General features: G+C 30.7%; 4 protein-coding genes and 3 long non-coding RNA genes across 11 annotated transcripts; 5 read left to right on the forward strand and 2 right to left on the reverse strand.

Moving 5' to 3' along the window:
* Window positions 1-24,512: 24,512 nt before the first annotated feature.
* su(f) (cleavage stimulation factor subunit su(f)) lies at window positions 24,513-42,351 on the reverse strand. Its single transcript, XM_040719113.2, has 13 exons — window positions 42,150-42,351; window positions 41,857-42,048; window positions 41,737-41,769; window positions 39,106-39,203; window positions 38,841-39,044; window positions 38,355-38,730; window positions 38,102-38,293; window positions 37,773-38,019; window positions 36,120-36,189; window positions 35,941-36,067; window positions 35,607-35,870; window positions 35,369-35,549; window positions 24,513-25,139 (listed from the first exon to the last, which is right to left on the reverse strand). The coding sequence occupies exons 1-13, from the start codon at window positions 42,153-42,155 to the stop codon at window positions 24,934-24,936; spliced, it is 2,196 nt and encodes a 731-aa protein (XP_040575047.1). The 5' UTR covers window positions 42,156-42,351; the 3' UTR covers window positions 24,513-24,933.
* On the forward strand, window positions 30,626-35,146 carry LOC121124021 (A disintegrin and metalloproteinase with thrombospondin motifs 16). The gene is made up of 4 exons (XM_040719114.2): window positions 30,626-30,904; window positions 33,080-33,673; window positions 33,755-34,013; window positions 34,076-35,146. Exons 1-4 carry the CDS (start codon window positions 30,681-30,683, stop codon window positions 35,006-35,008), a joined length of 2,010 nt encoding a protein of 669 aa, XP_040575048.1. The 5' UTR covers window positions 30,626-30,680; the 3' UTR covers window positions 35,009-35,146.
* Window positions 42,352-46,716: 4,365 nt separating the features above from the next.
* Window positions 46,717-47,829, forward strand: LOC139906439 (uncharacterized). Its single transcript, XR_011781956.1, has 3 exons — window positions 46,717-47,400; window positions 47,452-47,591; window positions 47,654-47,829. It is a non-coding gene; the product is annotated as an uncharacterized lncRNA (long non-coding RNA).
* Window positions 47,830-48,699: 870 nt separating this feature from the next.
* LOC139906438 (uncharacterized) lies at window positions 48,700-50,297 on the forward strand. The gene is made up of 3 exons (XR_011781955.1): window positions 48,700-49,351; window positions 49,413-49,538; window positions 49,600-50,297. It is a non-coding gene; the product is annotated as an uncharacterized lncRNA (long non-coding RNA).
* A 2,380-nt stretch (window positions 50,298-52,677) lies between these two features.
* Window positions 52,678-53,612, reverse strand: Pmvk (Phosphomevalonate kinase). Its single transcript, XM_040718987.2, is given in 3 exon segments — window positions 52,678-53,161; window positions 53,291-53,321; window positions 53,323-53,612. Coding segments are annotated over 3 exon segments (552 nt in total). The 5' UTR covers window positions 53,452-53,612; the 3' UTR covers window positions 52,678-52,769.
* Window positions 53,613-54,332: 720 nt separating this feature from the next.
* LOC121123927 (uncharacterized) lies at window positions 54,333-55,032 on the forward strand. Its single transcript, XR_005866154.2, has 2 exons — window positions 54,333-54,438; window positions 54,503-55,032. It is a non-coding gene; the product is annotated as an uncharacterized lncRNA (long non-coding RNA).
* A 1,283-nt stretch (window positions 55,033-56,315) lies between these two features.
* LOC121123929 (apicoplast pyruvate carrier 1) lies at window positions 56,316-100,585 on the forward strand. 5 transcript variants are annotated; one of them, XM_071891279.1, is made up of 7 exons: window positions 56,567-56,896; window positions 91,673-91,816; window positions 98,133-98,554; window positions 98,615-98,855; window positions 98,925-99,191; window positions 99,261-99,754; window positions 99,813-100,585. In XM_071891279.1, the coding sequence occupies exons 3-7, from the start codon at window positions 98,241-98,243 to the stop codon at window positions 100,039-100,041; spliced, it is 1,545 nt and encodes a 514-aa protein (XP_071747380.1). In that variant the 5' UTR covers window positions 56,567-56,896; window positions 91,673-91,816; window positions 98,133-98,240; the 3' UTR covers window positions 100,042-100,585. The 5 variants fall into 5 exon arrangements, with proteins under 5 accessions (XP_071747381.1, XP_071747380.1, XP_040574923.1 ...); XM_071891278.1 differs by lacking the exon at window positions 56,567-56,896 and adding an exon at window positions 91,406-91,550; XM_071891280.1 differs by lacking the exon at window positions 91,673-91,816 and having other exon boundaries at window positions 56,316-56,896.
* Window positions 100,586-144,179: the final 43,594 nt, after the last annotated feature.

Raw genomic sequence — 144,179 nt, forward strand, 5'->3', positions numbered from 1 at the left:
CAAAGGAAAAACTCTTTGCCCTCTAAAGGCGACCAGAGATTGTAGCTTAGTCTTTTTAAAACCCTTAAGTACCAATTTCTTTGGATGAAACAGAGACCTTAAACATAATTTTGTTTTTAGTGGCAATCGCGTAGATTAGATCATTGTCTGGGTTTAATACCTCAGCCCCAAATAGTAGAGGACTACTTAGTTAGGATATGGCAAGGTAGCGTCACCATCATTATATTTGCCTTCTCTTTGTCTTCTACAATCCCGTATGTTCTGAAGATGCAATCCACTATAGCGAACCAGATTTCCCCGTCTTTTAAGTATCAAAAGAGCGAAAATTATTCTGGGTGAGACACATAGTATTAATATTTTATAATCCCTTCCTTAAACAAAACAAAAAAAGAAAACGATGATGGCAGTTTCGGCTGCTTAGGCATCGAGACTAAGTGTATACTTCTTTTTTTTCCAATTCCCCCAATATGTATTTAAAAAAACATTTTGCAATATACATAAGATACTTTTGTCATGAATGCTATAGGTGTTTCCTAATTGAACATATTAGGTATATTTTACATATGTTAACCCATATTTTCATTTATTAACTTTGCAGGGCAATCGAAATTACGAGAGAAGAGGTATATATATTATAATAATATGAATAATATTAGTATAATATAACTAACTAATATATTTAAAATATATTTATTTTTTGTATTATATAAATTATTAGCAGTGATCCTACATTGCAGAGCTGCATAAAGGGAATAGAAACAAATAATGAAGGTAGGAGAAAAAAAACAGAGAATGGGATATAGAAAGAAATAGAGGGAGGGAGAGAAAACGGTAAATACAGACAGAAAGGGGCAAAAACAGCCTTTCAAAGATTTTTTTAAAAAATCATAAAACATACTTGGTTATTTTACACGTCTACATTCTAAGTTTCTAGAGACGAAGTTGAGAATATAAGCAAACAAAAGTTTATAATTCTATAACATAACGGATTGGACTGGAGCTTCTCGGAGAGACTCCACAGGATTTTTTGGGCAATGTTAAAAACCGGACAAAAGAACGTGGCATGAACGACATATTCAAAGAGTTGATAGAATATCATAGCACCGCCTTTATTCAATTAGTTGGAAGCAAGGACGGATACAGAGAAGATATTCACAGTATTAAAGAGTTCATCATCCCATTAGGAGATTATTTTTTGTCCTTTTCGGGTATTGTTTGGGTCATCATTTAATCTATTCCATTAACTCAGTTGATGTCAGAAAAATGAGTAGGGTTAATGTTGAATAGTCCAGATTTGTTCTTAAAATCAAGGAGATCCCCAACACGATCACTCCTAGCTCGAATTGAAGAAAAAAAAAGAAAAAAAAGAAGGAATGATAGAAAGAACGATTAACGATTATTAGCCACACACCTCTTTCTTTAAGCTTCATGTATCTCGTCTCTGTGAAAAGAGTCATGATAAAACTTCCACGGTTGAAATGTGGAAGTTACGATAAAAGTCCAATAAGTACTAGACCTAGATTAATCAAGACCAGACTGAAAGTACTGCAGTCCTTTTAGTTTTTTTTTATCCCAATCCAACACTAATAATTACACAATGCACTCAAAATAAAACTTTTAAATACCATATTCAATTCCAGTAGTACTTGGCAGACTGATCAAAATTTATTTAATCGGGTTATCAAGATTTTTTTATTTAGAATTTGAAACTACTTTAAAGTAAGAAAAAAAATTAATAACCTACCTGATGGAAGTTTGAAACTTAAACACTTAAGATTTAAGAGGTTCTGTGTTTGGAAATCAAAGATGTTTGTAGGTAGGTATGTATCTCAAGCACTTGCTACTTTTTGAATTTTCTTGAAAAATTGAGTTTCCTTGAAAAATCTTTGCAAAGAAGCAAGAGATCTGACCAAAATGCTGGAGTTATCTCTGTGTTGGAAGCTACCCATCAAAGAATGTCTGAGCCTCACAGAAGTGGAAACAATCTCTGCAGAAATCGCAGCAGATGTCCTGGACTTTAATCCACTTATAAATAAGATGGCGAAACATAATTTTCGTTCAAAATTTGGAAAATTTAGAGGTGTCCAAAGACATTTAGTACCCACCCGGATGAGAGCTTCTTTGTTGTCATGTTATTTTTAATATATTTACATTCTATAACTTAACTTAATATATAATATTCATGTTCGAATAACACGTAATATTTTACTTAGTTATAATTACAGATGTCATATCAAGTATTCTATTTTATTCAATTATAATTGTAGTGTCTCGAAGAGGATGTATGACGTGACATTTACCAATTCAGCATACATATTTTATCCATTACTAATAAATGTAACTTTTAACTTTTTTTAATAATGTTTTTATTTTGAGCTAATAGGTAAGAAAAATTATACTACAATTTGAAATTGAAATGCAATTTTACTTAGACAATTTTTAAAAAATAGGATCATTCTTCATTCATGAGTACATGAAGAAGTGAAATTTTTTATTCTCCAAGAATTAAGACCAAAAGGAGATACTCCTAACTTGATCATTGATCTAAAGAGATGCATTTAGTCTTATTCAGAACGCCGTATTCTACAAGGGACGGCGTGATGAATATTCATCCGAGAAAAACTACAAGGCTTCATAAGAGATTAGAGTGGACATCTTTATTTGGAAAGGGGAAACAATGAAGAGATCCATTCATGATGAGTAGATAGTTTAAATATACAAAGTATAACTAATAGTAATTAATAATTGTTTTATTTGAATTTGAGGGAAGTGCAGTATTAATTATATTTATGTTATGATTTTATTTATCACGTGGTATGACGTCATTATGAGGACATTGGAATCGTACACAATATAAGATAATGTTTCATATTTGCTTGTTCACCCCCCTAAAAAATGGTATCACTCAATTAATACTAAATCGAACTAAAGTCCTTGGAGATCCTTATTTTCTAAATAAAAGATAAAAAAAAAAATTCTATAATATGAGCTATGTTACTCCTTATCACTATAAATGATGAATAAGTTAAAATGGTCTCAAGAAGAGTGTCGTTTTTCATCATTTTTCAGCCTAAAAATGGAAATATGTCGAGTTCAGAAGAGAATAGAGAATTTAAAAAAAAACACTTTTATAATCCTAAAAGACATTTTTACATCAGTTTTATTCATCGTACTTCAATTTGATGATTGTCTTAATTCTGAAAAATGTCTCTGTACGATAATAGTCTTGAGTTACTATAATCTCAAATATTTCTGAAACCTGACGACCCAGAGAAAAACTGAGATCAGTTTTGGATTTTGCGCTCAAAGATAAATTTAATTTCATTGGTGGTAATTTTGACCCTTTAATTGTTCTCCTGTGTTATATAGCAAAGTGTTAAAGGGACTCAGATGACATATTTCTTTATTTTTTCTCTTTTAATAGACTATGAGTGGTTGCATGTTTTTTCAAAATCTGTGTGTCTTGCCCAGTAATCGGTACAATACATCAAATTGAAAATTCTAGCAACCCCGATTACATGAGGGTCTAACCTTGTATTTCTATTAACCTTGCTTTTCATGACTACTTGTTTGTTTAGTGTATTTGAAAATATCGTCATAATAAACATGATTCCATTGGTAGTTTATAAGGATACTTCTCCACTCAGATTAGTAAATAGTTCCAATGAAGGAAGAAAAAAGTGTCTATGAATTTTACATAGAAGCAGTAAAAAGGCTTAATCTCAAATTGGAGGAGGACTGACACTTTTATCAAGAATTTGAACCAAAAATTATCATAAGATTTTTATTGACCTGACAACAAATTCGAATAGTGAGTAGTGCTTGGCTATATCTCCTAGACCGGTGTAGGGATGGTTGATGTTAGGATCTGACTTATATGGTTCAGCCGTATCTTCCTCCTGAATGAATTTTTATGGAAGGTCAATCCTCGATTCCACTCCAACTCTAATGTGGATATTATTTGGGGAATTATGGAAAGAAATAATTATTTAAAGGGACAACTAGAACTTTTAGCATTCAGACGGAACGTAATTATTATTCACGATATCAATGAGAATAGTCAATTTCGGTATGGAAAATTCAATGGAATCGCCATAGCTCTGTGACAAGGCGCTCGGGAGATATTGTTATCTTGAACTCAATGTGAGTTCGATCTAAGATGATTCCTAGAGAAAGAAATATAAAATACTTTATGTATGTATATGGATTTCACAAAAAGATTCCTAGGTTAGATGGAGTAATTGTAATACTATAATGTTTACTTATACTTAATCAGTGCAACTCCATCAAACCAATTAAAGGAATTATATATCTTGAGAGATGAAAGTATTAAAGTGTTTTTGTGTTATTTAGTAAACGTTAAACGCCGTAAAGTTGATAACTTTCCTTCCGTGAATGAAAAATGAAATATGAAGCATGTAACTGTGTTAGGAATCAGATTCTACGTGTTTATGATCAAGCAAGAATACTAACAGTCACTAAAAAACGCATCACAAGTAAATTTATATCCCTCTAACACAATTAATACAAAAATTATCTTAAAATTCTTTTCGATAGATAATCAGTTAAGCAAAAAGTTTTACATATGAATGATATAATAAAGGAATGATTCCATTTTTTTTTTTTTTTTTTTTCAATAATGCCAGGGAAATTAAGCTAAGTAGTCTGAAGGAAAAGTCTGAACAAGAAAATAATATTGATTAAGAGGATTTTAAGATATAAAGAAAGTCTTATATAACAAATTATATGTTCTGGGAAAGTCCAATTCATTATGTCAGTGCACTGGGATGGAAAATTCATGAAAAATCTGGAAAGTCCTAATTGCTTGGAAGAAACATTAATTGTCCTTGTTTTGGTTATTGTCGCTTGCTTGTAGATATAAAAAAAATTTATAAACATTGTTGGGATGTGGTAAAAATTGTAGAATAAAAAAGTCCCTAACTTTCATTTATATGGAAGATTTACGAAAAAAACAGTTTATCTTTCAATACCTAGAATAAAAAGAGAAATGAAAATACAAAAAATATGATAGCTTCACTCTGTATGAAAGCTTCTGAGTTTGACTATTCGTGAGAGGACTATAAATAATTATTTGAACTCACACTCGTTCATCTTGGTTAAGTACCTTTGAAATTCAAATAGCAAAATACTCTTTACAATGCAAAATGGATGGAAAAAATACTATAGGGGAAGGTGGGGCAAGTCACTACACCCGGCTAAGTTGATACACCACTGAATATGCGAGAACTATAAAAAAGTTAGAGTTGTATACTTTCAAAATATTAATGGAGACACTATTTTAACTTCTCATTAAATTTTATAAGAAGATTCAGTAAAATGGTCAAATTTGCATATTTGATGATACTACAGTTTTTGATTCATATCTATGTCTTAAATGGCTATCTAATTAATTTTCACCTGTTGGAATTGTTCATTAGACATTAGTGAATGATTTGAATAATTAAATTCGAGTTTTTTTGTTTACTTCTTGATGACTTTTGAACTGAATTGTATAGGGTTGGGGCAAGTTGAGACCCTTTGTAAGGGGCAAGTTGATACATGTATCAACATTTAACCTCCTCCTCTTCTGCATGCACGAACAGTAGGGGAAGGTGAGGTAACATAACATTTGAATATATGCAAGTTGGCCGATGGGAAAATTTTGAAAAACATTGTAGCAGGCTTTAGAAACACGGCTATATTCTCCTTAAACTTTTATACTTTCCAAGAATTGGATTACGTAGCCTCTGAAATTACTGAATGTGAAATGCCAACCATCTTTGCCGTCCATCTCTTCAGGAAATTCTTGTAGCTCAATACAAAACGGCAAATCGTCAACAATAAGTGAAGTATCGTCTGAAGTATTGTCCCCACTACCTATTGACCAACAAAGACCATCCAAAAATAGACGTTGCAAAGTATGATATTCTAATCTCACAAAAACACAACCAAAATGTGATTTTGTAATAATTACGATTATTATCTATGGGCTAAGTGAAATATTTGTGTATTTTGAGAGTAATATGAATAAAATTATTATTGTCTTCATAAAACCATGACCGTGAATTTATTGACCAGGGTGTGATGTATACCTAATTATGGAATAAATTTGAATAGACTTGATAATTTTCATAACATCAATATGTCGATTTTTCTTAATTGTTAGTTATCTTAATCGGTCATTCAATTAATTACATGTATCAACTTGCCCTATGACATGTATCAACTTACCCCTACCCTGAGGTAAGTTGATACATTTGCCAATTTTTATATTATTGAAAAAATAAGAAATATTATCATACCTATATATGCAAATGACATTTTTTTAGGTAACCTTAGGCTACCTAGTTGCAAAATATTCTCCGAAATACATAGTTCTGAACTTTTTGAGGACGTAAAAACCAAAACGTGTATCAACTTAACTCACCTTCCCCTACTTAATTGAAATAATACTGCTATCAGGTGAATAAATTCATACCACCAAGGAATAGTTTTTCACCTATTTTTTTCAATTGGATTTTTTTTTTTTTTTTTTGCACATTTCTTTGTATATTGTTATTTTTCTTGGTGGATTTTTGCTCCCCTAAATTATTTAATTATAATTCATTCTATCCTAAAATATAAAACTGTATATCCTACTTTATGAGGAGCTGCTATAAAGTAATGGGTTCCATATGTGGTGTTTGACGGAAGAATTGGTTCCATTAGTATTATTAATTCATCAATCGATGAAATGAGACGACAAATAGGATCAAAAGCAAAATTCTCAAAAATAGAAAACCCTTTAAAATAATTAAATAGACATGGAAAACCCAAAATTTCTACATATGGCTAAAGAAAATACAACTGATTTGTCAAAATTCATTGGGCCAGATAGTTGGGCGTTATTTTAGATATTAAATATTACTTATTTTCAAACATACTACAAGTAGTCGAATCTTATCGTTGTCGCTTACGAAACCAGTGAAAAAATCAATCGGATAATAGAAAATAGTATTTAAATCTATGAGATTTAAAACTATATTCTAAGAAAATAAAAATTATTCAAATTTTTTAAACAATAATAATATATCATTGTTTATGTTATTTCATAAAATGAAAAATATACGCTTATTCCAAATGTGCTAACTTAAGATATTGTCCAATCCTCGCCTAATTTTGAAGAGTTGTTCAGAAGGTTAAGTCTCAAGACTAGAAGAAAGGTCAATCAAATCCTGTAACTGTTTGGGGAAAAAAAACAAGGCTGTACGGTCTCACTAATACATATATATATATATATATTAACAAACACTGTAGTTTTAAATTTACTCTCTAAACCAAAGTCTAACATCAGGAAAAAACTACTTTATACAATGTTATTAATCTTTTCATTTTCAGCAAAAAGTTCCCCGAAAGTATTCGACAGTATATAAATAAACAAAACAAAGCCATAAAATAGCTACAAATTTCGTCAAATAAAAGGATCAAAAAACGACAATAATTATTCTGTAAATACATAATAGTTTTTTAATTTCTTATAATTGTGTACTAAATGGCATAATAATTTTATTTTTTGATCTTAGAATGAGTGGTAGTAGTGTATTTTGTCCCGATCAGAGTTCCACAAAGACTGGTACGCCCTTGGAATATTAATAGAGAAGGCAGAATATCGATCTGAGGCTGTGGTCAAATTAGTTCTGATTTATTCGACTTTGATAGGCTCCACTACTATCAACTTTTCTGCAATCATACTTCTACAGTTTTATAATGCAAATTCGATAGCTTCTGTTTTTGTGGGAGCACTTTAATTTTGTAAGGAGAAACTAAATAAAATTAACGGCTGTACAAAAAATTTCTGCAATTCCTGCTACGTACAAAAATCTATCAAAATCTGGAGTTCTGGGCAACTGCCAAACGCATAAATAACTCTGTTGAACATTTTGCAACAGTCCTAACAGGGTTATTAAAAATAAGCAACCTGAAGATATTCTAAATCGAGCAGTAAGTTGTATTCTATCCTTGATTTTAGATAAGGAACTCGTGATTCTCTTCTTCCATCTTTTAGGTCAATCCAAACAGTTTAAATATTCATCACATATTTTATCCGCCTGTTCTTCACAAGTGGAGGGAAAGTTCATTCGTAAGTGCCACAAAATTGGAGGGAGATTGATAATTGTAGCTCATTTTAGAGGGGGGAAAACAATTCCACTATTGAGCAAAGAATTATAGTCTAGATCATGACAAAGGAGTATTTTCCTAGATAACGCTATCCATTCCATTTCTTTTTTTTTTTTTGATTTAATATTTAAAGAAAAACTTTTTATTTTGGCTCTGACTCACAATGTCAATAGTAGAAGAGGATAAAAAGACTGGTGACCATGTCTATGTCTTCACTACATATCGATCTAAAAAATTCAAAAAGTAGCAAGGTCTTGAGATGCATATCTACCTACAAACAGCTATGACTTCCTAAAACAGAACCTCTTAAATCAATACAATACCAGTGTTTAAGTTTCTGCCTTGATTCAAAAGTTGGTTCAAACCTTTAAAAAAAATCTTGATAACTCGATTGGATATTTTTTGATACTACCAGAATTGAATATGGAGTTTAAAACCTTTATTTTGAGTGCATTGTGTAATTATTGGTGTTGGATTGGGATAAAAACAAAACTAAAAAAAACTACACACCGATCAGTCTGGTAATGATTAATTATTTCAGTCCTAAGTCCGGTCCTTATTAGACTTTTATGGTAACTACAACATTCAGCCGTTAAAGTTTTATAATAACTTTTTTTCACTTCGAAGCCTTGTAAAGACTCGTACTTTTTTCAATGATGGACTCTCATTTCCAATACGATCCATGGAACGACTCGTAGTAAATTTCATATCAACGATTAAAAAAGTATGCAGAAAAATGTTTAGTCCATGGACTATTGGAAAACCAAATAATATGTAAATGAAAAATAGTATCTCAGTTGAAAAGAATTGGCTATATAATTTATACAATGTCAAGTTTTCACTTATTTAAGACAAAAATGTTGAGAAACACAATAAATGATACATATTATCATATCAAATAAAGCTTAACTTTTGTCAAAAATGTATGTTGTTATTTTTGTATAAGAGCCAAAGTGAGCCCCCAAAATTTGGAGCATTAACAAATCAAATATTATCACTTTATTATATTTAAAGGATTTAAATACGTGGTCTTAACCTAGTTAGCTCCATTAACATCTTCGGAATTTCAACAAAACAGGTAACAAAATCTGGAGTTTTGAACAAATATATAAAGATTAGAATTTCCGTCGATGGCATTCCTCACGTCATGGATCAGATTTGATTATCATTTTAAATTAATTAAGTTATTTGGTTTATAACATCCATATGATTATAAGATATAATATTTACACTATACTAATATCCATATATTTATAAGAAAATTAATTAATAATTATTATTTTCTTATATATATGATTTAAATATAATCATATATATTTATAATACTGAAATTAAAATATAACTATATATGAATACGTGAGCGAATTTTGAAAATTTGCCCGAAAAATATTTTTATTAATGATATTCATTAATGAATTATTAATAAATTACAGTAGTATGTGGTTCGAATGTAGTACGTATCTGTAGCGTTATAGTACTTTTAATAGATTAAACATTCAAAAAACATGATAACAATTCTAATGGAAGAAGGATCAATGACTTCTCTGTTATCAATTAAACATGATTCGATATGATGAATTATTCAGATTGCTAAGTACTCATGGATTGACGGACAAACATAATATGAGGCAAGAGCAGTGATTTCCACTTCATTATGATCCATAATGTGTTAAAAGAAGAGGCTTTTAATTGTAGTGAGACAACCCTGAGCAAATTTGGAGGGACTCTCAAATGTCAAGTCGAAGGAGAGCACGCGTAAATGAGAGTCGTAAAGGACGAAAACTGTAAAGGTCGGTAGATTTGGAGCAATCTGGAATCGGAAAAGGATCCTATAAACAATGGTCTTCGTCTCTTCATGAACTTTATTTTTTCTACACAGAGTAAGATCATATGCCTACATACATTAATGAACAATACCTATTTCTTATACTATGTATAATATCAAATTTAATTAAAATCTATAATGGTGTATACCCAAAAATTAAATATCAATTTTTTGGTTTAAAAAAATCGACAAATAGTCCGAGAACCATATTTTATATACGTTTATAAATCTGTTTTTGGTGTTAAAACATGGAATCCAAAACGGTGGAACAGATCGGTATGAAACTTAGCTAGTAGACGTATAAAACAACCACGTATGTTTTATGATTTTTTTTACTCTGATGTCACTGAGGGGCTGTTTTTTTGTTTATTTCCTTCATCCCTTCAGGTCTGTCTCTCCCGTCTTTCTTCTCTCTTCTCCTTCCAAAAAACTATAAAAAAGATTTGATTCCTAAAAACTTGACAAATTTTGGATTTCTGGGATGAATGAGTACTCATTGCTGAATAAAGCAGCTTTAGATTTACTTACTCCATATCGCCCAACTTATTTAAGTGAGAAGACCTTTTCCGAATTCATTATGGACCTTCTTTACTCAATGCACAGAGCACATCTGTCAGATTAAGACCTTGATATGCTGATAAACCTATTTACATCCACAGCTTGTAATGTTATTAGTATGTGAGTCTCAATTTCGACTTTACCGCCAAAAGAGATTCGAGGGTACAGAAATGCCACTATTTAAATATACCCCCACCTCCATTTACACCTCGAAAGGACACACGAAATTTGAGACTGTTTTGTGTTTCATCTCATTTTGGGAACCAGGGATATCCGAAAAAAGCCCCAATTTTATAGATTTAAATGGAACTGTTGGGAGTGGCCTTTGAAGATAACTTATCTGACGAAGGTGTATTTCATCCCTTTTTGGAATCCGGCGATACATAAAAACATCCCAACTTTCGGCGTAAAAATAGGGGGGTGAGGGGTCATTACTGTTGTTTATATACGTGGGAATGTCTCGGTTGGGCAATTTCTGCGGAGTAAATGTTGCAGTACCTGAAAAGAGAATATCATAAAATATATGGCGTCACCCATTTTTGCTACCCCTGCAACGCATTGTCCAGATATACGGTAAAGTCTTTTTGTTTCTTTGTGAGCTGCGTACTTATTTTTATGTTCAATGTACTTATTGATATTTTTTCTTTGTTTCACTATTAATGCATTTATTTTCCCATATTTACGCAGTTTTTATTTCTCTTTGTATTCTTGAAAGCACCCAAAACAAAGGTTACCACTTGTATACTGCATTCAAATTCCCTTTGTTTGGTAATTTATTCTTTTATTTCTTCAAATGATATAAAAATAACGACTATAAATTTATTGGAAGTTTGAGATAAGAACTATTTGACTGTTGACTTTTTAAGTACAATTATCTGATTTCTAAGTGAAAGTATTTTAGAGAATGATGGAAATTATCAAAACTCAAAAAGGTGGCAAAAAAACTTCTACACGAAAGATATTCATAACTACTTGAGAAATCAAAAAATGACATATTGTATTGGAAATGGGAGGAGCAACAAACGTGTCAAGGAAGTTCAACTACCATCAACGAAGTTATCAAAATAACACAAAGTTACTCTCATCCTCCAGATTACGTAACAAATCATGTTAAAAAAAGTTAAAGAAGAAATAAGGACACTATCCTCAAGTTCAAATATTGTCAAGCAATGAATATGTAAGTTAACTTGAGATGTAACTGCAAAACTTTCTAACCAAGAATCTCTGAAAAAAAACTGTTAGAAGAGTTCGCACATCCATGTTATCCGAAGAAGATTACAATAATTCCACCCAGGGTGAGGATTTTTTTTTTTTGTTTTTTTGTTTGTTTGACAATGAGAATATAAAAATTTATTCAACCAAGAGTAACATAGAAATTTTGAAATCATATAACAGATGGTTTAGCAATGGGACTTTTGATTCAACACCACAAGGATATCAGTTGTACACAATTCACGTTCTTATTGGAAGTTACAAAACTTTTCCCTTAGAATATTTTCAAACTAAGAATAGAAAGGAAGAAACTTTCTCCGTCATATTGAATTTCTTAAAAAATAAACACCTCAGTCCTCTTTCAATAACGGTCGATTTTGTAAGAGCTCTGATTAACCATATTAAAAAAATTTCCCTGAAACTAAAATTTTCGAGTGTTTTTCCCATTTTGGTCAATGTTTACGGCTAAAAATTCAAAGCCTTGGTCTACAGCAATGCTAAAAGAAAAAAGATAGTCAGTTGATTATCAAGCATTTGCAAATCCTAACTTTTCTTCCTCCTGGTGAAGTGCACATCACATTTATGAGATACGTGAGCACACTCTCCAAGGAAACTGATGAATTTCTTCCAATATTTTGAATCCACATGGATCGCCGCCATTCAAAGGGGAAAAAAGACGAAAACCTGCATTTGAAATCGATCTGTGGAATTTATTAGAACGAATCAAAAATGATTTACCAAGAACGAATAATTCAGCTGGTATAATGTTTTTCATATGCGTTTGCAAGTGAATCATCCTACATAAGAAAAACTGTAACGGAAAATAATCCTTGAGCAAGCCTCAAAAGAAATGTATCTACGACAATTTCAAAATGGACAGGACTTGAACAGAAAATCCAAAAAAGTATAAAATGTTCTGTCGGCCTACTTTTTTATGGCAGATGTTTTTTTTCCATTCGACGTTTGTCTGTCGGGCGACGTTTTGTCTGTCGACGCTTTTACCTACTACCAAAATCGATATGATTTTAGGCATTTCTGTTTTGTTACACAGTGTCAACCATAAATCATAAAAATATAAATTTATTGGGTTTACATGATTTTTACTAGGTTGTTTGGTTTCGTTAGGGAGAGAGAGAAAAATATTAAGATCTGTTGTCTTTGGTATAATTGAAGATATGTTATCATCTAAAAGAAAAAAATGAACTTGACCAAATTTAGCCCATTTATAACATTTTGAATTATCATCTTGATTTTATTAACAAAAAAGTCCAAAGTGAAATAAATATATAAACGTGACAAGGCATGCAAAAGACTGTTCTATTACCTTAAGTCACTAACTTTTGTATGATATATGAACATATTCTATATCATACGTATTTTATTTACATTCATAAAATATCATATGTTTATTCCGAAAGCACCTGTAGCATTTGATATCTCTTCTATGACATGACTTCTTTTTTTTTTGTTGTTGTTGTTTTTTTTGCTACACATTTTTTTTTGAAAAAAAAATTATAAACTTTGTCTCTATGCGAAAGTAGCCATAATTGCCTGAATCGTTTTGTTTTTTTTCTTTTTAGCTTACTAAAAATTCAATTTTTCATATTTTTCCTTTGCCTTAGTCTTTTATAAGATCAATAATTCCATGCTATAGCTTGAATAATATGTAACTAATTATAAAAAGAAACAATTTCAGAAATTAAAACCTAACCATTTTTTTATTGTAAATGAAAAAAAAATATTTTAGGTTTATTTATAATAGGTATGTATGTAGACTGTACATAGATCTCCATCAAGGTTCTAAAAAAGTTATAATATTATACTTTGAGTAGCGTTACACTTATCACAATCACTCACAAGAAACATGAAAGTCTGACAACAGTCGTTTGAAGGTTAGTACTAACTCAAAATGAGGAGAATTAAAAAAGATAGCACAATCTATGTGTGAAGTCTGGGGCTTTTAGCCATGTGCCACTAAGTTACCTTTTACACAGAATTAGAAGGATAACTGTCATTGCCACTTTAGCGTAATATTTTATATTCCTGTTTATTTGACCCTTGTACTTAAACACATTAAAATAAAATGCACGATAATCATTCAGCGTAACTTTCTCCTTAGAACAGTTAGAGAGATGTATTTTTGTAATGATTCTTTACTCTATTGATACAAAGCATAATAACGTTACACTTGACTGAGAGTAGAGTAGGTAATTTTGCAGGTTCACCCTTCACTTCAGATATTAATGGAGTATTGGTTGGCTGGAAAGCTGAGCCAACTAATAGATTGAGACCCTTTTTTCTAGATGAGATCGTTGGTAGGTGTCTATGCTACGATTGAAGATTTTTAAGTGGACCATAGCAGCTAACATCCAGTGGCTGTATTCTATGTGAAGTATGAGAAGGAAAGGTCAAAATGACAATTCCATACCTACTGTTTGTGCATGCACAATAGGAGGATGTTAAATGTTGATATATGGTCCAACATTCCCGTTACAAAGTGTCCCTACCTTATGCTATTCAGTACATAAGTCATCAAGAAGTAAATAAAACACAATATGCTCGAATTTAATTATTTAGATCATTTACTGATGTCTAATTAACAATCCCAACAGGTGAAAATTAATTAGATAACCATTTAAGACATAGGTATGAACCAAAAACTATAGTGACATCAAATATACAAATATGACCATTTTACTGAATCTTTTTATAAAATTTATTGAGAAGTTAAAATAGTGTCTCCATTAATATGTTGAAAGTAAATAACTTTAACTTTTTTATAGTTCTCTCATATTAAGTGGTGTATCAACTTACCTAGGGGTGGTGACTTCACCTACACATAATATTTTCAATCTTGAAATATTGTCACATTTCATATACCTCAACTATAAAGTACAATATAACCTAAGATATTTTTGACAATGTGACATCGCTAAAAGGTACATTGATTGCTAAAACTTGTCCCTATGTCTTATAAATAAAAGTACATCAAACAATAGTGATACATAAAATTTTAAATGATTTTAGTCGAGAGTTTCAGCTTGTATTTTCATTATTGATATGTGAATCTGATTGGTCTATGATAAATATTATCAATATTCTTAAATAACTCATTGATCGTGTTTTTCTTCTTTACGAGTATATGTACCTAGGTATATATAAAGAAGTATACACAGGTTGGTCATCTTACTTCAACTAATCTTTATTAGAGTCCTTCTATGAAACATATTTTTAGTATAAACAAGAAGAGCTCTAAGAGGTTTTTCAGTGCTCCGCCTAGAGTCTACGCCAACCTAAAGAATAAACTATTCAATTAAAAACATTAATAAATAAGAACATGCAAATGAGAAACATTGATAAATAAGAGCATTCAAATAAAATCGTAAAATGAGAAAATTGAAATAAAAGCGTACATTGAAGTTTTAGTTGTTTAAAATGAATGATGAAATCCTGGGTGGAGGATCTAAACATGTTTTTAAAAGCAGGGAAAATGTGCTGAACACCAAAAGCAGGCTTCAAACGGTCGACAGATACAATGTCGCACCGATGACCTAGATATATTTTGAAAGTCCTGTCGGATTTAGACTTTGAATGGACCAAGGTACGTAAGAGATAAAGCTGGCTTGATCACCTTATTTTTAATAATTACAAAAATCGCCTTTTTGAGCGCATCTAGAGAAGTCTAGATTCGGCTTGAAGGTTAAGAAATAATTATCGGCGGAATGTGCTTCATATTTCTTATTTTATTGAAAAGGTCCGTGTCCTCCGGAGCATCAGAGGAATCGGCCAACAACATCGGTACGCGGAGAGCTGATCCCAAAAAATGGTGCATATGCAAAAATGAGGACCTTGGTACAGATGGGATGGATGCCCTAATCCCCATGAATACAAACAGAAGCACATTAAACTACGACTCGCCCTCTTGGTCCATCCTTGCAGCCAAGTCTACCTTAAGAGTTCTATGAGAGCTTTCCAGTATTCCCTTCGACTTGGGATGATAAGCCGTAGTGAACAAACTGTTTGGTCTTAGGAATTCTACCATTCTCTTCCAATGTTCTCCTGTAAATTGAGCTCCTCTGCACGCCGAATCTTGATATCAACCCCGAAAAAAAAAGGCTCCACAATGGTCTTAGCCTTAGTATCACACATATGAATAACTTCAGTGAATCCTTGTAGCCCTATCCTTAACTGTTAAAAGATACCTGTAACTATTTGACGGAGGTAAGGGCTCAACAATATCTATGTGAATTGTACAAAATCTCGGAGGATCCGAAGAAAACAAAGTAGGACCAGACGGCCTTGGGTGAGCTATGATTTGTCCTTCAGACCAGATAGGCACTCTTGGGCACATTTTTGAAGGTTTTTCTCAAACTAGGCCACGCGAATGACTTGGAGACCTTGGGTTAAGTAGTTGTAAAACCTGGGTGTGAAAGACCGCAAGCTTAATAAAATATTTTTTTACTCAACTTGTTTGATGACACTATAGCTCTGAAATTTCTTTATATCCCAAAACCGACCAGGACACCACTTCCAAACTTCCTATAAAAAAAGACTTTGCTTTAAAATCCAAGCTACGTGGGGCATTTGAAGACTGTTTCTGTAACACCTCTTTAAGGAGGGGAAATATTTCAGATCTGACTTGAGCTATCATTCCCGACGAGGTGTCAGGCATGAGGTTCTCTTCCCCGACTCGTCTTTAATCTGGCTATGAAACTCAGATATAAAGTAAAAATATATAAACTGTCTTGCCGTCTACGAGGGGTTCCTCGATTCTAATGCCGAACCCAAAGGCTTGTGTTCGGAAAATATTGTAAAGTAAACCTCTCGCAAATACTAGCAAAAATTTGCTAGGGCTTCCTTGATTGCAAGCAGCTCCCTATCAAATGCCGAGTACTTTTGTTGCTCAGGAGTCAACGATTTGGACCAAAAGCCAATGGTGTCCAAGCACTTCCTGTCCATAGCTCTAAAGAAGCTCCCATCCCAATCAACAACGCGTCTGTTGTCAGTGCCAAAGGGGTGCTATCTTCTTGAATGAATGAATGCGTCTTTTTAATTTTTTTTGAACGGATTCCTGCTGCTTCTCTTACAATTCAAGCTTGGCATGCTTTCGCCATAGAGGATGGGTGGTTCCTTAGTAGTTAGAGATGCCTAGTATGAACCTTGCATAATATTGAACTATCCCCAAAAAGGCCTGAAGCTATTTCAAGACTTTGGAGGAGCTAAGACTGGTATAGCCTCGACTCTATTTGAAAGAGGTGTAATTCCCTCTGCCAAGACGTGGTGGTGCAGGAAATCTAAAGAGTGTACAGCCTATTTACATATATCTTCTGAGAAACGGAGACTTGCTTCTTTGAGATTCGGCAGCACTATAAAAGGTAATCCTCTATGTTCCTCTCTGAGCTTGGATGTGATAAGGATATCGTCTAAATAAACAAAAACTATCGGCACATTTCTGAATAAGGAATCCATGCAACTTTGGAAAGACTGTTCTGCATTATTGAGCCCATAAGGCATTCGACTATACTCGAAGAGGCTAACTGGAGTAATGATTGCCGTCTTGTGAGCGTTTTGATTCACTACATGGATATGATGGTAGCTCTGACCTTGAGAAAAGTTCCTCATGTTGGGAAGGGGATAGCTATCCTCCTCAAACATGCAATTCAGGCTACAAAAGTTCCCAAAAAGACAGAATTCTCCACTTGGCTTGTGTACGATGTACACTGCCGATGAGAAGAAGGATAAGGATACTCGTAGAACTACAAACTCCAAGAGCTCGGCCAATTCTTTCTTCAGATAAGCCTATTTGGGTCCACTGATTCTCCGCCCCCTAGCAAAACAGGGCGACCCGGAGGAACTATCGAGTGTTTCACCAAGTGCCATACAGGTCTAGGATAATCCCAGGAAGAGAAGAGCAAAGGAACTGCTCTGAGAACTCTTGCTCCTCAAGGGTGAGATTATTAAGGTAGAGGCACACCGGTCTTTCGAATAGGGAGCCACTCCTGACGTCAATGCTAAATCGTGACGTCTTAAAAAATTAACTCCAAAAATAGAAGGAGCTCTGTCTACTAGATAAAAAAAATCCATGAGTAGTTCTTGCCGTCAATGACGATATCCCCAAAGGAAAAACTCTTTGCCCTCTAAAGGCGACCAGAGATTGTAGCTTAGTCTTTTTAAAACCCTTAAGTACCAATTTCTTTGGATGAAACAGAGACCTTAAACATAATTTTGTTTTTAGTGGCAATCGCGTAGATTAGATCATTGTCTGGGTTTAATACCTCAGCCCCAAATAGTAGAGGACTACTTAGTTAGGATATGGCAAGGTAGCGTCACCATCATTATATTTGCCTTCTCTTTGTCTTCTACAATCCCGTATGTTCTGAAGATGCAATCCACTATAGCGAACCAGATTTCCCCGTCTTTTAAGTATCAAAAGAGCGAAAATTATTCTGGGTGAGACACATAGTATTAATATTTTATAATCCCTTCCTTAAACAAAACAAAAAAAGAAAACGATGATGGCAGTTTCGGCTGCTTAGGCATCGAGACTAAGTGTATACTTCTTTTTTTTCCAATTCCCCCAATATGTATTTAAAAAAACATTTTGCAATATACATAAGATACTTTTGTCATGAATGCTATAGGTGTTTCCTAATTGAACATATTAGGTATATTTTACATATGTTAACCCATATTTTCATTTATTAACTTTGCAGGGCAATCGAAATTACGAGAGAAGAGGTATATATATTATAATAATATGAATAATATTAGTATAATATAACTAACTAATATATTTAAAATATATTTATTTTTTGTATTATATAAATTATTAGCAGTGATCCTACATTGCAGAGCTGCATAAAGGGAATAGAAACAAATAATGAAGGTAGGAGAAAAAAAACAGAGAATGGGATATAGAAAGAAATAGAGGGAGGGAGAGAAAACGGTAAATACAGACAGAAAGGGGCAAAAACAGCCTTTCAAAGATTTTTTAAAAATCATAAAACATACTTGGTTATTTTACACGTCTACATTCTAAGTTTCTAGAGACGAAGTTGAGAATATAAGCAAACAAAAGTTTATAATTCTATAACATAACGGATTGGACTGGAGCTTCTCGGAGAGACTCCACAGGATTTTTGGGCAATGTTAAAAACCGGACAAAAGAACGTGGCATGAACGACATATTCAAAGAGTTGATAGAATATCATAGCACCGCCTTTATTCAATTAGTTGGAAGCAAGGACGGATACAGAGAAGATATTCACAGTATTAAAGAGTTCATCATCCCATTAGGAGATTATTTTTTGTCCTTTTCGGGTATTGTTTGGGTCATCATTTAATCTATTCCATTAACTCAGTTGATGTCAGAAAAATGAGAAGGGTTAATGTTGAATAGTCCAGATTTGTTCTTAAAATCAAGGAGATCCCCAACACGATCACTCCTAGCTCGAATTGAAGAAAAAAAAAGAAAAAAAAGAAGGAATGATAGAAAGAACGATTAACGATTATTAGCCACACACCTCTTTCTTTAAGCTTCATGTATCTCGTCTCTGTGAAAAGAGTCATGATAAAACTTCCACGGTTGAAATGTGGAAGTTACGATAAAAGTCCAATAAGTACTAGACCTAGATTAATCAAGACCAGACTGAAAGTACTGCAGTCCTTTTAGTTTTTTTTATCCCAATCCAACACTAATAATTACACAATGCACTCAAAATAAAACTTTTAAATACCATATTCAATTCCAGTAGTACTTGGCAGACTGATCAAAATTTATTTAATCGGGTTATCAAGATTTTTTTATTTAGAATTTGAAACTACTTTAAAGTAAGAAAAAAATTAATAACCTACCTGATGGAAGTTTGAAACTTAAACACTTAAGATTTAAGAGGTTCTGTGTTTGGAAATCAAAGATGTTTGTAGGTAGGTATGTATCTCAAGCACTTGCTACTTTTTGAATTTTCTTGAAAAATTGAGTTTCCTTGAAAAATCTTTGCAAAGAAGCAAGAGATCTGACCAAAATGCTGGAGTTATCTCTGTGTTGGAAGCTACCCATCAAAGAATGTCTGAGCCTCACAGAAGTGGAAACAATCTCTGCAGAAATCGCAGCAGATGTCCTGGACTTTAATCCACTTATAAATAAGATGGCGAAACATAATTTTCGTTCAAAATTTGGAAAATTTAGAGGTGTCCAAAGACATTTAGTACCCACCCGGATGAGAGCTTCTTTGTTGTCATGTTATTTTTAATATATTTACATTCTATAACTTAACTTAATATATAATATTCATGTTCGAATAACACGTAATATTTTACTTAGTTATAATTACAGATGTCATATCAAGTATTCTATTTTATTCAATTATAATTGTAGTGTCTCGAAGAGGATGTATGACGTGACATTTACCAATTCAGCATACATATTTTATCCATTACTAATAAATGTAACTTTTAACTTTTTTTAATAATATTTTTATTTTGAGCTAATAGGTAAGAAAAATTATACTACAATTTGAAATTGAAATGCAATTTTACTTAGACAATTTTTAAAAACTAGGATCATTCTTCATTCATGAATACATGAAGAAATGAAATTTTTTATTCTCCAAGAATTAAGACCAAAAGGAGATACTCCTAACTTGATCATTGATCTAAAGAGATGCATTTAGTCTTATTCAGAACGTCGTATTCTACAAGGGACGGCGTGATGAATATTCATCCGAGAAAACTACAAGGCTTCATAAGAGATTAGAGTGGACATCTTTATTTGGAAAGGGGAAACAATGAAGAGATCCATTCATGATGAGTAGATAGTTTAAATATACAAAGTATAACTAATAGTAATTAATAATTGTTTTATTTGAATTTGAGGGAAGTGCAGTATTAATTATATTTATGTTATGATTTTATTTATCACGTGGTATGACGTCATTATGAGGACATTGGAATCGTACACAATATAAGATAATGTTACATATTTGCTTGTTCACCCCCCTAAAAAATGGTATCACTCAATTAATACTAAATCGAACTAAAGTCCTTGGAGATCCTTATTTTCTAAATAAAAGATAAAAAAAAATTATATAATATGAGCTATGTTACTCCTTATCACTATGAATGATGAATAAGTTAAAATGGTCTCAAGAAGAGTGTCGTTTTTCATCATTTTTCAGCCTAAAAATGGAAATATGTCGAGTTCAGAAGAGAATAGAGAATTTAAAAAAAACACTTTTATGATCCTAAAAGACATTTTTACATAAGTTTAATTCATCGTACTTCAATTTGATGATTGTCTTAATTCTGAAAAATGTCTCTGTACGATAATAGTTACTATAATCTCAAATATTTCTGAAACCTGACGACCCAGAGAAAAACTGAGATCAGTTTTGGATTTTGCGCTCAAAGATAAATTTAATTTCATTGGTGGTAATTTTGACCCTTTAATTGTTCTCCTGTGTTATATAGCAAAGTGTTAAAGGGACTCAGATGACATATTTCTTTATTTTTTCTCTTTTAATAGACTATGAGTGGTTGCATGTTTTTTCAAAATCTGTGTGTCTTGCCCAGTAATCGGTACAATACATCAAATTGAAAATTCTAGCAACCCCGATTACATGAGGGTCTAACCTTGTATTTCTATTAACCTTGCTTTTCATGACTACTTGTTTGTTTAGTGTATTTGAAAATATCCTCATAATAAACATAACGACAAATAATTATTACTACTAAAAAAATTATCATGCAGTTGACATTATGACTATTACAATTCAGTATAGGATGATAAAATTTGGCCACTTAATATATAAAAGACTATAATTTACCTCCCCTTACCTTTTTAGGAATAGTTCAGGAAAACAGTTGTTACATTTCCTTTTTCTTCTTTTTTTCTTCATTATTTATTATTAATTCTTGTACAACATGTTTGAAACAATTGAGGAATAGAAAGAGTTATTATCCTCCAACCCCTGCTCCTTCATTGAATTCTGAAGTCCTTTTCTTCATTCCATTACTCTAAGAAAAATACTTCATTGATAAGAATCCTTCAGTTTCCTTGATGTATATAACCCAGATATAACTTATCTCAATCACAATTCCATTTATAAGGTGAAGTTTGTTGTGATGTATAATCTAAATGAATAATTATATAACCTGGAACCTTGATTTTTTTTAATACTTGTGCACCTCTCTTGCCATCGGAAAACAAGTGGAAGATAATTACAGACTCTTAAAGATAATGTGCCTCTCTTTTTTCAATAGTTTTGTCTGCAATATCAATACGTATATATTTCTGCTAATAAGTATATTTATTTATGTATACAAATGTCTCATTACATTTTGTCAAGGTTGTGCCCTTATCGGTCTAGCGGTTCCGGTTCTTGAACCACTAGAATCGGAAACAACAAAGTCGAACCGAGCCCCCAATATATTGCTTATCGGTCTCGGTTCCTGTGCTTTTGTTCCTGTATAGAATATATAGGGAAAATATACTATACATATATTATACAAAATAAATTAGATTTAATCAACAAGTCAATTTTATGAGTTTCTTATATGCATTTTTTTTAAATGTCGCTAGGGTGATACAGTTGTATCTGAGCTCTAAATAGCTAATGGCTTCTTATGGATCGGGAAAATGGGTTTTACGCACCAGATGCTATGAATAAAAGAGGGAAGAGTGGAGGTAGATTATGGATCCAGGTCCACTACTGAGTTTGTCGGGGCCCTTAATATGATAACTATAATATTTCTTAAACAAGGGTTTCCCAAACTTTATTATGCCAAGGCTTCCTTCACTAATACATTATTATTATTATACGAAACAATTGTACTATATATGTGTAGACTGAAAGCAATCCTCTATTTTTTCATTTAATTTTTAAATTTGTCTGATTCTCTGCTTATAACTTCTATTAAAATTTATAATTAATATAATTGTTTATCTTTTTATTTGATTTTTTTTTAAATTGACCTGTACTTATTTAATCTACTATTATAAACAAACGTTATAAAACTTTCATAAATTATCTTAATAATTTTCACTATTTCAATGTAACGATAAAGACGTCATACTTCGTCATAATTAATATTTCTATGTAATACCGTGTGCTTCATACACATTCAAATAAAATAAATAATAAATATATTTGAAATATTGACATTCCTTATTCATTGTGAATAGATCTATTCATGGGTGCAATCTTGGAATCTCCTTACCAAGGAAGGAGTCGAATCTCCTCTTTTGAGATGGATAATCATGTTATTGGTATGTATCTTCGATTTTCTCTATATGGCTTCGGCCTTATCTCTTGAAAAACATATCTGAAGAGTTTCTGTATTTTCCATGGATTCGAACATTTAGAAGTGCAATTTACAATAATTTACGATTGATTTAAAATAAATTTATGCATTTTGAGTGTATTTGAAATATCCGTATTTTCAAAAATGTAGGTTCTGATTTTGTAAGTGAAGTTGTATTTGGATTTAAGGATTTGATTTATTATTGGATACTTTAGCTTCAAATGTTGTACAATGTGTTTGGCTAACATCCGTTTCTTTGGGTTAACACTTGGGTATGCTCCATGGATTCGAATTTGTATATGTTTATAAGTATTTTTAGTGTATTTGAAGTATGATAAGAAGAAGATAGATTTTATTTCTATAAATAATTGGTATATTTATGTATTTCTGTGTTAAAAGTTTTCATTATATTTTGTATATATATTTTTACATTTATCACTAATAATTTGTTGAATCCATTTGTAATAACTTCTATGTCGTATCATTTGTCATCATTAATTTGTTTGATTTTCTATGATTAACTTCTATTAAAATTTTCTAATTAGTATTTTTTGTAATAGTTAATCCTTTTTTGTCAGTTTTTTATTTTACCTATACTTTTGTAACTTAAAATGATCACAAATATACGATATAATACTTTAACTCGTCAATTTACAAGTAATTTACTGCTACGGCAAAAGTGTTAGCCATTAGTTTTTGATTACACATTGTAAATATAAAAGTTTTTTTCGATGAGTTTAACAAAGTAAATCAAGTATTCCTGAATCTGAAAATGTCGACTACTTTTTATATTAACTGTTCTAGTATTTCTTGAAATATAGAAGATTATCATAGCTATAGCAGAATCACGTTGATATTATTTCCTCAAACCATAACTTTAATAAATAGTACCATGTCTCACTCCCGCATTTTACTCCCACTCGCTTCATGTCCAGCCCTTTCATGCAACCTTTCCTTCCGAAAAGAAAAAAAATGGCCCGAAATCATCTGGTAGTTGGTGAAATAAGGCAGTCATACCAACCCTCATTTATCTCTTATACTTCCAGACTGTCATTGTCTCATTATATCTTCACCCTTTTTAAAATATTATAAAAATCTACATAGTATCAAGGTGAATAGAAATACCTTTAACCTTGGTTAAGGGTAGTTATTATACTATTTTTATGAAGAAATAGCCTAAATTCATAGAAGATCCCTTCTTCTTGTAATAATAGCTGCCAAAATTTCTTCATATAAACGATAAAGGATGAACAAGGAGCATAATATTGAATAACTTATATGACTTTGTTTATTTATCAAAAATAATAATTTATGAAATAGCCAATAGACTAAGGCTTTAGACTTTTAGCCATGACGTCATTAATGGAGAAGAGGGAATCGACGACTGACAACAAAATACACAGGGTATTTTTGTATTAGATTCCGTGACCTATTTAGTGCATTTAAGAAAGAAGCTCTGTTCTGTTTTAAAGATCTTTATTACTGAGATATAACAAGAATTATCACTGAGTCATGTTCGTATTTCCTTTTGTGAAATAAATATATGAAACACAAAAGGAAGTCAACAGCAACAATAACAGATATTATCTGCATCAATTTAAAATATATCATAGTACACAAATCATAATTTACCACAGTCATCCCTCATCAATAAAAGACTATGCTGTTGTTGATTAATTGAATCCTATCAGACATTCTCATTTGCAGGCACATATTTTAAAACAGTATATATATCAAAAGGAAAAAAAAATGCACGCACACACCAACAAAAGAACATTTAAGTATATAAAGAATCAACACGCCTTCAACTTTGTTTGTATCTTGTGTCTTTTTTATTATTGTTTTTAAAAATGTATTTTTGTTCCAAAAAATATAACTCTTTATTTCATTCGTTTTTGTTGTCGCAGACGAAAAATATCATTGACAGGTGTGTTGCTGGAGTCTTCTTCTTCATCAGATTCATCTCCACGAAGTAATGACTTTCTTTTCTTCCTCCCATTCTCTCCTGAAGATGAGTCCATGACCCAATGTACGGATTTAGCCATATCAAAAAGTTTGACGTCATGGCCATTTTGAGAGGAATTTGCTAAAAAGAAAATGAAAGAATTAGACATTTATCTTATGTTGTTGACATGAAATCTACATATATTAATAAAGCAAAGTCGATTTGCATGTATGTTTGTATTTTTGATATCCATACATCCGTAGAAAAAAAAATACTGTGGCCACAGTATTTTTTATTTTTTTTTTGTTTTTGAGACTTTTAAAAAAGTAAATCCACGAATTGAATTACAAAAATCTATAGCTATTTACAAAAAATTTAATTTTAAATATTAACTTTTTTGGAAAATAAAATTAAAACAATTTTTTTTGGAAAAAATTAAAACGTTTTTGGAAAAAATTTCAAATGATAAATTTTTGAGAAAAAAAAATCCAACTATTCAGAGGAATAAAATTTCAAAAATTGATTTTCTTGTGATTTTCTTGGAAAATATTTCAAAAATTAATTTTCTTGGTAAATATTTCAAAAATTTATAGCTATTTACAAAAAATTAAATTTTAAATATTAAAGTTTTTTAATTTTTTTGAAAAATAAATTCAAATAAAATATATTTTCAAAAACTTTAAATGATCCATTCTTGAAAAAAAAGTTCCAAAATAAATCTATTCAGAGAAAAAAAAATTCAAAAATTAATTTTCTTGGAAAATATTTCAAAAATCTATAACTATTGACAGAAAATAATTTTTGTTCCTCTGCTGCATCATTTGCTCCAATGACGGGGAAAAAAATCCAGAAATTAAGCAAAAAAATCCTTAATTGGGGCTACAGGCCCACCCCTGCGGATGTCCCGGTACAGTCATTTTAGATTGAAGAAATAACAATTTAATCATATGAATAAAATCTCGGAGGCGTTGTATGTGTTTTTATTGAGCGTGCGCTTCATATTAAAAAAGTATTATACATTCGACTATTTAAATCTAATGAATTTCTGTTTTTTCCATAAAAATATGTCAAATGGCCGTATGAACTTATGATCAGTCATGGCAGTAATTTCTCGGTTCTTCTGCCACATTTGCAGCAGACGTGCTTTCGCCTTCTTTAGCACCAAATTTGTGTACCTAAAGCTGAGCCAGGTAGCGCTCTTGAGACTAAAGTACTCCCTGGCTCATCATATTATATTTTAAAAAATACCCCAGCTGTTGTTATTATTCTTTCATTCTTAAGGAGAGAACATATATGTATTCAGTATTTACATGTGGGTGGGTGTGCTGATGAAAAATGGAGAGTAAAAAATTAAGAAATTAATTTTTTTGTACAAAATTTTTAATATTAATTTTTTTCACAAAAAAATTATTTTTTAACCTTATTTTTACCTGTGAATATTTTCATATTGACAAAAAAAATCCTTGTTTAAAGTAAAGATTCCTTAATTTGGGGGCGGGGCAGACATCTCCTCAAGCCGCCCCTCTATGGACGCCCCCATTCTATATTGATTTATTTAAGTTTTTCTGTACTTCCACACCTAATAACTCCGAGCAACGCTGGTTTCTACGGCTAGTTTACATTATATATGTATTACATACCTTTGAATACATTGAAAATTCAAACAAACATTTAATGCGAATGTTTGTGTGTGAGTGTAAAGCAGAAGAGTTTCAAATTATTTTAATTTATTAATGTTCATGGCAACACCGAACAAAAAAATCCCAAAACCAAGCCTCACCCCCCCCAAAAAAAAAAAAAAAAAAAGAATAAAAAAAATATATAAATATATAATCCTGCGGACAGAATTATATCCTGTATCAGGATACCTATCAAATAATCCTAATTATTATTTCTGCAGTTCAGAAAAAGAGACAGCTTCACAGCTAAAGAGACAGCGGTGAAGCTGTTTCACACTAGCTTCCAATTATAAAGTATATCCTCCCGCAGTGCTCTTCAAAATTCAATTCTGCATCGACATCAAGAAAGTACCCCGTTCCATTGAGCATGATAAATATTTTAAAAACCTATATAGCACTTTAAAAACAATTCCGCTAAGGTCTTAAATATTTGATTAATATTTTTGTTCGTCTATATGTTATTATTATCATATTGTAACATGTTTCCAGTATTGTAAAATATTTGAAATAAACTCTGGTTATGAAAAAAAAAAAATGAATTGAAAAAATCGTTCTAGTATAATAGAAATTGAAGCAATTAACTGATTTTCCAAAAATCACACCAAATAAAAATTTAGGAGCAAAATTGAAATTATTTGAATTTTATAAAGTATTATTTCAAACCATTTTTGGGCAATATTTATTTTCGACGGCAAACGAAGGTTCTTCCCTACTCATATTCATGATATTTGTTGTCTCTATTTCCAAGTCAACTTTAGAATCTCAACTCTTAAATGAAACCACACACTGCTGCTTCTGAAGCCTGATTGCCACGCATTAAAAAAACATCTTGCCGCACCCTGTATTTATTGCATTCCATCAACTCAATATTTTTATTATTAAGGCAATTGTAGAAATCAATAAATTAAGAATCAATAAAAGTATTTGGCCTTTCTTTTATAAAAAGATTAAGAGGCTACAGCAAGTAAGGAGTGGCATATGCTAGGCGCCTCTAACTTATGACACCCTATAAAATAGTTAAACTATTTAAAGCACCCGCGCCTGAATGTATTTGCCAGTGAGGGTGGGCATAAGTTATATAAAAATACTAGTACAAGGTTATCCGGCGTTGCTGAGGTGAGCGTTAGGGTATTCTTACAGGTTTTATAATATAACACCTGTATATTATTTGAAATGTATAATTATGATTTAAAAAATTGTGTTATAAACTTCAAATAACATGCCAGCATCATATCTACATCAATAGATTAGTCTAGACGAGAAGTCTATCGTTTATTTGTGCCAAATAATTGTCAAATCGAAATTTGCAAAAAAATTGCAAAAAAACTGTTTTGTACAATATCTGCATAAGAAGTAGTAATATAATTTATTGGCATTGAAAACAAAAAAACCCAAATCTACCAAAATTGGTTCGTACTTGCAAAATCCAAAAAGTTAGGAAAAATAATGTATGTTGATTAAATAGCACTCGATAAATGGTTCATTTTTGCAAATATTAAAAAATATGTAATAAGATGTTACGAAAATTGAAAATAATTTGTCAAGAACCCCTTTTAATAGTCTATATTAGACTCCGGCTCATGGAGTATGCAAGTGTACTGCTGGGCCCAAATGCAGATTAAATACCTCCACTACCAATTCCTTGATCATCAAGACATATAATATCCCTGGTTACTTGATGTCCTGGGGGGGGTGGAGAAATTTAAAATGCCTCGAGGCCCAGAAGTTTACCTGTTCAACCCGTGGACCGGGGCGCATTATAGCACATTAAAAGGGGGCCTTCACGTTTAGAAACGCGACGGAGGTGGAGTTAAAACTGTCTTGGGGCCTAGTACTTCAACTATACAGCTTGAGGGCCGTTATGTATTCTTGGATAATAGAAAGGATTTTGATGCTTAAGAATACAGCGGCGTAGAAATTTTACCTGCCTTAGACCCTAGAAGTTCATCTGCACAAGCTCCGAGTCGGGGTATATTATAACATATTATAAGGGGATCCTTAACTCTAAACAACGTAGCAGTAGTGGACTTTAAATTAGTTTGGTGCCCAGCATTTTAATTGTACAACTTGATGGCAGGGGTCTCTTTTTGATATTAGAAAGGGTCCTTAATGCTCATAGAAACTGCGACGGGAGAATATGAACTACCTTGTGGCCCCGCAGTTCACTTGTACAACTTGTGGTACGGATTTTTTATAGGATATTATATGAGAAGGTATATTCTAGCATGTTTCTTCATGATTCAATAGTTGGATTGCCGTATATAATTTAATAGGAAAAGCTATTGTATTGCAATGAAATTATTCACAATTATATCACTAAGAATGATTTTGCATCGATTGATATAACCCGCAACAATTTTGTCTCACAATGATAATATACACCACGATTTTGACAAGGAACGGTAATACCCCAACGTTTTTGTCGTAATCTCTTTACCAAAACCCAATCATCTTAGAGGTTACCAACAAAAACTACAAATATATTTTTTTATATATATTCCCAGGGATCTCGACAATTTTCACATCTCTATTAATGGTGATGATCCTCCCACTCACACACTAATAGTAATAACATAATTGATAATAATAACGTTATACCAGATGCGTGATTTGATGATTATAACAAATCATTTGATAGAGCTGAAAAATGCATTAACACCGCAAGGAGTCCTTTGAAGTAACGAGTTGAATGTTCAAAAACTCAACATGTACAATTTTATATGATGTACATCTGTGGTTCCTAAGCTTTTTTGAGCTTGACCCTTATAATATGTGGCTAGACAATGTGCGAACCCTAAACATATCATTGAAATATAAATATAAACTTTAGAGTGCATTTTATGCAAATAGATTACTTGGTTTTTGGAATCTTTTCTAAAAGATTCCAAAATTTAAAAACTTCCTATGCTGCATAATTTGAGTCGAATGGCCTTTTTTAGAAAAGAAATCCTATTTATTTATATAGTCCCTCCAGAGCCCCCCCCCCTCCCGGGAAAGTCCCTGGGCATAACCAATATGTTTTTGTGGAGAAGCATCTTTTGGGAAATACTTTTTAAAATTATCCAGAAGATACTTATAAAAAATATGTATGAGGTGTGTTCAAACAGTAAAGCGACTATTCAAATTTTGAGGGCAAAGTACATTTGCTATGCTCGATTTTTTCATGTTAGTACAATCGCTACGAACATGTATATTAACTGTTTCAGCTATAAAATATTGTTAGTTTTTTTTTTCTTAGCGTCATCGTTCTGGATGATGATGATATCGACGTACTTGTTGTCTCGTGACAAAAAAACAATCGAACATTTTGGGCATAAGACGAGTGTCAGCAAAGCTTGTTCCGAAACGGCTTCTTTTGTACATATGTCTGGGAGAAATTTTTCGCCAAAAACAACCTCACAATCACGCCTCAGCCACCATATTCACCAAAAACACAAAGTCACCCAACTTTTTGAAGAGCTTCTACATTCATCATTATTTAAATTTTGATGGCGGGATTTAAATTCATTCTTGAAAAGAGAACATCAAAGTATTAAGTAACTACGTGTGAGTGTGCTCATGAAAAACGCAGAGTAACACTGAGGATTTCTTAGGGAGTTATCTTTAATATTAATTAAGCTAGGTGTGTCGGTTTGTCGACGCCGAATAACAAAGGACAATGCTTCAGACTATAGACATAATATACAGAGTTTTAATACTTGGAGATAACTAATTTGAAAACGAATAATTATAATTAGTACTAACAAGAAGAGAATAAGTGTTTTTGAAACATTAGGCAGGAGAAAAAAGACTTCAGTAAATGCAGAAACGAAAGTAATATATATATTGGGGGGGGGGGCAGGGGGTGTTCATAGATATAAGTTTCTTACAAAATCCCCACAAAAATGCGTAAATACATATATATATATATATATATTACAACTTAGTGTGCGCGAATTTTTTATTAGTCTTGATGAAAATTGAGTAAAGAAAAAACTCATCACTATTCCATTTGAGACACGAAATGAAGATCAGTTATTGGATAAGTACACAGTATCTCGTATTCCTCCTTTATGGAGTTGTTGTTTGGAGTCAAAGAGAAGAACTCGGAGTTCTAAGACGCTTGGCATCATTATCTGGGAAGGATGATAATGTACAGTTTTCCATCTACGCCTTTGGGGAGGAAATGCTATTCAATTTCACACGGAATAAAGACCTGATCCCTCCTGGATTTAAGATTAAAATCAAGTAGGTGCACAACACAACTTATATATTTTTTAGTAAAAAAACAACAGGATCGATTGTTCAACTAAAAAAATGTACCTTCCGGTAGTTTTTATTTCTTTTAACTATCATACTTATTTTTTTCTAAGAAAACGTCATTACTTTCATTGTGGGACCGATCAAGACCACATTTTCAAGTCGTTATCTTTAGTGTAGCTCACTACTAGTATTGTGGCAGTTTTTATCTAGGGCTAAGGACCCACAAGGTCCCACTTGTTAGTACTTAAAGTATGTAAAATCGATCCCTCAAGACGTCATTGAGTGTATTTTTCCTAATTTTAATTGTTCTGTTATAATGAAAATATGAATATTATTGGCCAGATATGTGCATTGCTCCTAACTTTAGGACTGATATATCGCATTTGGCTCAATAAACCATCGACATTTGTATTAAAAAAATTCAAACGGCGTTACCTCTCTAAAACAAAAATACTCTAGGTATTTTTATTGTCAGCTGTAGATTCCTTCGTCTCACTTGATACGTCATGGGCTTTGTCATTCATTATTGATCATTTTTGATAAATCAAGGAAGAACTAAGTTATCCTTATTCTCCGTTTCCAAAAAAAACACGAATATAATAACTCAAGAATTTATTAAACTTGTCGATCGACAACATATTCATAATAATAATTAAAAATTTGTTCCTCCTTCAACCATAATGAAGTTACATACTAAGCCAAACTCGCTAATCCTCTTTTTTCATTCGTATTTAATATATGTACGATATCCCCCCTTTTATCATTAGTACAATAATTCGGTTTTTTTGTATTTTGGATTTTTTTGGTGCATTTTCGAATCAGCAACATATACATAAAAAAAACTTCGAGACACGGGAAATCGATCTTGTTTTATATTTATTTAAAAAACGGGTAGATTCAGACTTTGGACATAAAATATAAGTTGTATATAATTCTGAGTTCCGTATATAGGGCTATGTTTCATTCTGATCGGACCAAGTTCCTGAGCTCTGGAGGAAAAGTTTGTTTTTGCTAATAAGTTGATTTTTTTCATAAAACAAGATTGATACCCCATGTCTCAAAGTTGTTTTTTTAAGGTTCGGGTTGTAGATTCAAAAATGCACCAAAAAAATAAAAAACCCAAAAAACGAAAAAAGGAGAACGTACATATTAGTGTTGGGTTTTGGTCTAGAAATTCTAGACCGGTCTGAGATCCTAATATTTTTTGTCTGACCGAATTAGTTCGCTCCAATAAAAAACTCGGTCTGGACCGGTCTCATATAAAAATTCTGTCGAGATCGGTGAAAGGAAAAATTCGGTTTAGTTTGGTTCCAAGAAAAATTGATCAAAACCGATTTTACAGATAAATTGTTTATAACATGACGTCATACGTTTTTTCAAGTACAATGACATTATACGAAGTTTAAAGAGAGATAGCTCGGATTATTTTTGATCCCGCCGTCTCCTATATCTATTCAGTATTTGTTCTAGAACTTATCATGTACTTTGGGATTTTTTGAAAAAAAAATAAATGACAGTTGATCTAGAAAAAAAGGTATCGCATAATATATCATACCGAAAAAAATCGGTCCATAAAGTGAGACCGCAGATTGGACCAAAAAGTCGGCCCAAATTGGTCTACAAAAAATCACTTAAGACTGAATCGAAAAAACTAATTGTTGTTGGATCGAGTCTCAACACTAATACATATATTAAATACAAATTAAAAAAGGGAATGAAGAAGAGAATTAACGAGTTTGTCTGTCTTAGTATGTACATCATAAAATATCCAATACGGGTACATCCTAGTACAACTATAATATTATTTTAGATGCGTCATTTTATTATTTCTATGAGGAAATGTTGGCTATCCCATAGAAATAGATATGTATAGAGACGGTGTCTAATAAATTATTACTAAGCCATATTATAATACAGTACCGAAGAAAATAATACGTAATTCATTGAAAAATTGTAAAGAATAGACATCCGAGTCAGAGATTACTTAAAAGATAACTAGTCGTAATAATAGTCTGGTAGTTGGCCGTGATTGACTTATTTGGCGTACTAAAAGATGATTTCGGGCCCCTTTTTTTTTGTTTCTTTTTGGAGGAAATTAAGAGTTATTTAATCAATCAAAAAAATATATTGATATAGTTATTCAATAAATTTCATTCCTAGATCAAGATCCTACAAAGCCAAAGAAGAAGCTCTTCGCAGCCATTTTACACACGAAAGCTCCTCCTTTATTGCATCTCTGAGTGATTATGGAAACGGTGAGATATATGGGTTTATTAGTGGTCAAGGAAAGACCATTGAAGTTCATCCATTGAGTAAGGATCTACTATCAGCTGTTAGAAGCAAGCCAACTGCCTTCGGTTTTGACAATCCAGATGCAAGCGAAGTATTCCTTATGAAACAAATCAAACTCCCTTCCTTATCCAATGATGAATACTTTTCTAATGACGTACATAACCCCCAAGATCTAAATAGACATTTAGACACACGTTATTATGACCAGATGCGGAAGCTTACCATCGAACTCGCAGTATTTGTTGATTATGAAGCATTTAAGGGACTTTTAGAGCTTCACAACTCCACCCGTACAGCTTTCCATGTGCTACTGGCCCATATGAATCAAGTCCATGCATTATTCAAGATGACAAATCTTCAAAACAGAGTTGACATCAGTTTAATCAAACTTGAGATACTGGATGGAGAATTTTTTCCAAAATATAATGGGGAAAGGAAGCATTTATTGGAATCATTTTGCCAGTGAGTAGAATTTTTTATACTTTAGTTATATACATTTGGAGATATAGATTTAACAGGTTTTTTCTATCCCAAAATATAAAGGTATCAACAGAAGCTCAATAATCCAAATGATAATAATCCAAATCATTGGGATTTAGCCGTATTACTGACTGGTCTTAATCTTTGGACTGAATCAGCAACTAGAGGAAGGGACTATTCAACCTTTGGTGTATCAACGACAAATGGAATATGCACAAAAACTTATTCGTGTGCCGTAGCAGAATTAAGAGTAAGAATAAAAGAAGAGGATGAAATGCCTATATCCTCCGGGTTTGGATCTTCGTTCATAATGGCACATGAGGTAAATACCTAGTAATCTAACCCAAAAATCCTCTTTAATGTATTCATTTATAAATATTATAGATAAGGCATAACTTAGGTATATCACATGACAGACTTGATGATAAATGTAGCAAAAATGAATTTGTAATGAATTCAACAACAGATCGTCAAGGAGAAGCTAAATGGTCCAAATGTTCAGCAAGGAAATTAAAAATAATGAATAAAGACCTTCAATGTCTATATGACTCTCCTGGATTTTCCAGAGTTTACTTGGAGCAAAAAACTCATTATAAGGGTATACCCGGATTTTTCATAAAGGGCGACAAGCAATGTCAGCTGTATTTAAGAGATATCACCGCAATGGCAACTCTGCATCAAAAAAATGAGTGTCAAGTATTGTTATGCTCCAGCTATAACGGATCCATTTATAAGGCCGGACCAGCATTGACAGGAACACCTTGTGGATATCGCCAATGGTGCAAAGACGGAAAATGTGTTGAGCGACCAAAATGGTCGAAATGGAAGTATGGGCCGTGTAAATCAGGCTGTTTACAAAGTTCCTCGGGCATTAGAACATTGAAAAGAGATTGTTTGAGTGGTTCAGATTGTATTGGACCCACTCAAAAAAAAAAATTGTGTGATGACAACAATTACTGCGAAAGAAAATCTGCGCAAAGAAAAATTACATTCATTTCTAGAAAAAGCCGTACAATTTTTGCTGATAGACAATGCAGAGGTTATGCAGGGAGGAGTGAGCCTAAATTAAGATTCTACGGGGGGAAAGCAGGTGCAATTACAACGCATGATAAAGCAGATCCAAAAAGAGCGTGTGTTATTTACTGTAGACCACGTAACAAGAGGTGGATTTCTCCTTCTTCAACAAATAAAGATGACTTTTACTTTCCCGAGGGAACTTGGTGCAACTATGATGATCAAACAGGCCAACACTATTACTGTATAAATCATCGATGTGTTCCAGGAATAAATAGGAAGAAAAAAAGTTTGAGAGCATAATTTTTTCTAAAATTGGGTTTGTAAGCTAATTGAATCAAAATTTCAAAGTTTCAAAATGTAGATAAAACCGAGGCATTAATATATATGATATGTTTTGAACTAATAAATTATCAAATAAAGTAGCAAAATCAAACGCCATACGAACAGTCGTTTTTTTTTAAAATTATAACATTAAAATATAAATAACCAATAATATTACTTAATGTCATTCTTGAATACATAAAATAATATAAATTATTTTTTTATTAATTAAATACATATTTATGTACAATGTACACTTATCAACAATGCAATGAAACTTTCACAATAATAATCAACAATGATAAATAAATTTTATACAGAAATAGAGAATAAACTTACCTTGAAAACTATCAGGCAGTTGAATATTTTTAAAAATGTCTAACATTCTATCTATAATGACAAATGGGCCATTAAAGGAACTAGGAGGTGGAAGAAGTTGGCAAAGATCACTGACAGATGGAGGTAATGGAAATCCACCACCAGGCATTGGATGTTCACCAGGAACCCATCTACTTTTAGGCTATATACAAAAAAAAAGATTAAAATCATTTTTTTTTTCATCGACTAATTGTGTTACCTTGAAAGGGATCATTTGCGACACGTCTGGCCTTGCTACGTTTTCAGTCTCGGCAACTCCAGAAATTGAATTGCTGTTTATGTTTGTCTGAGATAACACCAATTCGGGATCTAAAGTTTTATTTTGGTACCCAAGGGACCTCAGTTCGTCCTTTGTACATGGGTATAAATCCATGAATCGGTAACGATCAATTAATTGAATAGTTTCATTGTTGGTAGGGTTCGCAGGATGACCATCTGGGAGTAGATTGTTGGGATCACTTCCCTGTAATTATTTTAAAATATTAGGTTGGAATAGTTTATTAATGTTAAATAAACAATTTGAGAGGACTCACCACATAGGAATTAGTTTTTTGTTGACCAATGGAATCTAAAACTTGTGTTCTACGTCTTTCGACTTTGATAATACTAGCTAAATCGCCAATTTTTGATTCAAACTCCAAGAATTTACTCCATATTTCTCTATAAGAGTTATGGTTAGATATACATATAATCAAGACCTAAATTAACTTACGCTGAATCTTCTGAAGGCAGTTGGCCACTAGTAAGTACACGTTCAAATAATACTCTTGTATTGTTATCCTCTGTAACAATCAAATAGATAAATGAAGTAATTAATCAGTTAAATATAATTAGGAAAATATGATAATTATCTATTGAAAAATGAAATGCCATAACGTTAGACCTTCATAATACATTTATACGTAAAAACCAGAGTATATTTTGAATAAGAGACGAAATTAAAGTTCAAATATGTATATATGTATGCATTGCACAAGTTATAACTTAATATCAGTTGTAACTAATGAATGAAATAAATAATTTTAAAAGAAGAAGATAGAGTACTTTTGAAGCGGATAATACAATATTTGAGTACTCCATGGATGATCTATATACTAATTATGTAATTTTTGACTTTTTATTGAAAATTACTCATCGATAAGTATCTCTTCTGTAGCACATTATAAATTTCAAAAGTTATATTAATCGTAAATACATAATAACTACGTGAGTTCCATAGATCAAAATGAATTGGTAATTTAAAATGAATAATGTTGCAAGTTTAATAAAGTTTAATGAAACGGAGAAATTGTAACTTGTACAATCAGCTTTTAAAAGTTATAAGTGCATAAATTGCAACTTGTACAAAATATGTATAGTTAATTGATGTCTCTCTAAATCTTAAGGTTTGAAAGAGAAAATAAGGATTCCTTCTGAAGTTTCAACAATATAGACTTTGAGATTTAATAAATATCTAATATTCCTTCAAATGAACAAATTCAACAATGAACTTATCAACATATTTGCTTATTTTAATGGCTAAATGTTAATTTAGTCAAAGTAATATCCTATCAGAAGTAAACATTAATACATAAAAACAACTATATTCATTTGTATGAAAATTTTAGCTGCAAAATAAATAAAGGGATTTGAATAATATTACTCCAATAAGTATCATCCTTTTTATACTTATATTTGGTCTATAAAAAAACATTAACAATTGGTTTTTGTGTGAATAGCCAGGGGCGTCCGCAAGGGACTGTAGCTTCACCCCCAAAAAAAAAAAGGAATTTTTGCTTTTAGCTAGAAAATATAATATTATCGAAATTTAATTTAATTTTTCAATATTTTGTTAATAACTAAGGATTTTTTAAATTTTAATATTCAAAAATTTAATTTAAAAAATTCTATATTTGAAATTTAATTTTCAAATTTTTTTTGAAAAAAAAATTAATTTAGTTATTTTCCAAATTTCTTTTTCAGAAAAATTTAATTTTTCAAATTTTTAGGAAAAAAAATAATAATTTATTGTTAACAGTTGTAGACTTTTGAAATATTTTACCAAAAAATTGAATATTTGAAAACAAAAATAACATTTGAAATTTTTTTGCAAATAGCTGTGAATTTTTCAAAAAATATACTTTTTCAATTACTTTTTTCAGAAAAATATAATTTTACAATGTTTTTCTAAAAATGTTATATAAAACCAAGCCCCCTCCAAAAAAATATAATGCTGCGGACGCCCCTGATAGCAACATTTAAAATTCAATTTAGATACTATTTAAGCGAGCAAAACCAATTAAAATATACCTTTTCAGTGAAAATCCTGCCACTCCATTAATGACAGTAATATATAATAAAGATATAAAACGTAAAGAAAACTTACCATTTAAATGTGAGAGGTAATCAATATATGCTAGAATGTATTCTTTGTTGTTTTGAAATTTTCGCAATCCTAACTCGAAAATCTTAACTGCAATGTCTTTGTCTTTAGTGCAATAATATTCCATTAGTGCTGCGGATGCATAAATTTGATGACCCGTTGAGTCATCTTCTCTTGCCTTTTTGAAAACAGCTCTAGCGGATTTAATACCTTCCGATCTCCGACAAAATTTCATATATTGGACATAACACTATATATAAATAACAAATATTGAATTGAATATATTATATGTATGCTTATTTCAAATTTTTATTATTAATTTATGTTCGTACCAGTGTAGGATCGATGTCTTTATGTTCGAGCAACTTGAGGTAGATTTTATGGACTTTTTCGTATTTCATTCTCTGTTCTTCGAAATCAGCATATGCAAAATGAAGGAGCATACATTTGTTTAGAACACCAGAGATGCCACGCTCGTAAAAAGCGCTAGCCTGATCTAAAAATGACTTGCTTGAATCGACATCCTTAAATTAATTTTTTATTTAATTAATTTTGTAGATGAATAATAATTAAAAATAATTTTACCCCTTTTTCGGCTAATATGCGAGAACTGTCCTGTAAAAACAACGCTGCTTCGTACCAAATATTTGGATGATGAGCCAAACATAGCAGACATTGTTCATAGGCAAACATGACCCTTTTAGCGATAATAATCTGATCTTCAACTCGAAGAGGATTTGATTTTTCCCAGTTAATGTATTTTTGCCAATATTCAACTTGTTTTTGTTCAGCAATCGAGGAGGAAGGTGGAACACAAGGTGCGGTCTTTACAAGTCCTCGCGTACAGGCTTCATACTCCTTGGAAACTCTCCTTGCGTTCATGTAATCACGACTTCTTTCTGAAGTCATTTTTTCAGCTATGATAGGATTGATTCCCTGTTCGAATGCAACATAGTCTTTCCTTTAAATAAATGTATAACAGTGTTTAAATTGAAAGACTTTATATTTTATCATATTTGTATTACTATTATAATCTTATAAATTATATTGGTTCGGATATAAATCACTTACCACAACACCTCAATGTTCACCATTGGATTCACGATCCCCTTTTGATATATTTTTCTGATAGCTGTGATCTTTTGATTTTCAGCATATGATCCTGCAGCTTCGACGCCTTTAAGAAATTTAATGTATTCATTCCAGAGAGGATATGAAGCAATATCAATTCCCATCTTTTCCAAGGCAAAGTCATAAGCTTGAGCCATTTTTTCCCTGCAAAGCAAGTATTGAATAAGCATCTAAATTAAAAAAATAATATTCCATTATCCATTACTTGTAGGACGATAAATTGATCTTCGTATCCTTGACGTACAGTAGATATGTCTTCCATAATTCAATGTTCATAATTTTCATCAAACAACGTTGGAACAACTACTTATATAATTTCAAATATTTTAGACACTTGAAATCTTAGTCTGACTAGCTGGTTGGTCATATTGATAGATCATGTGATGTTGATTATAAAATAATTGTAAGTAGAAATGAACTCATGATTAATTCAAAACACTTCGTTAATTAATAGTGAAGAAAAAGACAAGATTTGATTACAAATGTCCCCGACAATTATATCAAAATATAATAAGATCTTGATGAAATGGAAAAATACGAAAAATATTGAATGAACGTAAAGGATAAAAAATCCTTTGATGTAGACGATAAATAAATAAAATAATAAATTATTCTTAAAGTCTATTCCAAATGCTTTTCAACTTAAAATAGAAATATTGGCATGTAATTGACAACTTCGAAGATATAAATGTTGAAGATTTATTTCCAGGTTTACAACAATTATGTTAGTGGAACCCTTCTAGCAAGCCATAATTTATAAAGTAATTCATAATGATTAAGCAAGTGCATTAGAAGTAAAGAAAGACTAACAAAATAAATAAAATCCAGAAATCAAATAGTTTTAAAGAAATAATTGGTGTTCTCTATATTCAATAATGAGTTTGTAAAAATTGTATCCGAAAAAAGATGAAACAGTTTTCATAGATGAATGATTTATTCAAGGAAATAATTACATTAACTACTTCGTTTTTATTTAAGACTTCATTAAGAAAATAACCAGAGGCGAACATAAATAAAAATCTTATTACATCATAAAATAAATTATTTATTTATTATAGAATAAGATATATGAATAGACTTTAGACTTTATCCTAGGAAATGACTCACACCAAGAGAGTAGTTATCTTACAAAAATATAAAATTTAATCAGAAATAATTGAGCACTTTATGAAATTCAATAACACTTGAAACACGTTAAAACTAAAAATCAATTAACGCACGATTTGTAAAACATCTTTGATTGATGTAACAATAAGATCTAAAGAAACAATATGTTTTCTAGTTCTTTAGAGTATAAAATAATACTTGAGTAAGCGAAGATTAAGTCAAGTTATAGAAAAGGGTATTCAGTCATTATTTGCAGAAAACTGTACCTAACAAAAACAATTTGTTTAATGAAAAATGGGGCCTATTAATTTAAATATAATAAATTTTATTGAATGCAGAGGTTCTTTAATTGTAATTATTGTTACAATAGAAATAAACACACAATTTAATTAATATATATTCGAATAATTATAAAGAAAAAAAAAGGTTATATTCTTTAACATTAGTTAAAAGAACAATTATACACAGAAAATAATATCGTCTATTAAAAACTGTATACACAGGTACAATTACTGATGAATTGGCAACATTTACCATCGCCCTTTTTAAGTTAGACAACAGAAGTGGTAGTTTCAGATACATGGATCTTAAACGATGATCACTCTTAAAAAAACACCACATAGTTGTTAAATTGAACAAGTAAATATTTTAAGGATATTAAGGTAAATTAATCATGAGGAAAATTATGTACTGCACATAATAATTTATGGGGCAATATAGGGAAACTTAATGGAAAGTTTATGTTTGAATAATGAAAATAGATTACCAACTATACTATCCTAATATTCCTCTAAAAATAATTAATACTTTCTGTCGTATATAAATTACCATATACAACCAATGATTGTCAGATACAGACATACACTTAATAAATGGTATTTCTCTAAGTGTAGCAAATGATTTTTTTTTCATTGTCAATGCTGCTTAACTGACCCTCCACATCAGATCTGACTGTATTATATCGATTCGAATCAAGAAGAGAAAAATGAAAGAATAAAACATGAGGATTTACAAAGAAATTATGCCTAGAGTAATATCTTGAGGTCAGGTTTGAATAGACTATGAGAGTTTTGTTTATGTAATATTTTGCCAGGGATATGACCATTTAAGTCAACAAGAAAACGTTTCTTAGAAAGCAACGGGGTGGTTGTACGTATATGTTGATGAAAGTCCAGTAGTAGCAACAATCATTGTTATATAAACTACGTCTTCTACTTCTCTAAGGAGTTTAATCATAACAAGTACCATGTGATAATTAAAACTCGAGTGGTATGTTTATAATCAATGTATATATTTATTATATTATCGACAATAAAACAAATTTAGACAGCTGCCCAAACTCTTCAAAGCCATCATTCCATGAGTGGTTGATTGTGAACAGACACCAACAAGAAGACCAAAGATACAAGAACTCATAGATGATTACACTCTTCTATCGAAGATATTTTAAAGGAATGAATATTTGTCAAGAACACATGTATTTTTTAAGTCTTGAAAACGTACATCCATGATTTTCAGAATCGATATTTTCCAACCAGATAGTAAATTACACTAATAATAAAAACTTCAGACGTTCACCCCGTAATGAGTTCACCAAGTTAGTATGAGGATTAAAATGAATGTCAACTTTGGAAGTCACTACAGGGGCCGTCATCGTGTTGGGAATAAAGAAATAAGACTCGAATTTCGTTGTTTGTAATAGTGAATTGTGAAGACTATTTATTTTTACCTTTTCAACTTTTTCATAATTTCGAGAACGCATCTGTAAGGGAAAAGAAATACACAGAGTATGAGTAAAGTATGTAAATGAGTGTACGTGTAACACCACAAGGACAGAGCCAGTATCTACCTCCTGTTCAATATACATCTTCCAAAAGCGTCCACTCGTAGGAAAGGTCTTTAAAACTTCTTCAAATATTTCCCGACACTTTTCAGCCTTCTTGCTTTGAGCATCCTTGATGACGAGTTGCCAGGCCTCCATATCATAGACGTCATCTTCAATCCTGCGTTCCGCATCTCGAAGTCTATGAGGAGCAATATTCTAAAAAGGAAGATATATACATTATACAGTCAATATAAAATCAAAATCTACAAAGCACGAGAAACAACCAAATAAACCCAATAGTCCACCAAACAACTTACCATCATTCAAAAATACACGACCTTCTGGTTTAATGGTTATATAAAAATAAACTTCCTCCGTGATGAAGGACCAATACCTCCAAAACTGATAATTAAAGTTATAAGGAACAAGCGACTCGCTACATTTATAGCTACCACTGGGAAAGAAAAGAAAATGAGTAAAGAGACAACAGCTGACATGAAATTAACAACAAGGAGCAATAGAGATGCGCGCCAAAATACAATTCAATCTCGAGTTGTAGGTATTATTTTATTATTTTTTACTTATCTTTCAAACTCTGGGATGTTACAACTGATAGTAGTCAATGTGTTACTATCTTATTAATTTTTATCTTTATTAATAATACATATTAGGACTTGTTCCAAGTACCAACTGCTACAATGACTGAAAAATATGCGAGACTATCGATATTCATTTTCTAATCGTTATACAAGTTCCGATTATGTACAAGTTGTAACTTGTATAAACAAATTGTACGACTTGCAACCAAAAAATGAGATGAATAATTTTAAATGAAGGATTTACCATACTTATTGGTATGAGAATACTGCACTTATTGATTTTTTTTTTTTGAGAATCGATATATTAATTGAATAATAATATAACTTTATCAGGGAGCCTTACGAGTTATTTTATTTAAAGAAAGAGGAAGGGTCCAGATGGAAGTTGTGCTGTGTTTCCTGAACAACTACAAGGGGGAGGCCTAGTTTGCATAATTAATATTATTATTGGTAAGTTAATAGATTATTTAATTAATGGCGAATAATGTTTAATTATAAATCTTTTGGCATTGAGTCATCCTGAAATATATTTGTTGTACAAAAGGAATTTTATTCATGATGACATTTAATTAATCAAGTTGTTATAACCGTGGACCTCAACAGATTCAATATAATGCCTAAAGTACCAACAGTTATCCTTTGCTAGTTCACAGATTGTGAAGAAGTTATCGAGAGCGACTCTGAGACAATGGTAATTTTTTTATTAAATAATCATAGTTTGAGTCAGCACAAACTAATTTCATGAGTCTTGGAGCCGGTTCGTACGTCCACCGCCTTCTGAGAGACCAAAAACTGACTTTGAAACGACAAAAGAAGGCTAGCATAGTATCCGGCTAGTTGGGAATGGTTTACGAGAATTACGAAATTTGAAAGTGGAGAAAGAGTAGACTAAGTGTTTCAATGCTGTGAGGTTGCACTGAGAAAGGATATCCTAAAACTAGTCCAAAAATTCTGGAAGAAGATAAAAATATTATTCTGTCAGCAATTCAATCTCTGGCTGTCATACTAGAAATTCGCTGTGTAAAACAGACAGATTTATTTTCCATGTCATTGATGAATATTTTAATACAGCTCACTAAAATATAAATATTGTGGGGCACATTATAAAGTTCAAACCCCCTTAGTTCTAATTACTAAATATTCAAGTAATTTTAATACATCAGAATTACATGATAGTGCAATGAATACTTAAACTCTTGCTGGGATTTTATTGGATTGTAGCAATTAATTCTTGGTAATTTGAATGATCAATGTTGTTATTAAATTATGCATGTTAATATGAGACATTGTAACTTGTACAGTTTGCTTATATAAGTTGCAATTTGTACAAACATTTCCCAACTTGGACACAACACACACATTGTAAAAAAATAATTAATTGTCATTACAGGGTTGATCTGATTTAGCGGTGCACATTTTACTTTTTTTCAATTTTTCGAGAGTAAAATTTAAGCGAGAGGTTTTGTTTGAACGTTTATTTAACAAAATCATCTGAAAAATAGTGCTCGGCACAACTTTTATTCATTATGTAAGCCCTCAGCTCTAATGATTGCCTCAATACGAGGCCTAAATCCCTTACAGACCTTGACTATGCAGACAGACTTGAGCTTGGTCCACTCCTTTTTTATAGAAGCCTCTAGAGGAGTAGTACACATCCTCTCCTCCAGACGCGCCTAGATAGAGTAGTCCAATGGCTTTGCGTCTGGAGAGGAGGGCAGCCACATGTTGAAGTCCGGAAAGTTGTTTTTCTTAGGAAAGCCTGGCTCTTAGCGGAGCGATGACACGGAGCTCCTTTTTGAGTTGATACAAAGTTGTTCCAAACTTTTATATGGGCCAAGGTAACACTTTCTTATACATAAGTTCGATATTAGCATCTGCAATGAGCCGCTCCTTCTTCTCCACAAAAATGGAAGAGCAGACTTCGCCTGTCCTGCCAAAGGATTTTTTGTTCTGACAACATATCTCACCGAACCTGAGACATTGTCTGGATGTTCGGTTATGATGTAGCTGCTATTCTGTCTATTCACAGTGGCATCAACTGTGAAATTTTTTGTTGGCCTATTGAAAATTTCGAATCTTCTTTGCTCTTTCGACCCCTCTAAGCTTGCTTTGTTAGAGATACGACGTCTTGTTGTCCTCCTCCGTGATTTTGCATCAATGTCATTCCAGATTGAAAATAATTAATTGTGTACCTCTATATATGATCAACCCTGTATGTAAATGATATACATATACCAATATTATTTTTCAAGATAAGACTTGGAAATTTTTTTCAAGATATTAAATTCCTTACATTTTCAACATTCCAGCATTTATTTTTCTTCATACTCAATTATAATTAATTTCAAATTACTAGTCAACATAAAAGACAGCTATAATTATTTTTCTCAAAATTGTGCATTGATAAAATTTATATTATTTGTCGAATTATCATCAATTTTATTTCCAAATTCGTCTTATCTTGCATTCAAAGGGTTGATAAGTTCCAAATTGCACTTCAAGTAGCCAAAATTGATAGTCACGATAAAATTATGAGAAATTGAAATGCTTATTTCAATGGCTCATATCGGAGACTATATAAGTCTCTTAAATCAGATAAAAGTACTAAACTATGTCTGAAACTCTTGGACATCATAACTAGTGCTTTGTTAGTCCAATTAGTTCTAATACAATCGTGAGGAGCACAAGCTCCAATCAGCCAACCTGTTGTGGTAAAAAACATTGAGCAAAAAAATGATGACTTGACTGAATGTATTCAATTCAAAAACAAAGTAGATTTATGTTAAAAGGTTTTCTAACTTAAATGTGCAAAAAATTATTTAATTTATTATTTGGACTGATGAGTTTGTCCTTAAAAAGTAAGTTAATTACTTCAGTTTGTGTTTGTACAAGATGATTATATTTTAAGTTTCATTCAAATAATTAATTAATATGAAATATTATATCTTACATTGATCTTAATATTATAAGTCATTGGTCAGTCTTTATTTATTCGGCCCAGTCCAGTATCACGAACAGTCTTTACGACTGAACTGGACGGAACTCCAGTCCTCAGTCTTAAGTAAGAACTAGCACAAGACAAATCTTAACTTGTCCTACAAATTTGAATAAAAAGCGTATAATTAATAAGAACGTCCGCAGGGGGTGGGCTGGAGAGGCTGTAGAGCCCAATTATGGAATTTTTGCTTTTGACTAACAAAATTTAATATTTGAAATTTCGTCTTCAAAAAATTGTGACCAAATTAAATTAAAACAAATCTTTTCCATAAATTTGACTACAATGTTTTACTTAGGAGTATGTAAAAAGAGTCATTACACTTGATGTTATTATTGTGGCTTTTATCAATGTAATAATGTTCTATCTGGCAAATCTTTTATTTACTAGATATATAAACAATTCTAAAGAGTAAACTTTTTATTTGGCCTCTCCGGAACAATTTTTCTAGAAATTACATATTTTTTTTAGGCAATGATATTGGAAAACCTGTATTAATGTTGAATACTGCACTTGACTACATTCATATTTAATCGAATTTCATCTCAGAATATTATATTAAACATGAAACCTAGAACTTAATAAAAAATATTTCTTCAATAAAAATGGCAATCTCAATAAGTATGTTTATTTATTTTTTTGAGCTATAAATAATTTATTCACATTTTTTTATATAAATAGTGATGGATTCGAGTAATAACTAGTGGCGTCGTTAGTCTCCTTTTTTAATGATTTAATTTAAAGTTTGTTGCAAAACTCTTATGCCAATACAGAGTTAGGTATTAATTACCAATCAATAAAGAAAAAGTGTGTAAAAAAAACTAAATTGAATGATTAGAAATGGAAAAAAATGGTTGATGTATTTTTGTTCATTATTTAATAAGCCGTGTTGGTGTCAACCATAGAGAAAGAAGTTCATAGAGGCAACTAAAGGAATCTAGGCAAAGAGTGGACTCTCAAGGCAGGGAAGGTAGGATTTAGTAGTTATCAATTCTCAAGCTTCTACATGTTCCTCAAGGCACCCAGCCAGTTTGAACAGGCCGTCTCCACCCGAGTGAAAAGAGAAGAATAAGGGCGACTACGTCACAACAATAACACGATATTATAGGTCGGTGTTAGGAACATAGTTTTCCTTGTTTTTAGATTGTTTAACTTTTCCCTTAACCGCTCTTTCCCTAGAGGTCCTTAGAGATGACAAGGTGCACAAAAGTTTGAGTAATGTCTCCAGCTTACAGTGAGGGTAAGTTCAAAGAATTGACGTCACATATGATTTTTAATCAAGGTTATACCTAAGGGTGATAATTTTGGTAAGAATGGAAAAGCGTGCGAGGAGAAAAGAAGAATTACTTATGGCATCATTGATTAAATAATATACATCTTCTTCTATCAATCATGAATGTTATCATTCCCGCCTTTATTATTCAATATTAATATAATATAAGATGGTGATAGTCGATAGAGAACTGAATAAAATCCCCAAAATGACGTCGCCTTCTGTCTGGATTTATGAAAATGGAGGCCCAGGAATTTGGAAAATACTTACAGGATGAGAAACAGATGGTTTGTCGGATTTGTCGATATAAATATGCCTTTAGTCCCCTGTCTAGAATTACACGCCACTCATTATCCTCATCTCATAACAAGAGTATGGATATTCATCTATAAAATCAATTTGACGATGAATACATCAAGTCAGACTTTAACTTTGATCTCACAACGATGCTTATTGCATGTAATATAACCTTATCCATTGCTAATCATCTACGTTCAAAAAATTTATGGAGAAATACAAGGGTAAACCTATCCCTTCCTGAGGAACCATCATTAAATTAATGGAGGATGGTGGTACTGATGTCATATATAGAAATACATATAAAAATGTTTTGAGTCATCCACACCAAATGACGATCAAGTTATCAGTAAAAAGTATTTACGAATATCGAAATGGAACTCTGAATTTTGTACTATCTCACAGTAAGTATTCAATTTTTTTAAATCTAACCATAAAATATGATTCTATTTTAGCTAAACATATCAAGAATTATGATACACAACTCAGTAAAGGGCAAAAACAACTGCTTAAATGGTCACAACAACGGGGGTAGTAGCTTTGGATGGTTTGCAACTAGTTTGTCTGAGACTACTTACTTCGCTTTAAGACTTGGGTATGATAATTAGGTTTTCCAATATTACATAGTCAATAAATATTACTTTTTTATCACTAAAGGCTTAGCTATGGTTGATGGGCTCCAAGAAGTGGTGTTCAGAAAACTCATAAAAGGCAAAAACAACTGTTTAAATGGTCACAACAACGAGGGTAGTTACATTGGGTGTTGCATTATAATTAACAATTGTGTATATCCTTCATGATAACAGTATGTTGTTATATAACCATACTTAAATAACGGGGAAAATCTTTTTGATGCTCTTAATAGGGAGTAATATCGCCGGACATTACTACATAATTAGCTTTTGCTCTAAATCTTTACGATTAATTTATTTCTGACATTTTTTTATTAATATATTTATTGTCTAATTTTATGATTTTGACATTTACTTTATTATTAATAATTAGTTAGATCTCATCGGTAGAGATATATCTATCCTGTGCACAATTGTATATAGCAACTTCCACATGAAGAAGAAGGGTGATTATCTTTTGATTAAACTCCACGTCTCGCTTGTGTATTGCAACCTAAAGTTATGACATATTTAACTGAATTCCGATGTTAAAACAAGAAAAACATTTCTGGATCAATCTATTATTTCAATATTCTGTATTTATAATTTTTTATTATTAATAGTTATATGATTTTAATTGTTTAATTTTGTATATTTAACTTAAATGTTTAATGGTTTATTTTTTAGTATGTAGATTATATTTAATTAAAGCCTTCTTTTTTAAACTTTGAGCTTCAAATATATTTCAAATACTCTACTTTGTCGTTTCATTAGCTATTATTCTGAGAATAAGGTTCATAATGAATTACAATTTCATGGAGTGTGACGTTTCCAAATCTACTGTAACGGATAAAAAACGTCGAAGTCAATTATACGTAGTATATCTTCATTAAACATTTTGCTAATAAATACATTCGTTTATTAGCAAAATGTTTAATGAAGATATACTACTATGATTTTTGAGGGTAAAAATCATAATAAAGCAGGCAGATGATAATCACATCAGTATTTTAAACAATGATACCATATGTATTTTTTTCCCCCTCCTCCTCGCACGCGTTTTTCTCTACAATATTATCAACTATAGTTATACCTAAGGTTAATAATTTTGGTATGAATACAAAAGCGTGCGAAGAGAAGGGAAGAAAAACTTATGGCATCATTGATTAAATTATATAATAATTAATGATATACATCTTATTCAATGGAGAACTTTATCATTCCCGCCTTTATTATTCAATATTAATATAATATTAGATGCTGATAGTAGATGGAGAACTGAATAAAATGCCTAAAATAACATAAACTTCTGTCTGGATTTCTGAAAATGGAGGCCCAGGAATTTGGAAAATACTTACCGTATGAGAAACAGATGGCTTGTGGGATTTATCGATATAAATGTACCTTTAGTCCCCTGTCTACAGTTACACGCTACTCATTATTCTCATCTCATATCAAGAGCATGGATATTCATCTAAAAATCAAGTTAATTATGAATACATCAAATCAGACTTTAACTCTGATCTCATAAAGATGCTTATTATATGTAATATACCCTTATCCATTGCTAATCATCCTACGTTCAAAAAATCACGGGTAAACCCATCCCTTCCATTAAATTAATGGAGGATGTTGGTAATGATGTTATTTATAGAAATACCCCCATTGTACATTGTGAAGTTAAGATATAGAGTCATCCACACCAAATTACGATATGGAACTCTCAATTTTGTACCATCTAACAGTAAGTATTCATTTTTTTAAATCTAATCATAAAATGTGATTCTATTTTACCTAAAATTAAGAATTATGATACACAACTCATTAAATGGCAAAAACAAACCCATAAATGGTCACAACAACGGAAGTAGTAGCTTTGGATGTTTTGCAACTAGTTTGTCTGACATTATTTTCTTCACTTAAAGACTTGGGTATGATCATTAGGTTTCCAATATTACATAGTCAATAAATATTACTTTTTTATCACTTAAGGATTAGCTATGGTTCATAAGCTCCAAGAAATAGTTTTTAGAAAACTCATAAAAGGCAAAAACAACTGCTTAAATGGTTACAACAACGGGGGTAGTTACATTGGGTGTAGCATTATAATTAGAAATTTTGCGTATCCTTCATAATAATAGTATGTTGTTATACAAGCATAAATAACGGGTAGAAATCTTTTTTGATGCCTTTAATAAGGAGTAATATCGCCGGACATTACGACAAAATTAGCTTTTGCACTAAATCTTTAGAATGGATTTAATTCTAACATTTTTTAAAAGTATATTTATGGTCTAATTTTATTATTTTGACATTTACTTTATTATTAATAATTATTTAGATCTCATCGATATCTATCCTGTGCACAATTGTATGTAGCAACTTCCACATTAGGGAAAAAGGGTGATGATTTTTTTCATTAAAGCCACGTCTGGCTTGTATTTAGCAACCTAAAGTATATCATATTTAACTGAATTCTTGTGAGAACAAGAAAATATTATTTGGATCAATTTATTATTTCAATATTCTGTATTTATAATTTATTGCTATTATTAGTTATATGATCACAATTGTTAAATTTTGTATATTTAACATAAATGTATGATGGTTTATTTTTTAGTATGTAGATTATATTTATTTTAAGCCTTCTTTTTAAACTTGGAACTACAAATATATTTCGAAATACTCTACTTTGTCGTTTCATTAGTTATTATTCTGAGAATATGGTTCATAGTGAATTACAATTTCATGGAGTGTGACGTTTTCAAATGTACTGTAACGGATAAAAAACGTGTAAGTCAATTATACGTAGTATATCTTCATTAAACATTTTTCTAATAAATACTTTCGTTATACCCTCAAAAATCATAATAAAGTAGGCATCTGATAATCACATCAGTATTTTATACAATGTTACCATAAGTCTTTCTCCCCCCTCTCCTTGCACGCGTTTTTCTCTACAGAAGTATCAACTTTAGTTATACCAAACGGGTGTACGACTTATGTTTGACTTCCATCATGCTTTTTAATATTGACGTCATAGGGTATGAGTGGTTACGTGTTTTGTCACATCTTGCCCAGCAGTCGGACGATTCATCAAATTGAAAATTGTAGCAAGCCCGATAACATGACGGGCCAACCTTTTATTTTTATTAACCTTGATTTTTATTAATATACATACATTTATTTTAATGGACTTATATCGGATATGGTGAGGTCTTTGGTTAGAGTCAACATGACTTGGACTCATCTTGGAGCACGAGGAATTGGACTCAGAAGCATGATAACTTCGATTTGGAAAAAATATTTGTTATGCCCATCTAAGAATCTCTATGCAACTGGGATGACAAGAATGATGTATTGCATGCATTGGAAGAGGTCAATTCGTATATGTGAATATATATTTCATATTTGTATGTATATTAAGTAAATCAGGAGATAATTATGGCCTCAGAGCAATTTTGAGAGTAATTGATGATATGACTATATGGTTAAGTGAAATGTGTTTCATTTAGTCTGTAAATGTATTGTTATAATCTTGGAATGACCTTTTTTACAATTTTTTTTAAATATTTTTAAAAAATCAAGAGCGAAGCCTTTGGAGGTTCGGGATGGTTTCAGTAGCCTAAGGTTGTCATTCCAGAGCCCGAGTTATAGTTGAATTTCTGAAACCCTCACTCCCTTATTGTATTGCCTATCATATTGATTCTGCCACATTTGTATCCAGACATATGTATCCGCGACATTTGTACCCACAGTAAATAAGTGCGACTTTTATATCCACGTTTTTTTATAATTTTTCGTAATATCATAAGGAGTATGTTGAGCATGGGCCACCAGAGATGAGGCTGGATATGGAGATTACTGCCATTAAGTCTGTGCAGCAAGTATTACCATATACTGACGTATAAACCTGCTTCTTTCACTTCAAGAAAACAGTGACGGATCAGATAGCCAAGAAGGGGCAAAAACGCTTACGAATCAAGATTTCGAATTGGGCAGGCTGGTTAAAGTTATGATGGGCATGGCCTTAGTGTCTCTTCAAGAAATTGTTCAAGTATGGGAAGAAAAAACTAACATTAAGTATTCAAGGAATCTTGATGTGGAGGAAGAGTTCGACAATTTCTATGACCACTTCGAGGCTTTGTACATTGGTAAAACCAATTGTCATGGTAGGAGGCCAAGGCCTTGAATAGAAAATGGTCTTTGGAACCACTTTGGGAGGATTCAAGAGGGGAAAAAATAACAAAACAATACAATGGAAGGATTTAATAGTGCATGGAATGTTACTTCGTGCAGGAATGAGTCATTGTGGTCTGTAATAACCAACATAAGGGATGAAGATGGGCTGGCACGACAAAAGTGGAGAGATGAAATATCTAACGATGGGACTTGGTACAAATGTGTCATACTGATACTTCTACTTGAGGGTTTGGTATCTCAACAATAAAACAACCTTGTTTATCTTTCTGAAAAAGAGAGTGGGAACTCAATCGAATGAATAACCGTTATGATCTGAAATGGAGATGTATTTGAGCCAACTTCACATGGATTACAGTATCCAAGAATATCAACACAGAATTCAATTCAAAAAGAACTATACATGGGATTTCGGGCTCTTGTAGCTGATTTTGATCTTTAAAAAAAAGTTAGTTCAACCCGAAGATAGATTATTCACCTTTCGGTAGGTTCAAGTCTACAAGGATCCGATTGCATATATTTGTTCTTGGCCAAACAACGATATTCAAATTTTAGACAATGTTCCTAGGAGTAGTCGACTCCTAATTGGACGTTCGCCCAATTGTATCATCCCTTAGCCAAGGACAATGCTTAGTTGGGGCTAGCGAATAAAGTAACATGGTCTCAAGAGGAGAACATTAATTAGTTTCTAAATATCAAGCATGGACTAGTTTTTCATTTATGTACTTCAAATACATAAAAGTAGATTTCTATATCCGTACTTCAATATGGAATATCATTACGTTATTAAATGGAAACGAGGCAATATGATTGAAAATATACAAATACTAGTAATGGGTAGAATTAATAAATCACACATATACAGCCTACTTTAAAAACATTTCTATGTATTTTTATCAATAGAATAATCGCATAACATAATTAAACTCCAGAAATAGTGAAACGTCAGTAACGTTACTATATTATTTGACACGATTGACCAATTGTGAAATGTCCGGAGTATTATCATTGTTGATTTCAACATCTACTCCATCAAAATCATCAAGTCCACATTCACTTTCAGCATCATCAATTCCTTTTTGGAAAACAAAACCTCTACTTTGACGAGTTTTCTCACTCGCTTTTATCCTCACTCGAACAATATCAGGGAAGTTATATTCAAAAAAGTCAATATCCGTCTGCCGACGGCAATCAGAGACAATCCATATGAGTTTATCGTTATCCTCTTCCTCATTTGGAATAGCGTGCCGGCAAAAAAACCCATAGTCTAAATTACGAAGCTCTTCCGACCATTCTATCATATCAGCTCTATATTTCTCCTTATAGTCTGAAGCGGATAGAAGCTTCTCATAGTCTATAAATTAAATTAAAAGTTATGCATTTATTTAATAAATATAAAATAATATGTGGTAAAATTTGTCAAAGATTATGAATAAAATCATTTAATTTATAATATAACAACGAATTATCCATATATAATTACCCAAATCATGCCTTTCAGCGTAGATTTTTTTTGATAGGACTACTTAATCGGACTACACGGACATTTTCTCCTTTCTCCTTTAATGCTGACTCCAATAGATCCGCTATATAATCTTTGCCAGATTTCCGCTTCCCCATGAACAAATAAATAATCTTCGGCATTTTGAGTAAATTAGTGATAAATTATGTAGTAATTTTGGGAAAGTAGATACAGGTAGAAATTGAAATGTTCCCGTTACTAGTTATTATAATTTAATAAATAATAATGTTTTATTTGTTGGATTTGTATCTATTACAAAATTAGAGATGAAAAAAGTCTCTTCTTTATTAGAGGAAGGTAATCTTCCAGAAAAAACAAAATAAAACCTCTCATAATAATCAAACATGACGTCATATTTCAAAGTGACGTCAATACTGAAAATGGTAAATATTAAAATAATTTCATAAAATATATATTAATATGATATATATATATACCTAATTATTATTAAATATGTAGCTTCAATACTAAATATTATTAATAATATATATATATATATATATTAATATTAGTATATAACCTAGGCTTGTAGATTTTTGGGCCAAATATTCTGGACGAATCCTATAATGAATTAATAAATTTACTATACCTTTCATTGATTGATAAGATAACTACAAAGTTTGATTAATAATGTATTTACTTGAATTCAAGCTGGTTTGGAATAATTTAAGGAAATACATAAATTTTTAAATGTAATTTGTTCTATGTCAATGGTCTGATTTTTGTTTTACTTTTAGCATTCCGGATGAAAAAATGATTTTTTCAATCTTTTGTGTCCAAAAATGTATCCATATTACATACTTAGACAAAAAACTATCCACAGGATTAATAAAACAAAGATACATTCCACATTCAGTCGTATGGAGCTCATCAATTGCGATTTTATAATGGTCATAAAATACGATTATTGGGTTCAAAGGAGGTTTTCGCATACATTTACCGTTCCAACGCAACCAATAAGGATATTACTTATCAGGGGATTACATAATAAATATCAGAAAAAGTCTGTTTTTCGAATTTGCAAGTGTAATTCTTTTGTACTATTTGTATACAACTTGATTTCGTGACAGATTTTAGCCAAATCTAGGTCAATTTGTTATTAGTTTAATGTAAATAGTGTTGAATATTTAACTTGTTAATTTTACGTCTTACTTTTTGCCATTTTATTTATAGAATTGTATGTTTATCGTGGCTTTGGATATTTGTTTCAACGTTTTTCATAGAATATATGTATTAATTCTTACTTCATGAAGTGATATGATACTCTATATTTGGTCTGCTGAAATGAAAATGTGACATGGAGTTCTATAAGGACACGTAGTTGGAGTAATTGATGATAGTACAAATTCATTTCATATGATTTTGACTGTTTTTGTTTTTTTCTTTAGGGAGATTAAATGAAGTTTAAGATAGATAAAAAAACTTATGTCTATGTCAAACCAGGACTTTATAATATAATAATTAGCGTTAATTTATCTTTATAAAAGAGTTCAATTATTCTACTGTGGAATTGGTTCATGCTTGGATGTTTCCTCAAAATTGAGGATGTTCCAATTCACTGTAAAACTAATAACTACATCTTCATTGATAATAGACATTACTCAAAAATTAATTATTTTACTTCAATGTATTTTCTTATCAATATTTACACATAACTTAAGGAAAGTGAACATACTATCTTCAAAAATAAAATTTGTTCTTGATTTAAGGGTATTATTTTTAATGGAGATAATTGTGGAATATTTGTTGGATGTAGTAATGGTTCATTCTAAAAATACTCCTTAAATTATTAGGTTAAACATTTTTGGGTTACTCAGTGAACATAATCGGTTCTTTAATATAAAAATCTGTGACTGAACAATATATTATGAGTTATCCATACAAGCATTAAGGCTTTTTTTTTATAGAAAATCCTATAACTAACATATAAATATAATTTGTGGTAAGATTGAGTGGTTCTTTTTTTTTTAAAGAATGGAAGTTTTAGGGAAAAGTTCTTATATTTCAAGTCGACTCTGAAGTCTTTGCTAAAAAAAAAATCATAGTCAAGTCATTGAGCCCATTTCAAGTACTCAGGGAATATATATACTTTAAAGAGTACTTACTTTATGTTTTATGAAAAAATTTAAATGACTTTCGAGTTAAAGTCAAGTAGCGAGTCTTTAATTGTGTCATTGAGTTGAGTCACAAGTCTTCAAAAATTAGAATGACTATCGAGTTAAAGTCAAGTAGCGAGTCTTTGATTGCGTTATTGAGTTGAGTCACAAGTCTTCAAAATATGTACTCGAGTCTAAATCTCCACCTCTGAAAAATATAGATAAATTCCTGTAACTCGAACGAGTGTGGTCGGATTATGACATTTCAATAAAAAGTGTACTTGCGGTAAATCCTGGAGTTTTGTTGGTCTGAAGAATAGAGGGAAGCTTTGAACTGTACTAAAAAAATAATATAAATTCTGTCATTGGAGGATGCTGAGGATAATATTCATTCATATCTTGTATCAATTGTAATTAGTTATGAAAAAACTGGAAACGTTGGATTCTGTAGCTATGATAATAATACAAAAATCTCTTTAAATAAATAGTATGTATTTTAAAAATGACAACGTTATGTCGTATAGAATGCAAAAAAAAATTTAGTTCATCATTAGAATTCTCAATATTATTATGGTTAATGAATGATATTTATGTCAGTATGCCCATAGAATCACCTTCTTTTCTTATAAAGGGATTCTTGTCATATGGTTTTGCTCAATTGTAATATCTATGAATATTGGTGATAATATAAAAGAACATTACGTATTGAGCATGATTTATTATTTATAACGGGAAAGTGTATAACTCAAAAAGAACAGCTCATTTGACTATGCAAAAATGCAGAGTTTGTTTTTATTTTTCTAGTTATTTGCTTTCTACCCCGTAACCGTCATATTTTATTTTATTTTATATAAGTCAAACTTTTATGTAATATTTCATTCATGATCAATGGAAGTATCCCAATGTGTGTTGAAATCCTAATGCATACTTAATAAACTATTTCTGCATTTTCATTATATATTTACGTTCTATTATACAACCATTAGGAGTGATCGTTTCCTTAGAATAATTTTGAGATGTTGCGAAAGCAGCTTTTCCTTCTTTCTCGTTTCCTCTTCTTAGATGTAAGCTGTTCAAACATTTCTTCATTGAAGCATTTTCTCCCTCGTAGTTAATGCACGGCGGCAATCCTTTTACTCGTAGTCATGTATATGCACGATACAGGATCAGCCGTAAAGAAGTTAACTTCTACGCCAGGGCAAGGAGTAGGCGTTTGCTTGAAAACATTATCAATTAGATAATTATCATTAGCGAAAAAGTTTAGTTTGTTATTTTTCAACCTGATGTGGAAACCTATTTGTATACTTCTTGCTGAGTGCGTGTTAAGAAAAAAGAAAAGTATCTTATTACTATTTCTGTAATTCATAAGTTCATAAAGCCACTGTCCGTCTTAGCAACTTTCTATCTCATATATGACATGGAATTCAAGCTGTTGAGCTCTCTATTTCTCAACTCCACCATCTACGTTCAAGTAAGGAAAGCAACAAGTCTTTTTAAAATATTTGTATGTTTGAAATTTATTTTAATGTTGTAAATCTTAGGGCTGCACGTTTATTTAATCAATAATGTTCACTTACTCTTAAGTAGGATCATGGGGAATTATTATTCCTTTTCGACCATGCAACTAAACTGATATCAATTTCAGGCTTTACTAATACAATATATACCTCATAGTTCAATTTCTGTTCTAAATGCTATAGAAAAAAGCTACCATGTTCCCTCAGTGATGCAATTTATTTAGTCAACGTACATAATGATATTATAATGGCTATATTGCACTCATAGATAATATCGTATTTATATTGCACTGCACCATAACAAATATATTTAAAATAGTCATGGGATCGATTACTAAGCCTTTTTTTTAATATAACTCAAAATTTAGAATCAATATCCGATTATAAAGGATCATGAGTCATCTAGGCCCAACTTTTAGACTCAACTATCTCAAAAGTGTATTTACTCAATTACCGATACACTTATTAATAACACCAACAAAAAATATTATGGTTAATCGTAAAATAAACTTATATGAAAGTGAGAATTGCTCGATTCTTTAGCAATAATAGGGATTCTTATTACGACAAAATATCTGCTAAGACTAAATGTAGGGATATTTTAGAAGCGTTAAATGTTTAATTGACTGTATTATGATAGTTTATGAGTGTGAAGGATCACTAATTGAGTAAATATCCGAAGTAAAGTTATATGGAATGACCATAACGAAGATCCCTTTTTTTGGATCTCAAACAATGATTCATGAATATTCCTCGTGTTAAAATAATCATTTTCAATAGTAGTATTTATTGATCTAAACAGTCACAAAGGGATTATGTTCGCATGTTATTGTCAAAATATAATATCATTAATGAGCCTAGTTATTCTTTATGATAAAACATGATCAGCCTTGAAATAATGTTTTTTAAAGCCACCTTTTTGAAAAAATAAAGTACATATACAAAACAATTCACAAGAATGAATAGGATTTATTGATATTGTGTCTTAAAAAAACCAAGATCTGACAATATATTTTCGAAAATTGGACTACAAGAATTTAGTCAAGGGGTATAGTAAAAAACATACACCCTGCGTAGTCACAGACCTGTGAGTGAAAATTCTATTTATTCTAGCAAAAAATTTGTGCCTCAAATTAAAAAAAAAAATGAACTTTGAATTACACCCATAAGAAAGAAAGAAATTGAATAAATAACAATCGCTTTTTAATTTATTATAATAAATCAATGATTGATGTGACAATGAACGATTTTTTAATATGATTGGGGGGGCATTTTTGCTATAGTAGCTAAACAATATTAATATTTGATATGAACAATGCCTACATTTATGTATTATAATTACTAAATTGATTTTCCTATTGTAGTACATTTAGAATAAAAAAATTATGAATCAATTTTTTGTATTCCATAGTAGAACAAAATCGAGAATTCCTATTAAAAATTCATGCCCTTGAAAAGAGTTAATTCCAGTGTAATGTTCGGGGTAAATGGAAATATATCAATAAAAATTTAATGAGATAGAGGCCTTTAAAGGCCACAAACCATTATTATGTCTTTAATATGAAAAAGGGAGTAGGTTAATAAAGGGACAAACATTCATTTTCCGTACATTTATTAAAAAAATATCAGTCTATTTTCATTATATGATTAACTTGATGAATAATAGTTTAAAGCTCTTTGTAATTAATGTACTTCATTATGAAGTACACAAGCATTAAAAAATCATGTGAGTGAGAGAAAAAAAATACATAGTATAACAAGATTTGTATCAATTTATGCATACTTCTGATTCATGTTGATTCAACTAATTTCCTTACTTATTCCAGTGTATAGAAATTATTTGCAAATTTTTATTTTTTATTTATTAAATTTGTCTACAATAATATTTTTGTACAATTTTGTTTTGACTTTTTGTCGGGAGTCCTTGAAGAAAAATTGGGTTAAGATTGAAGGATAATCATAATATGTGATCTATGATTGATTTATTGAATTAAACTTTATACTTTATTGCAAAAAAAAAAAAAAAACACACACACACTATGCTTTGTCTCAGGCCTATATATATACTATATATTGTACGCCTTCTGATATAAATCCTCAATAATTTACTGTTTGTAATCAATAACTTTTGGGAGATCATAATAAGTGGAAAAAACCCTTATTCCAATTAAATGTAATGAAAATGTTTAAACCTTACAATTGAAGAAGTCAGTCAAATGCATTAAATATATGAGTCAATATATACTTAAAATTCAGTTAGTTCTACAAACAAAAGTATATCTAAACACTTATATATATTCCTATCTACTCTCCATATACTTTTAAGGTAAGGAACAATCTATATTAACTTTGTGTGGTAGATATAACCAGTTAATTACGACTATTCTTAATAAAAACATTATTTACTAATGCCTCACTAATAATTGGTAATTTATATTAAATTATTACGATATGGCCCTGCATAAACCAACTAAAACCCACTCTAGTTACCGTAATTTAAGTCATGAAATACGAAAATGACCCATAGAACCTTCAACCGTAATAGGCTTGGCCTTTAAACCCTTTTTTTTTAATTACGTTTTTAGAGTATAGTTATGATTGTGAGCCATATTTGGAATGTAAATGACTATATCTTATGAAAATTGAAGATAATAAAAAATAATTAAAACATTCCACCATTCAAAAAATAAATTATTTAGTAAGTTATCTTGAATACAATTCCTACCAAATTCGTCTAGTCATACAAAAATAAAAAAAAATGAGGATCATATTTTGAAGAAATATTATTTTAATAAATAGATTTATATTATCGCTAAGCCTAAAGAATTAACCTTTTATGACAACTTCAAAAGGTTTTGCAGTAAAAACAGTGCGATTTTGATTGATTTTTTAAAATTTAACTTATATTCTTCTTCTAGAATATTTAAAAAATAAACAATGTAAGGTTGCGTGAAAAAATGTTCCGAAATTAAAAATAAACATTATCATAATCATAATCAATTATTTGACTATTATATATTAAATGATCTGTTTGACTTATTTTTATTTAATTTCAGAACTTTTCACGCACCATTTTTTTTTAATACTTATTTAATAAATATTTTGGAAGGATTTTTATATGTGGTGCCCAGGTCCATATACTGTTTTTTTCTCTCTTCATGAGTAGAGCAAAAAAATCCCGTCAAATAATGTGATAATTATCTGAAGAATGAAATTACTGTACTAAATTATAAGTCACTGAAAATTTGCTGTAAAATCTAAGAAAAAAACTAACAATTTTTGTTTACATTAAAAATATTTTTTTATCGCTAATTATTAGTTTTTACGTTTATCAATATTGGCTAAGAAATTGCGAATAAATGCTTCGTTAAAAATAACACCAATTTTCAATTAAAATAAACACTTTAATTCTGAACAATATTTCATTGTAAACACTTAATCTAATTCCAGTATTGACTTATTTATCAGCAAGTATATAATTATACTTAAACAAGTTAGGTTTAAATGACTTTTAAAGGATGTCCTTAAAAAAATACTCGTATGATGGTTTTGTTAAACTAATTATCATATTGATATATACCAAGTAGTCCATTAAAATCTGAACACTTCAACAAGATATAATTTATTAATTAACAATAGAATTTCAACAACTCTCTTAATCGTTAATGCTACCGTATTTAGCGTCAGTGATGGATTCCAGGCAGCGGCAGAAGACTTGACACCCACAGCAGACGCAGTCCTTGGTAATTGAGTCCCAGTGCTGCGTGACAGTGGCTTTGAGGCCCTCGGTGTTTCTATGAAAGACACTGCAGGCCTTCCCCTTGAGATGAACTTTAATTTGTGTGTTGCGTTGAACGCCAGTAAATTTTGTAGTCTGTTCACAAGCCTGAATAAATAAGATCTATACCCGTTTTACCTAGTGATGAAAATCCTCATTACTATAGACATGTTAAAAAAAAGAAGCGAAAATCAACACATTAACACTGACAATTTGAAGATTGTTTTTGAGGAGACTAAGAATAATGGGCATGACGTTTCAGTTACAATTACCTGTGACAACAGATGAAGGGAAAAAGGAAATAAACAAGGACATTTGCTAGAATTACTCCGATGTCGATCCCCAATTTTACTTTGACTCCAAAAAGGACTTACAATTGTGAGTCCGCAACAAATTCTTCAGGGTTACGCTCCATCTTTTATTAATACACACGAATGTTCAATCAGGTTTTGAATATAATTGAATCTATTTAGTAAAATATGTTCACTACTTAGGAAATAAATAATAATGAAAACTGCTAAGGAAAAGAAAATTCATTCTTCAGATTTCCAAATCCAAAAAAACAGGATAGTTAAACATTTTACCGGATTTATGTATATCAATGGTTATGAACAACACTTATTTTTTTCCCAAAAAATTTAATATTTCTGTAAAAAGATTTGTATTTTTGAATCTTTTCAAAAAAATTAAATTTGTGGCGAATAGCTGTATATTTTTGATTTTTTTTCCAAAAAATCCAATAACTATAACAAGCATAATCCTATGGACGCCCCTGCTGATAAATGGGAGGTTGAATCTTATATCCGAAAAAATGATACGGAGGTGTAGATACGGAACAACACGAACTCTTATTACGGAGGTGCGGATACGGGATAAAAAATGGTACTCTCTCCAGCTCTGTTCATTTGTTTATATATAAAGGCGACATTTTCCTTAGGCAAAATAGTTTAATGCGAAAGTATCCCACTAAAAATAGAAAGTATCTACATTTACACAAATTTGGATTAATAACTCACTTTGAATCTATCAATCCATTATTAGTGATATTAAATATTAAGCATAAATCGATTACATTAAAAATGCATTCTACAAGCTACACAAAAGGATATCCTATTATAAAAGTATTAAACTTTTATACATGTTTATATGTATACATAATACTTTGGAAATGTTGCGTATTTCGGGAGCCTTTACATTTATGAAACTAAACATATGTTCATTGATACAATATTTCTGATATTACACAATTTGAATATGTTCAAAACGGAACAAAACTCATTAATTTTATAAAAAAAAAAATTATGTACTTTTATTCATTAATTAACATTGAGACATAAAGATTTATAGTTCTAGTACTTAGATAGTATCTATCTTCTTATATATAAATATTTATTTGGTATGCGATAAAAACCTGTCTATGTCTAATTTTCTCACAATTACATTTGATGTACCGGTTGTCCACAAGATGCAATACACTTCTTAAATATACCGCCATGAAGGTTTATCGCGGTAATAAGAGGTGCTACAATAGCAGTCTTTAGAAACATGTGTCTTATCCAGTTGCATCGTAAGATTATTTTTTTTTTTTTTTAGGGCCCAAGCCCCCCTTAAAGTGTCTGAAGCCCTTCCCCCATATTTTTATGATATATATATATATATAAAACCAATTGACATACGTGATAATTGATAAATAACTTTTGGGCTGTTTAGCCACGACCTTGTTAGTAACCAGAGGGGTCGTTATTCCTTTGAGCCCACCCCCTCCCCATTTTTTTAATTTATCATATATATGTATATACTAGGGGTTCGAAAAGTCTATGACAACTTATATGACGACGATATAAGAGGTTTTGTAAAGTACAAATCAAATTTTTCCATTTAAATCAGGTTGAAGCTAGATTCTTAGCTAACGAAAAAGTGGTGTAACATTGTAATACAGGTGTGCGCGTCAAAAACTGAACACTCCTTTAAATTTTACGCCATGCACATATTCGTAATTTTATTGAATTGAAACCGGTTTATACTTCGAGGCAAGGGTCTTGACTAGTTATAAACAAAACTCCAGCAAAATCTAAATATCAACAGTGAAACAACAACCGATAATATGGAGGGACGTCGGTTGTAATTTTGGAACTTTCCGCGTGGGGAAAAACTCCCACTAAAATTGCCAAGGTTCTGAACTGCAGCCGCACCACCGTTTACAGCGTGGTAGCCAAAGGGACTCCTGAGGCGACCACAAGATCTAATTCAAGGCCTCGAAGGTCGGACGAAATGGTTGCTGCCGTGAAAAAGTCTATCGAGGACAAGAGAGGCAAGGTCACCGTCAGCAGCCTCTCCAGGGAGTTCAACCTCAGCAGATCGACCATGAACCGGCTAGTTAAGAAAGATCTTGGCCTTACGGTTTACAAGAGAACCCCTCGTCAAGTCCTCAAGCCTGTAGATAAGGAAAAACGCCTAAAATTTAATGGAGTGTTCAGTTTTAGACGCGTACACCTGTATGTTAATTATTAATAATAATGGAAGAAAAAAGTTAGATATTACCACATTGGTCCTCGCCGGCCATAGAAACTTTGATATTGTTAAGAGGCTTAAGGTTAGCCGTCATAAAGTGCACAGGATCAGAAAGGTTGTGGAGTATGTAAAAGCCTCAAAGATCTACATGGAAGTGATAGACAAAATATATTACGGTGATGCTATTTTTTCACCTCGAATTATGAAAATTAGCATCGCCCCTGATCTCATCTATTTACTCTGCAAATTGTCCATCATTTTCACTCATGCAGGTTTCAACACGGTTACAGAAGGACTTGCTGGCGGACTTTAAGCTGTTGGCAGAGATGATGTACCAGTAGAGGCCTACAGCTGCTTTAGAGACTCTGTATTGGCAAAGCTGGATCCACACGAGGTCGTCCGGGCCTGTCAAGGTATATAAAGACATTCGATCAATTATTTTATATTTAACACAATTTTTGGGATTTCTTAAATAAATAATTTTTATATTTTTGGGATGAAGTAAACAAAATTTGAGATCCCTTTTTTTGTTAAAGATTTATCTTTCTATTAAATTTATTGTGATTTATCAAAAATAAGTTCTATGTAAAGGGGCCCTATTTTGGACTAGACTTAATTCAAGTATCCGCTCTGCTTCTTCATAATACAGTCACTGTGTATTCAGGGTCGGTTTTAACCGTGAGTGGGGTTTATGAAGTTCTTTTAAATTAAATTGAATTTCTAATTTTGTTTTTTAAAGAAATTTAATTTTAAATCCTTTTGTTTAGTTTTTTTTTACTATGGAGATGAAATTTAAATATTTTTAATATTTTTACAAGAAAGATACTTTTTGATGATTTTTTTTTTGTGGAACGATGTAGCTCAATGGGCAACACACTTGGGATAAATTGTTCTCTTGAACTTAAATAATATATATATTTTTTTCAAATACCTTTTAGAAAAGGTATTATTAAAATGATTTTTATCTAAAAAAATAAATAAAGTTATACGTTGATTGTGCAGACGTCTTTTTTTATAACTGAGTTTGAGGCCTATGGGTTAGTACGTAGGTACTACATAAATCTTATACGGGTTGATTGAGCTTTTTTCTCATTTTTCTATTTGAGCAAAGATTAATCATTGACTAACCAGAAACAATATTTTCTTATTTACATAATATTATCTACGTTCGATTATTTTTAATATATGCGCATATTTTCCTTATTTGTTCTGATCAAAGTATGGGCATATTTATGAGTGACATAGCTTTTTGATGGTTTTAATTGTTCAATCATGGCTTACGTTACATCAATTAATAAATAAATAATTTTCAGGAAGTATGTATGAATGCACTATGCTCAGAGTATATATATAAAGAACAAAAGAGCAATACGGACAGTTCTAATGAATTGGCAGGCTTCTTTTGTCGTACGTTAACAGCTGAAATCCAGGTCAACAACTGATTATATGTATTGAATATATCTACCTTAGTCTCGTGTTTATCAAAGCTATTAATACTTATAAGTTCAGCAATGTAATATTTCTTATTATTAATAAGTAATGTATCTTCATCTAAAAGATCGAAATGCCTTGTTACGGACCTCTTGAATAATTGTTTCTACGCTCAAGAATGCATAAATACCTCCAGATCTTCCATGGAATCATCGTATACTTCTACATATATGAACTAACGAGTTCCATAAAACGACAAATAATCGACAGAAGAGTCAGTGAGGAACAGAGAGAGTTCTCATCCAATGCTCCTTCATTGAAGTTCTTGAGTCTTTTTTTCCTTAAGGCAACTCTGCTTCGTCTCCTACTCTAATAAAATTATTTCCTTGATAAGTGTTTTTGATGTATATAATGCAGAAATCACTCATCTCAAATATATTGATATCAATTGAATTTATAAGGTGGAGTTTGAGATGTATGTTCTATATGGTTAATTATAACCTGGACATTTTAAGCCTCGTCCCTGATAAGGGACTTCTTTAATACTTGTGAATCTCTTTTTTGATTGGAAAACAAGTGGAAGATGATTCTAGGCTCTTAAAGATAATGTGTCTCTCTTTTCTCCATAGTTTTGTCTGAAAAGCATATATTTATCTGCTATTCCAAATAAAAAGTTAATGTATCTTCTATTAAACCATCCTAGGGTTATATTATTGGAATGAAGAGTTACACAAAGAAAAATATAAATGAAAATATAGTGAGGACATATAAATTTATAATTATCCACCCAAAAATTCTTCATTGAAACACTTGTGTTCAATCCTCTTAAAGTCAACTCATACTTTGAGTAAACTCTTTCCTTGACAAGAATCCTTTAGTGTCCTAACCGCACGAATCACTACTAAATAATCTCTATCACAAATATCAATTCCATTTATAAGTTTGAATTTGTGCTCTACTGCAAATATGGACAATGATACATCTTGAACACTTCAAGCCTCACTCTTAATTTCTTTAGTACTGTAAGACTTGTTTGCCTTTAAAAAACAAGTAGAAGATTATTTTAAGCTCTCAAAGATATAATCTTCCTCTTTTCTCAATATTTTGGTCCACAATGCATTCCTCTATTATGGTATTACATATAAATAGTTATTGGGAACTGCTAAGTGACTATGTGCTTTAAAAAATATAAGTGACTTATTAACTTTAATAGATTTCTATTGTAATATCTGAATGTCGTTACAATTTCAAAAATTATTGAGTCAGGAATCTTCTTCTACTCAGCTATATTGCTTGGCAGGATCTACGAATATAACTCTCTTGAAGATCTAAATTCTTTACAAAATAAATATATTACTAACAGTCTGCCATACGAGCTAATTATAAGTTGTTTGATTGAAGATAATAGTTAAAATGTATCAAAATAATAATACGATTGTTTGTATATGTATTGAACAAATAAAAATAATTAAAACATTTTTTTAAACCCCAAATAATTCTCTAAGTACAATAATTATAAAATTTTTATTAAAAAACTTTAATTTAATTGCGTAAAATAAATATTATAAATTAAAGTCTGTACTTATTACAAAATCATTGAATGATATCATAGATTAAAAAAAGTTTAATGCATAAATTTCAACTACTGCATTAAGGTAGATATTTATTTCTTCTTTTGTGTTGATCTCTCCTTTCATTCAGCAGACACGTTGCCCTTCGAGTTCTTTAATTATATATATTCTTTGACTATACTACAATAAGGCATATGTGTTGTTTACAAATATAAGTTTGTAAACAAAGGGGTGGCGCCGCCTTGCAGCAAAATAATATAACTATGGATAATAAAATTAATTAATATAAAATATAGTTAAGTTACTCCGGGTTCTAGGGCTCCCCCAAGCCCCCTCCCTAGGTAATAATGTAGGTATTAGTGATGTATGGGACTTCTCTGGATGTCATGGCTTGTAATTACAATTAATTTAAACTCTGTTATTATTTCATCCGAGGTCTGGAAAACCTCCATAATTTTTGCTTCCTGTTTTGATCTATTTAAGCAATGAAAAGCTCGTCTCTGTGGAGGCAACTGTAACAAGTACGAGTGTAGGCCATCCTGAGAGCTACACAAAGATGTAGATAAAGGTATCTCTATTATTTCTTCTTTTTATATTAAGCAGCGAAGAAGCAGAGTAGATTTGATGTGTGTCCGACACCTCGGTCATTGACGGCTTGATTAAGTAGAAATGTCCGAATGTATCTTTGTATAAACTTGAATAGAAAAGACTGAAGGATTCAATTCCCTTTAAATATTTTGTCTGAGTTTCTTTAATGAGAAGTCCGGAGTCGAATGATTTCGCCTCTATATGTATGGAAAGTTTTATTAATGACTTTAGTAAATGTAATTAGTAATTACGTTTTGATGCCAACTGAAAAGTAGCATTGCCCAACAACCGCTCCTAACAACCATAACATTCATTTATAACTGGCCCCCCTTTATCGTTTATTAGCTGTACTTTTCAATAATAATTATAAAAAAGGATGGGGATAAAGGGTTCAGGGAGTGACAAGATAGAGGATAAAAGGACTCTGTTACTCATACAGAGAACTCTGTGAAAAATTATGTTGTACTCTGAAGCTACAGACTCTCACACCACCTCGTGGATAATATTTTTCTTTTTAGTTTGCTCATGTCTATTAGTCCATGTTATGAGATACAATATGTACCTATTTTATGAGGGAGATAAAATGAAAACGAAACCCGTCCATATCAAGGATATTAATAGATACTATTTATTATAAACACGTTTATAATAAATTACGTCGATCATAATTATCAAAGCACTCACAACATACAGTAGTACTTTAGAATACGAATACGAGCTCCATCCGTGTTAGAGAAGTACAAGTAAACCAACTTGTTCTTGGCTTAAGGGCCTAGTACAGTGGTTTTATTGGCGACGGAACGTATTTTCAAATGGGAGGGTCAAATTATATATTGTTTGTTTTTGAGGGGAAGGTAACTGGACCGTTTGGCTTTTTTAAATAATTTTGACTGAAAAGTTATTGTCTAATTTATATATACATAGCAAATTTGACAAATAATATTTTTTTTAAACAGATTAAATTTGAAGAAGTATCAATGTTTGTCAATTTTTTTTTAGACAAGATGAATTTTTTTATTGTGATAACTATAAAGAAGTAAACTTGCAACAAATTTTTGAAATCAAAATCAAATCAAATATCTCGTAATCCAGAGTATGACTGTTTATGTATGTTATGCATCTAAAAATATAGATTTGTGGGACCACTTTTCATTATGCGTTTAATATATAGTTATGTGTAGGGATTTGAAAAGGCGGAAATGACGGAGGTGGTTCGAAACATAGACATAGGAGATGCCCCCACCTGTTTTAGATAAATCCAATATTGTTTGGTAAATATTTGATAAAACAAACAAAAAACGATTGATAAATATTAATGTATTCAAAGAAAAGAGGAGAAAAACAAAACATTAAAAATATTGTTATTAATATTTTTTATATAACCGTCATTCAATCTAATATCTTTTACATAATACTAGCGAGAGTACCTGACATTGCTCCTAGTTAATTGTTGAGCTTTAGATCAATGTTTTTCGAGGCCTTTGATTAATTTTAAGCATATAGTTATAAATTATTTTACAGAAAATTCTAAAACTTAATTCAAGATCATACAAATCACCTTCCTTGTCTTTAAAAAAATAAAATATATATGATTCACTGACGTACAACACAACCATGTTCGATAAAACCAAGGTGAATAGAAATTCAAGGTTATACCATAACACTTCCACCATGTGGTTAATATATCGTGTTTATTCTCTATGACGTCAAAATCTGTCTGTCTTGCCAAACAGTCGGTGCGTTACATCAAAATAAAAATTCTAGCAAGCCGGATTACATGATGGTCTAACCTTGAATTCTATTAACCTGGGATAATTATAGTTATTTTTTAGATGAAGTAGTCACAAAGTTCAAAAAGATATTTATCAATCTGTATCAAAAATGAAGCGTCGACAAGCAGATAAACTTTAGCTTATTAATCTATATTAAGCAAGTAACATTTGTCTTTCTGTCGATTTGTATGTATCAATATATGACAAAAACTCACGGGGAAGTCGTATTAAGAAAATATTGGAAGCATGTGTATTAAGCATACAACGTATATCTGATGTAAATCAAATAAATTTTTTTGATATAAGATAATGTAATGCAGTCGTAGTAATAAAATATTGCAGGCGTGTTCATACATAAAAAGAGCACTGATTCTGTTTGTTTTTGTTATTGGTCTCTTATGAACAATTATATCATAATTCATGTGCGTAAATGTGTAGATTTGAATAAAATATAAACGCTGATATGTTAAAATGAATTTTGTTTGTTTTTATTACTGATCGCTCTTAAGACTAAAGTGCTCAGTAATCATTACAACATATCATAATTTTTTCCTCAAAGTTTTCAAATTCCAAAAAATCCAGAGTCCCAAATTTGTATTGAATTAGTTATTAATATTCGGGAAAAGTAGTAGTTTTTTAATATTCTACTCTCCTACGCAAATAGTTTAACTTTTATTGGACGCTCAACAGGTGCAATACTTGCTGTTTAATTAGTTTTCTATTGTTTTGATTTCATCTTTGTCAAAATTAATTTGAACTTTTTCTAAATTTGAATTTTGAAATATTACTCTTTGTAATATATATTATGCATTATAAAAGGAAATTGGATAGCTCTAACTATCTGTAGAATAATAACTAGGATTTTTATGATTTTGAAAATACACAGCAGTGAAATATCTTCAGAGGGAATTTTTGCGGCTCTACGCTAAAATTGGCAAAAGTTGGTACACCCTTTGATTTAGATATATATATATATATATATCCTTTTTTGGGTGGGTATTTTCGGATTTTGTATTTTTCTTCAGCAAATAAATTACAGATCTTATTTTGATTAAACGCCTCCTAAGTTCTGGTGCACCATTAGAAATAAATTTTACGACTCATAAAATTTTCTTTTTAAAAAAATTTAGATTCGAAATTTTGAGTGATTCTTTTTTAAAAAAATGATGAGGAAACTAAGTTTCTTCTCCAATCACAAATTATCTTCAGATTATTAGAGTCAGAGACGATAATTAATTCATGAACGCTCAAACATTGCAATTTGTTATAAAATAATTAGCCATTTTATCTATTATAATCAGAAAAAAGTATAATGGAAATCATAATAACATAGTAATTTAGTATCATTTATCATCAAATATATTTTTCATTTTTTTCGGTTAAGTGTCCGCGCTCAGTATTTAAGATCTTATCGAGCACGCTAAATGCACTGATGAATGATGATTTATTAAATACTAGGATTCACATTTCTATCCGCGGATTATTCACATTTTAGAAATATTCTGATTTTTTAAAAGAAATATCCGCATTCACATTTCCTATTTAAAAAAATCTACAATAAGTCGTATTTTATAAAAATAGTATTGAAGCAAATCATGCATTTGCTTGACTGAATTATGAAGAACGTTTTTTGATGGAATCAAGAAAAGACAACTCAAAACTAATTTGTGATATGTTTAAATACTATACTTAGCTATATTTTTAGCTATATATGTCCTCCTTCACAATGAGTAACAGCCTCGATACGCCAGGGAACAGAAAGCCAGCTCTTGTACTACGCTACCATGATGGCTGATCGTAGGGAATCCATATTTGGAGGAGAGGTACAGCAAACATTATTCCCCAAGAGACCCCAAACTGTGGTGTCCAGGGAGTTAAGGTTCGGGCCGGGGGAGGGACATATAGGGCAGGCCAGAAGTTAGCCATATTGTTGCGGCATAAGTTTTGGTTTTTCTTGGCTGTAAGGTGCTTTAATTGACTTGTTGATGTTGTAAGCAGTTCAAATGGAGTTGTGAATGGTCTTTGTATCCTTTTCTGCACTGACAACGGCACGGATGAGATGACAAATGTTGTTGGGTACACATTTTAATACATGAAGACATGGAATAAAAACAAAACTTATAAATTTTTGTTTCAGCTTGCGTTTGGTTGCGCAAAGAAACGATATAACTAAAAATACCGGGGATAACATCGTAATTAAATGCTACTGTAAGTTTTTGGGCCCACTCTGTATATTCGTATTCAAATATGCAAATTAAAATCCACATTTTTAGATAGTCAACGTATCATTATTTTGTAAAATAGAATGTAGAAATTTTAGATGTTAAAATTAGAATAAATATTTGAAATTGCAATTACCATTGGTAGAATTATGAATGTCTAAGAACCAATATTTGTATCGCATCAAAAAATAATGGGAAAGTTAATGGTTCTAATATATAATATGTAAAAAAAATAGTATTTTTGTTATTGTTTGGTTAAAAACAGTTTGCCAAATTACCTTCTCACTCTTTAATAAATTTAATGAACGGTGTAAAACCTTCATTGTATGCCCAACTTGTTGCGGAACCTTATCACACCTTTATTAAAATATGTAGTAGTTACATTTACAATCTGACAAAGGCCTTGAATAAGTTGGAAATGAGTTATACATCATCCGTCTTTCCAGTGAAGTAATTTGAACAAATATTTAAATATAACTATATAATAGAGGTACATAAACAATGTTCCACTCGAATAACTTATCATTATTGCCCATAAAACCAATCGTGTTTTTTTTTTATATAAAAACCCTTCGACAATATTCAAGTAATTAAACATTAATTGTCTCAATCATTATCCACTACCTTTCGAATATTGGATTAGTATAACTATAAATTAGCAAATTCATATATTTATTTGCCAAAAGCTATTACTATTTTTATGAATTCATAAAAAAGTTCTTAGAATAAAATGTTTATGATTATTTTTTCACTTTAATAGTAGGTACACAAAATATTAATTCTGTATTTAATTAACCTTACCTATGGAGCCATTAGTATGTACATAACATACAAACATAAGGAACATATTTTCAATTCATAATTGTATTGAATATATGCGAAAAAACGTATGAATCACTATTTAATGGGGAATGAGTGATGTTGTGTCAGACATTATAATTATATGTTCGGTCTCGTACAGTCTTAGGACTGTTCCTATTGGTCTTTGGAATATTTCATAAAAATGTCGATGATTTATTAAGCCAAATAAGATATATTAGATATGTATTAAGAGCATTGCATATATCTAACAAAAATTAATCATATTTTCATAATAATACAATCTAATACGAATATACATATACTATTTTACTTACTTATATAATTTATTATATTATATAACGGAATAATTGATAATTGAAAAAAGAGAGACACCTTTAACGAGGTAAGGAGGGATCAATTTTTCCTTCTTTTAGGACTGGACAGCGGTCCTCGGTCCTAAATAAGGACCGGCACAACATTGCATATGACATATTTATTAAGTAGTGTTGCGTTTCTCCTTAATTAGGACCAAGGACCGCTATGTTGTGGCTCTCTGCTCTCTTCGTTTGACGAGTTTGCATCTCTACGAAGACTCGGGCATCCGTTCCTTCAGATACACCCCCATTTCCTTCGTGTATGGAGATTACGTTGGAAGATAAATCTTTCTTTTTTTATAAACGAATTTTCCCAACTGATCACGATTTTCTTATATACATATTTTATGAAGTAAATTGGCAAAAGATCTCAAAATCTCAGGCAAACATAAGTTCAAAAACTTGAGAACCCTGTGTTTAATCTCAAACTAATTATGAGGCTTAACTGTGTGATATTGTACAAAACCTCGTAAGAACATGTCTCCTAAGAACACTAAGTTTGTGGTTCCCAAACTTTTTATAAGACAAATAGACAAAAAAGTTCTTGGCACACCTATTTTAATTAATCGAATTATTCGGATTATTTTAAGTTATTGCAAATAGTGTATGGTTGTCACAAATTGTACGGTACACTTACATTTGTCTCAAGACACTCTGTGAAGGGAACACCACTATGTCAGGGTTTACAAGATGAAAACACTAAAAAAAAAAATAATATACTTTTGCTAATGAATAAAATATTTAATAGTTACAAGATTGGATTAATCATTTTATGGATTTTTTTTTCAATTTTACATATAATTTTAGATCTTTAATTTATATATATTAATTATTGAGTCCTCTTCATTTTTTGGAATAAATAACACATATAGATCTCAGGAATTTAATTGCAATCATAAAGAGTTGTCAAATTCAAATACTCCTGTACGCCCGCTCATTTTTAATTGAGGTGGAGCGAACTCATTGCTTTAAAAAATGAGGGGGAGCGAGATCCCCATCACAAAAATTAGGAACTGAGCCGAAGGACGCTCAAGATTTCTTGAGTATCCTAATGCTTTGGAATTAGAATCAACCCCTTCTGAAGTTTTAAAAATATCTCATAACTATTGCAAGACCCGGTAGTGCTTCTAAAAACTTTTATTTAATTATTAATCGAAAATATTCTAACTGCTGAAGAACTATGGTGAGAGAAATATCCTCTTTGCTTCAACCAAGTTCCAATAGGCCTGAACTATCATAAAATTCCATGTTTTTTTTTCCTCTTCTTTTTGAAAGATTGCTTATAAATTGTAAATATCATCACTCTTTTATTTCGTGGTAGTTCTTCACTATATAGCTAATGAAGGATTTTGATGATTTTAGGCCATAAAGTTTACTTTAAAGTCTCGGAATAAAATAGGATCCTTTTATTAATAGTAGCAAATGAAATTGACAAATGTAATATTCGAGAGTATAAGGATCGGCATCATAAATAAATATTTGTTTTGATTAGTGGTGTAGACACCACCTAGGTAAATAGTAGCTTAATACTACCTATAGCCATGTTTATGTAACCATGTATAACTCGTCCAGTGTCCACTTTTGTCAAAGCCAAGGATAATTTACATGTCCTTTCAAAATTGTTATATAATATTCCCATGCAACTACAAAATGTTAAATGAAAGGCTGCAATATTAGGACCACAAAAAAGAAAAAAAAAAACTAGAAGTGATTGTTGTTAAGTGGATCATACGAATAATGATAAACAAAAAGAGTAAAAAAAACCACTTTTTTGTGGAGATAGCTTGTCTATCATTAACCAAACTGAAGGGTCCTTTAATATGACTTCTAAGTTTTTCAACTCTAAATTAAGTCATTTATGGTAAAGTTTACAGATATGCTGAGTGGGGATCCAAAACTAAACTTAACATTTAATTAGGATTTTATCCCGTTTTTTTTTCATTTTATTATAAAATTTCATTAGACAATCACACGACAGCTGAAACAAACAAACAAAACACAAGTTTTGTTTTTACCCCATGTATCTAACTATGAAAATCCCCAACTGACAACAACAACAAAAAAACGGGTCTGCGATCTCGTCCACCCTTGTGTCAGGATCAATAGGGTGGAAAATGCCTTTATCATCTTTACCCGGAATACCAACCACATCAATTAGTACATTAAGGAGCGCCCTCTCCCATATAACCAAGACAAATCAAAACTTCTGTAGCAACAATCTAGCTGAATTCACACCTGTCCCCATGTGTCCCTCTTCTAGCTCTGACCTCAACCTCCTGCAGTTTGCAGTTTGAAACGAGGTGGGAGAAGAATATCTGCAACCCCATTGCTCCCAATTTGGATTTGCTGCGAGCTGTCATCGTGACAGCGTGGTACGACTTCTTCCTTAAGAGCTGCCAATCTTTCCGTTAGGGTCTCAAGGCTCTTATTGCTTGGGAAGGAAGACATGTTGAATAAAAAATATAGTATAGTATTTAAACATACCACAAATTGGTTTTGAGTTGTATCTTTTTAATTCCATAAAAATCATGTTTTTTTTTGACATTCAGTCATACGACTGCAAGTTTTGGGTCCCCGTTATATAAAATATAATAATTTATATTTTATTTATAATAAACAAGAGACTGTTGCAATAAGAACTTCAATATCAAATTCAAACATTTGTTATAAAAAAAAAACTGAATGTAAATTAATGAACCAAATATTATTTATGAAAAATGTAATTCTTCAAAAATCTTTTGGATTCCATTTTCAATTAGAATAGTACTTGACAAGCTAATTACAACTCTGTAAATAGTTTTTTGTGTTCAATCTGTTTTTGCAAATTTTTTATTTTATATTTATGAATATTTTGATCCTTTTTATAGATTTGAGCCAACTTTTGTAAATGAAAACAAAAAAAAATCACATACAAATTCCCTTTATTTTTTTTTACATTTTATGTTTTTTGTTTAAATATGTGTTTATATTTGATATTCCATCTTCAAATTCTGAGAAAATGGAATTTAAAGGTTAAAAAACCAAAAAAAAAAAATAATAAATAAATAAATACCCCATATTTTCCGCTAATTTGAATAAAAGAATATAATTCCTCTGCCAGGTGAATTTTTCTAAAGGTGAGCTGTCCTAGATCCCATTACCAGACAACATGCAATACATTTATAGAACTTATACGTTTGTTCACTTTCAGTTTGAGCTCAATTTGTTTTTTCTCAGTTTTATAGTACTCAAAATCATTAATTATTTTATTACGATATTTGATAAAATTACAAGAACCAAGTCATAAATTCCAAAAAATCAAATATTTTTTTTTTTCATAAATTAAAAAGTAATTAATGATTTAATAGCAGCAATACATAAGAATCAGAGCACCCCAGTTTTTTTAATTGTTTTAATCAAAAAATCTCAAAACAAGAGTTGAAGCAAAAAAAAAAACAGATTCGTGATGAGCTTGTCAAGTACTACTAAAATGGAATGGAATATACTTTTTTTGTTGACTTGTGGGATCATACATGTTTTTTTTTGTTCAACTTGGAACAAAAAAATACATACTAGAATATGCTCTCGGTGAAGTGCAAACCTCCCCCTTTTATCATTTTTTTTAAATGAAATATATTTTCTTCGTGAGTGGAAAACTCCCTACGAGAAAATTGATCTTGGAAGATTGCGATGGAGGATAATTACACATTAGGAAAATTGCCCCTATTTTTTTTCTAAATTCATGATTAATAATAACATTATAAATTCGCTTAATATTCTTTATGACAAATATCTAAAACATAGTTATTTGTTCCATTCTCAAAGGGAGTCGTCCCCTCAAGTCTGAGCGACAACATAACAATTGCTCGAACTCTTGGACTCCGATAATCCCACACTACTCCCAGGTCAATCCGAGGGTGGAAGGTATTCAACCATATTTTCAGAGGCCCTTAGCTATTTGTTCCCCCTTTCCTTACCAATCCTCTCGATCCATTTCTTAGATGATTGGATTGAATTTAAAAAATTGCAACCCAATAATTTTACTTATTGGGATGTTGTTGCTCACACTTGAAGGTACTCCCTTGGGGAATGAAATAAACAACTATGTTTGTATAATTGTCATAAATAATATAAAGGGAATTTATAATGTGTGATTGATTATCCATCATGAAATTTAAACAAAACAAGGACAATTTTCCCATGGGTAGTTTTCCTTGTACCCTTTTCTTATTTATTTTAAACTAAAAAATGTGCAGAGGTTTCCGGTTCCCAGGAAAGAAAAAAAAACTTCATGTAAAAGGACTTCAAAAAAACATTCCTAGATAAATGTAATACCATAATGTTTATTTATATTTTATCAGTGCAACTCCATTTGACGAATTAAAGGAACTAAAAAAAAGAGCAATATTGAACATGTTGAATTTAATAAAATTTAATATCTATTGCATTCATACTTGAATATGTGTTCTATAAGTATTATATTCTACTTCATCTAGCTGTATCTCAATTTGTTCAAAAATAATAGTGAATGATGCGTTTTGCCCTTTTGTGTGAGATTGACCTTTAATTTTGACCTTAACTATATGAAGGCTCTGTATCAAATCTACATAATAACACCAATTTTAGCTCTGTACCTCAATATGTTCCAAAATTATTATCGATTATGTATTCTTGACGTTTTGTACTACTTTGAATTTTACTTTTCAAAATTTAATAGGCTCTTACTATGACCATATATAGCCATTGTAGCCAGTTGGATCCAAATCAATCCCTAACTTTTGCCGTAATCCTTGTGACTCAACAGATAAACAAACAAACAGAGGCTGACACATAACCTCAACATGAAAATTAGTGCATTAACTTAGGTGTATGCCCGTCCTTATTTAGGGCTGAAGACTGACGTCTATTCCAGTTCTGTCTCAGTCCGGTCCAGCTTAGTGTTGCATATCAGTCCTAAAAAATTGATGACGTGACTCAACTTATTTGTTCAATCAGCTCTAATACTGCCAGTACTGAAGACCGGACTGAACTGGACGGAATAAACACTGCGTGTACTTACTAGAATTTTATTATAGTTTATGGTATTTGATTTCTTCAGTTCTTAAAGAATCAAATGATGAAGAGATAGGACAATTAACATATTTATGATTCCAAATATGAAATTGTCTTCTAATTGTTGTAAAAAAGTAAATTTAATTTATGTCAACATTTGAAATGAAACGTTTTTATTTATGAGGCACTATTCTTTAATCCAATTACTGCGAACAATACTTACAAGTCAATTAAGTTTTGTAAATGTTTTCTATATGTTCAAGTAATTCTTCAATTATTGTTGCATAAGTATTTTTCTTTTCACGTATTTTTTTAACATGATTAAAAGTTGAATGGTATATATGTGGTGTATACAAGTTGGGATTTTGTACAACTTCTAACTTGCAGACAAAACATGAGATGAATAATTTTAAAAGAAGGATTTACATTATTTGAGAGGATGATAAAGCATTATTTGAATATCCCATGGATGATCAATGTTTTAATGGTGTAATTGTTAACCATGTATGTATATATATATTTATATAAATGACTAAAATATAAGTATAATGTTGCATATTATTAAGTTTAAATGCCCACAGTTATATTACTCCTAAATATATAATGGCCGTGTACTTTTAATATAACCAAATGAAATAATTGTATCAATTAATTCTTGGTAATTAGAATGACCAATGTTGTATTTTAAACATGTAATTTAAGATAAAGAAATTTAAACTTGTACAATTTGCTTATACAAGTTATAACTTGTACATTCTTCACACTCTACACATCATACGTAGATAAGGAATTGGATAATAGGACTGTTAATGTCAAGTAATAGATAATTATCTTCCTAATTAATACTTTATATCTGTGGCTCACAAACCGGGCTCCTCGGATGCCGGCTACTTTGCTCAGGGCCTATTTTACCGTGAGCAGAGCTTGGGGCAAAGATAAATGTGTGGGCCCTTTTCTTTCTTGACTTTTTTAAAATTTGATTTCTAATTTTTTCCCCTTATTGATTAAGAAAATTGTGGGATCATTTTTTCGAATAGGATTTTTATATATTAAGAAAAAAATATATTCCTTGTTTACAAAAAAAAATTCAATAAAATATTTAGCGATGGATGTTCCTTTAATTTTCATAATTACAATATTTTCAAGGAAAGGCCAAGGCTTTTTACGGTCTTTTTTTTTTTTTAAATTTAACTACTTTTCTTTTAGAAGATAATATTTCTTTCTTTTTTTATAATGAGCTTTTCTTTGAAAAAAGTCAATACTTTTTATATTTTTACAGTATTTTCGACCAATTTATCTTAAGTATTTATGTTTAACTTATTAAATAAATATCTAATCATTGCCCTTTCTTTAAAAATGTCCCTGGCTCCTCTGTGTAGAGTCAAGGGCTTGACTCAAAGATTACTTTTTTTGTTTTGTCTGTAAGAATTTTAAACAAAAATTTACAGTGTGCTCTATTTATAGAGGTAAATGATGTTTATAATGAATATAAAACTTGCTAGGAATGCAAGATATTAAAAAATGGTATAGGGCTCTGAAGTGATGAAAAGGTTGATAATCACTGCTAAAGAAAGGCCTCTTGTTCAAATATACATAATTATTTACTAATATATATATAGTTCGATACTTTTTGACAGATACATGCATTTGTTATGTTGATAATAGTGATGAGACGCGGTTCGAGAACGATTTTCTATCGGTTTTGACTGATTTTTTCTAGATTGATTTGGACCAAAATATCGGTCCAGCCAACAATCACGGACCAAAATTTAGTTGTTTAAAATAGTCGATCAATTTTTTTGGTCTCAATCTATAGACCAAATTTTAAATGACACAAATCCAGACATATTTTTCGTATTGACCGATCCAAACCTATCTTTACTAGAGTAGTTTTAGTTCGATTAAAATTCCTTAAAATTCTAATGAAATCATTACAGTCTTCGATCGGTTTAAGATTTTCAGACCGTAACAAAACCCTAGTAGATACGTAATAGGTATGTTTATGAGGGAACAAGTTTATAATTTATATACCTATATTAGAACATGAAAAATGTTTATCCGAATATGTGAACCATTAAATAAAATGTCTATCTTAATAACCTGTTACTTTTTTTTAATAATTTGTGCAAAAGAAAATAAATTAATTTAAATGGTAGTTCTTAAGGTATTATAATATCCGTAACAACACAACTCAAATCCTCCATTTCGGGATAATTCAAGGACAAGGACTATTATGTAAGTAATTACAAAAAGTTTTGTTTTGTTTTACCTTCATTGGTAAGCAATGGGGGAAAAACAGGCTATCAAAGAATACGTTTGAATGTAACGTGTTGCATTTGAGTCAATGAAATGTAGGCCTATTTTATTTTGACTAACGCCCAAACAACTAGAATAATTTTGAAATCAGGTTAATTGACTTTAATCGTATAATTTACATAATAAACGGAATAAAAACAATATTAATATATTGTATATAGTGTTTTGATTAGTATTCATTGAGGTAAATGTCTCCCAGTATCTGCTACATCATGCCTATTGCTTTATCATTTTACTTTAACGCATGAATTCTCTCTCTCTTCACAGTATAAAAGTTCAAAATATTCTTACATAATATTATATTCTGGCAGGGGTAATGAGTATTGTTGAGTTCTTTTTCTTGATATAATTATATGTCTGACTGTGTCATTCCCCTGTCCCTAGGACCAGTTTTACCGTGAATATGGTCTGAGGAAAAGATAGGTGTCTCCTTTCCTTTCTATGTATTTTGAAATTTGAACGTAATTTTGAACTTTTTTTTGAAAGGATACAATTGAATCCTTGTTTTGTAAGAATTTTCTTATATGGAGCAGGACTTCTTTCTTATTTTTTTTTTTGGTGAATAATTTCTTTTGTTTCAAATGTCATTTATATTTAAAAAAATGACTGTTCAAGCGCAGTGCCGGAATAAGTCCCCCAATGTCCCGTTAAATTGCTACTGTCTGGCTCCCAAATGCAATCCAGTTTAAGAGTTCCTGGTTTTATGTAGGAGGAAGGTTTGTGTAGGCCGTTTATTTTTAAGTTGAACCAAAATTATTCAGCCTGTATCGGTCGCATTGAAAAATTATGTCTGGATTGGTTCCAAAGAAAAAAAAATAATTTTTTTTCTCACTTAAAATTGGGACTAAATAAATTTTAAAGATGAACTAACAGTAGTAGGCGGCATTGCTCGGGGTTATGAGGCGACGTGGAAAAGACATATTTTGCCTAAAAAATATAGAAGATAACTATACAAAAATAAAAAAAAAATCGTCATGATTACTCACCGTTTTTTATCAGAATAAAAAAAAATTGATAACATCTTGAGAAAAATAATATAACCTTATGTTTGGAAATATTTATTTTCTCACATTGAATCATATTATCAGCTGCCTGTTATATGATTCAATGGGAGAAAATAAATTTAAAATATTATTACTGTTGGCGAAATATTATAATTATATTTAAATTCATGTTTGCACCAAAGATAAGTGATAATTTTTTTTTAGAGGGAGATGTTAACACACGCACGACTGATTAAATAATGAACGAAAAAGAAGAAAGAGCACGCGCGATAATCGTATTTCCTTTCCTAATCGCTATACTTATTTTTTCATTAAACACATCCCCTGTATAGTTATGACGGATAAGCCAGTGATTACTTTAGAGTGCACCTGATTGAGTCTTAGCTACACAATACCTGCAAGATTTTATTACTACAACTACATTCTTATATTTTTGATTAGAAATATGTATATGATATATATCAGGGAGCACTCGATGCAACATGCAAAACGCTTGCGAAAGTGTATTAATATGATTAGATCGTTAACATTCTAACAATAACTTTATATAAAGTTTAATTTGTTTCATATTTATACAACTTGTATCACTGGGAAGGGAGAAAATCGATCCATTGAACGAGACAAAAGAGTTGGTCCACAATTTGAAAAATATTAAATTTCGTTCCACAGTCTCGGGCTGACGATAGAAGTATTCCTCCAAATTTGTCTAAAAAAATCACTTAATCCTTCGCGAAATAGTTTATAAAAAATGATTTAGAAATTGTTTTTTTATTTGTCCTTTCGAAAAAAAAAGATAACATATATATGAGATCTCATTGTAATAATTGGATTTATGTAATCCATTTGGATTACATAAAGAAGTGTTATATGTTCTATTTTGTCAAGCATAAAGCATGGCTGGAGGAACATTGATATGTAATAATAATATAAATAAATATATCATTAATTTTATCATTTAAATAATGAATAATTTTTTCATTATTTAATCAATATGAATAATTTTATCATTTAAAATAAATGATTTTAAAAACCATTTTTTTAAAACTTCAAAAAAAAAAAATATTTAAAACAAGACTCAAAATATTATAAGGGATCTATTTTTATAGGGCAACCCTACTACACATACAGGTGTGCGCGTCTAAAACTAAACACTCCTTCAAATTTTAGGCGTTTTTCTTTGTCTACAGGTTCTCTTGTTGGCCTTAAGGCCAAGATCTTTCTTAACTAACTGGTCCATGGTCCTTCTGCTGACGTTGAACTCACCGGAGAGGCCGCTTACCTTACCTCTCTCGTCCTCGACATACTTTTCACGGCAACAACCATATCGTCCGACCTTCGAGGCCTTGACTTAAATCTTGTGGTCGCCTCAGGAGTCCCTTTGGCTACCACGCTGTAACCGGTGGTGCGGCTGCAGTTCAGAACCTTGGCAATTTCAGTGGGAGTTTCCCCCCGCAGCGGAATGTTACAAAATTGCGACTCGACATCTCTCCATATTATCGCCTGTTGTTTCACTGTTGCTATTTTCATTTTCCTGGAGTTTTGTTTATAACTAGTCAAGACCCTTGCCTCGAAGTATTAACCTGTTTCAATTCAATAAAATCACTAATATGTGCATGGCGTAAAATTTAAAGGAGTGTTCACTTGTAGACGCACACACCTGTATATAATCAGAGGTATATAAAATATATCCTAAAAAGTGGAATGACTTTTTCTAGTTGGTAATGTGAATAGAGTTTATTTTTATTTTCCAAAGCTGTTACCATTATTATTTAATTCTTGAGAAGTGAACATCTAATTGAATAGTAATAACGTGTGCATTTGCTTATGACGAAGAGTAACAATGAGGATTAGCTAGCGAGCTATAAGTGTAAGTCCTTGTTCGAATCGGAGTAGAATTAAAGACGGATATCGCGATAATTCCAGCCTATATGTCCTCCTATATACGAAGTGAAATGTGTGTTTAATTCCTTCGTCTAACGACGCTTTGCAGCGGATCAAATACAACTTTCTGACAGCTAGGCTGCTCTCATACAAATATTCTTCAAATTGTCAGGATTATCACGTTTATTTTCCTTTTTTTCTTTACTTTTACATACAGACAGAACAAATTGTATGCGTCACTGTATATACTATGATTCATTAATAAATATGTTACATTGAATAAATGTTATACATATTTTACAAGTGGCAATATTAGAATGTCCTACATTGCTTGAGTATTTAAAAGGTATCCCTATATATGAAATATACTTTTTTAACGAACTATATTTTATTATATTATTTCACAAATGAAATGAATTTGGGACTGTATTAATATATTGATTGCTACGAGTATTAAAACTTATAACAAATTTTCCTCAATGAGTTGATACAATACAATATGGGTACAACGACAATAACTTCCTTATTTCAAAAGGCAATTAAACATGTTTTATAGATGAAAAAAGTATTATTTTGATTTCATAATGATAGTACATATTTAAAGTTTTGGTGTTCACAGTTTTGAAAATAGTATCAAATTGGTGACGTTTCCCATTGTTGAATAAAGGGAACTTTGGGATTTCAATACACAGTGATTTTTTGATTCTCTTTAAATAAGTTTTCATGAATAAGTTTTAGAGCCATAGTTATTTTATGGAAAAAAATGCAAAATTTTCAATAGGTTTTACTAGATAATCGTAGATAATTAGTTGATAATATAATCAATAATTCACTATTCCAATCGATAAAGAGGGTTTTTGGGGAGGTTCTTTAAAAAAAATTAAAGATTATACTTTCAGCTATCCAATGAGATACTTTTAAACTTTTTGAATTTATTCATCTTGAAGCTAAGACCCTTTAAATAAAAAAAAACACTTATTTTCCACTTTAAACAAAGATAACTCGAGTTCTAAGTTTGATGCTGACATTTTGAAAATGGTTTTATAAATTTTTAACATTTGGGTTTAAAATATATTAACTGAATGTATCCATATCTTCAACACTGAAGGCTTAAAACAGCTTTGAACCTTAAAAATAGGCAAAAATAATAAAAAAAAATGTATGGTCTTTTTCTGATGGCCATGAGGCTCCTAGAGAAAAAATAAGGCTATATTAGGAATCAGGAGATCAAATTCTTTTAAATTGAGCATATGTTGATGTTTTTTTATACCATTTTTGCTGTTAGACAATTATTGACGATTTTCTAAGGTCTTTAAAAAAAATCGGTTTCAATTACCCGATTGGACAAATAAACTAAATAAATTTTCTTGTACAACACTGGATTTGTTGGCACCAATTTAATTCTCAACTATCGTTATCCGTGGAGTTATTTACGTTTAAAGAGTTTTGCAAATTTCAAATTATGAGAACGAATTTATAAAGTCATTTTTTTATATATTAGAAATTGAAGTAATTAATTGATTTTTATAAAAATTTCCAATGAAAACTTTGACGCTATATTGCAGTTAGTTTCATTTTGTAAGATATTATATCAAACTATTTTTTTCAATATTTATTTTTTAAAGCAAAGTCGAACATGCCTCACTACTCCAACGCATGATAGCAACTGACTAAATTACCAAAAAACTTTAGAATCTTGTCTCCCGATTGAAACCACGCCCACTCCGCTACTATTTCGGCATCTTGATTGTCAGGCATAATAAAAAAGGAAGTTATGTTGTCCCACATAGGGTAGACTTGATATTTCAAAAAATGAAAATAAATACGCTCCTTTATTTATTTCCTATTCGCCTTTAATGATGTCTCATAAATAGATGTATACTTTTATTCTGATAATAAGTAATAAATTATATGTATAATGTATATACAAAGAAGAAACGGGAAGACGATCGTCAGAAATGTTACAAATACATCAGGTACTTATTATTTAATTCTTCAGAAATGACAATAGATAAGGAAATGATTCAGTGTTTGATTTTATGTAATGAAAGAAATAAGAGTAGGACATATTTAGTATCCATCTAAAAAATACGCGTATTTATCAGTATCTCTTTAATGGTGTTTACTTTTTCTGGTTCATAAAACTCTTATAGACTTAATCATCATTGTTACTTTATATAATTTAAAAAATAGATATGTAATAGAAAATCAAACATTTATCATTCAATATTTATATATATCGTTTGTTCATATAATTATTCAATAAATAAACTATAACTTTGACTCAAGTCGGCTGAAAAGTTCGAAGGCTAACCTAGTACAGCGTATTTATTTGGCTGTTTGGTTTATTTGTTCAATGTAGATACCTTGGAGGGCGATTCCACGATTATAGCCATTTTTATAGTAAAAAGTCTCAAAAAAGGCATCCTTTTCGGTGAATACCTAGAATATTTTTTCGGTAAGCATTCTTTTGAGGTCTACAAATAACAAAAAAAGTTATTGGGAGCCGGATCTGTAGAATACGGTGGATGGAAAGCAATTTGTAGCCTAATATATACAGTTTTGCCATCGTTTTCATTGATTTGTAACACGGTGCCTTGGTTGTCTTGATGAAAAAACACTTTTTTCTTCTTAAAATAATGCCGTTTTTTCGTAATTTCATCCTTCAAATGCTCCAACATTGCTATTTATTCATTGCTGTTCATAGGCTTTTTGAGATCATCTATTAATATACTACCTCATGAATCTCAGAATACTTATGCCATAACCTTGCCAGCTGACTGTTGCGTCTTTCTACGCTTTGGATTTGGTTAATCGCGTGCAATCTACTCGCCTGACACAAGGCACGTTTTATTCATAGTAATTTATCGTCTAAAAAAAATCGTATTTATTACGCATTAGTTTGACTAAAAATTCCTCCGAATCATGAACGTGTTTAATTTTACATTTTCGTAATCACTTAGTTTCTTCATATTAAATATTCAAGTTTTGAATTATTGATGTTGCCTGCAAAATCCCTATTAAATTTCAATGAATTAAGAAACTTTAAATCTTTCATTCATTTTTTTAAAACGATCTAGAATCTTAAGCTAAATAGTAACAGACAGCCTCCTTCAGAAAAAAGATTTGAAATTAAATCAGACAACTAAATGAGTCATTATAATGTCCTTGAATGAATGTTTTGAGTATTTATTCTTTTACTGCAAAATATTTATTTTTATAACCCAATAACACGCTCTCACTTTCAATATTGTCTTTCACACTTGATAAAACAACTGCCTCTTTACTCAATTTGTTATTTATCCTCAATGTGGCAATATTGTTTGAATGAAATTACCAATGTTACTAGAACAGGGTTAGGCAACAAGAAAGTGGCCCCAAGAGACGTTTCTCCCCCAATTCCCGATAGATCTTGCAAGAAGGAAGGCTTGGATTTTGGCTTGTCGAAGAAAAGACAAATTCAATACTGATAAAGCCAGAATTTGTTTTCACTATTTTGATCCTTAGTGTTTGATAACTTATTAAATTAAAACCAAACTTTTGAGATTATATTGGGTAAAATATTGCTAAATAAATATACATATAATAATGATATCATTTATTTAAATTTATGTAGTATCAATAACCAAGACTCGTCCCAATGACGTCTCCAGAAATAAAAAGAGAGAGAGATTTATTAATAAATCTCTTGTGCTTGCCCAGCCATTTTTTTGTTGCCTAACCTTGTTCTAGTAACATTGGAAATGACATACATAATCTTGTACAAACACTAATTGAACTTTATACTTCATTTTGAATAATAAATTCATCAGTTTAAATAATTATTCAATATTTAAAAAAATAAAAATAATAATAATCAAATTATAGCGTGACATTGCCTTAATATGATAATTGTAAATAGGTATCATATAACTTACCAAAATGGGTTTCTCATGGAATATGTTATGTTCATACCTACAGGTTGAGTAATTTAACTATTGTTCCTTCATCAAACTCATTGCTTATACATTTCTTACAATGAGATATTTCTTTGTATTTCTCAACAGGACATACGTATGATTATATTTTAGGGGAGTGGGGAGCTTGATTATTGATTTGTTAGAAAAAAGTTTCAAAAATTAAATTCGTGTTATTAAATTTGTTCAAAAATTACAAAAGTCCACAACTATTCACAAAAAATATTAAAAATCCTTACCCATTCTCAAAAAATATCAAAAATCCATAATTATTCTCAAAAAGTAAAATTTTTGTGAAAAAATATCAAAAATCCACAGCTTTTCACAATAAATAAAAATTTTTGGAAAAAAAATTCAAAATTCCCAGTTGTTCTCAAAAAATAATATTCTTTCATTTTTTTAAAATTAATACCTGATCTCAAAATATCAAATTTTTTTGAACAAAAATTTAAAAATTAAATTTCCAATATAAAATGTTTTGAAAAAAAAACAAAAAACTCAAATTTAATAATTCGGCAAGGAAATTTCAAAAATTTATAGCTTTTTATAGAAAATTTAATTTTTGAAAAAAATAAGAAAAATTTAATTTTTGAAAAAAATGAGAAAAATAGAATTTTTGAAAAAAATAAGAAAAATTTAATTTCAAATATTAAATTTTTGAAAAAAAAAATTCAAATATTCAATATTTTCTAGTAAAAAGCAAAAAATCATTAATTGGGGGCTAGAGCCTCCTCTCCAGTTCACCTCCATGGGCACACCCCTTCTCAACTTGTTTCCTTAAAAACAATGATAAAAGATGGTAGAAATATTGACAGATTAGTATAATTCAAAATGCTAATAGAAACAAATTTAAATGTTTGCCAATTTGTCCAACAAGGCTTATACTTATTTAATATGTAGAATTGAGATATCTTACACTATACTGCTATTTATTTTTATCTTTTCAAATTTTGTGATTCATACAAATATTTATGTTCTAAAAGAATTCCAATCTATAGCGAGAACAGGTTTTTTTTTTTTTTTCAGGAAAAGCTTTTTGAATCATTTGAATAGTAAGGGTGTAACAAAAACCTGTAGGAATATAAATTTTGAACCTTAAAAGCACATAATTTATTAATTAATAACTTAAAAATACCTTTATTTACTTAATGTTGAATAAAGTTAATTATAATTAACTTTTGTTGCTTTTATTGGAGCATTGCACCCGTTCATGAAAACTTGCACATATATATATCTGCCTTGTAGGCCATCACCTTTTCCTACATATAATGTTCCCTCCATTGACAGCTGCTATTGTTTCCAAGAAATCAACTCCTTCTATCCCTTCTTATATTAGAACTGGGTTTATTTGGCATAAATAGGATAATTGTAACACTTTTTATAAAGCATTGAAATAATGGGCAAAATACGAAATCCCCTTTCACCCAAAACTATTGTTTGAAAAACACTTACAGGAAATCTCAGGTTAATATACTTTTATCAATTATATTCTACCTTAGAAAATTGAATATCTTTGAAACTGTCATTTCCTATAAAATTTTTATTATTATTAATAATCACTATGCTTACCTTACCCTTATATCGGGTGGTCCATTAAAATCTGAACACTTACTAATTCAATACCACCATCTAATAGCATTTCTGGCCATAGGCTAAACCCACATTATTATTGTTATTTAAGTCGTAGAACACAAAAATGACCATTAAATCTTTCAACATCTACAGGCTTGCCTTTAAAGGCTTTAAAAAACAAAGTTTTTAGGGTATAACTACGATTCAGTGCCATATTTCGACATGAGATAACTACATACATAAATTAAAGTCAAAGAACATAAAAAATTGATAATAACATTTCAGCATTTGAAAAATGAATTATTTATTAATTTATCCTGATTAAAATTAATAAAAAAGGTATACAAACATCAAAAATCGATTAAAATGAAGGAACTTACATAGAAGCTAATATCTATTTTATTTTTTCTTCAAGTGCTTTATATCCTGGCTGAAGTTATAGAATTGACCTTATATTTTAATTTAAGAAATGATACCTTTAGAAAAACTTGATTTTGATGGATTTTTGGTCAATTTACTGATTAAGTTGCGTGGAATATAGATTTCAATAATATTCCAGGAAAAAAAAAATGAATTACATATGAGGTTATTTCTAACTATATAATTAATAGTTTAGATGCAAAGGGATTAAAACAAGTTTGTAGATGCTTCATATTCACCCACTGTGAATAATTATATATTAGTAAAACATGGTATATATAATGTGTAGAAATAAAGCAGATTCATTTTGTTATATTTGCGGCGAAATTATAAGAATAAAAAGTTTTCCAAATTAAATATGTAGATAAATTATATTTAATATTATAAGCCACTACAGTAGGTCGTACATAATTTGGAAGAAAAAGAGTATTTTCTGCTCTCTGTTCTATTTGACCAAAAACCAATCAAAATAATGTAAATAAAATTAAAATTCTCACAAAACTATGGGGGGGGAGAGTAACGGCCAAAAACTATTCGTATTCAGTTTGTCCGATCCATTTCAATAATGTATGTCCATAGTACCGTCAATCCGAAGTGTCAGGACTTACTTTAAAACTACTCTCTTCCGAAATATTTCTTAAATCTTCTGGGTTAGCATGTTGATTTTTTTTTACATACCCAATATGCTCTAGCATAACTGATGATTAGGAGGGAATGTAGTTTTACCCCATCTCTGGTGTAAATTTTAGTAAGTTGTTTGAAGAATGGGTAGTATAAAGCAATGCATTATGATCGGGACTGCTTCAGAGGCACTGGTGCTTGGTCATAAGGTCGTAGCAGTGCTCTTAAAGCCAGCCAAGATACTTGTTGTAGACATGAAAGGATCCAGTGTCCTACTTTAACAACCAGAGGCGTACCCCTGGCCACATGGCTGTTCCAGAAGAGCACAGTCTGCTGATTTGTCTTTGATTATAAAATAAACAAATGCACATCTCCGTTCCATATGGCAGGGTAGCGTCACTATCATTATATTTCCCTTCTCTTCGTCTTCTACAATCCCGTATGTTCTGAAGATCCAATCCACTCTAGCGAACCAGATTTCCACGTCTTATTCATCGAACTGAGGAAGGCGTACCTTGGTGATTCGAGATCAAACCCACGCCGGTACATCTGGGACGGGCCGCAGAGGAGGATTTGGAGCATTTGCCTCCTTTACAGTAGATAGCTCCTAAGGAACTTCCTTTGAACTAGTCATTGGCATTGTGTTCAAATGTTGGGGTTACTAGTGAAGAAGTAAGTAAATACAGGTTCTTACTTCAAATAATCTTTATTAGAGTCCTTCTATGAGACATATTATTAGTATTAATAAGAAAACCTCTAAGAGGTCCTTCATATACATGGAACTCTCAACATATGGAATGTTCTATAATTATTTCACAGTCCTAAATCAGTCGATTTGTTATAATTAAATATACTTTATCCTATCTGATTTTATGGCATACGAATATTTTTTTATAGAGAAGCTCGTGAAAGGTATTTTTAGTCGTATTTGAAAGGGGAAAAATCCACTTTATATCAAAGTCAAATTCATCAAATTATAAGAAAGTGTTTAGTAGTATTTTAGATTCCCAAGATAGCATTCTTATATTTATACTTTGATCGAGATTGATGTACATAATAAAGTAAAGCCTGTAGGCTGCTTATTCCCGCACTAAAGAAAATATTAAAAATCAAAAGAGAGAAAATTAATTCTGGGTGAGACACATAGTATTATTATTTTATAATCCCTTCCTTAAACAAAACAAAACGAAAAGAAAAAAGAAAACGATGATGGTAGTTTCGGCTGATTAGGCATGGAGACTAAGTGTATACTTCTTTTTTTTCCAATTCCAGCAATATGTATTTTTAAAAACATTTTGTAATATAAATAAGATACTTTTGTCATTAATACTATAGGTGTATCCTAAGTAAACATATTAGGTATATTTTACATATGTTTACGCATATTTTTATTTATTAACTTTGCAGGCCCATCGAAATTACGAGAGAAGAGGTATATATATTATAATAATATGAATAATATTAGTATAATATAACTAACTAATGTATTTAAAATATATTTGGGCTTGCTAGAACTATTTGATCTATCGTACCAACTGCTGGACTAGACAGACTGATTTTGACAAAACATCCAACCAATCATTGTGTATGACGTCACTGTTACTAGAATTTTCAATATGAGGTATCACACGTACTACTGGGCAAAACAAACAGATTTAGACAAAACAAGCAAACAATCCTATTCTATGACGTCACTATTAAAAAGCGTGGTGGGCTCAAACATGAGTCGTAGACGCGTTATTGTATAACCTTCTATTTCTATTCCCCTTCTACTAAATAAATAAATAATTATTCTACGGGAGTGTTGGAGTACAACTCGTAGAAGCCTGCTAGATAATTGAAGTCTGTTAACTAGACAATTGGACCTTCAAAAGATTATCTTCGACGTATATTTAATTGTTGTTCAACTTTGATTCAAAATTTGATCAGTTGTATTTTTATATCAATGTATCGTGTAATGAGAGTAACTTATTCAGATGCCTATTGTCCATCAATTAAAAGGTGTTGAATAATTATTATATTGGGCCATGCCTTAAAAATCTTTCATAAACAATAATACTTTTATTTTGTTAAGAATTCAATTAGGGTTGTGTTGGTTGTTAATTAGGACCGAGGACCACAATCTAGTCTAATCCCACTTGTTGGTTCTTAAAAGAAAGTAAAATCGATCGTTCATTGAGGGTGTTTTTCCTTTTTTAATTATTCCGTTATATAATAAAAAATTATATAACTAAGTAAAAATTTAATATGTTCGTATTATATTGTTTTATAATGAACATTTTCGTTGATCAATTTTGACTTTTTGTTAGATATATGCATTGCTCTTAGTACATATCTGATATATCTTATTTGGCTTAATAAAACATCGACAATATTATGAAAAATTGTAAGGATCCGTCCTTTGACTGGACTGGACCTAATTATAAGAACTAACACAATACGAGTCTCAATGTATGTATCACAAAAATGTGTATCAGTCAATTCAAACAGATTATGAAGTACTAACACGTTATCTAAAATGTCTGAATCTGGTCAAGGATATTTATCAATTAATTATCATGATGTTTCTTTATTATGAATCCTAATCAATCATGCACACGCCGTAAATAGACTCAGTTAAAAAGAACCTTTGCGCGTATGTATTTTAATATCGTAAAAGATATGTGTTGCACCTGTTAAGAGGTAAACGTCACAATATTCCAGTCAATCTTCTTCTCTTGTCCACTTGTTGTATTCAAAACATAATATAACTACTATCAGTAAGAGCACTAAAAATTTTTTTTTGTATTTTTTTTGCTCCTTCTGTGTGTGAAGATCCGTCCTATTATGTATTTGTTTTTTTCCGACTGAGAAACATGAAAAAGTGAACATATCTTCTTAGGTATGTCCATTTCAAAAGGATCTTTCCAAGAGTGAAGCTCAGCTCAAGTGCCCTCTATGCTTATAATTGTGAAGTGATAAATACTTTGGCAACTTTAAATACAATATTGGTTACAAAATGGTTACTCTTTGGCAATTCTTTGTGGTAAGTTATTTTGTCAAAACCTATTATAAAATGGTTCAAAATCATAAATTATTATGTAGTTTTGTGTCGGTCCGGATTTAGGACTGAAAACTGTAGTCCCGTCCAGCTAAGTCCAGCATATCATACCTAAAGCTTATAAAGCTTGGTCCTTAAGGATGAAAATATTAATTCTAGTCGTGACAGTCCAAAAGACCGGCGGTCTTAAATACCGGTCCTAAGGCTGTATGGGACTTAAGAAGTAAGGACTGATACAACACTATTCATACTATTTTTTGATCTGAGTAAAAAGAAATTGTGATCATGTTAGGAGAATATAGTTTTGATCATTTCTATATAATTATAAGTGTTTATTTTCTTTTACAGACGTAAAGTCTTCTTTCAATAAGAAATAATAAGTTTGTAGTCGTTTGGAGTTATACTAGAAATTTGACATATGACTACACTAATGTTTTGATTTGATTAGAGAACAACTTTTTATTTTCTATTTATATCTAGGGTTCATTCATAAACCAGGTGATTCCTTTTTTGACATAACTTTTACCCAATCCCTAAAACTTATTTCTAAAAACCCAGGGAGCTTCATGGACCTATTTTTCTCGAAGATAATATATATATTTTTAAACTATTTTCAACGAAGGACGTATTTTCTATTTTCGAATTGAACTTTTTTTGAAAGAAAAGGTAAAACAAAATCTCAACAAGAAAAAGATCGATCCTTTTTTTCAAATTTTTGTCCTCTGTGACCTATGGCGTTCATTTATGCCATCTTGGCATATTATTGAGGTCTATGGGGGTTTAAATTGACCCACCTCCCCAACGAGGAATGGACGGGGGTTTAGGGCTAAGTGACACGATGTTTGTGAATGTCATTCTATAATTATACTTTTCTCATTGATAAAAAAGTTATTCCGCTAGAGATTAGTATAAGCTTGATTGATTAAAGATGAAAAAATATACAAAAGGGATTCAAATCTTTTGCAACACTTGGACGTAGTAAGGAAACTGAAAGTGCTTTGGGGAGGAGTAAGGAACCTGTTTTCTTCAAGACCTAATATTAAACTAAATATATGTTCACAAGGTTTAATTTCTATTAAGTACTTAATTTAAATAATTATTAAAGTATAATGCTAATGGAAACTATTTTTGATTTTGAGTAGTCCTTATTATTTGTTTAAGAATTATGTCATTTACAAGGTATAAAGTTACACTTGCATAATTTGTTAGATCGATATATCATGTAGATAAGTTACAAATATGTTTTTTAGTAGTTTTCATAGATAATTTAGAGTAGGCACACATTAGTTGAAAGATATTTTTCCCAGGATTTAGAAGTAGGCAGTATAATCTTATCAGTTCTCGCGTGTCTTTGAATAAGGTTTGAAGTTATTATGGAGTATGAACTGAGTGTTCCATGTCCTTACTTAATCTTCCAAACTAATAACTCAATCATGTTGTTGCTCTTGTTACCTTCTTAAAATGTTTGACAAGACTATTGATGTGAAAAGTTTGATTTCTTGCTCACATTCATAAACTACTACTATTTATTATAATTCTCTGTATTTGACAAAAACTAAAAGGAAATTAATATTACTTTTGTAAAAATGTAATACACGCTGTATTTTGTTTTCAAGTGAGAATTTTTTACTTCACGCACCCTTTTTAGTATTCATAACATTGATTGCCTGAATTTGAATAAACTCTTGTTAAGCTATAAACAATTCCCAACAATAATTGTTGAATAATAATTCCACTGTTGGAAATAATTAGCTTATTACCAACTGATTTTGGCGCTTTTTTTGAATGATAAGTTGATGGATACATTACAGGGAGCGAATTAATTTAGGAGGAATATGTAGATTTTGAGATTTTTAACAGAGTTTTGTTTAAAAAAGCTTTTTAATTATTTTGAAAATAAAGATTTGTTATTAATTATTATAGAATATGATTGCAAAAGGAAGCAAATACTTGTTGACCTATTTGACTAATTTTTTTAAGAAATAATTTATGAAGGATTAACTTCAATTCACTCAGCTAAAACATATTGGATATTACTCATTTACAATATACTTCTTTAAAAATTATGATTTAAAAATATCCAGACCTGATATGCTTTAAATGAATATGAAAAGTTTATTGTATTCATTTGTCTGTGATATTCATTCATAAATTACGCATCTCAGGTAGATAGTGCGAGAGAGGAACAAATGAAATTATAGATCTCTATCGAATAAATTATCTTTTTTACTTTTTAATCAAATGTTCGAATTGGAAGTATGTTATCTGTTTTGGAGTAGCAACATTCTACCTAATAGATCCAATGTTGTTTGTTTATTTTATCTACGTAGAGATGTCACAAAGATTTTTCTTTAAGGAGGAGGCCTTTTTGACAAAACTGGGATAATTTGGACAGAATGTTTTTGAATTACCTTTATTTAAAAAAAAAAGACAAATTTGATAAATCACCTTAAAAAACAAAAGAGTAGTTTTGAATACAAACATTCATTTTTTAACAATTTTTTTTATAAACTTGACAAACAAGATTTTAATGACTGTATGTATGTTAGGTCAAGGTCAGTGATGCATAAAGTATTTCCTGTCGGTAAGTAAAAATAAAAGAAACTTAAAAATAGCGTAGATATCCTCACACTTATAATTCCTGAGCAACCCCTCATAGTTATTCTCTGTCTTTCATGGGATAAGTTTAGCTGTTGTTACGTTTTATTAGATCAACTACAAGTAGAAGTAAGAGTCTCCCCCAAAGAAAAATCCTAGTGACTGGACTCATGTTAAACATAGCCTTTTGTTAGACAATGAAAATGCTATTTGAACCATTAGAAGGATTTATTTTCCTAATTGTTTTTTATGATGAATGATTAATTAATATCTCTACATATTGATCGTTTTTATACTCATTTTCAGAAAAAAGGCTCTTGAACTCTACTCAAAAAGTCATTCCACAAAATGTGATTATTATATTAATGGTCGTCAAATATATATATATACATAGCGAGGGTTAAGTGCCAAATTGTCGCAACTTCAAAATTACAAATGTTAGTTTTGTTGTCTATATGCCATCCTAAAAGTATACTCTTAAATATTAATACTTAAAAACAGATAAATTTAGACATTTAAAATGAATATCTCAGATCTATTTTATTGTAAAAAATTGGACACCATCATTATTGATCATGAAAGAAAAAAGTTTTTAAGCCTAATTCTGTAAAGTAAATATATGAGTTACAACAATTTGTCTCTCACCTCACGATACATTGAGTGGAGTAAATAAGTATTTGATCATTTGGCTATTTTGTCACCTGACAAAGATTTTATCTGGGTTTTACGTCAGGAGACTTACTATGCCACTCCATGACCTTAATGTGTTTATTCTTGAGCCACTCCTTTGTTCCATGCCTGTAGGTTCTATGTCATTTTCGTGATGGAAGACCCATTATATGATCCATTTTCAACTCCCTGCCCCGAGAAATGGAGGTTTGTACCCAAGATTTTCTTAGAGCCTCTCTGTTTACTCACCTTTTTTTCTTCCTACGAAAAATTTTTGAGTTGTTCATATACCGAGTAGTCTATTAAAATTTTAGCACTTTGAAATTTAAACTTCAACAAGATAAAGTTAATTTTAATTTTATGTAACTACCATTTATTTAGGAACATCTTTAAATTGATATAAAACAGTTATAATAATTTAACAATTATAAAATACGAATAGAATAATTCTAATTACATTAAAAGTGGAAATGCAATAATAATTTCATACATCATTACCTTAAAAAAACTTCCAAAACTCCTATGTGAGATAATAATAATAATAAAAAATACCACCAAAAAAAAAAAAACACAACAGGTAGCGCACGAGAAGGCTAGTGTATGTGTGTAAAACAAAAATTATAAAATTAATCAGATGATATTACAGGCGATGTGCATCAAAGAAGGGTCATCATATTTATACAATTTTCTAATGTGTTTACTAAAAGTGGCGTGGGACAGCTAATTCTCTGTTTATGTTCATAAATTAATAGTAAGAAGTATCTTATTATGCACTCCAGTTTCATACACTGAACACTAAACTTTCTGCTGCCTTACGGAAGGGGACCACCCTAGGACAACTATAGAATAGATGGCGAGAGGACTCTGTTTCGATTTCACAGAATGTATAATATTTCTCCAGTGAGTTCGAGGTGTTATTATTGGTAAATAGTGACCCAGTAGCTAATTTATAGCAAAACTACTTTTGTTTTGGGTTTGTGAATGGATTTTGAAGAATACATGCACCATTATTTAGAATAGGGTAGTCGGAGGATATACCTAACTGCTTTAGACATCTTTTTATTAAATATATCGCGTTATTCTCCAGGACTCTTCCAGAAAAGGCTTTTCTGACTCTGCTGATGCTCAATCTCGACAGTGCAATTAAATTAATTAATTAAAAATAGAATTTCAACAAAATTAATAATATAAATAGATTTGTGTCTTAAGCTCTCTTAATATAATCAAAAATAGCTGCCCTTAGCAGCAATGATGGCCTCCAAGCTATGGGAGAAGGCCTGGCATGCTTTCCTCTTTCATGAAGTCCCACTGCTGGCCGATAGTAGCTTTGATGGCCTCGGTGTATGTATGACGAACTTCACAGGACTTCCCCTTCGACATGTATCCAAAAGGGCGAAGTCGAGGGATTTGGCATCATGCCTGTAGAGGGGTCAAAAGTGTCAAAAAAAAGAGTTTAATAAACTCAAAAGAGTCTTGCAAGGGATAAGATGGTTTCTTCAGTTGGTGGTGTCAAAAGTGGGCTCATCACCCCCCCAAGGCTCTTTCCACCCACTTTTTTGATAGCTCTCTAGACAGTCTCGAGTGAAACCCTTTTTATCTCTTGCATGGACCCTCATAGACGGCGTAAAGGTTGGTCCTGGAGACGCCAAACGGCTTGGAGTGCCCGAATGGAAATTCGTTGATCACGTTCAAGTGTCATTTTCTCGTTACCCGAAGTTTAAAGTAGGAGGTGTGTGGTAAAAAAAATACTAAGCCCCAAAATATGATCCTGAGGACACCCCTAACTCATGAAAATTGTGTAGCTAGTTATAGAGTAATAGTTATGGCTCCTTATAAAAATAATCACGAGATAATCGTTTCGTCATTTGATTGTTAGCTTTGCCCTTCCCATGATGCTTTTATAGTTAATGGGGCATCATATACTATTAAGGGGGAAATATATTTATATTTTCCAACTTCAGATGCAAGTATTTCTTATGGTATCCGTGCAGATACAAATACGAATACAATACTAGTGTAGTAGATCTTACAATGGTTTTTGAATTTGTATTTAATTATATTGTTAAGAGCTATATTAGTTGAATATTATTCTTTGGTCTGTTTTTTTATGTACTTTTTATTATACTCAAGAACATGTACTTCAAATTTGATTTATGATAGAATTGTGTGCACTATTGCAAAATATGATTATTATGCTTGGTCAGAAAATATATATTATTTAAATTTAAACTCCATAAAAACCTGATTGATTTTGGTGAATGTCAAGTAAATAAATCTTCAAAAGACTTGCTCATAATTTTTACCAACTATTAATTGATACTATCATTTCATTTTGATCTATTAAAATAACATGATTATTAATGTATTTATGAGTGTTATAACTGTGGGCATTTGAGATTTATAATGTGGCAAACAGTACTTTTATTTTAGTAATTGTTATTAAAATAATCACATTAATATTTCCATCATCCATGAAATGTTCAATTATTGCATTATTCTCATACCAAGAAGTACTTTAAATCCTTCATATAAAATTATTCATGACAATTTTTTGGTTGAAACTTGTAGTATTTGCTTATACAGGGTGCAACTTGTATTAATTAATAAATACAATTAATTTATGAGTTAATTTGTAAATGAATACACTTACTTGCTAAAATTAATTCGATAGCTACTTATATAGTCTACATTTCTCTTTGAATAATGAATTTCTCCCGCTTAATTTTTGATAATTCTACATGCATCCCTGGTTTAATGGCCGACTCGTGCTTATGTATATAAATAATACCAATTTTTTACCCTTCTACTTTTTAAAGAACGTATTGATGTTCTTTAAAAATATTTGTTATGTTTAATAACAAATGTTGATGTTATAATTTGTATGTTTGAATAAAGTATGATATAATGTATTTGTTCATCAAACTTGGTAAATTACAAGATTATTAATTAATTATATATTATTGTAATTTGATATCCCATTGTCATAGGAACTACATCATCATAATGATTATATAATGTGTTATTTCTTTTTCAGTTTGAATAATTGATAGAATCTCACATATATATCTCTCTACATATATACCGATTACCAAAATAGAGGTTTTTTCGTAGCATTGTTCTATCAAACAAAAATTACGCAAATATGACATTCTTCGGGAAAATACCTGAAAAAACAACTCTCAAAGTAGGAGGACTGCCTGTATTTGGTATACTTGCTGTTTTTGGAGGTTTCCTAATTCAGTTTACAATGGGAGCCTTTTATTCATTTGGGAATATATCTACTTATATGTCCTCATATATGAGACAAAATGGATCTCCAAACATTACAAGTGCGGATTTTGTGACCGTACAGTCCACATGGGGTATGACCCAAGGTGTTGTTATGCCTCTTTCCGGCTTTCTTATTGCAAGGATTGGTAATAAGTTGTCCATGGTTGCTGGAACTTTTTTGTTTAGGTACGATTTTATTTGTCAATTTACTTGATTGTTCTCAATTTAATTTACGTTTGACTCTAGTCTGGGATGTGCCTTAACAACAATTACAATCAATAAAGAGTTATGGATGGTCGCTGCAACTTATGGTTTTGTTTCAGCCTTTGGTCAAAATATTGCCTTGATTCCTACGCTTACATCTGCTATGAAATGGTTTCCAAACCACAAAGGAACAGCTATGGGAATCGTTGTTGGTGGCTTTGGAGGAGGTTCCTTTGTTTTTACTCAAATTCAAACTCAGTATATTAATCCTGAAAATTTTAAGGTACATATTTTTAGCTTTTTGTTTAATTCATAGTCTTTCACCTTTTAATAAAACGATTCTTAATTTCAGCCGGAAAGAATCGGTCCAAATAAAGGCTATTTTACGGAGCCCATTCTTCTTGAAAGACTTCCTGATTTATTACTTTTGTTGAGTGGCATATACCTTGTAATGGGACTTGTTGGTGCATTGCTTATTCTACAGCCCCCAAATGATTGGTTCGATGAGATTGATACAAAAGAGGATCCCACTGATTACATATCATGGAAAGAAGCTTTGAAGACCAAAGAGTTTTACATTCTTTGGATGACTCGTCTTTGTGCAGTTCTCATCACTCAGGTAAAACGGGATTGCAATATATATTTCAAATATTATTATTCTTACTTTCTTGACACTATACAAATATAGGTAATAGGAGGCTTTTATAAGACTTTTGGACAGGAATTCATCTTTGATGATCATTACTTGGCTCTCGTTGGTGCAATTTCCTCCATATTCAACTGTTCAGGAAGACTTTTCTATGGCTTTATTATGGATAAAAGCTCATACAAAATGTCAATGTCAATTGAATCGCTATTGCTCACTGTTTTAATGTCCACAATATATGTCTCAAGTCTCTTTGGTGTTAAAAATGATTTCGAATCGCCTAAGGAGTTATGCAAGATTTTCTTAGATTTCAATGAAACCATCCCTCTTACAATGGTCTCAAATTTTACTGGATATGCTCAGGATAATGGTTTAAATGGTACAACTTTGGACGTTTTCAAAAGTCGTTGTAGCTTTCCTGAAACTCCTTTTATGGCCAAAGCTGCATTTGCAGTCTGGGTATGGGCCATTTACTTTACCTTTCCAGGAACTTATTCAACTCAGCCAGCAGTGACCACTCAAACTTTTGGCCACAGGTACCTAGTCTATTATTTCATTTTTAGGACACAACGATCATATTAATAATATTTTCAGGCATGGAGGAAGAATATATTCCTTTCTTTTTTCATCTGATATCATCAACAACTTAATGGTAGCTACTCTGAGTAATAAAATGCTTGAATCATATGGATATTTGGGACTTTTTATGAGTGTTTCGTCTGCTGGGATAGTAGCTTTTATTATTACACAGTTATATCCCCAAAATCCCTCTCCGAAAACAATTCGATTCAAATCCGACGACATTAATTTGAAAGAGATATAAAACATAAAATTTACATGCCTTTTTTGATGCAACTTACTCCACAGCTAAAATAAGAGGCACACAAAGCTACTTAAATATGAAGAATTCATCTTAAATCATTATATTTTTATTTGTTATGTGCTATTGTTATGTATCAACAGTATTTTTAATTTTGCTTATTTTGACGATATTGTATGTACAAATTGATGGATTTTTTTTTGTCGAATGTAGAAAAACGAGTTGTCGGTGTCCATTGCATTTTTTTTCACCAAGAATATTTAAATTTAATTTATATACACACAAAATGACAGTTTATTCATATACTTACACAGTTTTTAAAGTATACAAAATCCATTATTTAATTATGATCTCAATTTTTTTAGGAGATTATCAAAAAACAAGGAATATCATATTATTATTATCTAGGATTAATTATCCTAGTTCATAGATCAATCCGTTTTAATTTCACTTTGGTAATTTATTTACAAGTATCGTGTTAATAATTTTTTATCTATTCTATTTGAAAAACTATTATATTTAATAAAGAGATAATATGTACCTAGTATTTTATATTTATTGCTCATTTTTTTAAAGTCCAGGGAACTCTACTAGTAGTCAATGTTTTAAAGTTTGCTTATATTTTTAAATTGATGTGGAGCCAAAGACCCTATCAATAGGATCATTTCATGACAACTCAACTTGGCCTCGATATCGATACTCGTTCCAGTCCCTTTTTGGACCAACATTTTTATAGATGTTTTAATGTCTTATTAAGGGACGCGCCACTGTTTCTTGTATATTTTTTTATCCAAGAGAGCTGACCTCTTGAAATTCAATGCTTCACTATTTTAGATTGTGATGATTAAAAAAAGTAAGTCAAAAGTTGAATTTTTAAATGTCTTAACATCTTAATTTTGATTTAAAAAAAAATAATAAATACACTGGCATGCTCATGTTTAAAAATATTTTTTTTTTGCAAGGAGAGCAGTTTAGTTGTCATGCCGTTTATTAGATCAACTGCAAAGAACCGTGAAAGGAAGAAAATAAATCAAAATCCAACATGGTATCTAGCAAGAACAAATACAGGAATTATCTGTAGAGACTAAAGTACTATCTTGCTCATCCCATAATATTAAATTGCAACGAAATTGCACTCGATAATATTGTCTTGCAATGGAATTAATCAGAAGCATACTCTTAACAATGATGTTGCTTCACAATTATATTCCCCACAACGATTTTGTCTCATAATGATAATAGACAAAAAGATATTACCACAACTATTTTGTCTCCAACCTTTTTACCAGAATCATTTTAGAGTTAACCTTATAAAAGCACTAATTTTATAACAGTCATTTACTAAATTTCTACTAAAGTCTATGCCTTTTTGTGAACATATCATTTCAAGTAGGAAATATTGTATGTGCCTAAATATTATGGAGAATAGTTTTGGGTAGGTCATACAAAATTCATTATGATTGTTTATGGTCGAAGAAACATTCCATCATTTTGTGACTGTAATTGTATTCCACAAAAAAAAACCATGCAAACAAATTAAGGAAAAAGTTATCACCCTACATGAAATACTTTTACTCCTTCAATGTGATGTTGTAGACTGTTCTAAAGAATACAATTGTTGTTTTTCTGCTATAAGATAATAGGGCATTGACCGGAAAAAAAAATTCCATTAAACCTAAATGGTGTGATGTTTACGCATATTTTCTATATTCATTATCAATAATGAAAATATGTAGAATGAGTCACATAGATCCATGGATTTGAAGGCCACCACACACAGTAGTTTCTAAATTTTTCTTCATAGTATGTAATGTAAAAGTAATTTACATTTTTTATATACAATCAATGTCTTTATATCTTTTTGAGATCTTCCAGATTTCATAGGACATAATATTATGTACAATATTGTAGGTTTTATATTTTAATGTATGACAAAATCCGATGGAGAGAAACAGAGGAATTCCAAACCATTTGAATGGTCTGATACAACGTTTTTCAAAGTGTTTGTTGCGTCGCAATGGGGTACTCCCTGACCCTGTCAGAAGTGCTGCCAAAGCATATTATTTCAGAATATGAATTGATTAAATTTTAATTTCATTTTAGATAAATAAATGTATAACATTATTCGTAAAAGTCTGTCTAAATACTCATTTTCAATAAGGTGCAATAGTCTACCGAGGTAAGCTAGACGATAGCGGGCAGCATATTGTTTTATCATTTAACAACGAAAATAAATAATTAGGGGAAAAAGTAATTTCATAATTTTTCGCTTTATAAGAAATGTTCCAATCATCCGATTTAAGCCAAGTATACCCCGTTCTGTATGATAACTTGTTGTCAACGAAAAATCCAACTTCATATTGTCCTTCTCGTAGAAGCCCTTTTTCTTATTGGCAAATTTTTTACAGGCCTCTATTGAGTCCAAATTTGTAGCCACAAGTGCGTTGGATATAAACAGAAACAGGTAATAATCACAAGGTGCTAGATCTGAACTGTAAGTTGGATGCATAGGAACTTTCAATACGAGCTCCGGGAGCTTCTAGCGCGTCTTCAAAGATGTGCACCGCCTCGTTGTTTTGTTGACGAAACACGATTCCTGTCCTTTCACCAATGCTGACACCCCAATAATTGAATAGTTAAAAAAAGGAAAAACACCCTAAATGATGTTGTGAAGGATTTATTTGACATACTTAATGACCAACAAGTGGGAATGGACTGAAACACAGTAAGAAATTTAAGTTCTGGATTTTTTGTTTCAAACGATCGAGTTCTTTACAATAGGTTACAGAATAGAACGTTTAACCATAGGGTAGCAGCTCATAGAAGATTATTCCCTGCCAATCCCACAAACACACAGCATCACCTTCCCGGCATTAAATCCTCGCTGAGCCGCTTCGTTGGCTTTTGACCACGATATCTGTCACTTGACAACGAATATAAGTTATTCATTTTTAAACGCCACTCACAATCTCCTTCAGAAATGAAGTCTTTTTACCTTTTAGGTAGGAAAAATGTAAGACATGGCGAATTTCTTGCTTTAGACCTCAATACTCGACACATGATAATTAACAACGGAACTGAGCAAGCACAATATTGAAGTATATACTTAAACCTTTACAAAATCATCTCCTATAATCTGATGTGACCATTAATGAAGAATATATACGTAGTTTAAAAAAAAAATAAAAAAAATAGAGGCTACATACGAAAATACTTTTTCCCAGACCTAATACGTTTGTTTTCACAAAAAGTAGGCAACGGGTAACTTGATGGTATTCTAAAAAGAAAAGCCCTAACAAGAATGGAATATAATTGGTTAATAAATGGAGCCTAAGCCTACTTCATGTGAGCCTTCGTCCACTAGCTCTCATTGTACTGTGATCCATCCATTCTTGCTAGGACAAAGCTGAGCTGTGCATTGTAACAGGTTCACGTCTCTTATTCTCGGTTCCCAAATCCCCTCCTTTCTCATTTGCACCTTATTTGTGTGCGTACCCCATTATATTCTAGGATAGCTTTAAAGAATAAAAGAGGAGTTCACACTTCCCTGTTGGGATGAAATCCATAGCAACTGACAGAAAATACAATTTTTTGAATTTATAATTGCTAAAATGAAATTTACAATACTAAATTTTTGGATTAAAATCTCAAAAAATCATAGTTAATCGCAGAAAATTTAATTTTTTTGGAAAAAATAAATTAAAATTTAGATTTATTCAGAAAAAAAGGATTTTTTTTAGAAGAAAATTCAAAAATTAAAAAATAATTTTTGGATTAAAATTCCAAAAATGGAATTTCAAATTTTCAATTTTTAGGAAAAAAAATTTCAAATATTAAATTATTACAAAAAAAAAAATTTCAAAAATCCTTAGCCATTCACAGAAATTTAACTTTTTTGGAAAAAAAAATTACAAATGAATAGCTATTTAAAAAAATTAAAGTTCAAATTTCTATAACTATTCTCGAAAATTATTTTTTTTTGAAATCAATTTCAAATATTAAATTTTTGGACTTTTTTTTAAAAAATATACAGCTAGTCACAACAAAACAATTTTTTTGGAATTTTTTTTTTAATATTCTGGAAAAAAAAAAATCAATTACTGATGTTTGCTCTCCTGCCAGCCCATACCCAGCGGACGCCCTAACAATCAATGACCAAGTAACAATTATCATATTCTTTCCATTTTAATAATTAAATTACTGCCTGCAGTTTAAGAACTAAGATTGTAAAACTATGTAATAGTATATTTTTCATAAATTTTAGGGTCAGATATATAATAAAACCAGGTAATTGAGGAATAAAATTTTGATAGACAGTAAGTCCCTATATTTGTTAATCCCATTTTGACATTCAATAGTTGACAATTATCCTTATATTAATGAAAAAGTGTTTCATTGTTATAAAACTTGGTTGTTTAGGCTCCTAAAATGGCCGACATCAGCAATGATGACTTGATGTCAAAGTTTTCTATAATAACTATAGTTTTCGGGCCTTGTAGACTCATTACTATGAGTATTGGATTACATAATCAATTCACATACATCTATTTTCAATGTACAATTATTGTAGGTAAAAAAAACATATCATTGCATTGGTGATCATGACTTGTTCATATTATGTACATATATCTCCTTTTTGCCATAAAAACTTGAGATTATAACATTCACATGGCCTTTTAGCTATGATATGCGGTATTATTAGAAGATATAACTTTGTGAGTACATAGAAGCTGAACATTACATATATTAAAGGTACTCACGTGAAGGATAGCTCTTCATTTTTGACATTTCAACGCATTAAATCCATACATCAAAAGATTTATATCGACTTCCTTTTACACGTAAGAAAATTATTGATGTATCTACGTCACGTCGCTATCTTATATGTGTCTCTTAACCCTACGTACAAAAAGAAATAGCAAAAACGTAGCAAAATCAGTTTGTAGTAAAGATAAGATGGATCCACATTTTCTTGGATCTGGATCTTCGGATCTTTAGAAGTAAATATTGGAGTAAATTTAGAGTACTTGGACTTTCAGATCCGGATCCTGCAAACCTAAATGTTCTCGAATTTGTTAAGTATTATACCCAAAGTTCCAACCTTAATCATATATATAATTAAAATAACATCAGTTATGAGTAAAATCCGGATTTTATTTTATTAAGGTTATTAGTTATTATTAGAATGATTGTTATAGTAACAATGGGCACTCTTTTGCCTTTATTATATCTAACAACGTATCTTGCTAAAAGAAACAAAAAAAAGTACCCAAAATCACTTAGTAGTTTGCCAATTCGTCCAACTACAAAATAAATATTAAATAATATCATTGATAATTGTTCACAGCTTAAAAAAACAACTAATTAGTATCTAACCACTCAATGTTTAGACACTGATTGGAGGAAAAGAAAAAGAAACATCAACAGCTGACAACTGAAAAACCTATATTTCTGTTGTGTTTTAGTGAAGTAAAATGGTCTAGAATAATACGCAATGCAATTCTTTATATAGTTGTGGCTCCAAACACTAATCAAGATAAATGAAGATGCTACGTTCGATAAAGATGATAAGTTTTTTGTAAAACTAGAATAAAAATTAGGGAATACTTTAATTTTTTATGGGCTGGTAAATCCCTCAGATCTATTTTATGATCCAGTAAAGTTTGAATTCCCGAAGCCTGGTCGGGTACGATATATTTTTGGGCAATAAAAGTATACTTATACCGTACCCCGGGTATTTCGAATCCGGCTCCAAAACACTTCCTATCACTAGGGGGTATTATTATTTTAAATAATTACTTAGTTACAGCTTAACCATTGCTAATTCAAGAGCGTCCAAAGGATCCTTTTTTTGTGGGGACAATTGGTTTTTGGAACTTTAAAAAAAAAAAAAAAATCCTAAAATTAAATTTTTTACGAAATGAAAAATTATTTTTTTTTACAAAAATCCACACCTAAAAATTAAATTTTTTGGAATAAAATTTCAAAAATCTATAGTTGTTATCTAAAAATAAATGGTTTTGAAGGAAATTAATTTCAAAAATTAAATTTGACACATAATACATTTTTTGGAAAAAAATTTCAAAAATTCGCAGCTGTATAAAAAAAATTAAATTTTCTAGTAAAATACAAAAATTCCTTAATTTGGCGGGAAGTGGCTACAACCCACTCCTCCTGACCCCATGTAATTAAAACTTAACCAATAAATGTTCTATAAATGGATATTAATAAAAGAAGCAGAATAGTTGATGGCTAACATTTTCGTGGTAGTGAGTCTTGACGTATTATGTACATATAAAAAAATAAAACGTATTTGTTAAAGTTGATAGAATTCAAGGTTAGACCATCATGTAATCGGGCTTGCTAGAATTTTCATTTTCATATATCGTACAGACCACTAGGCAAGACACACATGTTTTGATGTCATAGAGAATAACAGCGGCACTCTAAGAGTAACAGTCAAGGAGGGCGATATATAGCTACTCTTAGTAACAGTTATTCTCTATGACGTCACTATTAAAAAGTGTAGTAGAAGTCAAACATCAGTCGGAAAAGCGTTATGGTATAACATTGTATTTCTATTAACCTGGATATTTGTCTCCAATATGAACTCTAACTAAGGGAACATGCCATCATGCAGTGAATATTTAACCATAAATTGAGTTCAGTGTTGCCTAGAAACACGTACTTAAATACACTTAATGTTACATTTCCTTCAGGTATAATGTGTATTACTTTATCGCATACCAAACTATGTATGTATTTATAATGAAGGCTTCTATTCCTAATTGTTTTATGTTGCATATTCTAAAGACATTATTAAATAATATTTCATTTTTGAAAAAAAGAAATATTATAGTTGTACTTCAATGTCATGACAATTCAATTATTTAATTTATTCATGTCATCTGAGATTTGAGATTTAATTTATCTTCATGAAAAAAAAAAAAAAAAAAAAAATGAAAAGGGGGGTAATAATTTCGTATTTTTCACTTTATTTCAATGCTTCAAAGGAAGAGTTTTAATCAAGCTAAATATACCTCGATAACTTGTTGCCAACAAGAATCCAACTTCATAATACCCTTCGTCGTAGAAGCCCTTGCACCAAAAAATTGGGACAACCCATTTTCAAAAGCTCCAATTAAGGCCAAGTTTGTATCCCCAAGTACGTTGGCCATAGACAGGAGTAGGGGATAGTCACTTAGTGCCAGGTCCGGAATGTAGGATGGATGCTTAAGAACTTCCCATCTGAGGTCCCAAAGATCCTGGCGTGGTCTTGATCAAATTTGATTTTCTACAGCTCTAAGTCTATAGATTGTTATCACTGACGTCATAAATTGCATCATAATGGGAAGCGACGCCATCTTGGAGGAGCATTTACTGTATTTTTACAACATAAAATGTACAAATTCCGAATAAATCTGGATTAAACCACATTAATAATGAATTAATGAATAAAAAAACTTCAATACTTGCTAATGATAAATAGTGATAATTAAATTTAATTAATGTAATATCTACTAAACATCACTAAAAAGTGTTATATTTGTACAATAGAGCATGACCAAACTAAGAATATATATTATCCGCAAGGTGGTGTGACAGTCAGTAGCTTGTTGTTTAAACTAATTGTTTAAAATAATAGCACATGCTCAGAATAATTCTCATAGTGCCGTTTATGTTTATAACATAGACCTGTATTTTATAATATTCTCATTCCATGAGTTGTATATTGTCTCTCAAGAACGTGTTACTCCCTGGCGCATTGTTTACAAACTAAAATATGTAATTGTTATAATATGTGTCATCAAAAATGCTGACTCGGTATAGTGAAAACTTTTTTTTTTCTAAAAGATTTCATTTTATTTTAATAGCCATGAATTTTTGAAATGTGTTTCCTTAAATTTTAATTGTTTGTGAATAGCTGTGGTTTTTGAATTTTTTTTTTCGAAAAAATTGGATATTTGAAATTTTTTTTCTAAAAAAATTAATTTTTGAGAAAATTGCCTGTATTTTGTTCAAACTTCATGATGAATAATAAAACCTTATAAATTCGCTTAATATAATTTATGCAAATATCTAAAAATATTGTTCCATCCCCCAAGGGAGAACCCTCAAGTGGGAGGAATATTCCAATCTTCTAAGAAATGGATCGAGATGACCGACAATTTTCCTGACATCCAATTTTTTTCATTGGCAATTTTCTACAAGGCAGTTTTTCCGCCCCCGAAAATCTATATATATATTCCTGCGAGATGCCCTGTTTTAGAAACCTCATCTCTACAAAGAAAAGGAAATGTTTTCCAGAAACTGATGGTAACAAATTGATGTTTTGGCATTCCAGGGTATCTTCGGGCAATTGAACCATTTGCATTCATAAATATGTAAAATCAGCTGTTTTAAACCAAAATGAGTCACTTTCAAAATCACACTCAAAAAGAATACATAATACTTTTTTTTTTTGTTTAAAGAGTGAGTTCTAATAAGGTCCATTAATGACAAATCGTCAGCCAACAAAAAGTACAAAGGAGATTTTGAAGTTTTGAGAATATCATTATGATATATGGGAAAATATGTGTAATGATAATTATTATATATAAAAACCTGGAAATGTTTTAAATACACTTTTGGGATATGAATGAGATTTGTAATAAGAGGAAACTTTTGTTTTATCTTAATGTATATCAAACCAAGAATTCTAGAAGGATAGGTGTATTATAATAAATCCCATAGGAACAAAATGCAATATAACTCATTCATTGTTAAATATACTTAAGACATAATCCATGGTCGTTTAAAATTTTACAAACTTACCCCAAGGCTATAAATATATAATATGTATATATATATATTTTTTTTTCTAAATGGGCTATTACCTATTGGTCATATTATTAAATTCCATGGATAAAAAATCAAAACCTTATACAAAATGTCTTAAAAGTATGGATGTTATTTTTATTTTTTTAAGAGATTATAAGTATTGGGACAAATCTTTTTTGCAAGGCTGAATATATTTATAAAATATTGTTTAAAATTCTTCAATATTTAAGGCTTATTACATTTATTTTCGTGACCTATTATTATTTTTTGTATGTATCCTAGAGGCAGGCCTCTCAAAACTATTAATAATGAGGTATAAGAAATGAGACAATTCTACCTTTTTTAAAATAGGAGATTATGTAATAACGAAATATAATTGTTCATAAAAAAACAACTATTACGACCAAAGGAAATTTTAAACATATGAGCAACTTACATTTAAAGGGGTATATTAGTTTGTAAACAAAGCGGCATAGAGTGGTGCCATCGTGTGGCAAAATAAACAACTCATTGAATGATAAAATATAGTTCAATATTATTAAAACAAGAGTTGGCGACACAGCAGATTTATTTAACCCCCTTTCTGGTGACCTCATTAGGATCCTTAGCTTGTCCAAAGCTAATACATAAAAAGTAAAAAAAAAGAGTGCAGTTTTAAAATGATTAAAGAAGCAATTACTGGAAATAACACACATTTAATTATATTTAACCTTATAACAATGAATTTATTAAAATTGGATATATCAATTAGTAAATAAATTTCGATTAAACCCTTAATTAATTATGGCACATTATTATATTTTACTTTGCTATTGAATAGTGATATTATATTACTTTACAATTTTTTTATGTATCCATTGGCTTTAACAATGGATGACATATTCCTCTATAAATATATTTTGGCATACTGTATGAATATCCCTAAAAATGATGGTTTCTCCAATGTTGAATACATTTTTTTTTTCATATAATTTTTCTATTTTCAAGTTATAGTCAGTCTTCTTTCTACAATTATAATATTAAATATCTTCTTTTTCGGATTCAATAGGATCTTTGATTTCATATGTATGTTAACATACCTGAATTTACATTCTTTAATTTGGACTTGCATTTTCTTTTTATGTATTAGCGAAATGTTTTTCATTAATTCCAAACTTTGTTGTTTTATCAATTATCCTATATTTTTCTATTTCAACTATTTCTTTTAAGATGTTCATGTTATCATTTTTGAATGATCTGAATTTATATTGAAGGAAAATGAGCTTTTTGATCTAGAGCTGAAAAATTGCACATTTCTTATATTGTCTCTTTAAAACTAATGATGGCTAATATACAATCAAACTTTACATCAATATATAACTTATATTTTTTTATCATAAGAATTTAATGTGTGGAGTTAATTAAAACTGCATCACTGAAGAAGATTACTTTGGGTTTTACCCATTAACTAATCTATATTTTGAAAGTCGCTAAGTAATGATTAGGACTAAGATGATCTCTTCTAAATAATGTATTTCGGTTTCATGTCAGGTCTTAAAGTTATTCACATATGGACTAAAAAACAGTTTAGCAACTAACCCGAGGACATGAAGTTGGTTGATAACTTTTAGGATATTGAAGAAATTTGCAATAGGTTTGTTTAAGTCTGAGCAAGTTGTTCTCGTATAAAATAGTACTTTGCCCTATTTCTACAAGTAGACGATTCCTTAAATTGGGAGAGCAATGATATCCTACGCCTGAGAATTTATTAATTAAAAGTTTGAACTTGAACAATTAGCAATATTATTAATGAAAAATGTTAAAACAAAATTACTCATATAGAGGCTCTTTGATAAATGTATTAAACTAAGTAAAAAGCTCTGAGCGTTTTTGGCTAGATACCTATAGTGAGCTAATCTTACGATTAATACATCTTAAAATATGCTTAAAGGTTAAGTATACATTTAAAAATGTTCAATTACAGTTTTGTGTTTGGTGAAGTCAGTTGTGTGTTACAGCGTTCTAAAATGGACGTAAAAAAAGATAAAATTCAATATATTTCAGTGGTTCGAACCATTCTGTTCCGGTAATATGGACGTCGAAAATTGGGTACGATCTGGTAGACCAATCATCGAAAATATCAATAGAATAACGGAAATTGTTGAGTATGACCGGTATGTGAGTACTTATTCTATTTCCCAGGAACTGAGCATTAGCCTGAATGATTCCTTGGAATCATTTGCATAATGATAGTATTAGGAAGAAGCTATATGTATGGATTGTACTAGAATTGCCGCAAAAAAAATCTTATGGATCGAATTGATGTGTGCAACTCTTTGCTGAAACGTAACATAATCGATCCATTTTGAAGTGTATGTTGACTGGCAATAAAAAGTGGATTACATACGAGAACAACTGCCGAAAAAGATCCTGGTCAAAGCACAGTGATGCGCCTTAAACGATCTCCAAGCCCAGATTAACGCCGAAAAAGTTTATGGTTTGTGTTTGGTATGATTGGAAATGAATCCTCCACTATGAGATGCTCCCATCGAGTAAAACGCTCAATTCAGACTTATACTTGTCAACAACTGACCCGATTGAAGCAGGTGATCAACCAGAAGCGTATAGAATTGTCCAATAGAAAGGTTTTGTATTCCATTAAGACAATACTGGGACACACATATTTTTAACGACGTGTCATAAGTTCCGAGAGCTGGGATGGGAGGTTCTATCGCATCCACCGTATTGTCCAGACCTCACACCAAGCGACCTTTTCAAGCATTTGTAAAATTTTCTTGATGGTACCAATCTGGCCTATAGAGTGGCTTGTGAAGATGAGTTGGTCAAGTTTTTTACCAAAAGGGACGGATAATTATTATATCGCGGAATTATGAAATTTGTTTCAAATTGGAAATGAGTTATACGACAAAAAAGTGCATATTTGATTCAAATTGGATAATCTTAACTAAGTTAATTTTATTCAGAACTAATAACTTTTTACTTCATCTATTATGTCATGTTACCTTCCTTCAGATAGTCACATCATTATTTTTATAGACAAACTATAACCAATCTCCTCTTTACTCAAATTCCCTTTAACTTCATAAAAAAAATGTATAATTATGTAAATTAAAATATAAATAATTTTAAAAGTTACTAAACGACACGAAGCAAGTCGAAAACGAAGCTTTAACCCTCCGTTAGAAAGACTAAAATATTATTTTATTTATTTTCCTTCTTAATTTATCGTTTACTTTATGTATTCAGTTTTCTTAGAATGGTATTTTATTAGCTTCTGAGTTTTCAGAAAAATTCTGGAATTAATTATTGAAGTTTCTAGGAATAGTTTTGAATTTCTTATTAAATATTTATCTCCTCCAACGAGGAATATAAAAAAGGGAGGAACAAAGGATTAGAATATTAATTTTTGAAATAATCTATACTGCACTATTCACAAAATCTCATTCTACTGTTTTAGATTATGAATTTAGAAATATAAAATGTGAAAAAAGTATACAATTACTTCCTTCATGTATACAGTAAGTTTCATATGTAGAGATGCCATTTTTTGTAAAGAGGAATGCCCGTGACGAGAAGGTGAGAGATTGTGATATGGATAAAAAATTAAGATCTTTTTTATATCAACTGTATGTTTGAGGGATGAATGTGATTAGCAGTAATAGAGAGGAAAAATTTCCAGATTTAAAATAGCATTTGTGAAGGGAAAATATTGTAGTTCTATTTGAATTGATATATAAATTTATTCTAAAGACAAGCTTCACCAAAGATAGGCAATAATGTTTACTTCAAAAGGAGAAGTTAGTTTTTATCCAATTCTTCCAGACTAAAGAATTATTAGTCAATAATTGTTGAGCCTTGTTTACAGCTTAGCTAAAGCTCATTTTAGCTCAACCGATAGTTCAAAAGAAATTTTATAAATTCCTCTGGCATTGAAATAGGTATTATATTTCAAATACAGGAATTGGAGCCTCCAATACGAGAATGTAGTATGGATCTCACAAATATGGAAAGGGCTTAGAAAAGTTTGAGCAAAAATTTTTACAAACAATTTATGAAGAATACACATCAAAAATGAATTCAACCTGATGAATGGTTACCGCTTACAAAATGGAAGAGCTTTGAGACAAAACGAACTATTAAAATGTGTGAGAACGCCTAAAATTTATAAAAGACAAATGGATAGCTTTTGTGTTTCCAGTCTACAAGTAATACTTTTTTATACTAGGACCAGATGAGCCAATAAATTTTAACTAAAGGAAATTTTCTATATAAAGAACATAATCTTACTACAACTGGAGATAACCAGACTACTAGTACGTCGACCAACTACAAAATTTCCTTTGTCTGAAGGAACATTGTCAGTAAAAATAGTAAGTCTTGAGATATTTTATGGACGAACAACTTTGTTCTGTCTGCATTAAGACGTGTTGACTTCCCGGTTTGTTCGTCTAACGTTGATGAAGGCTTCAGAAGTACGAGTATCTTCTCCGAATATTATAGTAAGAAAAAGCTATCAAAGGCTTGAGCTCCAACGTAACAAAGTGTGATACATAGTCCCAATATGTCTCTGAGAAACCCCTTCATGAATATGAAGGAGAAGTGGTTTAAGAGAGGGAAAGTTCAGGATATCTATTGCCTATTACAAACTCATTACTCACATATGAAATATAATAAACTCATTGATCCAGTAAATAATCTCTCCAGATGCTCAGCATAATATATGGACAGTCTTCCGGGTCAGCTATAATACCTATATTTTTGTTAAAATTATTTTTTTTTTTTAAAGAAAATATTTTGTGTGTGTGACCTTGAAGACAAATCAGAATTGAAAAAAAAAAATACTTAATCCTACAGACTCTTTGAGAATATTTTGTTGTCGTGCAACATTTGCTTATTATTACCAGTATATAAGTATATTTTATTTGTTATAAAAAAATAAATATATTTTACCATACTTTTATTTCCAGAATATTATGTTTTAAAATTTTGCCATAATTGTCTATATGAAAATAATATGGATTATAGTTTATAATTAAAAAAACAACAACCAAAAAACAGTATTATCTTTTATGAATGTATTAAAAATGTGTATTGTCATACCTGGGCATGTGAGTAACTTGATTTACGCTTGATTGCTTACGATTTAGACAATGAGTAATGCCATGGATTTTGAGTCACACACAAAAAAAAGACAAGACTACTTTCACCTAAAAAAAAAAACCACTCATACAACATAGTTTCAGTTTCTTAAGACTAGACACATCAAAATAATCAATTAATTGACAATTAAGCGTAGTTGTCCTATTTTCAAACGCAAGTTATTTTCTTAGGTCTAACAAACATTTCTATGATGAGAGATGCATTAAATAGGCCCTGCTATATAAAAGTAAAGTAAACAGAAAATAAACGTAGTAATCTAGACAATTTGAGGAAGAGGAGAAAAGCTTAGCTAATTAGATCAGCTGCTAGCAGCTATGCGCGCGAGGAAGAAAATAAACACAAATTCATCTCTATTTATATAGAAAGGCTTATATAGGCTGGATTTTTTCCGATGTCGAGCCTCTATTCTACTCCAATTACACTTTTAACTTCCAAGCAAATGCTATTCTTTTTTTTTTTCGTATAATTTATTTAGAATATATTCTCAAATTCATCAACATATAACATTTAAATTTTTTATATTGTGATGAAATACAATTTAGTATTCGATTATAAATAGTGAAAAAATATTTCTTCTTATCAAACTCAGACTTTTTTTCATATCTTTATTACTCATTACAATAATTTCAATTTGTGTACAGAAGTCACATAGCATAAGTGTTAAGATGTTAATTGTAGAAATTGCTTCGTTTTATTAATAATATATGACAATTACATGTTATAATTAATATAAAAGTCATGTTAAGAAAATACTTAAAAAGAGTTGGAGTTTGTTGTTCCAGATCTTGAGCTATACCAACAATTCAGTAGCGTGTCCAGATTTTCAGCAGTTAGCACTAGACTTGTTTTGCCGCCTCTCTTGCCGTCTCTGCTCCACTATCTCTTCCTACTTTGACAATATGTCTGTTGGATCTGCAACGGGACATATTGAATTTAGCGATGGCTTTGGAACCGCCTCTACGTAGATATTCCAAGTTTGCCTTTCCAATGTAAAAAGTGGTCAATTGAATGTTCAAAGTTCTTCCATTTTTAGGGACACCGTTACAAAGCATAGCTCTTTCGCTCGAATATGACCGCCACTGTTGCAAGGGATCTTCCATATCGGCCGTAGTGCACGGTGGTAGTTTTGAGTTTTCCGAATGCAGAGAAAAACCCATGGATATCCGAGCCAGATACATCGAAATCCAAATGTTCTTCGACCAGTTAGACTGGACCAAATCCAGAGAAATACCTCCATGACGGACTCCATTGTACTTATTGTGTGTTCCATTTAACTTTGGTTAGAAGTGATGAGCTTTCCTCATCCCTCATTGTTACTCTCCGTCTTTCATGAGCACACACATTAGTAATTAACAGTGATACTAATCGGTAGTATAGTAAACAAAAACCCACAAAAATTAACATGGTTACCTGACAATTTGAAGAATGGATGAAGGAGTACAGTTTTGCTGTCTTGACGTTTCATTAAATCAACTACTAACAGCTGTTACGAGGGGGGGATCCTCAATTCTTCGCTGAGCCCAATAAGGACTTACATTTATGCCTTCACAAGAAATCCTCAGGATTACTCTTCGTCTTTTATGATCACATCCAAATGCTCAGTCGAGTTGTTTATCTATCAACCATAGCTCGTTTGTAGTAGAAAAGGATGTTTACTACTCAGGAATAAAAAAATAATGATTGAAACTTAGAAAAAGAAAGCTTACTCTTCAGGTTGTAAATTCCTAAAGGATGCAACTAATTAATATCACGTGTTATTACTTTATAAATAGATATTCTGTATTCAGCTATTACGTAATAATTATAATAGTTTTGGAAAATAAATAATCTGTTCATATTGCCATCTAGAAAAACCTGTTCCCGCTTTCTAGGACATATTTTATACACCTCCGTCTATGATACAGATTATTCTCGTTATCTGATGAATTATGTACTACAGTTTCAAGTTTTTTTTAAAGCCTGGATCCATGTTTTTTTCATTACATATATTATATTTATGTTTAATTTAAAACAAGTTTTGTCAAATCTTTTATTATTTTTATAGTCGTAAAATAATAAGTAGATTATAGACTGGGTACTACAAGCTTTTCTTATTTCCATGTGAAATTCCGAGTCGATATAATAAATATTAAATATTGTCAAGTTTAAAAACTTATTTTATAAAATACTAGGGGAGGTTCTCGGCATTGCTCAATGTTATTAGGCATCGGATAATAGATAAAGGTTGCTTCAATAAATATGAACTATATAATTTAAAACTAGATATATTTAGAAAATATGTATCTACAAGAATTTTTAGGAAGGTACTTCTAATTTGATCATCCATCTCAAGAGATATTCAAATTCAGTTTCCGAATTCCATGATGAACTCCTCGAAGAATTCCTCCCAGAAAAAGTACTAACCCTCATAAGGGAGTAGAGGGGAATCCCTCCTTGGGAATGAGATACCAGGATCGAAACAATAAAGCATTCCACCCTTGATGAGTTGAAAATTTTAAATATTTCATAATGGGAACACTTAAAAAATACAAAATATAAACAAAAATCCTTGAAGAAGTATATTTTTTTAAAATTGTACATCGAATTTTTTTGGATAATATAAGATAAAGGGGGTCCACGATAAATTGGAACTATCTTAAAATTCAACCTGCTTGATAAAAATGGAATTTTGAGTGTATTTGTTAATATGAAAAAGTTAGACATGATGTTAAACAATAAATTTATTCAACATGTCCACCCACAGCAGCCACCATCTTCTCCATCCTTCCCCTAAAGGATTTGCATGCCCTGATGACTTCCGCGGAATCGACAGCATTCCATTCCCTCGTAATGGAGCCTTTCGGGCTGCGATGTTCTTGTGGCTAACCTTGCACACCTCCCTCTCCAACATCCCTACCAGTAGTAATCACACGGATTGAGGTCGGGTGAGTTGGAGGGCGAGGTGTTGCGATCCCAGAAAGTGATGTCGTAGGAGTTGAAGAGGTTAGTGGTCCTCATGGCGATGTGTGCGGGCACTGAGTCTTGTTGAAATATGAACTCCCTCCCGGCAGCCGTATCCTTCATCCAGGGGATGACAAACTCCTCTATGACTTCGTAGTACCTTATCGCGTTAACCTTTTCCTTGGGATTGAAGAAGAAACGAGGCATCACCTCACCGGTGCTGCAGATGACACCCAGGGTCATCACAGAGGCCGGGAACTTTGTGGCGAAGACTGCAGGGACCTCTTCTCTCTCCTTGACAAGCCACCTGTCATTCTGGACGTTGTAGCCTCTGTCGACATTCCAGTTCTTCTCATCGGAGAAGAAGATGATTCTTCTTCCATGGATCTTCAGGTCATAGAGGAGACGCTTACCGTTGGTGAGCCTGGTGGCCTTCATGGATGCCGTGAGGATGCGTTGTTTGTCCATTCGGTATGACTTGTACCCGAGGTCCTCATTCACTGTCTCGGAGACCAGCTGCTTGCTCACTCCACGGTTCTTGGCCAACCTGGACAAGGAAGTCCCTGGCGAAGCCTTGATGGATTTCCAGAGGCCTTCAAGGAAGCGGGGAGTGCGGATTCGATCACTTCTCATGTTGTGGGCCTTGCGGCAGACCTTCCCCTCAACCCCCCAGCCATTGAAGACCCGGTACACCTTGGTCTTGGGGTAGTTAAGAAGCTTGTAGATAGCAGAGGGTTTGTGTCCCGCGCGAGCCAATTCGAGGATGGCATCTCTCCTTGCTTGTTTCATGATGATTATTGTTTGTTGTCAAAACAGTTGTGGTGGAAGTTATAGTGTATTGTTCACGCAACCTTTTATATTAGTATGATTTAACCCCGAATATCCACATTATGGATCTGGATGAAGTTTAAAGTAGTTCCAATTTATCGTGGACACGATGTCAGCCTAAAAATGGAAATAGATCGAGTTCAAAAAAGAAACCGAATCAATAAAACCCTGTTTTATCTTAAAAAACACTTCTACATAAGTTTTATTAATCCTCATTTTAATTTGGGGATTGTTTTAAGGGTAAAAAAATGAGTCTTAACAATTAAAGTAACGAATTACTACAATTCTGGATATTTCATAATTCAGATGACAGAAAGAAAATATGACATTAGTTTTGGATTGTTTGCTCAAAGATAAATTCTTTTTTTGTCTTGAATTTCTTTGTACAAAATGAATGTTCCCTGTATTATGAATTTATACATAAGATACCATTATCAAAAACAAACAGAAACCGTTATCTTTGTATGTATAGATGCATACAACTGCAATATTTTATTAATACGACTACAGTGTTATTTCTTAGATCCAAATATCATGGTGCACTAGAACATTCGGTGACTCGTTTTCATATATTCATGCAGACAAACTTATTTTTATTAATAAATAAAAATATTTGCTTGTCTTTCTCCATACATTGGTAAGATATCTAACAATAATTTCATGTTTACTCTATTAGAAGGTGAAATTTTAGGTAAGTAAATAGTCCTTTCTTGATTTGTTCTATGTGCTTCATTGAGTATCATTTTTTGTCAATGTGTATTGTATATACGTCATTTGCAATCTAACATAAACTGTTAAGAATCTTATCTTACATTTAAATAAAATGTATTTGCTTTTTTAATCTTCCATACAATAGGGACACCGATGTCCTAAATAATATGTAAGGTCCTAGACATGTAATTTTTGCAAAAAATAAATATATTTGTCTATTATGTGCAACTGAATAGATAATTTCAAAGAAAATATTAGAAATTGATCAGGGACCTTATGGTCCCGAAAAGATTGAGTATTTATTATAGTGATGGAACGATTTCCAAAATCTACAGCTGTTCTCAAAAAATATAATTTCTTTTTACACTTCCAAAATTAAATTTCGGTTATAAATTTTTTGGAAAAAAAAAATCAAATATTAAAAATCTTGGAATAAAATAATAAAAATACATAGTCATTTACGAAAAAGTAATTTTTTGGGGGAAAAAATCAAAATATTAAATTAAATTTCAAATATTAAATATTTTGAAAAAAATATTCAATTGTTAAATTTTCTATTAAAAAGCAAAAATTCCTTCATTTTTTTCATAACTTGTAAAAGTTATAATTAGTTAAATTCCATTTGTAATCAATATTAAATAAGAATCGGAATTGCAAATTAATTATTATTTTCCCGATTGTGATCCCAATTCCAGAAAGATCCACTGGTTCTCCGATTCCGATTAATTGTACTATCATTGATGTATTATGAATCCTTCTGAATATTTTACTTACAAATAACTGTTGATACTTTCTGAAGAATGCCTGATTCATATTTGATTAACAGTAAATATGTAAATGCATCTACTCAAGATATATAAATCAATGCTAAATTAAGATTATGTTCGATAATAAACTTAAAAGCTATTTTGAGATCCATTATTAAAAGCAAAACCAGAAACATTTAGAATTAAATTCACTATTGGATTCCTTTATAATAACGGTTAGTTTTTATGTTTCTTGATTAAAGTCAATATTACAATTGTATATGTATATGTGTACAAGTTGTAAGATCAAAATTTGATGATCAAGCTAAATAAAGAATTTGATGTACTTGGCATCAGGTGAAATTGATTGAATATTTAAAAAAATAAATTACTATTTCATTAGTATTCTGTGGCACATTATAAATTTATAAGTTATATATATATAAATAAAGCAAATGTTGTCTTTCTGTCTGTATGAATGTATGAAAACAAGTCACTGGGTGCACCGTGATGTTTATCATCAACATATTTTGATCTAATAAATAACAATGTAGTTGTATTTATGAAAAGTTGGAAAGTAGTATATGGAGCTCCTTGATGTAAATCATTTAAATATTTTTGATATAAGAAAAAAAAGTAATCTTCTTCATCAAAATATTGAAGGGATGTACAATATGCTTCTATAGAGGACTAATTCTGTTTTTTGTTTTGTTAATTGTTGCTTAGGTGAATAATAATTCATAATCCATATGGATTTTCAGTATATTTTAAGATTTAAATTAAATATAAATGGTGGTATTTTAAAATGATTTTTTTAGTGAGCGCTCTAAAGAATAAAGTACTCTTCAAATTTCCAAATATATTATATTTTTTTCTCCCAAAACTCTTATGATAATTTTATTCTTGAGGACACAAATCATATAAATTAATATATGTAAAGTATTGAGTAGCTACGTGTGAGTATGTTCATGAAAAAGAGCTTCTAAAAAGATAATTTTTTGAGGAGTTAACTTCTATATTATTAAATCAAAATTTGTAATGTAGCCGACCTCTAATTACCTCAAGCGATGATACGTTCTACTGCTGCTTACTTATAAATACCGAATAATCATTTGATTTAATAAATAAAAATGAACAGATAGTATCAAATAATAGTAATTAATTAGAATGACCGATGTTATAATTATTTAATGGATTTTAAGACGAAGAATTTGCAATTTGTACAATTGGATCATACAATTTGTAACTTGTACATACATTGCAACATGTATACAAAATATATGTACTAGTGTGTACAATGTACCTAGTCTCATAAGCCAGGGGTTCTCAAATAGGGGTATGCGTACCCCTTGGGGTACTGAGAGTCACTCCAGGGGGAACTTGAGATTCTGAAAGAATATATTGCAAGTGGGCATAACTCAGAGGCCTCTGCTGGGGGTGGGCTGATAGGGTTGTACCCCCATTTTTTTTGTTTTTAACTAGTAAATTTTACATTTCAATTTTTTTTCCAAAAAATTTTAAATTTAATTTAACATTCTGTGAATAGCCTTGGATTTTTGAATTTTTATACAAAAATTATATTTTTTTGTGAACACCTGTGAATTTTGATTTTTTTTTCGAAAATACTTTCTTTTTGGAGAATAATATCCATTTTTGAGATTTTTTTATAAACAATATTTAAATCATAATGAATAGTGAAGGGGTTTTTCAAAAATTAAATTTTGAATTTTTTTTCCAAAAAATTTCCTATCCTATGATTTTATCATTATTATTAATAAGAAATTAATAGAGTTAATAGGTTAAGCATTCAGTTAAATTTGCTTAAAAGTCAAAGAGTAGCTGGGAGGGCAAATTGGGACATTTTGGAACATGTATACTGTATAGTGATGTAAATCATGTGTATTTTTATCACACCTTTTTTTGAACTTCCTTTTCGACTTCATAAAACTATGGGGTGGAAACTTGAAACTTACACACTTGTATTATATTGATTTAAGAGGTTTTGTGGGAGGAAATTAGAGCTGTCTCTAATTGTATAGGTAGTCAAGTATCTCAAGCACCTTTTGTTTTTGATTTTTTTAAATTGGACATGAAATGTCATCACAGCGAGATTCGAGGCTTAGGGCGTCAACTTTTCTTCGTGTGGGTCACACTCCAAAAGAGGTGGCCAGGCTTACGGAAATGGCTCGTAAGACTATCTAAAATGTTTACAAGAGGGTAGACCACAACAAGACCATAGAGAGGAGGGAAGGTTCAGAAAATCCCATCAATAATACGGATGGCCTCAAGGAAACCATCATCAAAAAGGATTCAACCAAGTCACTTCGTGCCTATGCCGAGAATCTGAAGGTCAGTCACTTGCCGTGTTCACAAATGTCAAAAAGTTTGATGAAAAGCCCTTGGTGAGGTTGGAGAGGCCCCTCTTGACAGCCACCATCAAGATAAACCGTCTTCAACATTAACAGGGACTCTCCAACAACGTGAAGAGTGCGGTGCCAGGGAGTGTGAACCTTTTATCAGACGAGAAAACTTTTGACACTAATCCAATGTACAATCGCTGTAATGATCGTTATGTCCCCTTCAGAAAAATCAATGAGGAACTTCAAATGGTGATTACCACCAAACACACAGCATCATTCATGTACCTAGGCAATGTCCAACAGTATAGTGGGACCCCTGATTTGACTCCTTGAGGGTAACAGGCTCACGGCAGCCATGTTTATCAACATTTTGCAGATTTTCCCGACAGCACTGTGAAAATTACTTCGTCCTCCGAACGTTGAAGCTATGAAGCCTCTGTCGACAAGAATTTTGCTGCCATGGACCTAAACTTCATTTGCAATACGTGCAGTTCTTTTTATAAGGGACTATTCGCTATCTTTGAGGCCATTGCGGCATAATATAATAAATAAATCCTAGATTGGCTATGTATCTGAAAAAAATTTATAAATATTTTGGTTAAATTTATAATTAAAGAATGCTAGACAATTTTCTTTTTTCGTCCAAAATTTGTAAGTATCAAGTTTCCACCCGTTATATACAAAACCGAATGGAAGACATTGATAAAACCTGAGGATTTGTTGCAAAGTTATAATTCTAAGTCCTTGTTGGACTCAGAGTAGAAATAGAGTTGAGGATCGACATTTGAGTAATTCTTGCCTATGTCATTGTATACTTCATTCTCCCCTCGTTTGAGCTGTTTTTGCTTATCTAATGAAACTATATGACGGCTTAGATGCTGTCCTCCCAATCATTCTTCAAATGGTCAGTGTTACCATGCTGATTTTCGAATTTTTTTAACATGCCCAAAAAAACTAGAATTTTCTGTGAGACTTTTTGTAGTTACAACCTAAATAGTATTTTTTATTTTCTTAAAATGTTATCATTATTCTTTTATTACTAAAAAAACCATGTAACTTTGTTGCAATCACTGCGTGAAAGACTACAAAAACCACTGAGGATTTATAAGTGCTACCCCATATTGGGCTTGAAGTAAAATTGAGGATTTATATCGTAGTAATTCCTGCCAAGATTATTGCTAGATACGGAGTAAGATTTGTTTTTATTTCATTCATCTAATAGCCAGGGACGGTCTCTGATATGGGCAATGTGGACAACATCCCAGAGGGACATGAGCTCCACAAAAATAGTATGTGATTGAATTCATGTGCTCTGGTTAATTGTTTAACTTCTCATATACACCTCAAGTCAACATTATTTTCAACGGTTCATTTTTTTCCCGTATTTGTGAATCAATACTAAAACAATTGTATTATTATTTAGTTACATTTTGATCTATTGTCTCCAATAAAGGACAGCTCTTATTGGAAATATTTAGTAATTAAATATACTTTATTTATTTGTGTGGAAATCCTTTGTCTTTACAAGTGTAATGTTGCAATTCCGACGTAGTTGTTTAGAAGAGTATTCCAGACATCTCATCTACAAATTAGATAAAATACTTAAAATAGCCATGCCTAGTTTTAGAAAAACGTAAACTAGTGAAGCCAACACTTTTTTTTTGTAATCCTTAGACATACCAAACCCTTTCATTTCAAAAATATTGATCTAAATCACATTGTATATTATTTACTTAAATTAATGGTACTTCATCTTATTTTGGCAAAATGATTACTATAAAAAATCTTTCCTCTTTTTTTGAACATTTAAACACAAAGGGTATTTTTTTTAATTACGTTTGATAATTACTATTTTTTGGCATTTAAATACAAAATATCATCAATTAAATATACAATAAAATTCTTTAAAAAAAATAATTTGCACCTTCCTTGTAGTTTATTGTACATTTTTATGAGTGAATATTTGAAGTATGAAGTATCTAAATGAAAAGTATATACATAGGGGTGTCCGAAGGATGATATATATATATAAATTATTAATATAAAAATAATATTTTTTGGTGGGGGGATATTTTTTGAAAAAGTTTCAAAAATTTAGTTAATCAATTTTTTCTCTACTGAATATTTTGACCATATCAGTTTTTTTTCCAGAAAATAAATCTCTCCAACAAAATAATTTAACCTAATTTTCTTTTAAAATTTTTTCCTCCTGACCAAAAGAATGTCCAGTAAAAAGCAAAAATTCCTATATATATATTTTTTTTTTTTTTTTTGGGGGAGGAACCACCGCCCTTCATCCCGACCTCTGGACGCCCCTGATACATTCTAAGGTATCGAGAGAAAAAAATGGCAAGAAGGAAATGTGACCATGTAGAAAAAATGGCAAAATTCTTTTAAGCTCATATAATACCTATCACCCATAAAATATATATTATCATAAAAGAAAAATAAACTAACACGACATTGGTTCCAACGGAGGAAGTGTTATTTACTGAATCCTCCTTTATCAATTATAATATCATTAGACATGATGAAAAAAGAATCAAGGATTGACGAACAAATATTAGAATTTTTCCATTGCCTGAAATCTTCCCCTACCATACGACTGCAATTAACCAAATTGGATAATTACATGAGTGTCGAATAATTTTTTTAGAGCTGTTACTGTTGTCATTAAATATGTATTTACACTTATTCAATAAATAAATTAATTGATGTAATTAAACATTGACGAATTAATTTACATGAATACTTGTTGTACAAGTCAGTAAAGTTGGAGCCGGATTCTCATTCTAAATTGAAATGAATGCATATATTGAGTTGAAATATCCACATTCTTTGACTAACATCACTAAATACCATTATTACAAACGTAGTTTCATACTCTAATGTACACATAAAAATTTGTAGAAAGAGCCTTTAAGTCCATTGTAATGGTTCTCATAAATTTCCTTGATATCCATAGGAAGTATGAATTCACAGTCCTAGATGTATAACTCCGAGGATTCGATTCCTTTGATAAAATACGTACTGCAGCCTGTTTCGTTCTATTTGGACAAGAAATATGGTTAATGAATAGACGAACACCATCGTTCTATAGTAATTTCAGAGGGCTCCAATGGTACTGAGCCTTACCGTTTTCCCTCCACCCTCTAATGACCCAAACTTTGACAGCATCCCAGAATCCTCTCAGTGGTTTGTCGCACTACATTCAAACTACTCTTCTTGTGATACATACTGGATCATAACGGAGTGAAAATCACCGCTCTTCCCTAATACTTTGCTAATGTTTGTTCGTAATGTGTATTGTCCAATATGAATAATCCATCGTGTCTACTGATATTATAATTGATAACGGAGAAATAAGTGATTAGCAGTTCCTCTATTCAAACAGCTGTCATGTTTGTTTATTTTTCTTATATCTAAATGTATATTTTATTTCTGATAAGTATTATATCAGTATAAATTAATTTTTCCATTTTGTTCCAAATCGTAACTTTTCCTTTTTTTTCCTCGTCATTTTTTCTTTTTTTCCCTTGTCATTTTTTTCTTTTTTTGCCCTTGTCATTTTTTCCCTAAAATCCAGTATACATTACAAATAAAAATACATTTTCTACCTATCCTTCTCATGAAGTCCTATTGTAGATTTTATTTTTAACATTTCGTAAGACAATAATAGTTAGATATATGTACTATATAAAATATACTTATTTTTTCAAAAATAAAGAAAATAAAAAGATAAAACAAGTCAAGAAAATGTTACTTCTTAAAAGAAATACAAAATTGCAAGAGTTTAAAAATATATATATATCCGCAAGGTAGTGTGACAGTCTATAGGTGGTTGTTGGAACTAATTGTTAAAAAAAATGGTACATCCTGAGAAGAATTGTCACAACACCCTTTATGTGAATAATATACATCTACCCAAGGTTAATAGAAATACAAGGTTATACCATAACAAGTGTACGACGACTAATGTTTGATCCCCACCACGCTTTTGATGTACTGTGATGTTGACGTCATAATAGATAGATGTGTGGTTCCTTGTTTTGCCAATATCAGTTTTTCTTGTTCAAAAGTCGGTACAATCCATTAAATTGCAAATTCTAGCAATAGTGACGTCGTAGACCATGAGTGGATGCGTGTTTTGTCAAAATCTGCCTGTCTCGTCTAGCAGTTGGTGAAATAATACATCAGATTGAAAATTATAGTAAGCCCGAATATATGATGGCCTAACCTTGTATTTCTATGAACCTTGCATCTACCTATATATTACATCTTCTTATTAAATAAAACAATGTTGCACTCCAGGGTTTATATAATTACATCAACTTTTGCTTCTTTCAATCTAAAAGGATGTTTTTTGGGATTCGGACTCGTCGAGATTTATTGATAGTCCCGATTCCTTCCTTCTTTTTTTCTATTATTAATAAAAAAATATTTCATGATAAGTCGATCAAAGTTTATTAAGGCTCCCATGAGTCTGGCGTAGAATAGTACGTATTTATTTACGAATAATTTATGTTTGAAAACTAAAGAGTAGTTGCATGGATTTATTTTTACATTAATTAGGCCGTAGGTCACCGAAAGAATATTTTCCAATCAGTGTTACCAACTTACTGGATTCGGAACTCGAACCTGAAATTTAAGCTAGTCCACAGCCTTGCTTGTGAATGTGCTCATGGAAAATGGAGAGGCCCAATGATTTGTTGGTGAGATCATTACATAATAAATACTATTTATTATATCCACTTTAGAAATAAGACAATAATTTATACTCATTTTTTACTGATTTAACTAAGACACATAAGGGTTTATGAATATTCCATTAAATTACACAAGAACTTGTTGTACTCATATACTTTTTCTCTTTAATCGTTTTTGAAAAAAAAAGAAACAACCTTGAATATTTTAAATCAAGACGATTTTTTATATACCTAGGCTAATATGTATAAATGTCTGAGTTTGTTAAACTCTATCATTTACAAGTCTTATGTTTCTTTCTATTTGAATCAATCATACAAAATGTAATCACAATATACATAAAGTAATTAACATAATTCGTTTTATAACTATGATAGTTGATTTATTTTAAGTCAATAGAATTAATGAAAAAGGTTATAGGTTTGAATATTGTAGCTTTCTGTTACAATTTATAGTTTTACATAAATTTAAACCAAATTAAGTTCATTTTAAGAGCTTACATTAAGCCTCTTAAACGAAAGTAAATGTAATAATACAAAATAGCTATATGATTGAAATAACTTTATCTGTAACTAAGACGATTACGACTCTGAAGGTATGAGACAATATATCAATTATTAATTTCAATTATTCTTGTTTATTTTTAGATTTAAGAAAAAGGTATGTCATGACGAGGAGAACAAGAAATTAAAGGATCAAGAGCAAGGTTGTGCCCGGTTTAGGTTCACCGGTTCTTTCATTTTAACGGGTTGGGCCTCGGTTCTTTTTTATAAAGGCTCAGTTTGGTAACAGGGACTTAAAACAAGGGGCGTCACTGGAAAATTCGGGCCCAGGAAATGATATTAGATACAAACAGACCCAGGGCTACATTATACGCTGTGTGCATAGTACCCCAAGTTCAAGCAGGGTCCCCGAAATCTAAGTTTGCTTAAGACAATGGTTTTCAAAGTAGGGCGTGAGGAGAGGCTGGGTGGGGGGGGCAGGAAGATGAAAAATTGCGGATTGCTTATATTACGCATAAAGGGAGCCTCAGATAAAAACATATTAGCGTAGGTGAGCTTGGCATAGTATAGTAAAGTTTGGGAAACCCTGGCTTAAGAATTATTATAGAGACCCGAAAAGCTTAGTAGCGGACCTGGATCCATAATCTTGCCCACTCCTTCCCTCTTTTATTTACCCCGTTTGGTGCATGAACAACTTTTTTCTAGATCCATAAGAAGCTCTTAGCTATTTGGAACTCAGGTACAACTGTATCACCATGCCGACGTAAAATAAACATTGGAAAACGCTGCAATTACACGAAAAAAAACCCTCGGAAAATTAACTTATTGATGATTGCTAATATATTTTTTATGTATATTGTATTTAATTTATATATTCAATATAGGAAAAAAATCCCAAGAACCGAGACTGATAAGCAATATATTGTGGTCTCGGTTCTACTTTGTGGGTTCTGGTTCTAGCCTTTCAAGAACCGGAACCACTAGACCCATAAGGGCACAACTTTGATCAATAGGCATTAAAGGGATGATAATTAAAAATTGTTCTTTAGACCAAAACCAATTACGTTAATGCCAACTTTAAAAATGGAAGCTTGATCAGCTTGCAAACAATAAATTAATCAATTAGGAAACTTGAGTATTAAAAAAAACATACACAAACAATTTAGTTTAAAATTAAAACCATGACAGCGAAGTATCCTCCGATGATTGAACGTATTAGTATTGATACAGGTTTTAGCAACATGACTTCCTTTTTCCGAAATGCAATGCAACAACTTTTATAAATGGAAAAAGTTTTAGTTTCGGTTGATAATGATAGAACAAATTTAAAATCAAATCAAACGTCCATTCACAAAATTAACCCAATTTGGATATTTCAATTTTCTTCTTCTTTTAAATAACTCAATAAGAGGGCTAAGAACGATATTTATGTTATACAAAAATGTACTAAATATTATTTAAACCATATCTTATTTTAAACCTGTGGATGATTATTTTGTTTAAGTAATTAGTAATGGATGATTCTGAAAAGTTCATAAAAATATTAGTTTTTCCGGAATTAATCTGGTTTCAATTACCCAATTTCTTCAGTTTGCACAGTTTGATATGGGATCTGGTAGCATCTATTTTAGCTCAATAGAGTATCATTATCGTGCGATTTATTTGCATTTGAAATTATAATACTGAATTTTAAAAAATCGTTTACATATAATAGAAATTGAAGCAATTACAGATTTTAATCAAAATCATCAATTAAAAATCAGAAGCTAAAGTGCAATTACTTTATTTTCATACAACATTTGTCAAACTATTTTTTGGCAAATTGACGTTTGTCACTACTCTAATGCTGATCCCGACTGACTATATCTCCAGGGAAAACTATTTAATATTGCTTTTAAAGTGAAACCACGCTCACCCCGCTACTACTATTACACACTAATTGCCACGCGTCATAAAAAATGATGTTAAATTGATAATTTATCACAAGTATAGACAAAAAAACCATTAATAATATACATATATCAAACTTTAATAACTACTATTTATAAATATATTGATCAGGAAAAAATTTATAATACAAATTAGCCAAATTAGAAATGAAAAAAAAAAAAAAATGTTGACCTTCATTATTCTATACAAGCTTTTCAAAATCTATAGAACATTAAAGATCTGACTTCAGATGAAGTGTGTGTCGTGCTTTTGACTTTGTGGTTAGTATAGCTACTATTTTTTTAAAGCATTGAATGAGAATAAAGATATAAATCTCAATAACTCGAAAGGAAATGTTATTTTTTTTCTATTGAGGCTGATTTAGCCGTTACTTTGCTTGTTTGACATGTTATTAAGTAAATTGTTAAATATGGTTTTCCTTGGAATTGTTATCTTTGTAAATTATTTATAAAATATTTTATAAGTATTTACACACTAAAACAGCATAAATAACAGCAAATGAAGAACCTCTGGTTGATAAATGATCCAATCTGTTTTTTAATCTTTGTTTTATTTAGTCTATTCTACCTATATAGTTAATGCTTAAATTGTCTGAACGCATGTTTATACAGAAACTCTTGGACATTTATAGTAGTATCAACTCTTGTTTCCTTCAATCTAAAAGGGATATACCATTAAATAACTTAGATCATTTAATTTAGAGATCATATGATACAATTTGAGTATTAAGTGAGTTGATAGAATACGACTCAATTTAGTAAAACATCTGTTCTTTTACAAAAAAAAAAAAATCTATTTTTCGTAAAAAATTACTTTAATAAGAAACATTGTTAAAACTTAAGAGACATCTAACGTAAAAAATAACTAAAACTATTTGTATGTAGTCAGTCTATTCAGTTTTGATCTAAGAAATAACAATGTGGTCATATTTTTGAAATTTCGCAGGCGCTTTGAATATACAATCGAGCGGGCGCTTAATTTAAAAAAATAAATTATATCAAAGTGACTCGTGTAACTACTTGTGTAGTTAAAGCATAGGTAGTGAGCAGTCTAGAGACTAAAGTACACTCTGGCTCATCACGTCATATAACATTTTTTTTCTCGAGCTGTTATTAAATCTAAGTATTGAGTAACTACGTGTGAGTGTGCTCATGAAAGAAGAAGGTTAACACTGAGGATTACTTCTTTATTATTAGAACAATTTTTTTTTGTTCGTTGTCGCCCACTAAATTACAATAATAAAATATTTTAAAGGATCAATTAAAAAAAATTCAATCTTTTTGGAAATCTAATTTGTACACTGATTCAAAAATATTCGGTTAAATAAAAAATGAAATCGTTAATTATATTAGATCCAAAATTAGAAATATCAATAACATTTCTTTCTTAATGTGACTTAAACATAGATGATTAAGGCGGCAAAACATAAGAAAATAAACATACATATAATTCCTCAACATCAATTTCAATGAATTTATCTTCCATTGATATGAATGAACCGATATTATCGTATGTTTTTCTAGTAATAAAAATCATTTAACTATTTGACTAATTGAATCCATAATATAATATGTAACATTAATTCAGACTTGATATATACGTATATAATAGTTGATTAACGAATTGCCTTTTTGAGATTCTAATAAATAACATCAACTAACAGCACTGATTGACAAGGACCCATCAATTTCTTGGAAATATCTACAGTTAGGCTAAGGATGTATTTATATTAATGGATCGGTGGCTCAATATCTTCATCAATTACATCTTATCTTGATTCGAAAATATCTTTTTCAATAGGAGATAATAGAATTATATTGAATTACAATACAGGGTGGCTTTGTTAAAAGGTGCTCTATTTTTAATTACAAATATCTCTACTACATAATTCAAAATGAAGAAATGAAGCCATGATGCTTCTGCTACATCAGACTCCAAACGGTTTAAAAATAAACCAACAGGTCTATTTGCGACTTTTGAAGGCAAATGTACAACTATGGGTAAATGCGGTTTTTATGATTGATTTATTAGTAAATAAGAGACATTCAATTTTAGCTAAGATAAAGTTTTCATTATTTTTAGACTTATTATCATTGTTTTTATCGTGCACTAAAAGGACTCAGTTACTTTTTAGGTCTTGACTACTGGCTGCAATGGCTAACCATACTCTAGCTTCTTCATTCGTCTCCATTTGTAATCACAGGGGTTTATTATTTAATTTGTTTTTATCATAGACTAATTATTGTGTTAAGATTAAGGTGGTTATTAGTAGGTCTTTTACCCAGATTGAGGAATTTAAAAACTATTGCAAGGGTACTAAGATTTGGTTGAGCAGAGTTGGTACATGAGCAGATCGCTTTACTATTCCTCAGACATAGCTCCCCATTTTTTTCATCATGGGCCATTATTCAGGACAAAGAATCGGTATCCACTCCAGTCCACCTCCCCTCATTTGTCCTTAAAGAAGGTAAATTTGATCCCTCGTGACGTTAGTGAGTGGGATTATCATTTTTTATTATTCTCTTATATGATAAAATAAATTATATAACTAAGTAAAGATTTAATATATTCGTTTTATATTGTATTATTATAACAAAATGACTATTTTTTGAAAGATATCCGCAATGCTCTTAATACACATCTCACATATCTTAGTTGGCTTCATAAACTATCGATATTTTTAGGAAAAAATCCAAGGATCGACCGTTAAGGTCTGTTACCAAGGACTGGTCTTAAGAATGGAGTGGGCCGAATAAATTAGGTACGGCACATTACTAAGGATCATCAAGGACATCATTAGTCATTTTACATTATCTTTGTATATTTTCATTAGCATACTTAAATCTTCAAATGTATTTGTAAGATTTGTCAATCACCTCATTCGGATTTAAGTAGTTTTAAATTTACTACGGGACTGCTTAAAAAACCACCCTGTACAGTGTACATAATTCAAATTTATACAAGAATACAATGTATCACATATCAAATGTAAGATAGAAGTGATTTACACTAACATAAATATATCCTCATTTTTGGCTCAGGTTTAACTGAATTTATTATAGTTTCCTGATAATTTATCATTGTTCCCTTTATGTGAGAAGTATCATTACTTTTCGCCAAAATGCTTTAGGAACCTATCGATTCAATATTGATGTATTTTCATTGTTTAAATCACATCAATATAGCAATATTTATCCATAACTGTCTTGAAATTATTCCACATTAAATGTTTCCATATTATACAGGGTAGGGCAGAAAAACGTGGACTCGAGGGTTACTGGGCTTCATGACCTCTGTTAGAAGGTGTTTTGGGATTCTCATATATGAGGACAGTCCCATGTTGCCGTTTACGGACCTCCTAGTGGTCCTAGCAACCACAAAGAAGTCGTTGTCAAGGTGATTTATCGATTTGATGGGGGTCCTCCTTAATCTTCTTCCCCAAGCTGGACTGGAACTCCAGACCCCTCTTTAAATTGTGCCCTCCACTTCTTGCTTTCATGGAGAGGTCTTATTCATCCCTTTTTATCTTAGCCACTATGAAAATCAGGCTATTGGAGCACTTTACAATGTCCATAATCCTCACCATATCAACTTCCGCATCTAGAAGATCTGAGATGTATTGCCTTTTTGCTCACTTTTCATGACTAAGGTTTTTTATGCAGAAAAGTTGGATGAACCATAATTTTGCAACATAGTCAATAAACCTCCCTATACTAATTTTAAAATTAACATAATTTAACAGTCCACGTTTTGCTACCTGACTCTATATGTCGTGTATAAGTTGTTACTTGTAAATTTGTTACGAATTTTATTAAACATTTTTGATAAGGATAGTGCAATAATTAAATGTCCAAAAGATGCTCAATACATTTATAATAATTTTTTTTAACTTCATTTTATTCAAAATCACTAATTCATAATTATTCTAGGGCACATTATAAAGTTTAAACTCCCATAGTTATGTTACTCGTAAAAGCATATTGAAATAGTAATTTTAATAGATCAAAAAGAAATGATAACATCTATCAATTTATTTCAATAATTGAAGTAAAATTTGCTTATAAAACTATTAATTTGTTCACATTATTTATAGGCAATTAATTAAATTTATATATTATATTAATCATTGCTCTAGGACAATTAGCCAAATGACATTTGGCTAATAAACTAAATTAGTTTGATTATCATTCATTGAGCATTACAAAAAATTAATAATTCCAATTAATTTGCTCCTATTTTGAAATAATAATATTGTTTAGTTGTTCGTCATTAATTGAAATTATTGGATGGTATTTATTGATTCACTTCATGATGAGAATGTTTCTATATGAAGAATATACGCATTTTTTAGTATATTTTGTTCACGGTTCCTTAGTCAATCATTCCATTAAGCAAAGTTTAAAATTTGTATTCTATGATAATGTCATTGAAAAAATTGTAAAAGAAGTTGATTAAGGATATAGTTTATGGAATATTTGACATTAATGGAAAAAACGGTTTATAATGTGGTTCAGGGACATCCCCAGTGAAAAGGAGAGCTAAATGTTCTACTATGTAAATGATTTGTATACTCCCATTAACTCTTGCCTCCAAAAATGAAAATTGCTTCCATTTAAATAACAAAAATGGAAAAAATTATAAGCAAAAATAGGAAATTTATATTAAAAAAAATGAAAAAAGGTATATAAAAAATGTTAAAAATATAAGCAAAATGAAAATATTACAAGTAAAAATTAAAAAAATTATAAGGAAAAAAAACAACAACCCATTCATACAATTCTTTAATTATCTTGTGTTATTTTTTATTATGCTCTTGTTTAGATGTATTAATTTATTTAGTCATTTAACTTTTTTGCTTCAAAGTTGTTCATTTATTTATCCTAATGGATACTTCTTTTTTTCAATGTACATAATTTGAAGCATTTATTTCATATACCACACGCAATTTCATTCTAAAATGATGGCTACCAATTTGATAAAGTAATTCGTATAAACTAATAAATATTTAATAGAAATGTTTACTTATAGAATAACAAATTATCTCTTATTAAAACTCCAAATGAGCGTTGCTAAGATTATATTAAAGTAAATATATATTTTAATCTTATTGTCTTATAATTATACAAGTATATTTAATATTTGAGTTAAATTTAAAATTGATAAAATAGATTTTAAAAAATAATACAAAGTTAAAATGAGGTAATTATTACAATCATTTAACTATTTATCATGTAATGAAATACTTTTTTATTTTTGGGGTTTCTTTTTTACCCAGTTCACCAACAGAAGGATGTTCACTAACGGAGACATAATGACCTGAGCTGCTTAAGATTTGACTAATGAAATCAAAAGTAAATAGTTATGAGCTTATAGTTATTCCACACCTTATTAACTATAATAAATATAATGTTAATAATAAATTTGACATTATTCTTTTAATAAAAATGTTTCCTTCAATTTTTTAAATGAATGTTTAAAAGGAAGAATAACCATAATATTTTTCAAACATATTTAAATCATTTAATATGATGACTTTGTTCCTAAGAAAATAAGTTGCTCAAATGATTCATTCTTTTTCAGTTATGTCTAATTAATCTCAATGAAACGACAAAAAAATAAATGAGAAATAAGGCAATTAAATGCAACCCTTTTTTCAACAATGGATAAAACATTCATTTCTGCTAAAAAAATACTACTACTTATATTTAGTATTGTGTTATTGGTCCAGTTCACTCTTAGGATGTGTCATTAAGAACGGAATCCCTTCGATCTGTTATTACTAGAACTGATTTGAAAAAAAAAAAAAGGAACTTAATTGAATGAAGTCATAAAGGAGTAATTTTTTAAAGTTTTAGGACTGCAAGTTGTTAACTTTATTCTATCATGTAACCTTTCATTTAAAACGAAACAGAAAAAGGCTCAAAATTATCTAGTCATTAGCCAAATAAATCAATCAAACCAATTGCTATTTTTTCTTAAGTACTTCCATATTCTCATTGTCATATTATTTCTCCACAATATTTAAAATTAATAACAAATATCAATTTTATAATATTCAAACCCTATAGTGTTTTATTCAATACAGTAATATAATGTTGTTTTTTAATAGAGCTATACATTGAATTTCTATATGATAGCCAAAATTTCTTCATAGAATTAATAATTATACATGTATATACATGTATTATACATGTATATAAAGAGTGGCCCACGAAACTTTTTCTTTTTGATATTACTATAAAAAAGACGGATGGATATTTTTCAATAACTTTTTTTTTATTTGAAAGCCTCAACATTCCGGTTAATAATGGAACACCACTTTATTCATATGGCCACCGTCGCTGGCCTTACAGTAGCCTATTCTGTCGACCAATTTTTCAATACATTTTCGATTGTGTGAGCTTCAATAGCTGCAATGGCGACTCCAATTTCGTGTTTCAAATCGTCAATCGTCTCTGGATGGTTGGTGTAACATTTATCCTTCACGGTTCTCCACAAAAAATAGTCAACCGGAGTCAAATCTTAGCTACGAGGTGGCCAGTTGACGTTGCCGTTTTGGCTTATGATGCGATTTTCGAAGACAGTACGCGAAAGATCCACTGTAACGTTGGCTGTGTGGCACGTAGCACCATCCTGTTGGAACTAAATGCCGTCAATGTCTTCCTTTTCCATTTGGGGAAACAAAAAATCTTCCAACATGACCTGACAGCGCTCACCATTGACCGTAACGGCAGCTCCTTGCTCGTTTTCTCGGTTTCGGTAACAGCAGCAATGTTTTCGATTGAGCGCACTGGACGAACATGGGAACGCGTTGTTTTATCCATTAACGAACCAGTTTCGCGCGCACGCTTCACAAATTTATCCACAAACTGCCTGGAAGGCACTTTATTTCGACCGACGTAATTTTCTTGCAGTTTCGTTTGAAGACTCTCCATTTTGGAAGTAAGTCTTCAGTATTTCCCAATTTTCTTCGAGCGTAAACTCAACTATTTCGTAAACCGGATACCTTTTACAAAATATTGGACACAATAAGAATGTTACTACAGCTGTCAGACGTCAAAAAAGTGGTAGTTCAAAATGCAATCGCTAATTGGTCACCCTGTATATATATATATATATACGACAAGAGATCAACCAAAATACCTGTCCTTTTGGAAACAGAGTAACTAATTTATTTGTTTATTTATCAAAAAGAATAAATTATGAAATATCCAAAACTTTAGCCATAACTTATCAAGTTTGAGGAGGGAATCGACAGCTGACAACAACATATCCATATGGTATTGTGTTCTTGTGCGAGGTAGCGCCGTGACTGAGACTGAATTGGATAAGACTGCAGTTTCTAGTCCTAAACAACACTACATAATATCATGATTAAATGCACCATTTAAGTATCGAAATTGTGAATACTTATGAGAATCATGGAATCCTTGGTACACGAATATCTTATGACGAAAAAAACAAAAATAAATATCAGAAAAAAATAATCTCCCTATTATGTCTATAAATTAATATTATCGTATTAACGTTTAGCATTAAAGCTAGTCAATATAATTGTAGTAAAAGGTTTTGTGATTTGATTAGAATCCAACGTTGCGTGCTTTAATATTCAAAAATATAAAGAATTATAATAAAAAAAAAATAGTCTAGAAAAACATGAGTTTTGAAGGGGAAAAAATGTCCATCGTCTTCTACCTTTTTTTTGGGAAAAATTTAATTCTAAAATTAGTTATTCAAAGGTTATTTGTATGATGATGTTTATAGTAAATGAACCCCCCACAGCAACAAATAACGTTTGAATTTTTTCAATCAGTTTTCACTGATACTGGTCTGTCTTTTGATTTGACGAGTTTTTAATTAGAAATTAATTGTGTCATTGGAATATGTATGCAATAAGTACATAATTAGCTATGCCTTCAGATAATTCCTTTGAAGTATATTTTTATGATTAAGACTCACTCAAACTATGTGAAAGATGAGAAGCAAACAATTATATTTTTTGTTCGTATGTTTTCTGATATTTTTTTTTGAGAACTATGCAATTTAAGTCATTAAAACTCATTAAATATCATAATGGAAACTTTAGGCCCTCTAAAAGTGTTATGTTTTCTATATCTTTATATGTAAATATTTCATCCTATTTATATTGTATATATTTTTAATGTTCAATCATGATTTTACTCCCTGCCTTTGAATAAATATATCCTCTATGAACATTTCAAAATTGTTCAGAAAAGGCAAGAAAAAAAAATCCACTTTCAAATTTATGTTAATAAAATAAAGACAAATAAGATTTGAAGATAAGACATTATTCACGTCGTCACATTTATTCTATTACGCAACCTTTAGTTCAAAAATTAATAGAATAAAGACCCAAAATCAGTAGGTATTTATAAAATCCTGAGCTTATATTTAATGATGAAAATTAAACACATTAAATGGTTTTTTTTCTCTCTTGAAATTGTGATGGAACTAGATTTTTGCCCTATACATGAAATTATAGAGACCTGGAATAATCACACAGAATTTTTATTCGCACACGAGTGGAATATAGATGTAGTGATTTATATTAAGGCTCAAGGTAAAATGTCCTTTACTAAATAGTTTAAGGGGAAAGTACTTGGCCACATCTATGGGATACCCGTGTCCTCTTGGTGTAAAAGGGATATTTCTCGAAGATTTCCAATTTTTTAAATCGAAATTTTAGAGCTTTTGGTATGATTATCTCCATATAACAAATTTGCCACATTTATAGTAAATACCAACCTTCAAAAGACAACTGCCCAAATTTCATGATAACCTGTTCTTGTGTTTGTGAGTTATTGTGCTATGGATGACGCTACTTTTGTTATTTTTAAAACAATAGATCAAAAACAATTTCGTTTTTTAATTTGACATTGCTTCTTGATGGGGAAAAATACCTTTCAAGCTAAACAATGGGATGCAAAGTATTATGGGGACTTCGCTTCATAAAGCGAAAAAAGGGGAAAAAAGAAGCCAATTTTGAACGAAATTTTTTTTATTTTGTTTGTGCATGTGTTATGTGCATAAATTAGAGTTAGTAGTTTTACAAAAAAACAACAACAGCGTTTTTATCACTTTTCGATCACACGTTCTGTTTGCAACACTGAATGGGGATAAGTGAATAAGTTATATTTTTCTTACACCTCAAAAATTATCAATTTATCTAATTAACAAAACTGTATGTACAATAGCGGATACTTTTTTGGAGTACCTTTTTTAGATAGTAAAATATATTGTTTTTATTTCTTGGACAAAATTCATTTAATCTATGATATCATTGTACAACTATATTTTTAATTTCGACTACAAAATTTTAGTTAGCACTCTCCCCATGTACGACCAGTGGAACGTGTATAACTGTTTGTAAACCACCACTATAGATCGCTTATTTGATGTCTGTTAGTTTGTAGGCCTAAAAATCAAATTTTATCACAATAAAAAACCCCTTTTAGTAATAATAGTGAAAATAGTGTACTATTGGATGTCAAAATGAGACCAACAAATAGAAGGACTTAAGCCTTTCCGTCTATCGAAACTGTATTCATTTTTCCTGGTCTTATTATACATCTGACCCAAAAATGTATTCCAAATATGTTATTATATCGTTTTACAATTTTATTTACATATTATAAATGGAAATTAACTATAACAATGGATAGAAAAGGATATTTTTCTTTAATTATCCTACTTTTCGCATCTATAATAGATAATTTTTTTTGACAAATCTAAGCATTTTTAGAGACTTTTAAGAAATATCAATTTGATTTATTTCAAATATCAGTGTTTATCATTTGCATCAAGTACTATTCAATGCAGATATGAAATTTTTTTAATTCTTAAAGCCATTTTACAGAGTTTTATAAATACTTTTTGGAAAATTGTCAATTTTATGTAGTTAAAATTTCAACTTTGAGCGCCCAAGGTATCGTCTCACTTCCGTTAGGATATAATTGATGACGTCACTGGAAAACAGAGGTGGGAAAAAGTCCTTAAACTGCAAGTCCCAGTCAAGTTATAAATCCTTGCCCACTAGTCTAAGTCCAATAATATCACGGAGTACAGTTCAAGTCCTAGAATAAGAAATGATACTTTAAAGATGACCTTATTTCTAGTAAAAAAATAGCAATTACTTTCAACTCAAAGTTGAGTTGCGGAGATTAGCTTGCAAATTCAAGTCAAGTTGTAGGTCTCGAGTCCATAACCCCTACTGTAGATGAAACGGTTTTATCTCACTAACACAAAAATATAAAGTGCATTTTGTTTTCTGCTCTCGATGTGTCTGCTCTTTCTTTCTAATGAGTGATTTGAACGCTGATTGGTTGGATTTGAACAAGTTCTTTTTAAGGGGTAAACACTTCTCAACAATTATTGAATAATTATTCCATAATTGGACAGAATTGACTAACAACAAACTGATTTTGGGCTGTTTTTTCAGGACACTGTATAAGTTTGCCATCATCTCATACGTTCTCTTTCCATCTCGAAATTGGAAAATATGTAAAAGGAAAGTTGAAGTTCAATTGATGTAACCTTTTATTAATAAGGATATAACAACAAGAAAATTATATGAATGGAGTTTTCACTTTAAAAAAATATTCCGACAATTTTTACATCGGAAGATCATGAAAAGTACATAGAAGGTCTCATTATGTGGAGTAGGTTGTGAGTTTGTCTCTTATGGAAAATGGAATGAGGGATGGATTGAGAGATGTTCATAGTCTACCTGTGGATTGAGGGATAAGGCTAAGATACAAGATAAAGTTATAGTACCGTAGATAATAAGATTGAACCTGCTTTAGCTAAGCCCCCTCCGTCCCCTAACGATAAAATCTAGCAATGCCCCTACTCCTCCACATAATGATATCCCCCATTTACTTTCGTGGTCTTCCAATGTGCTTATCTATCTCTCTTACTCAAATAATATATTCTTTATCTTGCGTCTCTTCACTTACCAAAGTTATTTACTTATTATTGAAATGCTACAATAATTGAATGTCAACTCTCCACTTACGCATTCTGCAATTGCAAGATAGAAAGAGGAAGTATGGAATGAGATCAAACTTATACCGAGTGCCCTTATTCTATTACTTTTTGCAAGACAATTTGCATGTTATAAAACCTGGTGCGGCGCTGAAATATTGAACACTAGGCTATTGACAGATAAAGAGGTTCTGTTGAGTTTTTCAGGGAAGAACATAAGTAAAGTTAGGGTTGTTTAATATTTCTCAATACAATTCTCAAATTTCATTTGTTTATCTTTTTTAAGTTATCAAGAAAATTACATCTGAATGTTACACTTGCGTTAAAATCCACACACTTTTTGATGCAGTAAATAAAATCTGGAGACTCACTTCTTCCCGTAGGTTTGGGATAACTTCCCGGATGATAATATATTCTTCCAACACGATGATGCTCCTGCCCACACTGCCAAAGGTGCTCAAAGATGTCTGAGCAATAATATCAATTTTTTGCCCAAAGAAATATTGCCCCTATATTCACCCATCACCAAAACTTTGGACTACGTCTTCTGGGCGTGTGTAGAGTACAGGGTCTATACCCTTAGCACGATAACATCCGAGTCACGAAGGGACCCATAAATGAACACTTGGCTAAATAGATAATCATAGGGAATAGGGATAAATAACACTTGAATTAATTATCCATTATTATTATGTATTTGAATCTCCAAATAATAGTAACCACAATATATTAAGTCTCTTGATTCACTCTTGAGATTAAATAAATAAGTTTATTTTCAATTATAATTCTGGAACGTCTTATTTGAAGAAAAGAGGATTAAAATCGGAGTGACTTTTTAGAAAATGAAATAAGGTTAAATTTTTCCAGAGAACCTTTTGTTTGTTTCACAAAAAAAAAAAAAAAAAAAAAAAAAAAAAAAAAAAAAGATTTCTTTTTATGTATCTTTCTTTTAATATTTTTAACAAATACAAACTTCAGTTTCTTCAAAAGTTATGAGTACCTTCAAACACATACATAGATTATTAGGAACTTTAACTTTGATATCACAAAAAACTTGTACCTAGTTGCAATTCCGCAATTTCATATACTTATATAAAAGGTTTTAGGTCTTAAGATTTTTTTATGAAGATTAAAAAGGAAAAAGAATAAATATTTACCAAGAATAAAGGAAAACCATTTAGAAAGAAAATAAACAGTTCTTTCAAAAAAATTTATTATCAAACTACATGCACATAAAATCCTAAAAATATACATATAAGATTTAATCATAAAGGATTTTGGCCTCATCTTTTCAACCCTTTACTCTCTAAAGTTCCATGCATAAATGCACAATATACAGAGTGCGTTTGCATAAATTTTTAGTTAATATTTGGCAATCAAAATAAAGATGGTGGGTCTGCTTGAAATTACATCCGTCTTTCTTCAAAGAAGACTGGAACATCGTTGTAAGGGCTGTATTATATCAAAAAACACCTGAACATTTGAATAAGGCTTTTATGAGATTTCTGTCTCGACAACTGAATACAACTTTCATATTCAAGCTCGATTTGATAAGTAATGAGACACTTCTCTTAGAATGTCAATAAGCTCTATTTTATGATGAGAAGGATATATAACATTCAGGAATCGAAAAATGATTTTAGAGGCAATATCTAGTATAACAAATCAGATCAAGATAAATACTTTAAAAGTCCAGCCTGATTATACTTTCAAATCAAACTTTGTAGAGAATTAACATTAAACTAAAATTGGAACTAGGTAGAGTGAAATACGTCGGCTTAAAATTAAATTGAGGTACGTATCTAAATTTGTTCCAAAGATTAATCCTCGACACTTAGAAAAAAATTAACATAGAAATAAACAAAGGCAAAAACATCACTTCGTTGGTGGGTTAAGTGGGGGGGGGGGGATATAACGAAAAAAATACACCCAGGCATGTGTATTACCTCCACAACAAAGTTTTTTTTGTTGTCACCAAGATCACGGGAAAAGTTACACTTCAACTTGGATCAAACTTGGTATGAAGTCAAGTAACAGAAAACGTAAAAAAAATGCATAATCCACCATAACTTTGGAACAAATTTAGATACATCACTCAATTTAATTTTAGGAGGAGGGTTTGCGCTCTACCGAGTACCCAATCTAGTTTTTTTTTCTGTTTCTGGAGATGAAATTTCAATTAGGGGATATTTAGATGTCTGATATCGTTCTTATTGAATTCAATCTATTTCTTAATCTTGGAGGAATAATTTTTTCTGTAAAAATGGATATTTATGATTGCCTTCAGGTATTTTATTTTGGCGGAGGGTGCTTCTATTTGTAGTGTTACAAAAACGCTAGCTAAATATGGAAGTAACGGATTCAAGAAAGAGTAAAATAGACGATTTGATTGGGGATTCAATCATACACTAAATGACATTCTTAAGAGATTACCATTTAAAAAGATGTACATAAAACAATAATAAAATATAAATGCATATTGACACTTCTGCTAAAAAGGTACATTAATTGACTATGGTGAAAACTAATCCCTACGTCATATTCATAAAAGTCGGGGTTTCAATTTCCTGTTTTACTTCGTGTTGTCCCTGGAATCTTCTTCAGCTGGTGAAGGCCATACCACCTACACCACCCAGCCACATTGAGTTTGACTATTGATAGCCCTCGACTACTTTTAAGTCGACTACTTACAATTTACGAACTAGCCTTTATTAGATATGCCATATTTCATATATCTAAATAGTAAAATATCTGTTTGATATTTTAGATTTAAAAGCATTATAGCTAATTTATCAAAACTTTGATCATAGCCTGGTGAATGAAAATGAATTATTCAAAATATAAAATATTGAAAATAATAACCGAGTCAAAATGACCCTTACGACAATACACAATTCAATTTTTGCAAAAATAAAAAAAATATTTTCTTTTACTTTTTCTAATGTTCAGGTTTATCAAAGAAAAACCAAGAAATTTTTAGTCTGAAAAATGTTAATAAGAGGTATTTTTGTAGGTTAAATTCGAAACGGGTCATTTTGACCCGTATGACGAAACAAGGGTTAAAAGGCTTAATTTATAATATGAAGCAAAATAGTTGCATTATTTTTTTGCTCTTTCGATTAACGATAGATTGAAAATAATGGGTTAAAATTCTTATAAATTGAAAAAAAGTATACAAAAATATTGACACTCTTAAGCATAGTTTTTATTACAGATGGATTAGTCTTTGGATTTATATACCCTTATGCATTGCCAGGGGATTGAGACTGACCTAATGTGATTTTTAATTAATTCTTATATTAGTATATATATATATATTATGTACATTTGGGGTTTATTTTATTATGTTAATTTTTTCTTTGAACTGTCAAACTATTTTAAAATTTTAATATTTGCATATAAAATGTATCTCTTTTACTAAGAATGATAGTTTATATATTTTATAAAGACTAAATAAAAGTCACTTTTCGGAAAAAAACAATAAATAATTTATTGAATGGGAATTAATGGGTTAATATAATACTCGTCGTAAGGTTCTTAAAGATATGGCAACAAGAAAAAAATAGAATATATTCTAATTAACCATTTTTTCATATGTACGGCGCTACAGACATTATGTAATTGTATGCAACAAAGTGGATTACAGAATACTAAGTATTTCTATCAATTACTTTAGTTTGAGTTAATTCTTAAGACATAGTAGTTGTGATAATGGATTACTAAAATAAAAGTTTCAACCCAAAAAATATTTTTATAGCTCAATGAATGTAGGTTAATATGATATACATATTTTTTTTTTTTGGGTCAAATGATCCAAAATAAAAATAAAAGAAGACAACTTCAAATTACACTCTCTAAGAATTAAATGAAATCATGTAAAAGGGAGACTAGGAGGTAGTTTATATCAAACTTACATTAACATCAATCATTTTAAAGTTTATTAAACGACGTTTTTTGGTTAGTTATGCAATACTGTGTGTACTAATTGAAAATAGTATGCTCAAGTTATGTCCTACTTTTGAAGTTGCAGTAAGTTTTTGTATTATTCAACAATTTAGGACAAAGTCAGCACAAAACAAGCAAGACAAAGTTTTTTTGGAGGCAGTTGTCTTATGGTACTGCGCTTTAATGTTCTGAGTGTCTGCTAAAAACTATAAAATGAATAAATTTATCTAACTTTTTTTATTTACATGGTTTATTTTATCCAGTGGGACACTTAATTTAAATATAAATAAATCGAAAATTTATTCGTCTATGGTCGTCAAACTCGGTGAAAATAGGTTTTGTGACTCAAACTTCCTTATGTAAAGTATAAGGAGCTCGGATCATCTTCAGTGAGACATTTATTCAGAACAAAAAATCCAACCAGAATCACTGTCTTGGGCGATTTGGCCATTACTGGCGAAGTCTGCCCT

This window comes from Lepeophtheirus salmonis, chromosome 9, assembly GCF_016086655.4.
Source record: "Lepeophtheirus salmonis chromosome 9, UVic_Lsal_1.4, whole genome shotgun sequence".
Lineage (NCBI taxonomy): Eukaryota > Metazoa > Arthropoda > Copepoda > Siphonostomatoida > Caligidae > Lepeophtheirus > Lepeophtheirus salmonis.

Bases quoted from the DNA above. Each gene is read 5' to 3' on its own strand.
- LOC121124021 (XM_040719114.2), top strand. From the start codon at position 30,681: ATGAAGATCAGTTATTGGATAAGTACACAGTATCTCGTATTCCTCCTT. The intron at 33,674-33,754 runs GTGAGTAGAATT...CAAAATATAAAG, and splicing joins TTATTGGAATCATTTTGCCA to GTATCAACAGAAGCTCAATA. The intron at 34,014-34,075 runs GTAAATACCTAG...TAAATATTATAG, and splicing joins CGTTCATAATGGCACATGAG to ATAAGGCATAACTTAGGTAT.
- LOC121123929 (XM_071891280.1), top strand. From the start codon at position 98,241: ATGACATTCTTCGGGAAAATACCTGAAAAAACAACTCTCAAAGTAGGA. The intron at 98,555-98,614 runs GTACGATTTTAT...GTTTGACTCTAG, and splicing joins GCTGGAACTTTTTTGTTTAG to TCTGGGATGTGCCTTAACAA. The intron at 99,192-99,260 runs GTAAAACGGGAT...ATACAAATATAG, and splicing joins GTGCAGTTCTCATCACTCAG to GTAATAGGAGGCTTTTATAA.